General features: G+C 38.4%; 5 protein-coding genes across 9 annotated transcripts; 2 read left to right on the top strand and 3 right to left on the bottom strand.

Moving 5' to 3' along the window:
* Positions 1 to 630: 630 nt before the first annotated feature.
* mrps18b (mitochondrial ribosomal protein S18B) lies at positions 631 to 10331 on the top strand. Its single transcript, XM_059350808.1, has 7 exons — positions 631 to 986; positions 3026 to 3185; positions 4415 to 4512; positions 4599 to 4667; positions 6762 to 6828; positions 6916 to 6975; positions 9996 to 10331. Exons 1-7 carry the CDS (start codon positions 810 to 812, stop codon positions 10190 to 10192), a joined length of 828 nt encoding a protein of 275 aa, XP_059206791.1. The 5' UTR covers positions 631 to 809; the 3' UTR covers positions 10193 to 10331.
* On the bottom strand, positions 10321 to 31304 carry abcf1 (ATP-binding cassette, sub-family F (GCN20), member 1). Of its 2 annotated transcripts, none has more exons than XM_059350798.1 (25): positions 31101 to 31304; positions 29484 to 29533; positions 29301 to 29378; positions 27228 to 27354; positions 27112 to 27146; positions 26949 to 27032; positions 25833 to 25886; positions 25606 to 25701; positions 25421 to 25516; positions 23769 to 23891; positions 23544 to 23644; positions 22088 to 22173; positions 21865 to 22004; positions 20210 to 20358; positions 20039 to 20122; positions 18185 to 18309; positions 17745 to 17857; positions 17005 to 17179; positions 15911 to 15988; positions 15134 to 15204; positions 15020 to 15052; positions 12534 to 12702; positions 12387 to 12451; positions 11677 to 11749; positions 10321 to 10786 (listed from the first exon to the last, which is right to left on the bottom strand). In XM_059350798.1, exons 1-25 carry the CDS (start codon positions 31165 to 31167, stop codon positions 10620 to 10622), a joined length of 2439 nt encoding a protein of 812 aa, XP_059206781.1. In that variant the 5' UTR covers positions 31168 to 31304; the 3' UTR covers positions 10321 to 10619. The 2 variants fall into 2 exon arrangements, with proteins under 2 accessions (XP_059206781.1, XP_059206782.1); XM_059350799.1 differs by having other exon boundaries at positions 29484 to 29530.
* A 1511-nt stretch (positions 31305 to 32815) lies between these two features.
* On the top strand, positions 32816 to 36019 carry LOC131985609 (uncharacterized). The gene is made up of 2 exons (XM_059350811.1): positions 32816 to 32990; positions 35049 to 36019. The coding sequence occupies exons 1-2, from the start codon at positions 32924 to 32926 to the stop codon at positions 35705 to 35707; spliced, it is 726 nt and encodes a 241-aa protein (XP_059206794.1). The 5' UTR covers positions 32816 to 32923; the 3' UTR covers positions 35708 to 36019.
* Positions 36020 to 44230: 8211 nt separating this feature from the next.
* On the bottom strand, positions 44231 to 60022 carry LOC131985610 (tropomyosin alpha-3 chain). 3 transcript variants are annotated; one of them, XM_059350812.1, is made up of 10 exons: positions 59909 to 60022; positions 53622 to 53747; positions 50923 to 51056; positions 49763 to 49880; positions 48848 to 48918; positions 48504 to 48579; positions 47392 to 47454; positions 47161 to 47230; positions 45850 to 45928; positions 44231 to 44596 (listed from the first exon to the last, which is right to left on the bottom strand). In XM_059350812.1, the coding sequence occupies exons 1-10, from the start codon at positions 60020 to 60022 to the stop codon at positions 44593 to 44595; spliced, it is 855 nt and encodes a 284-aa protein (XP_059206795.1). In that variant the 3' UTR covers positions 44231 to 44592. The 3 variants fall into 3 exon arrangements, with proteins under 3 accessions (XP_059206795.1, XP_059206798.1, XP_059206797.1); XM_059350815.1 differs by lacking the exon at positions 44231 to 44596 and having other exon boundaries at positions 45846 to 45928; positions 50923 to 50954; positions 53646 to 53747; XM_059350814.1 differs by lacking the exon at positions 44231 to 44596 and having other exon boundaries at positions 45846 to 45928; positions 50923 to 51005; positions 53697 to 53747.
* Positions 60023 to 63113: 3091 nt separating this feature from the next.
* LOC131985601 (rho guanine nucleotide exchange factor 2-like) lies at positions 63114 to 107815 on the bottom strand. 2 transcript variants are annotated; one of them, XM_059350796.1, is made up of 23 exons: positions 107659 to 107815; positions 95123 to 95285; positions 92672 to 92739; positions 91748 to 91808; positions 91335 to 91467; positions 90606 to 90715; positions 88967 to 89110; positions 87033 to 87283; positions 85548 to 85673; positions 82909 to 83026; positions 81128 to 81204; positions 79416 to 79587; positions 77527 to 77603; positions 77199 to 77371; positions 76137 to 76204; positions 73590 to 73778; positions 72594 to 72680; positions 72258 to 72307; positions 71956 to 71991; positions 71478 to 71528; positions 69629 to 69955; positions 66974 to 67106; positions 63114 to 65377 (listed from the first exon to the last, which is right to left on the bottom strand). In XM_059350796.1, exons 1-23 carry the CDS (start codon positions 107716 to 107718, stop codon positions 65349 to 65351), a joined length of 2703 nt encoding a protein of 900 aa, XP_059206779.1. In that variant the 5' UTR covers positions 107719 to 107815; the 3' UTR covers positions 63114 to 65348. The 2 variants fall into 2 exon arrangements, with proteins under 2 accessions (XP_059206779.1, XP_059206780.1); XM_059350797.1 differs by having other exon boundaries at positions 71478 to 71525.
* Between the last annotated feature and the right edge of the window lie 708 nt (positions 107816 to 108523).

Raw genomic sequence — 108523 nt, 5'->3', positions numbered from 1 at the left:
AGAGCGTATATTACGGTTACTATTGCGTGTAGAGGAGAAACAAATTTGGATCAAAAGGGCAATGATGATGGATTTTGTATTAATGTACTTTTAAATAACATAATTACACCTAGAGGGATTGCATGACAATATTAAATTTGCTAATAGGAATTGGGATTCTGTATTTTATGATAAATTCTTAATATGTAGGTAATGATTCGTTTGAGTTAAATAACTGATGAACTAAGACTATATTGTGAGTAAACCAATTGGGGTAAAATAAGGATTGGTTTCTATATATAATGTCTTTATTGTTCCATATGTATTATCTATGCAGGGAAAAATTATGTTTGTAGATAAATGACCAGGAAAGAAGCATCTGTTTGTGAAAGTTGAATAATTTTAAGGGGATTTTTTCAATATTGTAATTACAAAATAAAAGGACATTTAGGCCTCCTAATTTAGAGAAAATAAAGTTTGGTATGAACCTATTTATATACAGTCTATGGTAGTGGAAGAGGGATTCTTAATGAATAATGATACATAATTTAGTAGATAACATTTCTTCAAAAATGGCGACTGGTTTGTCCGTTGAGGTCAGTTAGGGTTGTGATAGTCACATGAGCTGGTCGGCTAGAGCGCAGCATATTTAAACAATCATCTTGGCCATCAGACTAACATAGAAATGCACAATGTGACTATCCACAACATAAATTAATCATAAAAAAACAGATATGTAATTTAACGCTCGATATTGTAAATTATCGCTTGACTGGACTAATTCAAATAATATAACAGAAGAAGAAGTTAAGTCCAGCAGATGGCGGTAAATGCAACGAAAAGGATGCCAACTGCCAATAAACACCAAAGAAGAAGAACACCAAGGAAGAACACATTTCACCCACAACCCCGCTGTGAAAGAAAAAATGGCTGCCTCCTGTCAATACATCGCGAAGGTTTTGTGCCGTGTTTCGCCTTCAATTCTACATCCTTTACGACAGTATCAGGTATTTTATTTAACTTTGCCGTTAAATACGTTTACCCGAGTGATTTATGTCTGATCAGGTTCTACGAAGACTTTTACATATTGTAGTTAGTCACTTGTGTGTAAAAAAAAAAAAAGGATGGGTTAAATGCAGTGGTTGAATTTCCCCATTGTGGGATTAATAAAAGTAATATTGTGGGATTAATAAAAGTAATCTTTGTCTTCTTCTTATAAGGTGAAACGCTGGAGGCTCATGGTTATCTCACAGTGCATAGTGTTATGATTCAGTACGGTTCAATCATCACCAAACAGCATTTATTGCATTTAATGATCAAACAACTGTTTCACATGTTCTAGCAGTTGATAATGCCACTCCATGTGTATTTCATATTTACGGGTTATGTAGGTACTTTAAGGCAAGTCGAATTTGGCCATTTGGTTTTTGCACCTTACTGATCATCTTTGGTGTATATTTTGCAGTGGTGTAATGTAACAGAGTACATTTGCTAAAGTACTGTACTTAAGTACAATTTTGGGGAACTTGTACTTTACTTGAGTATTTCTATTTTATGTAACTTCATACTTCTACTCCACTGAGATTTAACATAACAACATAATCAAATTAAAGTGATTAGAATTTTTTATTAAGCCTCATAACAGTATATTAAGTATATAAAATAAGCCCTTTCTTGACAAAATTCAAACACTGCTTACATAACTGCATCAAAAATAGTAATCTAACAATATATTTGGAAAATTTATAACAATCTGAGTGGGTCCATTCAGCATAAAAGTACTTTTACTTTTGATACTTTAAGTACATTTTGATACTGATGCTTTTGTACTTTTACTTCAGTAAGTTCTGAATGCAGGACTTTTACTCCACAACATATAAACACCTTCTAATGCACAACATGGGTCAAAAATGACCCACATTCATTCCCCATGTTATTTCATGCTGGCTGTATATTTGAATATCTTTTATTATTACGACAGATCTGATCAGATATATCCATTTTTCCTTTCATACTTTATGAAGAAAAATAGATTTTGTCTTATTACATCAAGTTTACACACATGGGTCAAAAATGACCTTGTGCATTAGAAGCGTAGTGATACGAAAAGGGCTTTTATTCAAAAAGTAAGAAATGAAAACAAAACATTACGACACATGATAATCAAAAAAAACTGGAATACTGAATGATGAAATTAATTTATTGCAAAGATTAAGAATATTAAAACTTAGCCGGGTCACTTTAGACCCATTTACTTTTGATACTTTAAGTACATATTGATGCTGATACATTTGTACTTTTACTTCAGTAAGTTTTGAATGCAGGACTTTTACTTGTAGTGGAGTAATTTCACAGTGTGGTATTAGTACTTTTACTTAAGTAAGGGATCTGAATTATTTTCCACCACTGATATTGTTATATTTGCACAGATTCCCACCTTGCACTACTGTTGGCACAAACGTTTTTTCACCATGATACATGATTTGTCTTAATTAGAGTGATCGAAAATCAGTGTGATGTAATCACAGGCTTCATGCATTCATAGCTATAATCATGAGGCCTAGATTTTAACCCATAAGAACCCAGAGCCAGTAATCCTTAAAAAGGAAAATTATGGGGGATATACCATAGACCAAGTGGACCTTATGACCTTATCTTATTTTTAAATGAATAAACTAGACACCTTTTCTGCTTACAGAAACACAAATTTGCCTTTTTCTTTTCATCTCCACCACATATATCAAAAGTGTGACTATAATAGTGCTGTTAGACAACAAATTCCATTTCAGATTTGTTTTTAAGTAACAAAATAATAATAAATCGAGAATAAATAAATATAAATAACACTGCATTATTGGACGGCTTCTCAACAAGCTACTGTAGCTTTAAAACACTAAAAAACACACTTATGTACTTGAGAAAACATACATGAACATTACTAGAACATTTAAAATTATTGTGACACCCGTGTCACCGTGGGTTCTTATGGGTTAAGGGATGCTGTGATGACATTGGAGACATTATTTTGTTTCTGTTTTGCATCCAGTCCTGTCTGCGGAGGCTTCCTGTGCGACCGTATCCTGCTTTCGCCCCGATTGTACCCCCAAGTCACTTCTTCAGTACAGCAGCATCAGGCCAAGCTGAGGACGCTGCTGAGGCTGTCAGCCGCTACCAGGACCGACCCTGGGATTATCTGGAGAGTGAAGGTAATTTAGAAAAAAAAAAGTCTAATAGAATAGAATGCCTTTATTGTCACTATACACATGTACAATGAGATTTAAGAGCTGACTCCAGAAAGCAGTGCGACAATAAATAAAATACATAAAAGATATACAATATAAACATAAATATACACCTACTTAGGCAAGTAAATGTAGATATAATGTAAAACATAGGCAAGAAAGGGAGGTAAGGTGCACAGTCTTCAATTCAATTTGCCATGATGCTATTTAGGCCCCGTTCACACGAGGACGGTCTTAACAGAAGACGCAAAAGTGGCGTCACGTCTCTACTTTTTATTCCTCGTTTAGACGAGCATTTTCGGGAGGAAATCTGCTGCATACAGTGACGCAAAAGTGTGTGAAATTCGATTGTATGCAGCCAGGCGGCATCACTTAAAGCGATAAGAGCATCTTTGGGCATGCAGAAGTTTTCACGCCACACATTTTCATCAGCTACTCCTTCCACAAAGTTCTCCACCATCACTAGATCTCCCAGGTCTCGTTCACAGCCGTCTGGCTCGCCTCCGACGAATTGCTGCATCCAAAATGTGATAGAGGTAATTCCAGATCCTTCTCTGTTCAGTAATACTATCTGTACATATCCTGTACATTTGGTGGAAAGACTCCTGTAAGTTTATTAGAGCTGCCAGAGCAGCTTGAAGGTCCGACGCATGGAAATAATCCCACGTTTGTTTATTTTCCTGTACTGGAGCATGTATGTGACGTAAACACATACGTGACGTGAGCAGATCTGAGCAGAGTTTTGCGTCTTGGCAGTGTAGACGGACACGCTACGGCGGAGCGTATTTAACTTTTCCACTTTGGAGGGGGGTTTCAGATTTTTGCGTCTTTAAGCCCCAAAAACGCCGTCACCGTCTAAACGAAAGGCACTTCCAATAAAATATTTTTCGTTTTTACCCGCGAGCGTCCTCGTGTAAACGGGGCCTTAGTGTTCATAAATATATTGCACATTGAAGGACAATTTATTGCACAAATGATTGCACATTGCCAAGAAATATTGCATAGTAATAAAGTCCATATGGAAAGTCAGAGCATATGAGAGTTCAGGGTTGTTATTGCTTTTGGGAAGAAACTGTTCTTGAATCTGTTTGTTTTGGACCTGATGCACCTGTAACGGGTGGGAGCTGTCCTTAGTGATGGTTCCTCAGCCCATGTAGTTTTACATTATTTACAATATTACTCTCCTGTGACAGAGTACATTGAGACGTATGGAACCCAACCAGTGTGGACCGGCTACAGGAGGAACCACAAAGGAGGCATCCCCCCACAGAAGACCCGCAAGACCTGCATTGTAAAATTTCAATTTTATTCCTCTTCCATAAGTTCCATGCATCGCTGCCATTTGAAGTAACCTTTACATTCATTCTGTTTCTGTAGAGAGGAGACCAGATATGTGGGAACCCCTGTCCAATTTGTCGAGATCCAAACATTATTATCCACCCTCAGGTCAGTTAGCATGTTGTCACTTTAATGCTCTCACCAAACATTAAACACAGACATTGAGCCATTAAGGAACAGCACATTGCAGTGTTCTATTACACATTAGTAACCAATCTTTTTCGGTAACGCTTTATAATAAGGTCCTTAATAACCATTAATAAGTAATAAGTCATTGTTCTTGCTTTAGAGCTGGTAGTTGCAAAAAGCATAGTTAACTTATAGTTAACTTATAATAGATGAGCAATAAAGTATATTTTAATATCAATAAGCAAACAAAATAAGATTAATAAAGGCATGGCAAAGACATGATGGGTGGGTCATGGGTGTTTGTAATGCCATTATTAACACTTATATAAGCTTATAAACACACAATAATGTTAATAAGCATCTTGTAAGGACTTACAAGGGCCTTTTTACTTGTTAATTAATGGTTATTACAAGGACCTTAATATAAAGTGTTACCTCTTTTTCCAGCCAAATCTAAGAGTCTGGAGATTTTTATTCCAGCCAAGCACTGTTCTGCACTTGTTGATTTGTTCATTATATTTAAATCTGGAGTATCTTGCTGCATAAAAGGATGAACAAACACAGGTCACGATGAGGGTTTGATACTCATGATCGCATTTATTTGTACCCCAACCTACCATGACACACAGTATGTTGTTTGAAAGCACAAAGCCCAACAGTTCTATCACAGCCGAACGCCCAGACTGAGGCTCAGATAATACCATGCAAATGGTTAGTGTTGTTTTAAATGTGTCACATTCAAGGACCACAACAAATGCATGTACACATGTAAGCGTCAATCATCCAATGTTTAAAGCTTTCACCAGAACAAGGACTAGAGCCCCACTGACACAAATATGCATGTGTGAGAGTTAAAAAAAAATGTTGGTGGTTGGGGGGGATCAGCTAGATAACTTTTTGTCATAAACATTTGATGAGGATCCTAAAATGTGGTTATTAAAGAATTGTGACCAAAAAAATTAGTCTGTGGGATATTTTATTGGAGGCACTCAAATGATCTCTCAATTTGTTACTTCTCACCTGGAATAAGCTACATCTGTTGGGTCCGCAACTACCATAATTAAATCTAATTATTACATGTGTTTCCAGTTATGTTTCTATTTATCCAGTTACTTTAAGCAGTGAGGTCTGTCTTGTTTGTTTTGGTCCAATATCACTGAGACAATTCTTGTGTTTTTATTAGCAGTGTTGGAGAGTTACTAAGTGCATTTACTCAAGAACTGTACTGATGTTGAGTTTCAAGTTACTTGTGTATATCCATTTTTTTCCCCAGAAATTTTATTGAGTAGGATAAACCCCTTGAGAGGAATCCTCTCGTTTTCGAGGGGGTCGTAAAGTACATTACAAAACAAAACACTCAACAATTTACAGACAACAACAAAGACACAGGCATCAACACAAACATAACAAACAAAAGATGAACACAAGAATGAACACAATCTCTCAATGGCCACAAGTTGGCCATAACATTAGCCTAGTAAAACTGAAAGAAGTAACATAATATTATTGTAAATTGAAATTGCATTTTTAAAAATTAAAAAAAATAAAATAAATATGACATAATATTATCTGAAACATGTGCAGTTTAACTCAAAATAAGAAGATTTCTATGGACATATTTATATTGTATATCTGGGCGTACATTTATACGTACATCTATATTTGTATATTTGTATTTGGGTGTAGTAGTTATTTTTGAGCAACATCTTTTGTATTCAATAAGTCATATTATTGTTTAAAATGAAATCTGTGGTTCCCTTACTTGTTGGTTTGTGAAATAAACGTTTCACCTTAACGTGTGTATTTGGTCGGATTATTTGAATTTGATACTGACAGGCTAATAATAAGCAAAAGGCTCAGGCTAGCTAGGCTAACAAACAGTTTCCATTGGTGTGTGATGCTACTTGCAGCATTTTCTTTGTGATCAGATTGGGATAAGAGAATTGCATCATATCCACATCAGTCTGAGGTTCCATTTAAGGAGAATGGCTTCATGTTGTGATATAATGAAGTTTAAGTGATTGTCTCATTTCCTTCTGTGGCGTGCCATCCCACAATTCTCCTCTCTTGCAGAATGTGAAACTGTTGGAGCAGTTCATTAGTCCCCAAACTGGAATGGTGTATGATCCCACTCGCACTGGTAAGTCTACATATTATATATTGACACATAATGGTCTTCCATTTGACTTCCAGATGGCTCATGTTATGTTGCTTGTCCTGTCTCCAGGTGTGTGTATGACACAGCAGAAGAATCTCAATCAGGCAATTGACACAGCAAGAGATAATGGTAAGAAACACTATTGAAGCTCCTCTTATCCCTGCATTCGGATGGTTTTCTTGCCATTTTGAACCCAAATATTTTAAGCAGACAAACATATTTCTAACAAATGAGAGATACTCACAGGTACCCATAGAGAATGTGACTGTAGTGCCATCTAGTGGCAGCAGAAAATACAATTTACCATTTCTCCTTTAACCTAATAGGATTTCACAAAAGCTAATTAGGGCCTGAGCAGGATCCTATTGGACTCTAAGGAATCATTATTATTGTGCTGAAATACATTGGCTTTTTGGAGGCTATCTCATACTAGGGGTGGGGGAAATGGCCCTAAAAGAATATTTCACGATATTTCAGGGTATTTTGCAAAAATGATATTCTTGATAATATTGCAAAATACTGAAAACTACTGCAAAATACTGCAGAACAACCAGATTCAGCAACAGTTACTTCCCCCTCGCCATCAGACTGCTTAACACCAAATAACCCTGCCTGTAAAGTGGAACTAATCATCTGTGCAATAATTCAGACACTGCTGCTAACTTTGAGGGTGCAATAATTCATGTCCATATTGGACACCTTTATTTTTATACAAGTTTTTATATATATTTATATAGATATATTTATTGTGACAGTCCACAGTATGTATTTATTAACAGGTTCTGCTCACCTGTTCTGTGTTCTGTGTACTGCGGAAGCCGAGCAACGATATTTCGTTGCCAGATTCACTGTTGTGTTTTTTGTGCAATGACAATAAAGAAAGTCTAAAATATTTGGAGAATAAAATAAAAAAATCACAATAAATCTTAAATGTAGTGTGAAGTGAAATCTCAATAGTTCCCAAAACCAAAACAAAATGTATTCGAAAATTAATGACAATAATACTGCAAATGTCAGTACTGTACTTAAGTACAATTTTGAGGTATGTCTATTTAACTTGTGTATTTCCATTTTTGTAACTTTATACTTCTACTTTACTGCATTTTAAAGGCAAATATTCACAACATTTAGCTGCCAGCTTTAGTTACTTTTTTTAATTATGATTTAACATAAAAATGTGATTAAACATTTTTATAAATTAAACCACATAAAAGTATATTAAGTAGTTAAAATTAGCCCTACCTTGGTGACAGTAAAATGCTGTTTACATAAATACATCAAAAACTAGGACTGCACGCAGTATTGAACGGGCCCTACTATCTACTAAACTATCCCTTTAATCCTCATACAGTGTCTGAAGGAGGACTCTTAACTGATATGTATAAGTTAGAAGAGGCAGGTAGCAATGGTGGAAAGTAACTATGTACATTTACTCAAGTACTGGACTTAAAGTACAATTTTGAGGTACTTTTATGTACATTTTATGTAACGTTATACTTCTACTCCACTACATTTTGAGGCAAATATTGTACTTTTTACTCTTCTACATTTAGCTGACAGCTTTAGTTACTTTTCAGGTCGAGATCAATTTAAAGTGATTACTTTTTTTTTATTATTATTTTTTTATTATCTTTTCTTATTGATATAATGGAATTAGCTCCTTGGAAATTTCCCTAAACCCACTTCCTCCTTGAGAAAATGTATTGCCCTTCTATCTGACGTTTAGATCAATTTAAGTTTAACTTCAATCCAAGTAGTCTGATTGAAATCTCCCCACAATAATGAACCATCCATGTTAACCAGCTTTGTGTTAAAAGGGCTGTTTCATCTCTATTTGGGACTTATATATTACATAGTACAACTTTGGCTCCATTAATAACTGCGTCTTTAATGCGTCCAGCTGTAACCGATAATTACCGGTATTTTGAAAATACAAAGTTAAGTTTCTTATTAGTAAGGATGACAACTCTTACTGGAGATTCAACTGTGAAATATGTTACCATCCCAGTCGCATTTCATTTTTAAAGTATAATGCAACATCAGTAATTTTAGATTTAAGAACGGTGAGGATTTTTTTCCGTTTGTTGTGCTAGAGCCATTAATGTATGACGCAATGTTAACATATCCAATGCCCGCCATTGTAAAATCAAAGCATGTACATCAGTATACTGCCCTGCAAAGCCTAACTGCAGTAACTACATTTTTGGTCAAAATTGAGTTATAACTAAAGTGAACTCCTTGATGTCTGTTTTATTTTATGACAGAGTTTTAGATTTCAATTGTGCTTCATTTCAGAGAAATAATGACATAAAAATTGCAGTAACTACAAAATCCAACTCAAAACCAAAGCAGACCGCAGTAAGTGCACTTTCCAAGGTGTGCTTTGGAAATATTTACGCATTTAAACATTAAAACAAAAGCAGTGTAGCCTTGTGTTTCTTCATTGTGTTGAATTGTGAAGACAAGAATAATATACATTTTAAGTTTATTTGATAGGGAAATTATTATTTAGATTGTGATGAAGTAAAAAAGTGAGATAAAATTATATTTAGACTAAAATATAACATTTCTTTATAATATTAAGTCTAAAATACACAAATCTTTGAATAGAGTTGTTGAACAATTTTAAATACACTTATAACAATCTATTTGGAAATGTTTATTCACTGAAAACAATATAAAAGCTAAAGCGTGCAGTAAGTTCATTTTTGGGGTCAAAGGTCAAATAAATGATTTTTTTTTTGCATAAAAATTACATCAATTCATGTAGAAATAAGTGTCATATCACTAACCTACCTATAACCTATTTGGCTGGCCAGTTAAAAAACTTTAAAGCAGTTTTTCTCAGTTTTACCCTTTGTGTAGTTACTGCAGTTAGACTTTGTAGGGCAGAATAGTCATTTAATGCCCTGTTCCTTATAAAACTTAAAACTAGAAAACTCTGAGAGGAACATTTTCCAACAAGAAACAAAAACAATAAAATGAGTGTAACAGTGTAATGTGCCTTAGTCTGTTACTTTGGTCTGTGAGAGACCTGTATCATAAAATTAAAAACCTTTGTTTGAGCACTGACTCGTGGGACATTAAAGGGCATCACTGACATTTCTTTAGGTGGTAACCATGGTAACGCTGGTCATTTTGTCTTCCAGGTTTACTGCCCCTTCAGGTTCCACACATTGACTTTTCAGGAATGGACTACTCCAATTCCCATGATGCTGTGGGGTCCACACCACCTCCCCAGTCCTTAACCTCAGGTGACACGTGGTATAAGTGGTACAGTGAAATAACTCCTGATGAGAATGAAGTGGCTAAAGTGAAGAAGACATACAAAGCTTACCTAAAATGATGGGAGACTCCAGAGCATCTTGCTGTGATAACTAACTCAACTCTGGTTTGTGTGCACATCTATTGTAACACATCAAGTTTGTCCCTGTTTTCACACATGTACAGAAAAAGTGCACAATAAAAACATGATGAAAAATTGATTCATTTTATTGTTGGCTTTAATCGACGTTGACCACAAATCATTTGCACCCCCCTCAGTATATTTATAGAAGTTAACAGTCGGATTTACACTCTGTGTCTAACTCCATGCTGTTAGAGATGTTACACCCCAGAAGAAAAGGAATAGATAGCTCACAACAAATCCAATGTTTTTCTTTTATCAGTGTAACTTTGAGAGGCATGCCGTCTGGTCCTGGATGAAGTGTATGTAGCTCATGACGGAGGGACACGCTGTAGCGCAGCAGTGTGTCCTGACAGCAGCTGTGTGATCATGGGTTGACCTTGTTGACCATGGTCTCTCCAAGAGACTCCAGCACCTCCCGCTTGTAATCATCAAAGTCTCCATCGATATTGTTGACCGTACAGTCCTCCACCACCCACAGCTGGCACCTGGTCTCTGTGATGAGCCGGGCATCGTGACTCACAATGATCACAGCTGGGCAACAAGGGAAAGTCTGTTAGTGAGTGATGCCTGAAGAGAGACCAGTGATCAATCTGTAGATCTTCAGACTTTGTTTTTTGAGTGTTTTAATGAGTTTTAACACTTCCAACATTACATTCTATAGGTACTTCTCACTTCTGTTATTTTATGTCTCGTGGCTCATCGATACTCGCTTGAACCGGAAGTTCTTCTGGTACGCCATCTTTACAACCATCTCAAACCGCTTATTTGTGCTCGGAGGATGGAGGAGGGATATCGGAGGAGCCATGAGAGCAACCATCACAGAAGTCTTTTACCCTTATCTATCTGTTTTTGATTGACACTGTAGCTGCTCGGACTGATTTTATACATCATTATATACTTTTGGAGTGAATACCGATTAGACTACCGACAGACTAAACTCAAGTGTTTTATATTTTGTTATCCGATTTGTCGTTAAGTTAAAAATCTGTTTTATTGTGTGTTTTTAATGACAAAAAGACCTTTCATATCTTTCTACATTTATAAGTGAAAAGAAAAAAGGTTCGAGAAGCTTTTTTTCGTTTCATGATCTGTTATTTCCACCAGTTAGATTTATTATGGATACTATTACTGCTCTGTTTGTCATTTTCATTCAGTCCCACATGAGGCTGATCATTCCTGAGTGCAGGTTTGACACCGTTCAAGGGAATCGCACAGTCTTCATTAGGAAGCCCCGTAAACATCTTGAGGCTTTGCTGATCAAATTTGAGGTGGATCTGATTAACCTGCTTAGAGCAGGACATCACAGAGTAAAACCATTACTTCATGTTGCCAGCAGAGGGCGCTATAACTATGTATCAATAATGACATGAGGACGCGCTCAGGACTGGACTCTGCATGTCTTAATGAACTATCCTTCTTACCTCCTTTATATTCATTGATGGCCTCTGATAAGGCATCGATCGATTCAATGTCCAAATTGTTGGTGGGTTCATCCTATAAAAGAAAAAGTTAGCTGGTCATAAATTCATTTAGGTCTTACATCAGTGTGGTCAAAAGCTCAGTAGAGATCAAACCAAGTAGACAGACACACATTTACATTTAGCAGACGCTTTTATCCAAAGTGACTTACAGGAAGAATAAAGGCAAAGGCACACACACACAGACAGAGACAGACAGACAGACAGACAGACAGACAGACACACACACACACACACACACACACACACACACACACAGACACACACACACAGAGACACACACACACAGACACACACACACAGACACACACACACACACACACACACACACAAATAACCATAATTTGACAGTTCAAGAAATAATAATGTTCTTAACTACTTTTACAGGTTTTTTGTAAAACAGTAAATTGGATAATTGGAAATTCATGGATAATAACATTTTAGCATTAAAAATATCATTTTGGTTAAAGAGCTTCTATATAAAGGTGTATTAACCATTACAAAGACATAAAAAATATTTTGGTAATAACTAGAAAACCGTAGAATGACTTTTGACGGGACAGAGGACTGTCTTGTTTTTATTTTAGGGCTATCTCTAGAGGACCGTACGTTCAATGATAACAAGGTCTTTAAAAAAGCTCAATGGCCCTTACCAAGATGAGAACATCAGGCTGACGACAGGACAGCTCAGCGAACACACATCTGGCCTTCTGACCACCTGTTGGAGAGAAATTTGACACAGTTTGAAAATGTCTACTTCATGTCATCCAACAGTAGATGTCTGATGGGTCTGTTCATACCAGACAGTTTGGAGATCTGAATGGTGTGGGCGTGGCTCTCCAGGCCAAAACGCCCCAGGCACTTCCTGCTGTCCTGGTAGGGAAGGTTGAAGTTCCTCATCAGGTACTCGGTGGCCGTCTCTTCCATGTTCAGTTGATCAGCATACTGCTGGTTAAAGAAGCCCACTTTCTGTAGGCAGACAAAAGACACAAGATACAATCCTTCTTATGACCTCATTTACCAAAATAAAGTGAAATTGTTCAACACAAGCTGAGTGTTTGTGTATAATTTAAAATGTAAAAAAAAAAGTTTTCAGACATCTGGGGACTCATTTTAATAGGTGTAATACGCTACCAGAACATTAAAGCTGCAAACATCTGCACTTTTCTCCATCTACACCCACATACACTGGCATGCTCCTTTTACCAGTTAATGTGACTTTGTTTCACCTGACAAGCACACAGTGTGCCTGACTGGGAAATACATTGAGGGAAAACACTCATTTTCATATCAAACACCTTCATAAGTTGACCTTGATAATACCACCGAGCCATGTCTGCAGGCAGGAAGTGATCAACATTAACCCATTGAGGCCTGAAACGCCTGTAAAATTTTAAAATAACCCCCTAAAACCTGAAGTTTTTCTGGAAATTCAACAATTCAACAACAATTCTACTAAATAATAGATTTTTCAGCCTCTGTAGCAGATAGAAATGAAATTCAAGAAGTATTTGAGAGCTTATACAAATACTACAAAACGACGTATCCGCTTTCCAGGCTTCAATGGGTTAAACCAAGGGTAGAACACTAACTATTTATATGTTTTAATGACAAACATGCTTTGTTTTGTCACCATTTTATTTAAAAAAAAACACCACAGAGTTTTATTCACTCCAGGCATCGATACAATAATCTCATTACAATTCTCCACCTCAGACGTGGACTCCACGCTGACGCAAACTTGCATACACGAGCTGAGACCAGACGTGAGATTTGATTGAACCCTCCGCTCACGTCTAAATTGATAAATATCAAGCCTTGCGTAGAAATGACTGTACGCCCACTTTTCTGCCATACTTTCATTAAATGAGGGTAAATGTGATTAACCCAATACCACACAAACAATTATAATATTTGATGTTTTTACTGAACACATCCATGTGACATTCATAGTTCATAGTAAACCTTGAGGCTAATGAGTCCACCAAGAGCTATTGGAGTCAGGATGTTATCAATGATATTAGATTTTAGTGAGGTGTAGAGCTAGTTTGACCTATAAAAACACACTTTTTGAGTTTGCTATTCAAAAGAAGCATCTGCTGATGTGAACCAATGCCTCGCAAAAAGATCTCTGAAGACTACTATTAAGAATTGCTGATTTGCATCAGATTGTGAGAGTGTTACAGAGGAACCTCAAAGTCGAGGTATTCACCAGTCCGTAGTTGCCCTAAAATGGAGACGATTTAGTTCCGTGGCTACTCTCCCTAGAACTGGGCGGCAATTAGAGTAACCGCTAAAGACTTAACCCATTGAAGCCTGGAAAGTGGATACGTAGTTTTGTAGTATTTGTAGTATTTGTATAAGCTCTCAAATACTTTTTGGAATTCATTTCTATCTGCTACAGAGGCTGAAAAATCTATTATTTAGTAGAAGCGTTGACACTTCTGTTGAATTTCCAGAAAAACTTCAGGTTTTAGGGGCTTATTTTAAAATCGCCCAGAGGTTTTACAGCCATTTTAGGCCTCAATGGGTTAAAGGAATCATTGGAACTGGTTACCATCTCTGTTTGAGTCTATACACAAAAGATTGAACAGTCATGGTGTCCATGGCAGGACACCACGGAGGAAGCCTCTGCTTTCTAAAAAAAAAAAAAAAAACATCACTGCATGCCTGAAGTTTACCAAAGAGCACCTTGACACTTGCCATTATCGAGGGGATAATGTAAGTCAAAATGAATCAAGGTATTCTACAGGTTAATGTCAGGGTGGCTGTCTGCCAGCTGAAGATCAGCAGAAGTTGGCTGATGGCAGGACAATGGCCCTAAAAATCAAAGTAAATCTACTACAGAATGGCTTCAAAAAAAAGAAAATCTGCCTTTTGGAGTGGCCCAGTCAGAGCCCAGAACTCAATCCAATAGACGCTAAAGCCTAAAGCTAAAGCTCTTCTGTGAGGAAGAATGTTCAGGTTATTGCTGCCAAAGGAGGTTCGACCAGTTATTAAATCTAAAGGTTCAATTATTTTTTTCCACCAGCACTATGAATCTTCCATTGATGTGTTCAATAAAGAGATGGAATATTATAATTGTTTGTGGTATTAGTTAACGTTGTGCTCGTCTATACTTGGGACTAAGATGCAGATCAGATCACATTTTATGATGAATTAATGCAGAAAACTAGATAATTCCTGGGGGTTCACATTGTCTGGAGGCCCACAGTTAGTCAGAATAGCCTGACATAGTGTGAGCATCTGGTTAACAAGAGCCAACATCAAACAGTAAGTTACTCACCAAGCGATGGTTCTTCCTCATCTCCCCTTTAGTCTAAAAAAGAAAAGTCAGTTAGCTCAGTAGTACATGTATTGGAGTAGTTTTTTGGTTTTTTTTGCATAGCTACATACTTACTGGATTTAATTTCCCAGTGAGCAGCAGCAGCAAAGTACTTTTCCCAACACCATTGGGTCCAACTATACAAACTAAAGGAAGGAAGAAAAAGAGTCACGTCAGAATTTTTTTTAAAAACAGTGAGCAGCAGTGTCAGTGCATCTGTGAAGTAAGGTGAGCCGCATACTGAACCAACCAGAACAACAATGGAGGGAAGGCTAAAAATAAACTATAATAATCTATATAATCTATGATCTGCCATTTCTAACAACATTAACTATGAATAATTCTCGACTCAGCTCTCAGTTTCACTGTCTCTGTATCACTGACATTGCAGTCAAGCAGTACAGCATTCATTTGACGTAAAACAAATCATTGATAAAAACTTTTAAAGCAAAAACTACACAATCAAATATGTTGCAGCAGGAATCTGATCTGAAACTGGAGAGGAATTACCTGCGGCAACCATAATTAAAGGTTTGCGATACCAACTTACGTCAGCTCAAACGGATTAGAAAAAGCTGTTGTAAACTGAGTGTTCAGAAAGGTATTATTTATACGTCCGTTTACTGTATTTTTTTCAACACATTGGCAACATTTTCTTTGAGCATCGACCATTGTACCATTATATTTATGACATAAATATAATGGTACATATAAGCAGAAAAGGTCCCCTTTATGTTTCTATTGACGCATGAAAAACACAAATGTGTCAACACTGCCACTAATGTTGCAACTGTCTGTTTGTCAGATACATGTCAGTGTTATGTCAAGTTATGACAGACGCAGCATACTTACTCCTGGAGTCCATGTCGATTCCAAAGTCCACATTTGTGAAGAGAGGCTTGTGACTACCCCCATAGCCGAAGTCAACACCTGTATAGTGGAGAACCAGTAGAGGTCAAACCAAGTAGACACAGACACACACAGACACACAGACACACACACGTTCAGGAATGCAAGTAAATAACCATAATTTAACAATTCAAGAAATAATAATGTTCTTAACTACTTTTACAGGTTTTTTGTAAAACAGTAAATTGGAAAATTCATGGATAACAATGACATTTTATCATTAAAAATATAATTTCGGTTTAAGAGCTTCTATATCAGGGGTGTCAAACTCTGGCCCGCGGGCCAAATTTGGCTAATACTACAAATCCCACAATGCCCTGATGTTGTTTTGGCGCGTCAATCAGGACAGGACCCAGAAACGCGCTCCTCTGTGACAGTCGTCACAGCAACCTCAAGCTAGAGCTGTCTCCGAGCTACCCCTTCGCAAAAATTCCCGAAAACAAAGACAGAATTTATTAACCTGTTGAAAAAGTTTATTTTGATATTTAAATCAGAAGGATGCAAATAGAAAAGAGGCATACGATTTTTATTTAATTTTTATTCAATAAATTAATGACATTTATGTGTTTTATATTTGAAAGTTGATTTTCATGTCTGCACTATTTAGTTATATATTGTATGTTTATAAGCATTGCTGGTTCCATATTTAATGTTAAAGCAAAACATGTTTGGTATATATTAAAAGGTTTATTTGTTCAATGTTGGCCCTCGATTTTATTCAAGTTCTAAATTTTGGCCCATTGTGTATTTGAGTTTGACACCCCTGTTTTATATAATGGCGTATTAACCATTACAGAGACATAAAAAATATTTTGGTAATAACTAGAAAACCGTAGAATGACTGTTGGCGGGACAAAGGACTGTCTTGTTTTTATTATAGGGCTATCTCTAGAGGTCCGTACGTTCAATGATAACAAGGTCTTTAAAAAACACTAACGTTACATCCATGGTGTTAGCTCACTTTCATATTTCTGACAGCTAGTTGTCATTTGTACTACTCAGACATGTTGTGTACAGCACTGAGCTCATGTTCTTACAGTGTAGTCCCAGTATGGGCGGTGAGAGAGGTGGGGGGTTAGGGAAGGTGAACTTGACGGTGTACTCTTTAGGCCTCTTCAGCAGCTCTGTGGCGTCCTGGCTCTCCTCCTCCTGACCTCCCTTCTTCTTGCCCTTCTGCTGCTTTCTGGTCAGGGCCTCCTTAGTTTGCTTTTCCTGAAAGGAAAAATGTAAAGAAAGTGGTGTGAGTCTTAAAACCAGCGTAGGACAGACTGGTTTCATTAACATTGGTGTCGAAGTCAAGACAAGAAGAGTTTTCTCATTGGCTTTTAACACCACGTAGAGTGTTGATTTTATGATTTTTTTGTTTTTATTTGTATACATGCATATTTTATTTTGTGCGGGCAGTACATTTTACATTTTATTTATTTTTATCCCATTTTAAATTTATTTTATCTTATTGCATCTTACTGTTCTATTGTTTACTACATCTCTTTGTATTGTGTTATCTATTTATTGTCTGTGCAGCACTTTGGAAACCTTGTGTTTGCTAAAATTGTGCTATATAAATAAAGTGGATTGGATTGGATAGAAACACGGAAGTAAGGAGATGTTTTGACCCATCATAAAGCAATACAGCTTGTACTTTAATTTTTCCCATTCCCATTTCAATTTATATCAAGTTATCAAGCAATTGATTCTCTCTAACGTATGCTCATTTTGTTCTGGGGTCACCTTCCAGCTTAATGGAACTGGAGCCTGAAGGGATTGCCTTACTCACAGCCTGTTTGGTCGATTTTCCACCAGCCTTTAGGTCTTTGAGTTTCTTCTCCTGCTTGTCATACTGTTTCTGCAGCTCTTTCTGCTTCTGCACGTACATCTTCTTGAACGTCACTGAAAGAAAAGTCAAATAAAACAAAACAGTGAGTAATATAAAGCAGGGTTTCCAGTATCCTTTACAGCTGTGTGTGTCTTACTCTGTTTAACCACAACACTAACCTAGTCATTTACTCACCCAGTACAACAATATACAATAAAACTCCAAGATAAACAGCGAAATTAAACATGAACACATGAAGGAAACCAATAGATTGAATTCCAGATCCATTAACGTAGACATTTTTCTACTAGTAGGAAATTAAATTATAGCTGGAAAACAAAACTGGCATTATTGTGTTATCTTAAATACAATACACATCACCAATCTAAATGGATACTTACAGTAGTTCCCTCTGTAATAGTAGAGTTTCTGGTTGTCTAGGTGGATGATATCTGTACACACGTCGTCAAGGAAACTCTGGTCGTGGGAAACTATGAGGAGAGTCTTCTTCCAGCCTTGAAGGTAGCTATGGGAAAGAGTAAACAAGCACACATCTTGAAAATGATTTAAAAAAAAAAAGTAGACATACAAGAAAGAACTTCCAAATATTCGTTAAAAGGCTAAAGCCTGATTTCCACCGGCCACTCTAATCAATGAGACCATTTCCACCAAGCACAGTGCCACGCAACGTCTCAGCAGCGTCCCAGCGCCATCAATACGTAGCATTTATATTTTTGCTGCGAGCCGTTGCTAAACCGGGTAAAGCTCAACAGAGCAGATTGCACCAGCCGGAAATCCAACACAGAATCAAAGTAATACACTTCTGCACTCTTTCAAAATAAAACACAATACGCAGTTCATGTAGCCTTAAACAACTTCACATCAACATTATGTTATGACCGGGGCACCAGGTCTCAATCAATCAATCAAAGGGTCTCAGAGGATCGGAGACATGGATGACAAGAGACTGATTGTTGAAGTGGAACAGCATACAATCATTTATAACATAACACATTAATTTTATAAGGATAGATGGTCAGATCAACAGATCTTCCACGCCGGAGAAGCAAAGTAAGCTTTTTGTTGTTGTTGTTTACTTATTACACACAGTTTATAACGGGATCTCGCCGTCTCCCGTACGTTCAGGATTATCGCATGTTCTCGTGATCTCGCGTGTATACGTCTGGCTCGATGCGCTGCCGTTACGTGCCCAGTGTGAATTGACCACCGGGCAGAGGACGGAAAAAAACTGGTGGAAATCGTCAGTAGGGACATAAATGTGAGGATATTAGGCATTTCATCATGTTCTGTAGTGTTAGCTGTTTTTCTCTTCATGAACAAAGTATTCTGATTATCTGTGTTAAAAATAACCGAATGTAAGACCGTCTTTGCTGCCAAAGAAGAGAGACAGTTAATGCAGACAAGGATGCATGTAGAATTAACTAAAAGCTAATTGAGGCAAATGGATTATTTATTAAATAAATCACAAATAAGGATACAATCATAATGTTTACATTTATATTATTCACTTATTCTCTCAGCTAAGAGTCTGTATGGACCAAAGATGGACTATTTACTACAGAGGGATGCCGTTTCCAAAAGAGGTGATGAGTTAAAGACGCTTTTTAGTTGTTTTCAAGCTTTAACAGAACAAAACCCAACCAGGTTAGCTTTTGCTAACTAATCTCGTGTTTCCACTATAGTCGAATACCCGGAATGAGGCGGGTGTCATTCACTGAAATGCCCCTAATTTGAATATGAGCCGTCCCGAGCAATTTTTTGACCAGACATTTTTTGGCCCTGTCAAAGAACAGGGCCGTTTTTTCCCCCGAAAAAAGCCTGGTTGCTGATTGGATAAAATGCTTAACAGGATGTGACGTAGTACTCTTCACTTCAAGAACAAGTGCCATTTGTAAAACTTATCAAAGCTTTGCCTATGGATGGCAATAGGGCTAACTGTGGTTCCAGTGTGGCTGTTTTGAGTTGCAGCAGTCCAATACATGTAATTATGTTACCTGCAGTGTGGAATAGGTGATGTTTACACCGAAGCAGTATGTTATGGGCGGTTTTAGAGCTATGAGGAAATTGAGAGCCCCTAAGAGGCAATTCTGCTTCGCCAAGTTGACTCTTCTCAGCTGAAACCCAACATCAGCATCATTCCTTCCAACTTATAATACAAATGAAAAAACTACCATTATTAAATCCTCAGTGATATGATTCAGGGAAACACATTGGATTAAAAAACTGCTTCGTACTTGTTGAGCCAGATGACGGCGTTCAGGTCCAGGTGGTTGGTGGGCTCGTCCAGCATCAGTAGAGTGGGCTCCATGAACAGAGCTCTGAGGACACAGAAGGTAAGAATGAACTTCAAAAAAAAAGGTTCACATTAGACCAGAGAACCATACATGAAGTTTGTGGTGCTGCACCTGGCAAGAGAAACTCTCATCCTCCACCCTCCAGAGAACCTCTTGGTGGGTCTGTTCTGCATCTCAGGGGTGAATGATAATCCAGCCAGGATCCTTCTGGCCTTGGCCTCAGCTGCTGCAGCTCCAATTGCCCTCAGCTCTTCATAGACCTGCCAGAGAGGAGAAACGCTGAGGTTCAACAGTTTATCCACATTAATTCAACCACTTTTTTGAAGGTCAAACTGAAGGTAAGTGCGCCTAACATGTGACTAATAATTCCTTATTGAAGAGGAAAACTGTAACCAAGTAAAGTTTGTTGAAAGTCTCTCTCTAAAATGCAGGGTTCGTACACTTTAGCAGTGGTCAAATTCAAGCATTTTTCAAGGACTTTCAAGGTAAATTTTCAAGCTTTTCCAGTATCTTACACCTGTTGTAAATTGCATGTTTTAGATGAGTACTTGCATACTAAAAAGGGGGAGATTCCACTTAACCATAGCAACAGCGATGGTGTTACACTTTTAGGAGGAACGGTTCATTTCAGATAGGCTACTCATTATTTTTTACGTTGAAAATGTTATTATCTATAGTCTATAGATGAATATAGTCAGATTGCAAGAGAAAAACTTCAAGCATTTACAAGCACTTTATCCAAAATCCAAGCACTTTTTAAACCTTGAAAATTCAACATTTAAATTCAAGCATTTTCAAGGATTTCAAGCACCAGTACGAACCCTGAAAATGTGATGATTTTTTACAATCAACAGATTGGGAAATAATTTTACTGTTTGCCTTTAGTTTTTTCTTCCACATATGTTTTGACTTACCTCAAGTTTTGTTCCCATCCTGTTTTATCTTTCTTGACTGTCATATTTCTTATGCTGGCAGTCAGGAAAGATATGACATTAAAATGGAAAGATACCGAACCCCCTGCAATAGCTCACTGGTGGAATTAACTTTCAAGCTATTTTACACTAGATAATATATATTATAGGAGTAAAGACAGATCCTCAGATTTTTTTAAAATTTGGCAATCTCATATGGAATTTGGCTTTAAGAGCATTCTGGGTCATTATAAGGCATAGTAAAAATGGCAAGACCTGAGTTTAATAATTTGTGTTGTTGTGCTTTTTTTGTTTGTTTTTTCTAATCTGTTTTATTTGTTCCTCATTTATGCTGTGTAACAGTGTCTTTTGTGTGTTGAGGGTATAGGTTTGGATATTATGTTGGTTCTCTGAGTGGTGTGAAGCCCCCGGCTTAGGACTGGAAGGTGTCTTGCTTTCTCTAATAAGTTTTTGACTTTGGCAAGTTTGTGTTTCTGTGCATCTTATTAGAGCTATTTTGATTGACCCTAAGTGAGGGAATCTGAGTTGTGGGGGTTGGAGTTCTGTGTATATCCTCTGTAACCTGTTGATAAATTGTGAAAATAATAATAATAATAATTTTAAAAAAGAAAATATATCTTGAAGTAATGTGAACACCCGCTCTGTCAGTGACGTTTGCTTTGACGTATGCCGCCTAACGAGTAAAATGAAAATTAGATTACGCCCTCTGCTGTTGAAAAAAGGGTACCGCGATTCATTTTTCATCTCAACCGACTTAAATCATCACACATTTGTTTCGATTTTTACCTGTCCCACGATGCATCGTTACATCCCTAATGACGGCATTTGACTCACCTTGTCCAGCCTTTCAGCCACGCTGTCCTCCCCCTTCTCCAGACGAGCCTGGAGCTGCCTCTCCTCCTCCAGGAGCTTCAGGCGGCGGGTGTCTGCCTTCAGCACTGCCTGCACTGCCGGCGTGTCGTCAGCTACCACCTCTAAAGCAAACAACACAAGTATATGACAAGAGTCAGTGAGGAGCAACAACAACACGGACAGAGACAGAGAAATGAGCACTTACCCTGTTCACACAGCAGCACATCAATGTTGGGGGGGATACTGAGAGCCCTGTTGGCTATGTGTTTCAGCAATGTGGTTTTTCCTTTGCTGAAAGATGAGACAAAGACACAAACCCAGAATCAGTGTATAGGCAAACAAAGACAATGGCTTGTATTAGAAGCCATGGTAATTTTGCTGTTGAATAATTTTTATGATCTTAAAATAATTCAGTACTGAAAAGATGCATGACATTGTGTTGAATCAATGCATTTATTTATGATTGCTATATATCGTTAGCCTCATAGCATAATAGCCTAAGTCATTTTTTGGCCAAATTGTGATATCTGCCTAACTTTACTCTCCTACCACTGCTGCATCTTTCTGCCTTATTGCCTATGTTCTCAGCCTATCAGAACACATGATAGAGTCCAAAATCACTTTCTGTCTTAGTCATCTCTTTGACTTAGGCATTTTTGCGGCTACACATAAACCAAACTACATTACCGGTATTTATATGTAAGAGAAAAATTGCCTTAGTCAGAGCATATTCTGCCTAAGTCACTTTTATCTGTTATGAAATCGATGTGTTTAATTTTTTATGCAAACTTGTTCACACTTCTATTTGAACTTACTGTTACAATATCAATTAAGAATACCAATGGGCTTCCTAAAAATTGTGTATTTTCTTGTTTCTCGAAAACGTTCAAATATGACTTAGGCAAATATGCTATGAGGCTAACGATATGCAGATAACATGGAAAGAATCAATAAAATGTTTAAACTTAACTTTTTAAACTTTAGTGTTCCCCCTTTCTTACTGGATTACAGGCTACCTTTATTGTGCTTTTTGCATTTATCATCCTTTCATACAAGCAAGAGTTTAGCTGTATGTTAAAGTACAATAGTGATTCTAAAACATAAATAAAAACAGAATGCATCAAATTAAGAATGAGATTATACATTTACGGAAAACAAAAGTTTCCCAGTTTGAGCCTTAGATATCATATTATTGTTCTGTATTCAATAGAATTTAGGTTTTGCATTCTGTTTCTTTTGTCACATCGTCCCGTATTTTGGGGAATTTGGATTGTAATTATTTCACATAGAAAATTTCTTGTTGCCATACATGTTACAAGTAAAATACAAGTTGCATGTGCACTAACAAAGGGGCACACGTATTCTGCATGTCCTGCACAATGCTCTAGGTCTCTAGTTTGTGGTTGTAAAGTTTCATGACGCTGTGATTATTTTAGAGGTCACAGCAGCTCAATATAAACAATGAGGTCAATTTTCAAAAATGCTCTCACTACAATGAAATGCTGCAAAGTGGACTAAAATAATCACACATGAATAAAATTGGGTTCATTGAATCGACAAGAGTCTCAGTGATACTCAATTAATAACACCCAGTTTATAGCATTGATAGGAGTAGAAGTCTGTGTGCTTGTAGTTAGTAACTAAAAAGAAAACACATTTACCCATTTGGTCCAACCAAACCATATCTTCTTCCTGCCACAATCAGAAGGTCAGCGTTGACAAAAAGCTCCTTGCCGTGTGCAGATATGCTGAACCTCTCGAGCTAAAGGGCACAAACACATCTTCATTAACAGAGTAGACCAATTTCTGCAGGAGATGCAGCATTTTCCAAAGCCAGTTTTCCTCGTTAAAAGCATCTTAACACAATATTATGTCAAGTAAATGACCTTGATATCAGAGGCGTTCTCTAGCATGGCCTGTCTGGAGGACATCTCAGCCTGGGAAATAGAGAAATCTCCCTCCAAGGCATTCTGAGCTCGAACACTGGCCACCTGACGCTCATACTCCATCTGTAGCGACACACAGCAACACAAGAACACAAATCAAAAAGACATAATCAGGGTTATTTTCACCTAAGTCCACCTAAGATATTAAATAGCAGAGGAAGGTCTTCAGGGTGGACATACGGAAATGAAAGATTTTGTTTATTACCATTTTATACTGTACATTTAATCATGTTTTACCACATCAAGGTGACACTTAAAAGCTCAGCGTTGAAAGCTGGCCAGATGTCATAGTAATGAAACACAGAGACAAGAAAAGAAGTGAGCTTTGCATAAGATGCAAACTACAGATGATAAACATGCAGCTATGTGGAGGCAGACACTCAGTACGTTTACATAACACTTGTAAAAAACCTAATTATTCCCTTAATCTGACTATAACTGGACAACTGAAGTGCATGTAAACGTGTTAGTCCGACTAATGCCGCAGTTCTCCAACTCCGATTAAGACACCCAGATAGTGTGATTGGAATAGGATTTTTGCCCATTTGTATGACCTGACAACGCATGTGCGCATGCTCCACTCCCCCCGGAAAAAAAAACATCCAAGAATGCCAGTAGCAGTAACTAGTCACATTAGTTGTTCAGTAGCGACGGCACGGGAAGGGGTCCATAATAACCCGCTGAAACAACGCATATCGAAACCTAGTGTTTAGACATTCCCGTCAGTTAATCGATTTTCTCAGTTGCACGTAAACTGGGACAAGCACAGAAGTCCGATTAGACGGCAAAATCGATTTTTAAGCATCGCTCGATTAAACTGTGCATGTAAACGAACTGACTGTAGGATGTTCTGACAAACCAAACAACTATCGAAAAACACTGTGACTTGTTTATGATGTGAGGTGATGCACAGATGCAACGTACTGAAGTAGCAACAGCCCCAGGATGTTGCATTTGTCCAGTATTAATGGACACCAGACAGCACTTGGCCTTTAACCCATTGACGCCTAAAACTTCCTGTAAAACCTCTGGGCGATTTTAAAATAAGCCCCTAAAACCTGAAGTTTTTCTGGAAATTCAACAGAAGTGTCAACGCTTCTACTAAATAATAGATTTTTCAGCCTCTGTAGCAGATAGAAATGAAATTCAAAAAGTATTTGAGAGCTTATACAAATACTACAAAATGACGTATCTGCTTTCCAGGCTTCAATGGGTTAATTAACAGCAATGTGATTCCAGGACAATGTATTGGAAAGAAACTGATAAGAAACACACAGCAAGAGGCACAGTTTTCTTGAAAAAACAAAGTGCTGAATACCCTCAAGAAGTGGAATGAATTCATTTTGCTGTAAAACAAACTTAAAGAACAACATTTAACTGTATTTAGTTTGTTAATTTGAAGATCAAAATGTCTCTGCTAATCCACAAAGCATGAGACTTTTTCAGGAGACTGGGATATAAGAAAAGAAACAAATCGCTGAGGGGGAACCTGGGAACCACTGCATTACACAGCTGTTTACACAAGCTGAGCAGAACTCTTCATGGCTTTTACGTGCCAAATAAATAAGCACATACATGACATAAAAGATTACCAGCTTCTTTTTCTTCTTCTTTTCCTTTTTGCTAAGGTTAGCGAACGGGTCATCTTCCTGCTGCTTGGCCTGTTCTGCAATGGTGTCCTCAGCACTCTGAGGGTTCGAACCAGAAAAGAGAAACATTAGCACACTGATCCAAAGCAGAGAAGGACAAGAGACAAATTTTAAGGAGACGCACATACCATCATCATGTCACCGCCATCACTATCCTCCTCTTCCTCCTCGTCCTCATCCTCCTCCCCCTTCTCACTTCGTCCTTGTTCGGCAGGTTTTCCTTTCTACATGAACAAATAAAAAAAACGTCACATCTTGGTTACCTAGAAGCTACATACAATTAGATGAATGATGTTTAAATTATGATTAGATAAAACTGAAAACAACAAGGTTAACATCAGTGTTAACTACTCACCTTGTGTTGCTCCTTCTTACCCCTCTTAGGTTTCTTATCTTCATTTTGCACTGACTAAAAAAAAGAAGATTTTTTTATTATTTAAACATTCATCTATGCCTAACTAACAACTCAGACATTCTAAATGCATGAAATTAAGAAAAGTGTTGTCGTTATGGAAGAAAAGAGGGGAGTGGAGTACTCTGATTGATTTGCAGCCTTTATTAGTGCAAATGTGTAACACAACTGAGCATACTGTATATAAATAATGGAGGTAGCCACTGTGACCCATTGGTTTGTGGACTGCTCGTTTGAAGCATCAAAATTAGCGTTACGGCTGTCACCATCTTCATTATTTGAAACCGGGAGAGGACTGGTCTATCTAAAAATAAACCGTCAACGCTAAAACAAATGTACGTTACTAAGCGAAAAAAAATTAACCACCGACTCCGTGGAGTGCCTTTTCATACAACCAAAAAAATCATTTTCATGAAATGAAAACACACGGTGACAGGGTCAAAGTCCAACAAGCCACAAACCAACGGGTGACGTCACGGTCACTACGTCCATTATTTATATACAGTCTATGATATTTATCATACATTTTCTTTTAAATGGGACCATTATTAGCAAAGGCAACACAACGCAAATTAACTTTATATTATGAATAGTGTAAATATACTTTCAGTAGCTTGAAATGTGACGTTAGTGCAGCACATGAGACTCTGGCGGGCCGCTACAGTCTAGATAATTAATGAGAAACCCTTACGCCACTACGTCAAGAAGTAGGAATGTTGCCAATATCATCGTATGCATTTTCTTTAACCATGAAAACAATATACCGGTATTATCGTGAACAATAAGGCACATCCCTTATAGTAAGGAGGCAACCACTTTTTTTCTCCTTTTTTTATTATGCTTGTAAAATATTAATGAATTAAACTTTGGTGTTTTGGTTTCTGTAAAATGAACTATTTGTTAAGGCTCTCAGCAACTTAGAACCAATATTAGCTCAAGTGAGTCACTGATGACACAGAGATAGTGAGTAAGAGAGCAAGACAGCAAACTAGTAGAGGCACCAGCCATGAACGTTAGTTTCTAATCGTGTTAGAAGTCATATCGAGAATATTACTGCACCTTTTTTGCTGGTTCATCTTCGTCATCCTCATCAGCATCTTCATCACTCTGGCCCTGGCTAAGAGCAGCGAAGATGTTTCCACCCTGAAGAAGAACAGATTTGTTTTACACCGTCACCATGTTAAGAGTGAGGACAGTGTGTTAATGTAGACAAATGACGAACCTTATTGTTCTTCTGTCCTTTGCTGACGGGGACGACTGTGGGGAGGAAACACAAGAACAATAAATAATGACTGTCCAAATGTTTTCATTGCAAGGATCGGTCTGGAAACATCATACCTGGCTCTTCATCCTCATCGCTTGCTTGCACTGAAAGCTTTTTCAGCTTTAGCATGACATCCTCCTCATCCTCCTCATCTGCATCTCCACCCTTCCCTTTCCGCCGGTCTTTCTTCTTCTTCTGAGACTGAAATGTCACAAGTAGACAGAATCAGATTTAGGTCTAGAAGTTTTTTGGAGAAATACCAGGCAAATATGGATAACTATGAAAATACTATGCATCGGGCATCGCTGTCTTTTTTTAAAGTTTAACATGTACAATGCAGCGCAATAACTTTTACGATTAATAATAGTCCAGGAGGCTTAACAGCAGACTCTGGATGTCACTGAAAAAACTACAGACCTGCTATTACTAAGCCAGAAGTGGATCTCTCACATACTGCCAGCCCCAAACGTCATTTAAGCCAGAAAACTGTATACCAGAGTTGGAAATTAGCACCCGCCAAATGCAGGTAAATTGTTGGGTACATTTTTTTATTCACCAGCTACTGTGGCGGGCAGCAAGTACAAACAGGTAATGCAATTGTGGGGGTGGGGTTTCACAACTCAATCAACCAATTAAAGTTATTAGAGTTAAAGTTGTCCCAAAAAGACTTTAGCTTATAACTTTGGTAGCTATGTCTTTGTCCGTGTATCTACATTACAGCCTCAACAGGAAGCAGTAGAACAGGATGTAACTAGAGAAAAAAAACTCCATTAACAGTCTGTCACACATGTCATAGTGTTATGATGATGATGATGATATATATATATATATATATATATATATATCATATACAGTCATGGAAATAATTATTAGACTCCCTTTTTCTTCAATTCCTTGTTCATTTTTATGCCTGGTACAACTAAAAGTACATTTGATGGAATGAATATAATGATAACAAAAATAGTCAATTTAAGAGCTGATATCTGGCTATTTTCCATGGTTCTCTTGATAATAACTAAAATCATCATCAAGAAAAACATGGAAAATGTCTTGATGTCAGCTCTTTAACAATAAAATGAAGAAAACAAGGGTGGTCTAATCATTTTGTTCCATGACTGTCACTGTATATAGGATGTTTAATGGGGCGTGTTTCTGGTGGGTTCCATCAATGCAGCTAATGATATCGGGACTTAATTGAAAAAGCCTGTTTAGAATTAACATCAACTGTCACTTAAGGCTTATGCCATTCCAACACAATTCAGCTGTGCCGTGTCTAGTCAACGTTAACTCAAACCAGGCTATACAAGCTGGCATTGTTGCAAGAAGAGGTGAAAAGCTGAGCAGCATTTTTGTCGGCAGCCGAGCAAACAATGCTGATGGAGCTATTTGAAGAATGTGAAGTAACACTCACAAAAACAGGCAAATCAAACTGCTGCCGTTAACAAAGCCAGGGAGATGGAATGTTAATTTGTTTGTTTGTTTTTTTTAAAGTAAATTAATAATAATTGCCAGCTGCATAATCAGCTACTCTTCTTAACAAGATGTTGACTCGATCTAGGAGCATCATCTGCTAATGTGAATTGACCAAAAACTCGATCTAGAGTACAAAAAGATAAAGAAATTTATTGATTAAGTTGGAGATAAAGAAACATTATTGTGCACCTCCTGCCGCTGTTCTGCTACACAGCACTACCGTGTCCTTCGTTCCACAATGCTGATTTGCAATGTTAATTAACAGATTTGGGGAGGCAAATATTACACTATTGCAGAATCTGAATGAATCTCCTAAGGCAAAATGATGGCAGAGCTCGTTATGGCATTTTTGTGGAAACGTAGTATGAAAAAGGGGCTGATGATTCGTGTTTTTGTTAGGGATGCACAATATCGGATATGTTTTAGAAACAGACCTAAAAACAGGACAAACAAGATTTGAGTGAACATTGAAAGATAAATGTATTATTTTAATATTACTGTTTTTTGTTTTTTTTCCCCACATGCAGTTGCACATTGTTGGTTAAATGAGACAGCTGGGAAAAAAGCCGAGTGGCTGGTGGATTCTGTAATCCACCAGCCACATTAAGGTATTTCCAGCCCTGCTGTATAAAGTGTAGCATCAGTCATCCTGTTAGTTTCAGAGTTAAAACTACCTGTTTTCCTTGTGTGTGTTTCACAGCCACCTCATCTTCCTTCTCAGGTTTGTTGCCTGTGGCGAGTTCCTCAAAAAACTGGGAAAAAAGAACACAACAAATACAATGAGGAGTTTTGAGCCACTGATATAAAACAACAGTTAATAATGTTTATACCTAAATACTAAACAAATGAGTACTCACACTCTTTTTTTCTTTTTTATCCTTTTTCCCCTTCTTCACTGTTTTCTCTGCTGTGGAAGAAAACTCATTTTTAGTTTTATAAAATCAATGGAACAGTTTCGTACATTATAAAGAGTATCATGTCTGTACTCCAACAAAAGGCTTGGAATTAAACAATGAGTATGAGGTTAAATGCTGACTAATCTGATTTTCATTCTTTTTTATGCTATTGTAGTTCTACTAGTATTGCAGTTGGGGACAGAAACTGACTGAATATGTTGAAATTAACTTTAATAAACCTATTACCAACATACTCAACAAGGCTTGTGGTGGAATCTTCCTCACACACTCTCATCCGTCCTCTGTTCACACCTCCAAACACCCTTAACCTTAAACAACCTCAACACTTTAAACTAGAGGTCGACCGATATATCGGCCAGCTGATGTATTGGGCCGATATTTGCGTTTTTTTTTAATTGTATCTGCATTGGCCAATACGTGAGTGTGTGCATTCACTGATCAATTAGCCCATCTCACTGAGCCAACACCAGGCCAGGCTTGGTGCAACATCTGCCATTCTCTGGTGAGCTGCTGCTGATACCAGAAAAATGAAAAACACATCAAATATGTGGATCATCTGAGGCGCTACCACCTCCAGGCCTAGAACAACATATGCATTGTTTGCTATCCAACTGTTAATATGTTTTATCATGTAAATGGAAAAAGAAAAGGCAATATCGGCTTCAAGAATCGGCGCAAAAAAATCGGCAGCACATATCAGGGATCGGTCAAGACTGATAATCGGCATCGGCCTTAAAAAACCTGTATCGGTCAACCACTAGTTTAAACCTCTCTGTCAAACTACAATACTGTACCGTCAGACAGTTAACTACCATATTATCTCACACTGACAATAGCACCTCTTTGCTGAATGGACAGACACCTGAACGCCTCATGGTTAGGGTTTGATGAGTGTCTAGCTATAGTTACTGTAAAACATTTTACAATTCAATTTAAGTTAATCACTTCAAATTTGCTTTACCATTACAATGGTTAAAGCTGAAGGGGAAACTTGAGCAAAATCTACAATAAATGGCAACCATTTATGGAATTTTTGGGACGTACTATTACACCAAACTCAATTCCCAAAAACAGCAGTTACATGTGATGTTGTTTATCGATAACGTTTCAACCCCGACGATAGTGATATATTATTTTTGACAAAACATATGGCGTGTCACGGCAAACTAACGCTATATATATAAAACATTAGCCATTTTAACGGCACTATCATAGCGTTTCAGGCCCTTTCTAGTATCACGTTATCTAGCATTAAGCAACTCACTTAAATGGTAAAAATCGGGATTTTATTCTAATTAATCCCTTTAGATTAAGTGTCTAACATACGAATTGACTAGAAATACCTACAGATTAAGAAAAGCTAAAGTAGGTTATGATATCAGATATGCGCCGTTGCAAATAAACAAGTTAAAGTGAAATTTGAAGACTCGCAATGCAGTTTGGCATCAGTGCCACCCATACAGTCTATGGTGCCACCGTATCTGCCGCTCAGCTACATTAGCTGTGACGCTACTAGCATAGCGGCTAGCTTCTCACACAACATTAACGTCATCTCACCCGGTGCCGGCGGAGCGGCTTCATCGTCACCCACCCACTCCGCTTCTTCTTTTGATTTCTTTGGCATTTTTTTTACTTTCAATGTAGCGTTAATAAAAATAACGTGGCTTAAAGTCCTTCTTAAATGCAATTATGTTTACCAGCACAAACGTCATGCGGCCCAACGACACACATGCCGGGTCATGAACAAAGTTTTTCTTCTTCTTCTTCTTCCGCTTCGTGTCTCTTCTTCTTGAGTTTTTTGGCGGTTGGCAGATCAGCGTACAGGTGCATTACCGCCACCTACTGGACTGGTGTGTTGCGCGTTAGACTAGTCCAGAGGGAGGCAACCTGCGGCTCTGGAGCCACATGTGGCTCTTCAGGCCGTCTGCAGTGGCTCCCTGTTACTGTGACAAAAAACTATATGCAATGAAACGGTTATTACTTTACACTTTATTTTAATTTGTCATTTGTGTAGGCCCAAAGCAATTTGTATTCTTCAATTGTAAAAATGTGTATCTTATATGCCTATGGCAATAAAAAGTAAACGAAAATGTGCATCATAGCTTACGAAAGCTCACAGCCTTTGCCCCTAAATTTTGCTTCAAGTCTAAGTTTTAAAACTCCTATGAATGTTTTTTTTTTTTTTTTTTTTTTTTTTATCTCTAAGTAATGTTGGTAGGCTAATTTAGACTTCATAGGCTGTTCATTCTAAGGTTCAAAATAAGGTGTGCGGCTCCATTCCGACTGTTTTTATCCTATTTTCGCCAACAATGGCTCTTCTGTTAGTAAAAGTTTCCGACCCCTGGACTAGCCAACAGTATGTGTTAGCAGCAAAAATAAATAAATAAATATTAAGCTATCTTATTATAAGGGCAAACGTCCGGAAGTGTGTTATGTTGATAAGCTGTTGGTGTCGAGCAGAATAAAGTGTTTGACTTTATATAAATAAGGGCCGCACATCAGTGGTGGAACTAAGTACATTTACTCAAGTACTTAAGTACAATTCTGAGGTACTTGAGTATTTATATTTTATGTAACTTTATACTTCTACTTCACTTCATTTTGAGGCAAATGTTGTACTTTTTATGATTTTACTAGGCCTACTTTTTTATTCTACAATGCTGATAATAATAAAGAAAAACATTGAATGAGAAGGTGTGTCCAAACTTTTGACTAGCAGCGTATATACATCATGCTTTATGCAATAAAGGCCTATAATACAAGTTAATAGGTTAATTAATTTATTTAAAAATGTGGATAATTCGGAGAAACGGGAACATTTATTTAGTTACCACCCTCCCAATTTTTACTTTAATGAATCACATCACTGTGCATGTGTCTTGTGGTCTATGTCTAGTACCATCAGGTTGAATGCATTTATTGTAAGTCGCTTTGGACGGAAGCGTCAGCTAAATGACATGTAATGTAGGCTAATGTAATGTTACTGGTTTTTTTATATATATAGGCTATATCGTCTGATTGATATTGATGAGTATATTCAGGTACTCCGAATGTCAACTAATGGTCAAACAAATCACTGAAAAACAAGTACAAGCATAAATAAAATAAGAATATATGACTAATATGAGGAAAAATACATATTTCTTCCTGTCATGCCCAATCACACGCGTCAATTAGTGCCATGGAGACAGAACGTTGGCCGATCCAGGTGGGTATAAAAGGGCCGCAGCTCAGTCTCATCTCCCCTTTGCATCGAGACTTTGACGCAAGTTGACTTTTTGCAAAACAACCCTTGAAAACCAAACTCTCGCAGTTTTAAACCGCTGGAGATAATCTGATCTTGTTGTAAAGCTAAACTCCTGCATCAGTGAACCGTGACCATGTCCCTCGGCCGCCCCCTGGAGCACCTGCTGGCAGCAGTCCTGGAGCTGCATCTCCTCCCTGGAGGTAAGACAACCTTTTATTTTTTATTTTTTAATTATGTTTTAGTGGTTGATTAATCTCCTTATTATGGGTAAAAGCTTCACCAGTGAAGAAATCAGTGTAACTTTGAGGATTTAATGATGCACAGGTCAAACCAGGCATCAGACCTTTTGGAAAATCACAAATTTAAGGGTACCAGACTTTCACTTGACGATTTCTCTGTGAATATTAATTATTTTAAACAAAAGATGTCTCAAATTTCCCGGTAGGGATGTGGAATGCATATTTAATTAGCGATGTGGTTTGAAAACACTGTTGTTTTGGCATTAGGAGACCAAATCTAACAAATTTGATATTGATATTTGATTAAAAAAAATATTGAAATAAAATGGCGACCAGACTAAGTTTAGGGAAATTTCATATATATATGTTGATATATGAATATTTGTTTCCCATGGAGACCATGGAATTATTATGAGGAGGACGTCAGAACGTCAACGGCTGCGTCAGAACGTGCAGCTGTAGTGAAACATGACGTGTTCTTCTGTCTGGATGAAACCCTGAGTTCATTTGTTTCACTGTTGAAGCTTCAATTTATTAATGTGGAAGCTTTTACTTTTAAAGTTTATTATATTGAATTAACTTGTTAAATATTCCTAAAAATACACCAACAGATTAATGTGAAAATTCAGCCCATTTCTTTCCGAGCTACATGTCAGATAGTTCGTGTCTCTCTCTCCCTATTTTATCATTTTCCGGTTGTCCCACGGCTTCCTTGATGATATTTTCTCTACTGAAGGCTCTGAGGCCCGAAATATGAACCCAAATTAATAAAAAGAAATGGAAGGAGCCGTGCGTAAAAGCGCAAACACTTATGAAGCGTTTCTCTCTCTTCTTATTAATTATGGTTTTTATTAGTAGCGGTAGTGGGATTTAACTAAGTACATTTACTCAACTTCTAAGCAAGGTTATTATAGTTAACAAAAACTAACGAAATAACGAAAAGTAGAATTGAAAAAAACATTTTCATTAACTGAAACAAAAATAAAAACGAGAGGTTTTTTTTTTTTTTTTTAAAACGAAAACTAACTGAAACTGTATTATGTGGTTACAAAACTAACTAAAATTATCGTGAAAACGTCCTTAGTTTTCGTCTTTGTCAACTTTTTTCATACGTAAACCTTTTTGGTTGATATGAAATCTATATCTATCTAGTTTTGTGGCTCAATAAACTTATTGGGGCTGAGATGGATAAGACAAAGGAAATAAAGGCAACATTTATTGTGACTTTTTTTTTAATCTCACACCCAACAAATACCCCATTACAAGTAAACTAAAACTAATCAAAACTAAACTAAAACTAAGCATTTTACCCCCAAAAAAACTGAATTTGAAAACAAAAAAATCACAACGGAATTAAAACTAAAACTAATATTATAACCTTGGTTCTAAGTACAATTTTGAGGTTCAGAGTACTTTACTTTGATACTTTAAGTACATTTTGATGCTGATACTTTTTTACTTTTCCTGAAATAAGTTTTGAATGCAGGACTTTTAATTGTAGTGGAGAAATTTCACAGTGTTTGATTACTTTTATTTAAGTAAAGGATCTGAATAGTAGTAAAAGTAGTTTTATTATTATTGTTTTTATTATGTGTTCTCTGTTCATCAACTCTGAAGAAAACATCATGAACACCTTTTATATTTACAATCATGTTTAGTTTCCAAACACAATATTTTGAATAGCTACAATATGAGTAAAAGTATTTCACCACATATCTGAATAAACGTGTAATATGAAGTCAAAAATATATTTTTCTAAGATGAACATATTAACAGTTTGGTTAAGAAGAGTAAATTATGATGATCTTTATGTCTCAGATTAATGCAGCATAGATTGATTCTCATATTCTCATCTGCTAAAAATAAAAATATTTGATATTGATATGAGTCGTAGTTATGCTGCAGGTTGTTTTTTTTTTAAGTTTAACTTGTTTGTTGCAAATTGAATGCAAACTATTTGATGTGAAGAGAAATCATTACGATGTAAACTCACATTCTCAGTTCCTTTTTTTCCTGCAGGAGACGGCTTCGCGGTGCTGGACGGTGATGCAGGTGAGTATGAGGCTTTTCCTCACGGTCAGGTTTCTCTAATTGAGTCCGACGAGGAGGAAGGTGCCTACTGGTCTGACTCTGCCAGTGAAGACTCCTACGGGGGCTACGGCTCCCCGTCTGAGGACGAAGAGGACCCATTTGACGAGGACATCCGTCTCCGCTCCCCTCTCCTCCAGAAGCTCCCACCTCCTGCTCCCCTTGGTGCCCTGTTCCCCAGTCTCTTTGGTGACCAGCCCCTGGAGCTGCCTGCGCAGCCCTCTGCTCCCTCCACCCCAGGCCTCGCCTCCACCAAGAGGACCAGGGAAGACAGCGATGGAGAGCAGGTATGTATGAAGAGGCAGAGGATGCACCCTGAGGAGCCAGCACCCTCGTCTTCAGGCCCCGCCTCCTCCACCAAGAGGACCAGGGAAGACGGCGATGGAGAGCAGGTAGGTATGAAGAGGCAGAAGATCCACCAGGAGGAGCCAGCACCCACGCCTCCTGCTCCCAGGAGCACAGAAGAGGACTACAGGGACTCTGCACCCTCCACCTCTTCAGGCCTGGGCCCCTCCACCATCAGGACCTTCTGGCCTTCTCGCCATCACCAGTGGGACGATGACAGCGACTCCGATGAGGACAGCTGGTGATGTATACTGCAGGATTGGAAAGCCTTTGCGTCTTGCGGGGCAGAAGAATCCTCAGGAAGCCTTAGCGTCTTGCGGGGCTCACTCAGCCCTCGGTAGCGTCTTGCACCAGGGCCCACTTGTACAGATCTGAATCTTGAGGGCTAAAAGGCCCAGGTGAACTCTCCACATCTGACATTGTTGTGGGTGCATTAGGTAGTGTCTTGCACCTAGGTATTTCTTTTTACAGGTCTTTTTATTACGGTTAATGTATTTGGACAATGTGGGGTTCAGTGTCTTGCATCTATATTTGAATCTCACACCAAACAAATAACCCATTACAAAAAAAACAACTAATCAAAACTAAACTAAAACTAAGCATTTAAAAAAAAAAAAAAAAACTAATTAAAACTAACTGAATTTTAAAAACAAAAAATCACAACAAAATTAAAACTAAAACTAATGAAAAATCCAAAACTGTTATAACTTTGGTTCTAAGTACAATTTTGAGGTATAGAGTACTTTACTTTTGATACTTTAAGTACATTTTGATGCTGATACTTTTTTACTTTTCCTGAGATAAGTTTTGAATGCAGGGCTTTTACTTGACATTGTTGTGGGTGCATTAGGTAGTGTCTTGCACCTAGGTATTTCTTTTTACAGGTCTTTTTATTACGGTTAATGTATTTGGACAATGTGGGGTTCAGTGTCTTGCATCTATATTTGAATCTCACAACCAACAAATAACCCATTACAAAAAAAATAAAACTAACACTAAAACTAATCAAAACTAAACTAAAACTAAGTATTTTCCAAAAAACTCACTCTAAAAACGAATTCAAACTAACTGAATTTTAAAAACAAAAAATCACAACGAAATTAAAACTAATGAAAAATCCCAAACTGTTATAACCTTGGTTCTAAATACAATTTTGAGGTACAGAGTACTTTACTTTTGATACTTTAAGTACATTTTGATGCTGATACTTTTTTTACTTTTCCTGAAATAAGTTTTGAATGCAGAGCTTTTACTTGACATTGTTGTGGATGCATTAGGTAGTGTCTTGCACCGAGGTATTTCTTTTAACAGGTCTTTTTAATGTATTTGGACAATGTGTGGTTCAGTGTCTTGCAGCCCTAGTTTAAAGTGTTGAGGTTGTTTTAAGGTTCAGGGTGTTTAAAGGTGTGAACAGTGGACAGATGAGAGTGTGTTGGGAAGATTCCACAAGTCTTGTTGAGTATGTTGGTAAATGCAGACAGTCTGAAGTCTTCACTGACTGCCCTTAATTTGACAACAAATGTTTAACATGGTGGCATTTATTTTAGTTAATTTCAACATATCCAGTCAATTTCTGTCCCCAACTGAAATACAATGTTCAACTACAATTACGATAGCATAATCAAAGAATGAAAATCAGATTAGTCAGCACTTAACCTCATACTCATTGTTTAATTTGAAGCCTTTTGCTGGAGTACAGACATGATGCTGTGTTGTGGGTGCATTAGGTAGCGTCTTGCACCTAGTTATTTCTTTTACAGGTCTTTTTATTACAGGTAATGTATTTGGACAATGTGGGGTCTTGTTCTTTGATTTTTCAGCCACGTATATTAGAGGTAAGTTGACAATTAACGACAGCATTAACACATCTTAATTTCACTTATTTAATACTTGAGCGATTATTCGTCTTACTCACTTTGTTATATTGTTTTTTTTCCAGGTATAGCTGGCCACACCAAAAAAACGTAAGTCAATGCTTAATGATAAAATAAATGAGTGTAAGAATCTCACTTCCCAGTGATTCAAAGACTGTTGATTTTACTCACTCTTGCTCTGTTGTGTTGTAACTGACAGACGTGAAGTAACTGGTGGCTAAATATCTTTTTGTCTTCTCTTTTTATTCTAGGAGAGCCAACATCCAGGACTTGTTGACGACAGAGACGATGTGTTTAGCCCCGGACCAGATGAGAAGGATGGACGACTACAGGAGCAGCAGGAGGGCGGTGGTGGCCTTTCTTTCACTAGGCTAAGTATGTCATCCCCTCACTGAGACTGCTAAAGTACCAGTAGTGACACTAAGTGGTGATCAGTTCACTTTATATACACTACCGGTCAAAAGTTTTAGAACACCCCAATTTTTCCAGTTTTTTTAAATTCAAGCAGTTCAAGTCAAATGAACAGCTTGAAAGGGTACAAAGGTAAGTGGTGAACTGCCAGAGGTAAATAAAAAAAAGGTAAGGTTAACCAAAACTGAAAGATAATGTACATTTCAGATTATTTCAATTATGCAAGTAGGCCTTTTTTCAGGGAATGGGTTAACAACTTAACTCTATGGAGTCTTGGGCTATTTTGTCCATTTTTTAATTCTTTTCATGTCTTTGTAAGTCATTTTGTGTCTTTTTAGTCATTTTGTCTTTTTTTAGTCATTTTGCGTCTTTTTTTAGTCATTTTGTGTCTTTTTTTAGTCCTTTAGTCCAACATAAAATGTGATTTTGAATCTTTTTTTTTACTTTCAAAACACTATCATGCTCAGTAATGAATTCAAAATGTTGCAAATATGCATTAATTTCAGAGTACACTGAGACATTAACTCTCTAAAGCCTGAACCATGAAATAATTGACAGAAAATTCAATTTTTTTTAAACTGGGGCGTTTATTGAACCTGCTGACAATTTTTTTTTTTTTTTTTAAATATAAATTTGCATGCATGAATTCTGATTTTTATCATATTTGATGCATCAGGTCTTTCTGTGCAATTTGTTGCTCACAGTTTGTTCTAAAAGGACAAGATATATAGGAAAGTTAACCTTAAACAACGTATGTTGTGGTCTTATGTTATGTACAAAATAAAATGACCTTGATTGTCAAGGGGGGCGGTGGGTGCCGTTATATAATAGTAGGGGAAACACTGCATCAGGTTTTTCAGGAAGAAAAAATCACCCTGATGATGTAGAGGTCTCAAAAACGTGTGTATCAAATAAGATACATTTGGCTTTATAGGGTTAAACTGCATCATTTTCAATTAAATTCTGGAAAAGTTGGTGTGTTCTAAAACTTTTGACCAGTAGTGTATGTGAATTGTGAATTTGTCCAACATGATTCATGAGTTATATTTGTGTCTTCCACAGGGCGGGACTCCTCTGTGTCTGTGCTACTCTTTGAGCAGCTGAGAGTGGCTGTCAATCATCTCAGACAGAACCAGGACCACAGCAGACCGGGCCACTCTCAGCCTCAACCCCCCCTGCCTCTCAACCCGACCCCCGCCAACACCACCAGGTCCTGCCCCCACCCGACCAGCACAGAGGACGCTGTTACCATCTTCTTCTTCTGTGCTGGAGGCTTTTGGAAGCTCCTCACACACACAGGAAGCCCACACCACAGACAGCTGAGAAACTATTCTAAAGGCATTGACTTTATTACACTGAATACAGTTTGTTAGGACCATACTGTTTATTTTTTGAATAAATATCTTAAATAAAAAAACAAATTTTTTGATTTCATTTTTTTAAATGTTTGATAACATTCCTGTTGGTTGCATTTGAGAGTTGGAACAAATAACCTATTGGTTGTGTTGTTTTGAAGGATTTGTAGGTTTTGTAAGTCTTGAATTCTTTTTGCTCCACTGATGAATGAAGAATCTGAAAAATGAAAAAGTCCTGAATTCATTATCATCAAATGGGGACCACATTTAGCCCTCTGGAGTCCATCCATTTATTGAAAATAGACATGTTTTATTTACAGTAATAACTTTATTTATATATGATATGTAGACAAGCTGAGAAAGCCAGTTGAAAGTGCAATTTTTAAAATGTGAATATTCTTTCGACAATGAAAACTATTACTATTTTTAATTAATATGCAAATAGACTGTTTTGCAATTTTATTATTTGTTATTTTTTCTGCTGTTTTTGTGTGTATAAATGGTAAAAAAAAAAAAAAAAAAAGAAAGGTACATTTCCATAGACACCTGTGTCTTTTGTTTGTATTTTCGGTTCTTGGCAGCTTTATACTTTAATTAAAATAAAATGAAAAATCTGACTGATAGCCAAGTTTGTGTTGAGAAAAAGGAGCCATGCATGTGATGTAAGGAGAGACTGAAAGATGCTAAACAGAGACAGAATGCATAGAAAGTTGACAAATTTGAACCAAATCTACTGGACTTCAGAGGTTTAATAACAAAACACGATATCAAAACTTCCATTTACAAACTCTCACACAACTCATGCATCCATCATCCTTATCCTTAGACTATCACAGACAGACAGACAGACAGACAATCATTCAGGCTCTCATTCACACCTACGGCTGAATGCTTTTGGACTGTGGGAGGAAGAGGACCTGGAGAAGAACCCACGCTGACAGGAAGAAACATGTAAACTAAACACAGAAGAGCCACAAGCCAGATTCAAACCAGCAACCCTCTGGCTGTGAGACTATGGAGTAAGATAACTATCAAATGTTCTGTGTTGGTCAGGTGGTGAGTAGCTCTAAAAATCCATTTTACTGCCATGGTGTTCGTTTGTGGTCTCTTGGCACCATCTAGTGATGCTCAGGAGCCAGTGTTATTTGTTTCCTACATCTGCTCAAAAATTATACTGGGAGTTGTACACATTTAGTAAAAATTTAGTTTAGAAATAAAACTATTAAAGAAAAGCAAAGAAATCATTGTGGTGCATAGAAATTTGTTTCATACAGGTTTTACTGAAAATTTAAGTAATATGTGTAACTCTTCACCAGAGGCGATGGGAAGCACATTTCTATACAGGAAACATGTAAAATGGAGTTTTATTGAAGTCCAACAGTGATTTCTTTGCTTTCCTTCAGTAGTTTCTCTGCCTGGTCACTTACGTGTCTATCTCGGCAAGAGTAGCACGTTTAGACACAGTCTGGCTTCAAAACGTGTAACTCTCACCAGAGGCAGTGGGAAGCAAAATTCTATGCAGAAAACGTGAAAATGAGTTTTTCCTTTGTTAGTTTGCTTGATCGGGAGAGCTGTGTCCATTTAGAGCTTATCTTGCCGAGATAAGGGGATTTCAAAAGTGTCTGCCGGAGCACATGGTCACTTATTTGAATGAACAGAAGGTTTCGTCTCTGGCTGAGGCCACAGTCCTGTCTGACGAGTTTGCTCTGACACATAAAAGTGTATTTTTAGATCACAGAGATTGTGTCCAACATAATAATTCTGCCACTGGAGAAAACCAGCAGTGTTTTTATTGTTACCAATCTGGTGACCTCATCACAGTCTGCCCTGTGTTGAAACAGAAAGAACAGGCCAATAGTAAAAATCCATCCCCAGTGGCCTTGACTCAATCAGAAACAATCATTAGCCAGCATGAACAGCTGACTGAACTGCTGCCTAAAAAGGTTGATGATGCCTTTAAGCCTTTTGTGACACTCGGTTTCTTTTCGTTGACTGGCTGCCAGGTGGACAGAGTCCTGATTACAATTTTAAGAGACAACGGGGCAAAATATTCTGTGGCTTGAAGTGCAGTTGTGCCGTTTTCTGATATGCCGTATTGTAGGGTGACCAAGCGTCCTCTTTTGCCCGGACATGTCCACTTTTTACGTCCTGTCCAGGGCGTCCGGCCGGGTTTTATAAATTCACGAAAATGTCCGGTGTTCACTGTTTTTCATAGGACCAGTACACGTGCACGTAAATTGACCGGCGCTTTGCACACAATTTTGCGAGACGTAATTACAAAGAGGCTGCCTTGTGGGCGGGTCAGTGCCACACACACACACAGAGAGAGACAGAGAGCAGAGCAGACAGAGGGCAGATCGAACAGCGGAGCAACATTGCACGGGAAATGCCGAAGCGTAAGTGCAGCTTCACAGATGAACTGCAACATTTTTTTTACAGTTTTTACAGATTTCATTTTATTTTATTACAGAAGTTAATTTTGCACCATTGAAGCATAATAAAGCATGTTCATCAACCTCCGAGAAGCCTGTCAGAATTTGTGTCTCGAGGCCGTGCCGATTGTCCTCTTTTTTGGAAATCAAAATATGGTCACCCTACCATATTGTGCGTCTGATTTGTTGGTGTGGGGATTTAAAGTGAGTGTCATACCTGTGCTGCTTCTTAACATTAGTTTTTCTCCTCCTTAGTGTTTGGCCCGGTGCGGGTTCCTAAGTGGACTGGCAGAAGAGCCCCTTTTTAGTCATGAACCAGCTCATAGCTCATGACAAACAATGGAGACCACACATGTATTCAATGTATGAGTAACATATGGAAACTCAATTATGTGAATCAGTATATCAATGGTGAGGTGGGTGCATGCATGTGATGCAATGAAAGTAAGCTGAAAGTAACTAAAGCTACTTGGATTTATTATTACAGAAAGCACAGAAATGCCCATCAGCTGGGGGTGGTTGGTATGTTGCTCTAAATAGAATTCAGTTCACTTAAATGTCACAGAAAGCATATTCTCACTTCCCTCTTGGGAGCTGTTAATGCAGGTATTTTGGGATTTCTTCCTCCAGGTTTTGACATTTCTGTCTGAGATTTTGGCATTCAGCACAGAGTCAGTTATCTCAAAACCTGCACAAATAAAACCCAAACTATCTGCACTGATAGTTATCACATAGAAATATGTTTTGTTAATGACTCAGCTTAAAAGGTCTTTGTAGGCGTTTTTTAACAAACTATACAGCATTGTATGTTTCTGCAAACCACTGATTTGTTAAGCTGCAATGGTTTTTTTTTGTCCAGTTTGTTCCGAAATGTTGTTTTTTAAGCCGTATCCTGTTGTTTTAACCTCACTTACCTCAACCAAATGGATTTGGTGCTTAAAGTGTTTAAAACAGTGATTATCACATGTGTACCACATGTTGCAGTCATCATGTGTTTGCAGTGTTTACAGCAGCGATATGACTTGAAAACAGTGATTAATCAAATATTCGTGTCACAATGAGAACAGTTTGCAGTGGTTCATGAGCATTCACATTTAACATGTTTGTAGTCTAAAAGGGTAAAAATTGAAACGTTATCTGAAACGTATGATGCCAACATTTATTCTGGCGAATGGGTTGTTATTTAAGTTTGGAAATCCTTTTTGGAGAATGACTTCCTGTTCAGTAGTTCAGCTTAGAGGACTTATTGTCTTGATAGTGTCTGTCACTGTCAACAAGCTGATATTCCTCTGTTTTTGTCTCATCTATAGAAAACTGTGTTGAGGATGTGAGAGGTGGTAAGAAGAAGGCCTCCACCAATGATAAAGGTCAAAGGAAGAAGAACCCGGACCTAAAGGGGACCAAGAAGACCAAGAAGGAGTCCAAAAAAAAAAGGATCTGTCTGCAGCCCTTAGAGGTAAGTGCACTGAAAAAAAAATTTTTTTTGGCCCTGTAATTATTATTTCAATCATCTATATAAATTCTACAAAGAAATACGAATTCAGTACTTTTACTTTAAAATAGCAGTTTTTCATGTGGTGCATTACTTCGTGATTGTTTGTTATTATGTGTCATCAGTTTTGTATGTAAATTGAATCATTCGTTCCAAGTAATATTCACAAAACCAGTTCATTTGCTTAATTAGTTGAGATTTCCAAGTAAAATGTTATTGAGGGACATCAGTGAATCTGCAATTTACTTGTGTATTTTCATGAAAAAAACAAGTTAAATAAATAAATAAATAGTAAATAAATTTTACTTAGAAACAGCCTGAGTAAAGATTACAAACACTTTCTGTGTGGAAAAACTTCCCTAGCTTTTTTTAAGTAAATGTCACTCCAATTTTTTCAGTGTAGACTGTGGTAAATGTAGCATTTGGCTTCATGTGAAGTGTAAAATAAGGATTCATATTATAGCCGAGGGTCCTCAGAACCAAAATAAACAACCTGGTCCCACAGAAATCCGTGAAATAGCCACGGATTTCGCTTAACTCAAAATCCGTGGAATAGCCACGGAATCGCTCAAATTTCCGTGAAACTGACACGGATTTCGCTACAATGCAAGTTAAGATCCCGTGGATATTCCATGGATATTTTTTCCTATTGGTTTGTTCCAAGTCACGTGACTTTCAAGGTCCCGGCGGTCAGAACAAAAAACATGGCGGACAGTTCTCTAATTTTTAGTGAAAAAATCAATATTTTGACTTAGTTTCTGCATAAAAATGGATTTTGATCACATTTCTAGCGAGAAATATATGTTTTATTTTCTAAATATTCACTCAGTGAATGTACATAATCACTTTGTGGTGAAGATCTCGCCAGAAAAATATGACTGTCATTAACTTGCATTATAGCGAAATCCGTGGCTATTTCACGGAAATTTGAGCGATTCCGTGGCTATTCCACGGATTTTGAGTTAAGCGAAATCCGTGGCTATTTCACGCATTTCTGTGAGACCATGTTGAAAATAAAATGTGTGTATGTCTGTTTAGCTGAATTTGAGGCCAATTATCAAGAAGAGAATCATCTGACATCTGCAAGGAAGATAATTTTCCTTTCCACACACACCACACACACACACACACACACACACACACGTCCTGACCATCTGCTTCAGTGTACAGCAAAAATACAAATGGACACCGATACTTTTGCCCCAGCTTTCTTCCCTCTCATGTTTACTGTACAGAAGAGTTGATGCAGAAGTACAATGAAAAGTAAAGTAAGACAAACATCCTAAAACAGAAAACATTAAACGAACAATGACAATCAGATGACTAGACACCAATTGAAAAGGTGCAAGATCAGCCGATGCATTAACAAAGTGCTAAAAACAAAGTACAACAGGCAAACACACATTTCAGCAGTTCGGTACAGTTGAGGAATGAGGAAAGATAGATGAGACGAAATAAAGGGGAGGGTGCTGTGGAGAGGGACTGAGTGAGCCAAGAGACAGTGTTCAGCAGTAGTGGCTGAGTCTGGAACGGACAACCTGACAGGATGGTGGAGCTTCCGGACGTTTAGCTGAAAACACAAGAACCAAGTGACAGTGTCTTAACTAACCATGCCTGAGCATTGCAACACAAGTCAGTAAAATGCAAACGAACAGGGTTTTTATAGATGAAAAGCTTGGCTTGTCTTGAAAGTTTGTTTTTGTTTTATTAAGTGAGAGAAAGAATAACTATCTCTGTAATCCAACAAAATAGACTAATAAAGTTAATTAAAGCAGCTGTCATTATTACTAACATATACAGGTTCATCTCAATAAATTAGAATATCAGAGAAACATTTATTTATGTCAGTAATTTAATTCAAAAAGTGGAAATAACACATTATATAGATCCATTACACACAGAATGAAACATTTCATGTCTTAATGTATTTAATTTCTTCTAATTATAATGATTATGGCTTACATTTAATGAAGACCTTAAATTCAGTGTTTCAAAAAAAAAAATATTACAAAAGACCAATTTTAAAATGCATGTTTAATATGGAAATGTTGGCCTCTGAAAAGTGTCCATCTATATGACTCAATACTTGGTATTTGACTTGAACTACTGGAAATGGACTTTTCCATGATATTCTAATTCATTGAGATGCACCTGTAAACTCATGCAATGTGCTGCAGTCAGGACTTTGATACATTTTCATCCCTTTCGATAGATTGTAGTCCTACCTTTATGTTCCCTTCTCAGTTTAAAGAGCTCTACTTTACACTGCTTAGATCCTGATATTCTGTGGTGGCTAGCTGTTCTGCCACTATGAGGATGCAATATCTTTTGTTCCCAGCAGGCTGGTGAAAAGTCAGTGTTGTGAGAGATTTTGACTGTTTTTGCTGTGTGGGTGTGTGTGTGTGTGTGTGTGTGTGTGTGTGTGTGTTAGCATATTTTCCTGGAAGTGTGGTGATAAGAACCTCCCACTTAAATCTATTAACTTATTAGAAGCAAACCAATAAAGCAGAGCACCATAAGACCCTAAATTGATCAATGGACATTTTAAGCATTTTTATATGCCATTATATATTTGAGCTCATTATTGAGTCCTCTAGCTTTGACAAGTTATAATGGTTCTAATATTCCTAGAGCTGTGGTGATGTAGAGGTGACACACCCTGTGGTACACTGTGACATCACTCGGTATGATGCAGGTCCAATAGCCAGCTGGTGTTACAACCAGATCAGTGTATAATAAATTCATTTTTTATCCTAGTTAAAGTAATGTTCAACTGGTAGACTGAATAAGTTTGTCACTTGGAAATGACACATTGCTACTTACATAGAGGTCATGTCATTGAGGGCATGGTCCAGTTCCTCACTGATGGCTTTGTACTTGAGTTTCTGTGCGTAAAGCTCATCTGTATGGAAACACACAGACCAGGGAAAGGGGAGAGACAAACACAAGAGCTAAATTAATATTGTGGAATATGTGAAAATGAATCTCTTTAGTGAAAAAAATTAATCTTTTGGATGAAAGAATCACTTCCTGTAAAATGTGTTGTTCATTTCTCAACTTAAATTGAGCTCTTCTCCCTGCCATCTTTTCACTCTCTCTCTCTAGACCGCAAGTGCCAAGTTGCTCGAACCCATCCCTCCCTCTCCCTCCCTCCCAGGCGGCAACCTCCTGGTCTGAGCAGGGAGGCAAACCAGGAAGTGCCTTAAGCTGCATTCTACTGAAAATTCCAGCAGGGGGCGCTAAGTTTGGCTGCAAAAACATTTCTGTCCATTTATTTCGATGCAAAATGAGAAAACTTCTCACTTGATTTATTACCTCAGAATTTTTTTTAAGACAACACTATGGTCTCAATCGCGAGTAAAAAATCTTCTTCAAGACAATTTCATGTTTAAAGTTCAAATAATTTAGAATTTAGAATAAAATAGAAGATAAAGAATCGTATGATTTGGGGCGGGGCTACCTTTGATTGACAGGTCACTAACAAGGCGAGCCGTCATCAGGAGAGAAGCAGAACAATGCGTATCCACGGCAACGTGTCAATAAAGTTATATATAACGTTATATAGATATAAAAAAGGATGTTTAGCGGTTTGGTCTCATAACTTTGACCCTTTCACTGTATTTTCACTTAATGACAGTTTATTTGAACGTTTTGTTCAGTAAAAATATCTTGTTCAGCGTTTGGTTGGACTAACAGACACTCCAAGGAGTCGCTGTTCAGTTTTCTGAGGTAAGTAACAAACATTTTGTTTTTGTTTTTTGCTAGCCAAAACTAACATCCCAGTTAATGCTCCAGTTAATGCTAACATGAATTAGCAGCAGCTTCTCTCAGTCAGGTTGAGGTGTAGAGAGGCTGTAGTCAGTGATCAGATCCCTCTCCTCCTCCACAGTCCAGATATGGTCTGCTCCCCGAATCAGAAACAAGATGGCGACGAGTGTAACGATGAACTCGATGCTTCCAACTTCTATGCTCCCTCCCTATCGAATTAACTGCCTGTCACTGTATGCTAGGCGTGGTCAGTCAGTGATACGGTTTGTGTACTGAACTGCATGAAGTGAAACAGGTTCATATAAAAGTATAAAGCAGCCCTGGAAATGTTATAATAATATAATGATATAATAATAAGTATTGTACCCTCCAGGTCATCAATAGTCTTCTCCAGCTTGGCCACAGATCTCTCAGCAAACTCAGCTCTGGTCTCAGCCTGAGATGACAAAGCACAAGGTCTGATCAGGTGACCATCGATATGCAAAGGTGTGTACAAACATCTTACTGACATCTGTTAGTGTGTAGGATGGATTTGAATATATGTCATATAAATTCAGGGTTTCCAATATGCGACCGTCATCATTCCTTCTTACTCACCTCTTTCAGCTTATCAGTCAGGATCTTGATCTCTTCCTCATACTTGTCCTCCTTTTGAGAGTACTGTGATGGAAGAGACAACATTATTCAGATGCTGATCTTTGTGGAAGACAATTGGCATGTGACTCCATATCAACTTTTTAAGGAAACAAGAAATTAAACACACATTTACACATCAGCATTTTATCCACAATATGTGCATAAGGCAGCTACAGTATGGGTTGGGTTCAGGAGATAAACATGCAAAACAGGGACACCAAATACATGCAAATAACTTCATAAACGACAAAATACTTTCTGAAAACTGAATGTTGGCACTAAACACAAACAGTGTGCTGAAGATACCTGCAATATGAATGCAATTCTTAAGGCTATAGGCCAGGACATTTCCATCTATAAACTCTGGGTACTGGAGTTTGAAAAAAAGTTCAAGCAGTACGTCCTGTATGTGGACTCTGCATGTTCCCTTTAACCCATTGAAGCCTGGAAAGCAGATACGTCGTTTTGTAGTATTTGTATAAACTCTCAAATACTTTTTGAATTTCATTTCTATCTGCTACAGAGGCTGAAAAATCTATTATTTAGTAGAAGCGTTGACACTTCTGTTGAATTTCCAGAAAAACTTCAGGTTTTAGGGGCTTAATTTAAAATTGCCCAGAGGTTTTACAGGCATTTTAGGCCTCAATGGGTTAAGCCTGTGTAGTTTTGTGTGGATACTCTGGTTTCCTCCCACAGTTCAAAGAGTGTGAATGGTTGTCTGTTTCTCTGTCAGCGCTGTGAAGGTCTGCCCTCCTGTCCAGGGTGGAACATCCATAATGGATGTCTGAACATAATATCATGTAATTGTATTTTGTAGATACATATACCCATAAAAAATGCTAAGAACAAGACTGGAGAACACTGCAGCCAGCATAGTGAGAGTGTATGAGGGAAGCTTGTGCCATCTGTCTCCAACAATATTTCACTCAAAGTCACTCATCATCTTTATATGTTAATAATAGCATAGAAATTATTCTGTTTCGCCACTTATTTATTTTCACTTTCATTTGTCACTCATGCGAAATAGACAACACAAGATGTTGCAGAAGCATGCTGTGCCATGCTGGCCCTACCTTCTCAGCCTGGGCCTCCAGAGACTTCAGGTTATTGGTTACATTCTTCAGTTCCTCCTCCAGTTCAGCGCATTTACTTTTTTAGTTTGGATTTCAGGGAAGGAGGGAGATAAACAGGTGGTAGTAACAATGTTATAATTAGTTTGGAGAGAGGTTCACATTGTAAAAAGAGTATTCAGGTACTTCACCAAAATGAAAGTAGCAATTCTAGTGTAAAAATGATTTTGTCATCACATTTATTGGACTCATAGTGGCCTACAACACTGTATGTGTATGTGTATGTGTGTGTGTGTGTGTGTGTGTGTGTGTGTGTTGGGGTGGCGGTACATAATATAGATACTCACGCTTCAGCCAGTTCTGCTCTCTCCTCTGTACGCTCCAGCTCTCCTTCTACAATCACCAGTTTACGAGCCACCTGGACAAATGCATCACATATACATATATAATCAGACTAAATCAGGCGGCAACCTCCTGGTCTGAGCAGGGAGGCAAACCAGGAAGTGCCTTAAGCTGCATTTTAATGAAAATTCCAGCAGGGGGTGCTAAGTGTGGCTGCAAAAACATTTCTGTTCATTCATTTCAATGCAAAATGAGAAAACTTCTCACTTGATTTATTACCTCAGAATGTTTTTAAGGGCAACACTATGGTCTCAATCACTAGTAAAAATATTCTTCAAGACAATTTGATGTTAATAGTTCATATAATGGCCCCATTAAGAAGAAAATAGAAGATAAAGTATCGTATGATTTGGGGCGTGGCTACCTTTGATTGACAGGTGGCTAACAAGGTGAGCCGTCATCAGGAGAGAAGCAGAACAATGTGTATCCACGACAACTTGTCAATAAAGTTATCAATGACGTTATATATATATAAAAAAGGACGTTTACGGGTTTAGTCTCATAACTTTGACCCTTTCACTGTATTTTCACTTAATGAAAGTTTATGTGAAAAACGTCTTGTTCATTAAATGTCTTGATCAACGTTTGGTTGGACTAACAGAAACTCCAAGGAGTTGCTGTTCAGTTTTCTGAGGTAACGTACATTTTGTTTTAGTTTTTTGCCAAAACTGATCTGATAATCTAGAATTGCCTTATTTATAATGGACTTTATCAATTAGTTGTTGCAGCCCAAGCCTATTGTGAAGCAACAACACCAGCTCTATGGCTTTTTTATTTCCAGTACTGGCATAATATAAAAAAACACATATAGTCACTCTCAGGTGCCACCTGGAGACGGACTGATACTGCAGGTAACTCACCTCCTCGTACTTGCGATCAGCCTCCTCTGCGATGTGTTTAGCCTCCTTCAACTGAATCTCCTGAAGCTCCATCTTCTCCTCATCCTTTAGAGCTCTGTTCTCAATCACCTTCATACCTCTGAACACACAAAACATTACTTATTTCTTGAACTGTACAAATATTTTTTTTCAATGTTTTTGTTATAAAAAAAAAGTTAAACCAGTTACTTGGTCTCCAGCAGTAGCCATCTTTTTTGTGTTATCATGCTCACAGATGTTCTTGTGTATTGTATTGCAAGATTTATAGAAAAGGTACTGTTTACTTGTTCACAAAGCACACTGACTCTCTTCAATACACTGTTGATGTTTTTCTATAATGCTGATTACCTCCCCCAAGGAGGATATGTTTTTCTTTTTCTTTTTAAAGATATTTTTTTGGGCACTTTGTAGCTTTTTATTGAGAGAGAGAGAGATATTGAGAGTGAAAAGGGGAGACAGAAGGGAAGACATGCAGGAAAGGGCTCCAAGCCGGATTCGAACCCGGGCCACCCGCTTACGAGGACTGGGCCTCAGTGGTACGCGCTCTACCAGGTGTGCCACCGGGAACGCCCCGATATGTTTTTCAGTTATAGGATTGTTTATTGTTTGTCAGCAGAAAAACTACTGCCCTGATTTTCATGAAACGTGGTAGAAAGGTGTAGAATGGAGTAGGCAGAAGTCATTACAATTTTTAGTCTTAAATTTTTATATTTGAATGTCATTTTATATATGTCTCTTTTTATTATTATTTTATGTTTTGTGTAAAGCACTTTGCATTGCCCTGTTGTTGAAAGGTGCTATACAAATAAACCTGCCTTGCCTTTAATAATAGCTTTTCACACCCTGAGAATCTTGTTTTCACTGGTTTAATGTCACCCTGCTGCAGTGATGTGTAGGTGTGCTGCAGGACCCTGTGGCCTTATCTTTACACCCAAACTGCTAGGTGTACAGCAGTCATGCTGGGTGCAGAGGTGAAAATGTGAAACACTGCTATTTAGCACTATAAGTGAACTATTCCAACATGGCTTTGAACTGGCCCTGGGCAAAGGGGCCATCATTGTGAACCATGACCGTAATAGAAGACTTCTCTAAGGTTGTCTTATAACTCTGGTGACAAAGATCAAATCCAAACAAGAAATCACCTCTCGCTCTCATCAGCAGCCTTCTCAGCCTCCTCCAGCTTCTGCAGAGCCGTTGCCAGTCTCTCCTGAGCTCGGTCCAACTCCTCCTCCACTAGCTGGATACGTCTGTTCAGGGAAGCTACCTCTGCTTCAGCCTAAACACAGACAAACATGACAGAGACTGATTCAGACAAACTAATATGTTCTTAATCCCAATTTATCTCATATGGATGTTTAGTTAGGAGCCCTTGGTGCCAATTTTTATTTCACAGGGTACCCGTTTAGCATCAGTTTTGTCATGCAGGGTAGAATGGAGCAGTGGTCTCAAAGGTTAAAGTAACAAAACATTAGCAGTGATCTCAACGGTTGGAGTCATGATACATTAATAGTAGTCTCAATGGTTAAAGTCACACACACTCCGGTTTCCTGGGTGAAGGTCACGACAAGCCCCTCTCTGCCTCTGATTGGCTTATCCTTATACTCTAACTTTAAAGTTAACTAATCTCACTCCTCATGTCTTCACCTAACCAATCCAAACCAACAAAGTGAGAACTTCCAATTTTCCATTCAGGACTATTTAAGGGTATTTCATTTATTGCTGAGTAAGTATGAGCTATAGTAATGTTGTGACTTGGTAACAGAATAGTGTATATATATATATATATATATATATATATTGGCTTTACCTTAAGCTTACATAGAATTACAAATTACACCTCAAAAAAATGTATGGAGGCACTAATGAAAATATCTATTTGACACAGGGTTATTGAAATTCTGTGAAAAGAAGCATTGCATTAAAATGACATGTAAACTAACTGAAAATCCTGGGATACTGTAATTTTGGAAAGGAAAAAGGCCAAGTTGTTAGGTAAGTTAGGGTAGTCTAATAGTAAAAAATGAAGGGACATAAACTAGCATACATTCAATCCTTTTGTATTTTTGAGTTAGAAAATCATCAAGGCTAGTTATAAAGAAATGCATGGCTATCTGAAAACAAGCCACCCCATAAGTAACACCCTTTGTTGATCTGATTGGTTGTAGGTCTATTCAGAGGGATTTTGGTCTGTGCTTGCTTGGAAGTCAAAAATAAGAGGTTGCATATTAATACACATTTGATATTTAATTGGACGATGCCAGGCGAGAACAAGGTCACTTCTACAGTGTAGTATAGGATTGTTTTATGCAGGTAAGGTTCAAGTAAATACTAATATAATTATATGTTAATTTTTATTTTGTTTGCACCTAGTCATAGCGTGTTTTAGTTGATAAACTACAGTTTGCTCTTTGCTAGTCCCACAGCCACACCTTTAAACTGGTATTTTGTTTCAGGCATTCTTTGAATGGCCTTTGCTGACAGCTGTGACTCTTAAATAAATTTTTCAGCAATGACTCTGAAACTGAAAAGAGGCAGAAGATTAGAGGCTGGTATGTTTTCTTTCCTTTCTCCTTTGGTTGTAGATCAACACGGTTGTTTAACAGGAGCCTTAGTCACAATCACACAAGTCCATTGTTCATGTGTTATAATAGTTTCTATGGAGAGAACCCTTTTTCTTTTCTAAACTTTTGTGAACATAAAGGTTGTATTTGTGATTGTAGTCTGACAAAACCTATAACTCAACACTGTGTTTATATGATTAGTACAACTAGTATTAAGGAGCAAAATTCTTGAGAATATGAATTAATTCTCTCTCAAAGCAGATAGGCTAAATAAATACTGTGACCTGATTGTGATGGATGATATACCTAAAATGGACTTGGACCATTGTTAAGCCTGCAGTCAAGGTTGTGTGGCTGACATCATAGCCAAAATAGGGCTCTGAATCCCTGCGACAGCTGTGAGGAGTCCATGCAGACTATGATGAGAATGGAATGCAGGGAGACACAGAGAATCAGCCGGCCTGGTTTACACTGGCAGCATCAACGCTTTTATCAGAGCCTCGGTTCAGAGCTCACAATACAGGCTAGTATGAGAAGGTGCTAGGGCTGGGCGATATATCAATATAAAAAACATATCGATATATGTTTTAATGTGATATGGAATGAGACTATATTGCATATATATTGATATAGTTAAAAATATGATTTATATATAAATGCTTTTGTAATTTTTGTTATTCTTTTCTCATATCAGTATATTTATTTCAGAAAAAGATTGGCCTATTTTATTTAATAGGCTATTTTTATTTAAGATATTTTTTTATTTAAATGTGCACTTTATGGAGCTTTGATTTTTTTTTTTTTTTTTAAAGGTACTCCTGTTGTTATACAGTATTTATATTTTACTTAAATAAAGGGTTTCAATAAAATTACTACTACATGTCATATTTGGCTTTAACTTTGACTGAACATTTGCTCTCACTTTGCGATAAAAATATCGGGATATAAATCGTATTTCGATATTCAGCCTAAATAGTCGGGATATGACTTTTTCGCCCAGCCCTAGAAGGTACTGAATTGTACTATTTGCAACAGTTCCTCGACCTAATCAGGAATAATAAACGGATAAAATAGACAAATAACTAACTACTTCACTTTCTAGCTACTTCACATATTCCTAAGGCCACTCTGTAACACTTGTGTGTGTGGGACTAGTGTTTGGTACAGAGAAGTATGTTTCTATACTCTGGTATAACTGGTTAAACATGTACTATGTCATGTTTCAAGCTATAATAAATCCCAGCAGTTGTGTATTGCACTTAAGGAAGTGTATTACTTACATCAGCAGCCTTCTTGTCAGCCACCTCAAGCTTCTCCTGAGCATCCTTCAGGGCCTCAGAGTATTTATCAAGCTCGTCTTCTGTCCCCTTCAGCTTCTTTTGCATTTGCAGAATTTCATCTTCATGCTGATGGGAGACCAAACACAAAGTTAGCAGATTTGCTTTATTACATTCAAATATATTGTCATGTCATGGAATAAAATAACAATGTATTCCAGTTAAAGGTCAGGTCATATTTGTTATAGTCAGTCTTAAAACAATACTCAAATGTTAATATGTTCACAGAAGCACCTTTTGTTTGCTGTAATAATTTATCCTCTTCATACCGGCCCCTTTATGATATGATTCTAATGGCAAATCTACACATTTGGTGCAATTTAGTAAAAAAAAAAAAAAAAGAATGCAGCTTTGTAAGTTAAATTTGTGATTTGTGATAGTGGGCTATATAAATACCTGATTTGACTTGACTGAAGCCTCGTATTACCTTCAGATAAACCTTAGAGTTCATATTAGTCAGAATGAGCACAGTCACCATCATCCATCACTTTTTAATTTTTTTTTATTAATTTAAACAAAACCCAATATAAATCAGAAATGGACAAACACAGTAAAAAGAACAACAACAACAACAAATAACAAAACCAACGTAAATAAATAAAAAAACAATAATAAATAAGAACTTTAACACATTAAATAACATTAAAACTAAACTAGACACAAACAAACATCAAACATAATTACCACATAAAATATACAGTATATCAGTAAACTTAATAACCTAAGAGAAAATAATAAAGGGTCAATTTTTAATAACTTCCAATTCAATAAACCTTTCCCACCTTTCCAAATACCGTCCAACATCACCATTCCTATTAGCAATATAACCATCACCATCACTTACACTTGATGCTCATTCGAACAAGATCTCTTACTGCCTAGTTTCAACAGCTAACAAAGAATGTCAATTACTGTATGGATTAGATTAGACAATTGTTTTATGATAGACTTGGCTAATTGCAAGCCTGTCTCTTAATGTGAATTGCATTTTGAGCTACTTTCCACTCAGACACCAAAGACTTTCTTGAGAAAAGCATTTTTGTGACAACTCATAAGGTCAGGGTACGCTTCCAATTTTTCATCTTACACTTTAACAATAATAGGTTACCCACTACCAGTGATATATTGTCTCAAGTGAAGCAGTCTAAGGCAGTGACCTCATTTAGGATCTTGTGGACTCAGGGTAGAAGCTCTTTCTGAGCCCCTCAATGCTGCAGAGTGTATCTGGTACCTTCTTCTCAACCTCCACGGGGAGAAAAGGCTGTCATCCATGTGGTCGACACCCACATCTTGTCTTATTCTAGCAGTGCCAGTGGTGTAAATACCCAGCAACATTTCTCCCAGTGGTGCAGGAGTAGAAATTCCTCTGTATTTGAGGAGATACCTGGAATTTTCTCACACGTCTGAGATGAAACAGTCTGTGCCTTTCTCACCAGTCTGTCAATTTGAGTAAGCATTGATACACTAATGACTACTCTTGTAGCTGTAACAAGCAGTGCCGCTAGCATCGGTTAGCCGCTAGCATCAGGTAGCCGCTAGCTTTCACTAATGACCAAATTTCACCGCTTCCCGCATTTCACAACAAAGAAATTAGAGTTAGCAGAACTATTGTCCCTTGTTGTGAACCCTAACTTAAAGATATAAGTAACGGGTGGTCCGTAGCGGATTGGGTTACACAGGCGCCCCATGTGCAGAGGCTTCAGTCCTCGCTGCGGCAGAGCCGGGTTCGAATCTGGCCTGAGCTCCCCTTGTCGCATGTCACCCCCTTTCTATCTGTCTCATTATCAATAAAGCCTTGAAAATGGCCAAAAAAATATCTTTTTAAAAAAAAGATATAAGTAACAATAACTCACAAACTTGTTTTTGAGCAGACAACTGGCTTGCTTTGTTGTGCTAACTTACATTATTGCCCTAAATGTCAATAATTTATCTTTCCAAGTCAGTATGCAGCAGTATGCAGCACCGAGGTCAGGCCCTCAGTGATGGGGACACCAAGATACCTGACGCTGTCTACTCTCTCCACTTAGGATCAGTTGATATTAATAGCAGTGAAGTTCCTTCCTGCTTCTTTCCAAAGTCCACTATAGCTCCTCAGTCCTGCTGATGTTCTGAACTAGGTTGTTGACACCAGTGGGTCAGGTCCTCTTCTTCCAGGTAGGTCTTTTCTTTTTGAACAGCGGACCACAACTCTGTCGTCAACAAACTTGATGATGGGGCTGGAGTCCAAAGTGGCTACATGGTTGTGTGTTTACAGACAGTGGTGTAAGAAGTATTCAGATCCCTTACTTAAGTAAAAGTACTAATACCACACTGTGAAACTACTCCACTACAAGTAAAAGTCCTGCATTCAAAACTTACTGAAGTAAAAGTACAAAAGTATCAGCATCAAAATGTACTTAAAGCATCAAAAGTAAAAGTACTCGTTATGCAGAATGGATCCACTCAGATTGTTTTATATATATTCTAAATATAGCATTACATTATTTGTATTGATGCATTTATGTAAGCATCATTTTAATTTTGTAAAGATAGGGCTCATTTTAACTGTTATGAGGTTTAAAATACATAATCATGTTTTTTATGTTACATCTCGACCTGAAAACTTGTCAGATAAATGTATTGGAGTAAAAAGTACAATATTTGCCTCAAAATGAAGTGGAGTAGAAGTATAAAGTTACATCAAATGGGAATACTCAAGTAAAGTACAACAACCTCAAAATTGAACTTTAGTACAGTATTTGAGTAAATGTACTTTACGTTACATTCCACAACTGCGTCCAAAAGGGGCTAAAAACACAGCCACAACCTGTGTGTGAGTGTTTCTGATGATTATTTCAATGATTTCAATGTATTTTTTTGGGTCTCAGTTGTTACACAAGTTAAATCCACCACATACTACAAAGACCATTGAGCGTCCTCACATTCTCCATGAAAGTTGATGTGACAAGGTTTTAATTTCATGTGCTTCTCAATACTCTCTCTGACCTTTCATCTGGCCCTGTTGCTGCGGTTACAGTATCTCCATATCTCATCTGGTATATATCTGCCAACAGAGGTGTCAAAAGTATTCACATTCATGTTTCAGGTTCATTCAGGTTTTTAAAAAACGTCTGTAGAAGTTGAAGTAACAACTCAAGGTTTTTGACCAAGTGAAAGTGTAAAAGTACTCAAAACTACATGAAGTATAAAAGTAATTTAAGGGGGGAAATGCCATTAAGGACAAAAGCTTAGGCCACAGGGCCTATAGTGCACTACCCCACCTCCCCAAAAAAGCCACAATGACTATTATGTCATTAAAATGTTAATGTTGAAACATTTGGGATGATCCTGTTTCAGGTCCATTTCTGCCCATTGAAAATGACCACATTTTAGTACAATGCAAAAACATTAAAGAACCATATATGTGTACTACTTGAGCATTAACAGGTGTTTCATGGAGCAGAAGATATGATGACTAGTTGCCTATAAGTACACTGCAAAAAAAAAGAAAAGTTGGGTGAACTCAAAATTTCAAGGCAACAAACTTCGATAAAATTTTAAGTAGGACAATTAAACTAAATATTTTAAGTTTTGTTTTTGAGTTTGCTTAACTCTGAATTCATTTTGTCAACTCAACTGTAAGTTGCACTAACTTATAATTTACATTGTTATAACTTGTCAGCTAATATTGCGACCACAATTTTGAGTTAGCATTGATACGCTAATGGCTACTCTTGTAGCTGTAACAAGCAGCGGTGCTAGCATCAATTAGCCGCTAGCATCAGTTAGCCGCTAGCTTTCGCTAATGACCGAATTTCACCGCTTTCCTGCATTTCACAATAAAGAAATTAGAGTTAGCAGAACTATTATCCCTTGTTGTGAACCCCAACTTAAAGATATCAGTAACACTAACTAACAACCTTGTTTTTGAGCAGACTACTGGCTTGCTTTGTTGTGCTAACTTGCATTATTGCCCTAAATGTCAATAATTTATCTTTCCAAGTTTTACCAACTTAAATCACTGTTTTATACCAAAAAATACAAGTTGGCTTTCTTGCAGTGTATTGTAACGGTGCAAAAATGTTATGAAATGTAAATGTGAAATGGGGGGTCGGAAATTTAGCTGGATACAACAATGCTATTTTCTAATTGGATCATGTGTTATGTTATTTTTGGATTGGCTGGTGGGTAGTTGATCTTATTGACCGGGGCATGTCAAGCCCCCGTTGAGTTATACGATGCTCATAGCATCTTGCTAATTGTTCCATGGCAAAAATAACATTGTAACCATTAACTTGTATGTAAGGAAAATATACACCCTCATTCTCTTACTTAACAACAACAAAAATCAAAGTCTTACAAATCACCTTACATGAAAGCTCAGGATTCACAAAGGCAAAGCCTGAAAACATGAAATAGTAGTGAAAGAGGAGTTGGTATACTGCTGTCCTCACTTAAACAGATCACCCTCAACAACTTCCCTGTCTTCCTCCTAGAACAGTTCCCAGTTCCCTGTCAATCAGAGGACATCTAATCCATCAAACTTCAAGAATGGGATTTGAATGGCGTAATGGCGCGTGTGCTCATTGCAGCTCAAGGCTCTCTGCTATTTTCATTTTAAGCCGTGAGTCTGAAGGAAATTTCGTTATCTTGTATCATGACAATAAAAACTCTTGAATCTTGAATCACCAACACAAGAAATTAGTTTCCTCCGTAGGGTGGCTGGGCTCAGCCTTAGAGATAAGGTGTGGAGCTCAGATATCCGGAGTAGGGCCGCTGCTCCTTCGTGTCGAAAGGAGCTAGTTGAGATGGTTCCCCGGGCGTTAGAGGTTTTCCGGGCACGTCCCCTTGGTAGAAGGCCCCGGGGTAGACACAGAACATGTAGGATCCCTCATGGTATCTCTTGTGTGGCCTGGGAATGCCTCGGGGTCCCCCAGGAGAAACTGGAAGTTGTTGCTGGGGAGAGGGACGCCTGGAATACTTTGCTTAGCCTACGGCCCACGCGACCCGGCCCCAGATATGTGGATGAAAAAATGGATGGATGGATGGAAGGAGACCTGACCTAGGACTAGACTTGGGCCATTTCCTGAATTTTCCTCAGTCTTAAATGTCCCAGAATGCAATCAGATCCTTAAGGCGTGTTCTGCCAGGTGTAAAAGCAATTAGATAGGAATAACATAAAACAAAATTAATTATTTGATTAAAACCTGTTTAGCAAGTTGAGAGGTCAGCTCCTGCTGCCTCTTCCTGCCTTCTCAGTCTGTCTGGTGAAAGCAGGTAACAGCAGTAGTTAGCATCACAAAAAGTGATGTAATGTCAGTAATGGCCAAAAATCACATCATAGTGAGGATTACTAATTCAGAGCTCATCAAGAGCAAGTCATGAAGATGTTTGTTTGTTTTTGGGTGCTGAGATTCCACCAACCATTAAAGCAGGTATTTGTTTTACTCCACATATGGACAAAAACCAGAGCATCATGTTTCAGATAAGGAAATCCTCTTGAGAACCTTGTGGAACAGCTGCTCACAGGGCAGGATTTCTGTTTTCCTGGTCATTGAAGGCATCACTTTTGTAATGGCAAAGAAATGCATTCACAAGACATGTAGAGTGGCACACTTTCAGAGTTGTGATTTATAATCTTTAAAATGTTTAATAATTTTGCATTAGAGGCATTAGAGGTTTGGTTCCACCTTCAACAGCCTTCAGTGTGACCAACAAAGTATCAGGTTTCAGAGAAAGTGGTTCATATTTAATTTTTTTTTCATTTTCATGGAATTCATTAATTTTAAATGTAATTATTATTTCTGTCTCTGACTTTGACAATCTACTCATGAAATGTGCACCAAGTAGAGAGGAAGTGTCCAGTAAGAAGATACAAAACAAAGCAAAGCAAAACTACAACTTCAGGTCTCCACGATTCGGTGGTGAGATGAACCTGGTTCAGGTCTCAGTTTTAGGCCTGTGCAGGCATTCCAACTTGGGTTGAGTGTCATCATCCAATACCATAATGTGAAATATTTTGAATAAAGCATTAAGAGATGCTAGATGCTACCTCAAATTTATATCAGACAGTCAGAGCTGTGACCACAGAAGATAAGAAATTGTTATTATTAAGCTTTTGTAACTGCTCGTAGATTTTAAGATTAAAGGTAAGGCCACTCTCGCTCACTTGAAGGAGTGAAGGGAAACCTTATGAGAAGTCAATCCTTCTCTATCAGAGAATGGGATTTGCATCAGTGTTCATAACCCACCTGTTTGCTTCTGTCTTCAGCTGCTTTCTTGTCTGCTTCAGCTTGTTCAGCCTGGTCCAGTGCATTCTCCTTGTCCAACTTCAGCATAAGCATCTTCTTCTTGATGGCCTCCATCTTGGCTGAGGTTTAATGGGCTTCTGTAGTCGAGTAGAGATGGGAAGACAAAAAGGTACAGGATGGACAACCTGATGGCTGGTGGAGGCACTAAACCCTGACAAAGATAGAAGGAGACCATTTATATGAGAGAGGAGGAGACACTCCTATTACTAATCCCCTTAACTCCACACAACCGCACCCTCCTCTATCCTCCACAACCACCACTGTGAAACACACCTGCACACTAACATGTGTTTGTATGTGTCTTTCCTCTGAGACAGAAATACCTCAAAACTGATCCACTGTAAGTCATACCGTTATTTTGTGATGACGGTTTAGAAGTGAAGAAAACTGGGATCAATATAGCCTATCTAATAGGAAATCTGAGCTCTAATGCTAAGGTATTGAAAAGGGAAATGTTTTTGTTTCTTAAGAATAAAAAAAAAATTCTTACAGCTTTCCATTTTTAATTGTACTCTTTGTTATGGACACTGGGGGAAACAACAGCTGTTACTGCCATTTAGTGAGCATTGCACTGTCACAATCACAATCTTATCCGTTGATACCATTTAAGTGTACAGTCTAAGCCTCGAGCCTCTAAGGTCTATTGATATCACGTCATCTGCACCAGCAGATGACTCAGCCCAGTCCTTGAAACTCATTGCTGTATGCATTATTTTGTGGGCATTTTGAAATCATAAAAAGTGAAACGGGACTGAATTGAGTATTTAGTGTTTATTATATGAATACCAAAGAATTGTGTTAAATCTGGACTTTCTATTAGTCATATTAAACAATCAGAGGGTTTTAGAAATTGGCCAGTTAACCCCAAAACATGATGTATTTCTTCTGATAAAACGATGTTATGGCTTCTAAAGCTGATGTAAGCAATGTCTTAACACCAGGTTAATGAAGATTGAACCACACAATCCAATACCTATGAGAAGAAAGATTATAAAAGCTTTAGACGTTTGACCCATTATTCACAAAAATGATCAGTCAGGGAAATTGTGTTAAGTGTCCAGTGTTGACAAAAGTGTTTTCAGTGTTTTGGGTATAGGCACAGATGGATGTTGTCATATCATACTGTATATGTCACATTCATCATCACTTTTCGAGAACGAAAAGTGCTTGGAATTATTTAGATTACGTTTGTTAAGTGACCAAAAATCTCAACCATTTCAGGCACTTGTCACTCCCGAAAAAGTGAAAAAGAATTAATGTTGCTAATGACATCAATGGCTAGATATGCTCAAACGCCTAATCATAGGTTAAATCACACATTTTCACAGAAGTATGAAAAACTGTCAGGAAGCTCATTATGTTAACATTTATTTCTATGAACTGTCCTGGTGATGGGGTGAGAGGTTGTGAGTTAGAACAAACACAATACGAACTGAGACCAGAGAGGAATGCCTGTCCTGTAACCCTATTCCATCACCTGGCCTGTAATGCCTATAATTGGATTTCTCCTGGGGATGGACAGAGTATAGGGCCGACGGGGTGACAATGTCAGTTATTCCCTCTCTAGGCCCCAGTTGGTTATTAATAAACATCTTTTGGCTGACATTGTCCAGAGGATTAGAATAAGAGACTAGCTGTGCACACAAATAGGCAGACATGAACGCAGAGAAACAGGAACAGAAGTACTAGTGAAGTTTGTAAATGTGTTTGTAAATGACTATCTAAACTCTTGGACGTTATGAAAAATCTATTTGTTTCCAGACAAACTAACAATCAAATGAGAAGGTTGATATCAGGTTCCTCTCTGTGTTTGTGTGTTGGTGTGTTAGACAGTGACCTTTTCTATTATGGGGTCTGACCAGTGTGGCCTGACGGAGCTCATATACTGTATATGGTGACAGTGCTACAGTCCAGCATTAAGGAGAAATTCTAATTCTAGGAGCTGTTTAGCATTCATTGGTAGAAAGTTAATGTTAAAACAGGGTTTCTTTACAGTGAGAGTCATTGAAAACGGTTTCAATAATTGAAAACAATTTTTGCAATCATGTAGTGTAAATCCTGTAAGATTAAGAGCTATCCTTCAGGTCCTTCAGTCCTCTTTGATGTTAAAGGATACAAAAGTTATATATATGACTGCTCTACCAACTGTGGTTCAGTTGGTAGAGCAGTTGCCCACTGATCGGAAGGTTGTGGTTGTGCTTCGATCCCTGAACATGGCAGCCTACAAGTCGAAGTATCCTTGGGCAGGATACTGGACATCAAATGGCTCCCGATGCTGCGTTCATCCATGTGTGAATGAATTCCTAATGGTGGCAGGTGGCACTGTTTAGGGTAGCCTCTGCCACCAGTATGAATGTGTGTATGAATGTGTGTATGAATGGGGGAATGAGAGTAGGTTGTCTTGTAAATCGATTTGGGGGTCGCAAATCGACTAGAAAAGTGCTATATATTTCCCATTAACCTTGTTAGCCACCTGTCACCTGCGACACCCCAAATCATATATCTTGTATTTTCTTCTAAACCGAAGAAACCGGACCATTATTTACACTATTAACATCAAATTGTCTTGAAGATTTTTGACTAGTGAATGAGACCATCGTGTTGTCCTGAAATTTTTTTTTTGAGGTCATAAATAAAGTTAGAAGTTTTCTTATTTTGTATTGAAATGAATGGACAGAAATGCTTCTGCACCCACCATCAGCAACCCCTGTTGGAATTTTTGGTACAATACAGCTTAAGGCACTTCCTGGTTTGCCTCACTGCTCAGACCCGGAGGTTGCCGATTGTGCCTGCTACATGATGAAAACGACACTATAACCCTGTGACAGTGAGAACTTGAAAGAACATAGAAAGGTTCCAACCTCGCTGCACCTCCATGCTCCCCTTACTGCTATTTTGTCTGTCTGGGTACATCATTAGGACAAGTGATTCACATTTACCTTGTTGTTGCTACGTGCACAGTTTCCTGTACACCTGTTTAATATATTTTCTGATTTTACTTGCACTTAGAAAATTCAGGGGAAAAAAGTCATTCTGAGGTGTATTGCCAGATAATATCTGTATGCATCAGTCCTTTCTACATTTAGTCACTTGATATAACTATATCAATATATACATTCTCTGAATTCATACATCAACACAAATACATTTTGTAAAATTTTTATTTATTTCATGTAGTAATACAATTCACATGAATGAAGGGTGTGCAAAAGAAAGTGCATTCCTTGTTTTAGGCTTGGCCTTACACTGTCACTGACAAATACTGCATCTGCTGAATATATAACATAACACCTTATACATGTCAATGCTATGTTGTCTTTGAGCAAAATTTGCCATCAAAAATGGAAGTAATTCTGCCTTTTTAGGCTGCAAGATGTCACTGAGATTGTCGCCTAGAATACATTTAGCAGAAAAGTAGACAGCTGGAACATTCGGATATGAGGATAACTGTAAAAGTTCATAATCATTTTGCAGCCACAGAAACATTTGCAAAACTCTAAGTTGTGATCAAACCACTTTTCACCATATTTACATTTAAAATACACTGAAAGGCTTTATCCTGAAGATAATATTACATTCACTGGGCAGACACGTTTAAGTTTGCTTCCACCTTCTTGGTGATATCAGTCAGTCCAACATATAATAAAAAAAAAATAAGGATAAAACACAATAAAGCCATAATCTTATTTCTATGTCAGTAGTGAGAAAAGGCAGAGGGTAGAAAACATGCAACACAACAAAGCCAATCAGGCTGGAGAGCGACTCTTTCTTTACCCCATAAAACAAGTTTGTTGCTTCAGAGTTCCCAGAACTTTTCCAGAAAGGTGCGTTACTGGCTGTTCATTTCAACTGAAATTGATGAAGGGTCTTCTGAGGAGCCCATGCCTTGAAATTATGACACTGCTAGATTGTCTGTGAGTGCACACAGATACATAATGCATTCATCCAGGTTTCAGGACTCACAATCGGCAACAGAAAGAAAGAAGTTTGTCAGGACTCAGCATGAATATTTTCATCAATGTCCAAATACAAAGTCAGCAGATGTTTATCCCACAAACTCTAACTTCTTAATAACACTAATATGAATAATAATAATAATAACACTTTTCATCGGTCATCGGTGTTTGTCCTTACTGTCAAAAATCAATCAAAAGAGCCAAGTGTCTTTTTCTACAGGGAGTCCTCATTAATCAAGCGTGTCTAAGTATGCTAATCAACACACTTGCATTCTTATATTCAGACTGAATGCAGGTAGCAAAGATTTACAAATCATTGCACTCTGTTTTTATTCCATTTTTCACAGCATCCTGGAGTTGCATGATCTTTCCGAAATCTTAACCAAGTAGTTTACCGACCCAAACAAAGCTTAACAATAGCAGACCAGAAACAGACCTTTGGGTCGTAGCTGACATATAAGCTGTTTTTTGGATCATAAATGACATTTTGTTGTTTCGTTTGGAGGACTGATGGTCTTTGCCGTGACAGACGGAGATTTGGTGTGATGTGTGATGTGGAGTAATGTAGGAATCCAGACCTTAACAATAGTTTTGTTGTTGTTGAGTGTCAAATGTTTCATAAGCAATCCTTGAACCTAAAACTTAATATAATTATAAATTATACTATGAATGATACATTAATGATTTTATAAATTTAAGAATCTTAAAATTCGGTCTGGTGCAGCCAATAGTTTTACAAGTTTTAACTTCTGCTTTAAAAAGGAATTTGCAAGGCAACTGGACTGGATTGCTTTAGAAATTGTGTTTCTCGTGTCTCGTTTTTAAGGAGGATCAGTTTCAGTTGTTGTGAATTTTCAAAAGGAGCAGCTTACCTTAAACTACCACATCAAGGTTGTTTGGCTGTCCAACACAGTTTACAGTTACTGCAGTCTGTCAAACATGGTTGAAAGACACCAATACTAAAAAAAAACGTGCATATAATATTTTTAAAGTCTAATATTCACACATTTTCTGTATTATAATTGTTATTTTTGTGAACAATAAAAACCACATATGATCCCTATTCGTCTTACATTATTTTGATTCAAGTAATTTTGAACAACATAAAGTGTTAATGTTGAAAACATTAGCAACCCTAACTATCAGTTGTAATGTTCTTTAAATATTTGACAGAGTTATATATTAGCAGTATTCTTCCGGTTTTTATTCCCTTATGATAAAGTAATGGAATTAAATGATAAAACAATCCAAAGCATAACTAAAGAAATTACCAAAACAGCTCACTGTCACAAGCCATCTACTCAAAAGCAAAGCAGCTAAATAAACATTAAGTAAAAATGACATGCATATTGTTGGGATCAATCAGATTATATCATAACCAACTATAGCCATTAGCTCATTAGCACTCCGAAACATCCCGAGGATCAGATCTCCTCTGGAATATCTTGAAGATCTGAAAAAGTGAGAAGAAATCACAATTTAGCCCTCTGTGTATAAAAAACTACAACAAAAGGACAGTTCAATGTTGTCATGATTCCATAATCTGTTTTGATTTACAAACCAAAATTCTGCTATGGTGAAATGTAGGGGGAGACTAAGCAACACATTGTAGTTGTGCTCTTGAGACTGAGTTTTCTTGCATTAATAACTGATTATATGGGGTATAGTTCTTCTAGGAAACTTCAATGCTAACATGGGCAATGATGGAGAGACTTGGAGGGGGGTGATTGGGGGGAACAGCCCACCTGATCAGAACCAGAGTGGGGTTTTGTTGTTGGACTTCTGTGCAAGTCGAAAACAGGGTGTTTCATAAGTGTACGTGGTACCAGAACAGCTTTGGTCAAAGGTTGATTTTGATCAATTTTGTGATTGTATTATCAGAAATGTGGTTGTATGTATTGGTGTTAAGGAAGGCTGCCAGACAGAATTGGTAAAACCCGAACTTGTAGTGAAAGTGAACTGTGAATGTCTGGCTGAAGCCTTGTCTGTGAGGCCATCAACTCCCATTTCTGGAAGAGGTGGGCCATGTTTAAGGCCTCTATAGTGCAGGCAGCAGCTAAGAACTGTAGTCAGAAGGTTATGGTGCCTGTTGGGGCAGCAACCGGAGAACCTGCTGGTGGATACCGGAGGTGAAGGATGCTGTCAGGTTTTTTGCGCTTGGTTGGCCCAGGGGTCTCCCTGGAAGTAGCAGGCAGGTAGCGCTGGGCCAGAAGGTGTCCAGTTTAGGAACTCAGAATTGGTCTCTGCTTGTTGCAGATTATGGGGTTCTGCTGTTGTTGTCAAGCTTTGGCATGCAACACTCACTGGTATGGTTCTGGTGGCCATGGTGGACTTCCCGCTCTGGGTCGGGAGAGAGGTACTGCCCCAAACGAAGGAGTTCAAGTTGTACCGGACGTATGATGAAGAAGGAGCCGGAAGGTGTAGCTCTCAACCCTCACCTATGGTCAGGAGCTTTGGCAAGTGACTGAAAGAATTAAATTGGTGATTGAGTGGCCAAAATAAGTTTCCTCTCTAGGGTGGCTGGGCTCAGCCTTAGAAATAGGGCGAGGAGCTCAGAGTAGAGTAGAGCCGCTGCTTCTTCATGTCGAAAGGAGCAAATTCATGTGGCTCGGCATCTGCTCAGGATGCCTCCTGGATGCCTTCCATTAGAGGTGTTTCAGGCACAAATTAACTGGTAAGTGGCTCAGAGGAAGACTCATAACACGCTGAAGGGATCATATATCTGGCCTGGCCTGGGAACGCTCCAGGGTCCCACAGGAAGAGCTGGAAAACTACTGTCCCCCTGATCCAGCTGGATGGATGGATGGAAAAAAAGTAACAGTGTAATGTGTACTGAGAGTACATTTTAACTGGCCTACTTTTATCTAGTATCTGAAAAAATTAGTTATCTAATTAGAATCAATTATTAAATATGAACTAATAATAAGTAAAGTAATAGTACCTGTACCTTATTAAATAATGTAGTTCTCTTTCAAACCCTGCCTAAAAACACCATGATAACAGAATGACCCATCGAACATTCAAAGTCACAGAATGTCTCTAATCTGACCTTTGGAGCTTTCAGATGCCGTCCCATCATCATCTGATGTCATGTCTACCTCCAAATCACTGCCATCCTGGAGGCCATCTGATTGGTGGGCAGCTTCCTGGCTGGCCCACAAAGTGTCAGTGCCTGGTCCTGGCTGCAGAGATGCAGACAACAACAGCAGGAAAAAAAGGGAAGAGTTTGTTGAAACTCAGGTAACGTGGGTACTGTCGACCTGCTGCTGACTTAAATATTTATCATTCCTTGGAAAAATGCATCTTTAAAGGAGCACTCTGCCAATTTAACATTTCAAAATCAGTTGACCCTGACAGTTGATTTGTCTGACAGAATAATGACCCTGATTACATCACTACATCATCAGGGTTCTCTCAGTCCAGGACTGGGACTACAACTTTTGAAGCTTGCATACAAACTGTGGAGTTTGAATGTAATCAATGTTTTTGGGACTTGACTGATACTAAGGACTAAAACTATGCCCCACCACAAAACCAACTCTTGTTGTAGAAAATCTTTAAAGAAAAACACTTGACGACCAGATGAATTCGAATAGCAGCCTTGTGTGGGATTTATTTAGCAGACATTAAAACAGATGATACAACGCATCCAACGGTCAGAACAACTCTGAGAGACAACACCCAGTTTCTCTCTTTTTACTTTGCAGGTTGGCGTGTCATTGTTTCTGTGTAACTAAGGGTCAACGTCCTGTAATTTCCTGTTATGAAAAACACTTGATATAAGAGCACACTTGGGATTTCCCAAATCCGAGCTGTTCATATCTCAATCAAGCAGAAGTTTCCTGTAAAGAGACTGTGACTGTTGGTCAGATTTCTGTGTGTTTATCAAAACATATTTGATGCATATTTAAACTGCTATATGTCAGATATTTCAATACATCTTCAAATTAATTCTACGACACTCTCTCCATCCTAGAGAGGTATGGTAACAGGGTGTTCAAGAGATAGAAGCCCTGCAAGCAGCTGGGATGGTCTCTGTCTCTACTTCCACCTTGAAGCCATCCTCTGATCAAGTGTGACAGAAAAAGAAGCTTTAACACCACAGTGGAGGCATGCCAAACACCAACCTGTTTAAAGGCCTATCATCCCTGTCCCCCAAACACCAAGGACCACAATTGACCGCAGATCAACTGGCCTGACCTTCCAAGTCTTTTGAGTGCCTTGTCCTGTCCCACTTTAAAATCCTTACTGACTTTCTCTTGGAGCCCCTGCATTTGCCTACAGAGCTAATAGGTAAACTGCCTACAGACCTGTCCCTGCTGGACAGGTTATCCCAGGTACTTGTGGCCCAGCTCCACCTGTGGGTGGACTACAAACACGTCCCAGACTTCTGGACATTAGCTCCCATTGCCCTTGAGTCTGCGTCCAGCACTGCCATTATTGAGCCCATTATCACCTCCTCCATCACCATCTAGTATGTTGCTGCCACTGCCAAGAAAGAGGGGTGGACTGCAGCATATAATTTGACCTCTTTCCAGGACCCTGAAGAGGGTAGTAAAACTTGTGGAAAACCCCTTCCACCCTAGACACAGGGTATTTGAATCACTCACTAAAGCCAAAAGAAGAATTCCATAAACTTTCATTGTTAAGCTGACAGCACCCAATTCTATTAATACCATGTGAAACTGATCACTTAGATACATCATGCATGCCTTAAGGACATAAGGACAATAAGGAGAATGTGGGTCACCTTGATGACCCACAATTTCCTAATTTTAAACTCTGACAAAACTGAAGTTACTGAAACGGGTCCAGAGCCCCCTCTGAAAAACATGATTTTGTTACTTCTAGGTTAGATTACGGCAATTCCTTCTTGTCAGGCTTCTTGAATGCTGTGGCTCGTGTAGTGATCGGAAGTAGGTAAAGAGATCACATTCATCTCCAGAATTACATTTCAAACACTTTTCTTCACAAAGCCATTTATAGTCAGGTGCTATCATATCTTAAACCCTACCTTATACCCTATTACCCTATTAGAGCACTGAGCCCCCAGAATGCAGGGTTACTTGTGGTTCTTAGAGTCCAGGAGGAAGACACCCTTTCTACCTTTAAGAGTAGGCCTAAAACTTTCATCTTTGATAAAGCTTTTGTTAAGGGCTGGCTCAGGCTTGTTTTGGACCAGCTCCTTGTTATGCTGCTATTGGCTTAGACTGTTGGTGGACTTCCCATGGTGCTCCATTCTCCTCCTCCCTCTCTTCATCTGTACACATTCTTGTCCCATTGATACATGATAGTAACTTCTCCAGAGGCTTTGTGCTTTCTCGTCTTGCTGGTTTCATTTTAAATCATATTTTTTCTTATTGCTGGCTATTATTATTGGTACTACCACTGTTATTTTCATTCCATTATACATTGCTAATATTAATAGCTAAGTCTAGCTAATCATTACTAATCATATTTCAATCATTTTAATGCTAATACTACTGCTACTTCTGCTGTTTTAAAACAAAAATTCTATTCATTGCTATATTACTATTATCATTACCTGACTTTTCAGGACTTCCTTTTATTTTCTCTTCTAATTTGTACGTTGTTATGCAACAAAACACCAAGGCAAATTCCTTGTATGTAACAATCTAATTCACAATAAACCTTATATGTAACTCTTGTGAGTCTCCCAACTTTATGTAACTGTAATACTCACTTGAAAAGTCTGTTCCCCATGTTGCTGGGCGGCAGGTGTAGCCCCGCTGCACACCTTCATGTGTCGGACCTGCCTCTCCAGCTTTACTCGTGCCCTCTCACTGTCTTTGAACCGGCTTTCAGAGTCCCGCAGCCTCAGCAGCTCCTCCTGCAGCAGACTGTGTTGTCTCTGCAAGAGAGCCAATTCCCCAATGGTTGAGCCTGCATTTGCCTCTCGATTTCCACCATCTCGCCAGAGAGGCCTCCACACTCCTTCTGCAGCTGGTGACACGGTATCCTGTGGCTGCAGCAGCAGCTCCAAGATGGAGTCTTGTTTGATGACAGCACCCTGCACAATATGATTTTGATATTTCAAAAATTGTACAGGCTGAAAATGGATATTCAAACTGAAACAGCTGAAAAAGTGTGCCTGTTAAAGAGTTACATTGAATTCCCTTCCCATGGGACAGACTGAAATACTGTACACTTCCAAAATATACATATATGTGGGACGATGAGGTGGATGGATGAGGAGGACCTGAGGGAGGGAGCGGGAGTGTTGACTTGAAAGTGAAAAGCTGGATTTTGTAGTCTGTGCAGTATTGGACAGGAAGCCAGTGAAGTTGCTGTAGTACTGGAGTAAAGTGACAGGTGGAGGGAGTTCTGGTGATGATCTGGGCTGAAGCGTTCTGAACCAGATGGAGTTTGTGAATGAATTTTTAAGGGAGACCAATGAGCAGGAAGTTACAGTCGTGCGTTTACATGCACAGTTTAATCGAGCTATGCTTAAAAATCGATTTTGACGTCTAATCAGAATTCTGTCCTTGTCCCGGTTTACATGCAACTGAGAAAATCGAATAACTGATGGGAACGTGTCCTCCTCTGGGGACACTCATATCACTGGGTGGCGATATGCGTAGTTTCAGCGGGTTAATATGGCGCCCTTTCGGGTTGACCTCAGTTTGACACTTTGTGCCGTTGCTACTGACCGGCTTCTGCGATCGGTTACTGCGACTGGCTAATGTGACTGGTTGCTACGACCGGCTAATGCGACCGGCTAATGCGACCATCTAATGTGACTGGTTAATGCGACCGGCTAATGTGACTGGTTAATGCGACCGGCTAATGTAACTGGTTACTGCGACTAGCTAATGTGACTGGTTGCTACGACCGGCTAATGCGACCAGCTAATGTGACCGGTTACTGCAACCTGCTAATGTGACCGCGGTTACTGCGTCTAGCTAATGTGACTGGTTGCTACGACCGGCTAATGCGACCGGCTAATGTGACCGGTTACTGCAACCGGCTAATGCGACCGGCTAATGTGACCGGCTACTGCGACCAGTTACTGCGGCCCCCTTTCCAGTTGACCTCAGTTTGACACTTTGTGCCGTCTCTGCTGGCCGGTTAGTGCTGTTTTTAAGTGTCATGTAAACGTACTGAGTTGTCAAGGTGACATGTGACCAGAGAGTGAACCAGGATGGAAGAGTTGTTGGGTGTGAGGGACTGACGGAGTCGGTTAATGTTGCGAAGATGAAAGACAGCATCACTAACATCACCCGGTCGGTGATGTTAGTAATGAAATGATGGAGTGCTATCCAGGATGACACCAAAACTCTTGACCCAAGAGTGAAAACTCTAGAAAGATATCTGACAATTAAACATATTGACAGATTCTTAAAGATATCAATTTGTTAGATTAGAATTATAATAATAACATTTTTCATAGGCCATCTGGCAGAGTCCCATGGACCTCTGCGGGTCTCAAGACCCAACTTTGAGAACCACTGCTGTTTGTAACTGACATGGGGTGTTTTTTATACAGTTTTATATGACTCAAGCATGTTATAGATATACAGAATCCTTCTCACCTGGAGTGCATGGAGATAAACACTGAGATTCACCAGCCTCTGATAGAGCTGCTGTCAAACACAGGAAGCATAGTAATTACTGACATGTGTCCCACACAAACACCCACACACTGAAAACTATTGAAGAAATATCATATCTTGAATCAAGAGCGTAGATTTTCAGTTTTGAGAGCATTATTTTATTCCTTTTCAGCGAAACAGCTCCTTCTTGTTCTGAGATATATTCTCCCAGGACATATTTTAATGCAAAAAAAATGTTTGCATCCAAGAAGAAGAAATGTGAGCACAACATGATTTTTGAGTTCAAGCACACATTTTGAAAGAAAGCAGCCGAAATCTGAGCGCGAGCACAAAATGTGAGCATGAGGAGAGTAAATCTGAGCACGAGAAGGATCTGTTTCACTGAAAAGGAATAAAATCATGCTCTCCAAATGAAAATCTACACTCTTGAATAAAGAAACCATGACCCTTTACTTACCACAGGTGGTGACTTGTCTTGACTCCTCATGCAGTCCTTAATAAGAATACAGATACACATACAGAGAAGAGTATTACCACAAAGACGTTACATTTGAAACTATGAATGGTTGTCTGAGCATATTCACCCCCATTAAAAGCAGCACCATGATGCACTTCCACAATTGTTTCTATTTGATTTTAAGTACATGCAGTAATAACTCCTGGCTAGTGATATAAAGGGTCTGTTGCTCCACAAAACCAGTCAGATGTAACGAAGCAGGTAAGAGGCTGCTGCTAATTTTGAAACATGACAAACCTCACCTTTGCTGCAAAGAAATCATGAGCTCCATTGACCAACAGATCCTGGTCACCTGAGCAGAGACAAGCACAGAAGCCAGATAAGATTTTACTTATATATATACACACGTCCACCTGCATTCAGCTGTGTGCTGCTCACACCTCATACAAATTTCCTGTGCTGAGTGTATCCAGTAGAAGTGTTTTGTATGCATGACTCATTAAATGTGTGTGTTTTATGCATGGTGTATGTATGTTCCTCTAAATGTTGTTGGTTGTTATATATGTTGCTGGACAGCAGTGATGGATGATGATGATGATGATGATGATGATGAATGATTGGAGTCTGCAGGAACTCACAGATGTCCACCATGTCCAAGTGGTTGTGATGGAACGGAAGAGAGATGTCCACGCTGGAACCCAGAAGGACCTCACTCAACCTGTCAACTGTGGAAAATTACACACACACACACACACACACACACACGTATTATTCACAATTTCAAAGTTTCAAATTTACATCTTATTCAAGTAATTACCACGGTTATTATAGTTAAAGAAAACTAACGAAATAACGAAAACTAGAATTGAAAAAACATTTTCGTTAACTGAAATAAAAATAAAAAATAAAAAAGAGTTTTTAAAAAAAACATAACTAACTGAAACTGTATTGTGTGGTTACAAAACTAACTAAAATTATAGTGAAAATGTCCTTAGTTTTGGTTTTTCATTCATAATTCAGTGTATTTATTTGAACATGCAACACATGGTAAATATGTTTACTGAGACTGGAACCAAAATTCAAAACACCAAGAACTGTAAGAGTTAATAACCTTATTGGGGCTGAGATGGATAAACCAAAGGAAAGAAAAGAAACATTTATTATGATTTCTTTGAATCACGCACCCAACACACAGCCCATTACAAAAAAAACTAAAACTAACACTAAAACTAATAAAAACTAAACTAAAACTAAGCATTTTGAAAAACTAAAAACTAAATACTGAACTAAAACTAGAAAACTCATTCTAAAACTAACTGAATTTGAAAACAAAAATTCACAACAAAATTAAAACTAAAACTAATGAAAAATCCAAAACTATTATAAGCTTGGTAATTACCACAGTATAATCGTTACACCTAATCTTTCTGTGATGATGAAAAATGTTGGTCAAATGGGTCATCATAGGTGATATTTTGTCCACTGTTAATAAATACAACTAAGTCTTCAGCCCTGATAGCTGATTTGTGAGGTAGAGACTGTGCATTGGCATATCAGTGCTTTGAGCTAAATCCATTAGCTATAACATTGTGCTATAACATTAGCATGCTCACGATGACAACTTGGTGCGTTACCTTCAGCGGTGGCATCCAGTAGGAGTTTCTCTGCACGGGGAGCTTGTGGTGTGTCTGCCCTGAACAAGTAACGAGTGATGGGAGGTTGGAGGCCCTCCTGACCACTTGTCACTTCTGCCAGCTCACAGAACAGAGTCACCCTCTCCTGCAGGAGCTCCAGCATTTCCCGGTCCTTCTGCTGGAGGTCGGCTGTGGGTGGTGGGTGAGGAATAATCAATTGTGATCCAAATAACAACAAATCCTGCCAATGAAACCCAAACATCTAATCTAATACTCAACACCTATATACTGCACCTAGCCATAAATACATACTCCTAACATATGCATAAGCAATTAGGTGACAAACATGAAAAAAGTGGTTTATTGTTTTCTATACAGAGACAGGGTGGCTTTTGTTGGTTTACCCCAGGGGTGGGCAATTAATTTTCCCAAGGGGCCACGTGACGAATACCACAAAGGTTACGGGGGCTTGACCAAAACTCTGAACTAAATTCTGCTCAGTATTAATTTAATCGCTTTATGAAATACAGTAAATGATCTGGTTTTGAGCTGCTACTGATAGGAATACATGTTATGATAAGACTGTTAATGTGGAGTAAATCAAATATAGCAGTAAAAAGTAGTAAATACTCCAATCACTGTTTCACGTTTCCATTTATTTTAAACACAACTGTAAATGTCCTTTAGTAAGGTTCCTATTGGTGTTTTTGTGTTATATAGCTTGTTTTTCATGTTTGTACATTTTCTAGGTGTTTTACAATGTTGTGATGCTTTAATTTTGAAAAGGTGCTGTCCAGTGTGAAACGGGTCCTTTAATTTTGAAAGTTAGTGACAGGAAATAATAGGTGGAACAGTTAAATTAAAAACGAACGGTAAATAATAACGAGTGCGTAGTAATTCATATAAAGTTTATATAAAGTATGAAAAGGCTTCTATAGTGGCTGACAGGACACAAGGTTTGTTAAAGTTTTTTTTCTTCTTTCATATATATTAGTGGCTATATTTGTTGTCTTACTATAGTAAAAGTGCTTGTTTGCTCAAGTGCTAATGCTAATGTTTGCTATTGTTTTCCCACCTCGTAGCTCTTACGGTGGATTCACAAGGTGACCAAGGAATTTATTAACTTGTTAATTTATTAACTTTATGCAAAAAACAATAGGTGTTTTTGACAAGGTACCTCGGTAACTCGGGTAACTTATACATAAATCGCCTTCAAAATAAAAGCACTGCAGTTGTATTGATTTCTAATTTCTGGGTAACATCACGCGGGCCGGACAAGGACAGCCAACGGGCCGGATGTGGCCCGCGGGCCGCCCAATGCCCAGGTCTGGTTTCCCCCATCATAGGTTAATTAAATTATTGAACTACCTGGCATTATACCCTGAAAAGCATCCTGAAAGGTGTTGTTTCAATCGATACTTGTAGAACTCAACGTCTAATATACAGTCAGGAGTATTGAAGTATTGAGACCAGGGTATTGAGTGGCTAAGGCCCCAATCAGAGTGCTTTTTGTAGGTTGCAAAAGGTGCACCATTTTGAACAGTTGGATGTTTGGGCCAGCATCCAGCCATTACATTTTTAAATAACACAAAGAGAAAGCACACTTGTGTGGGGTCTGTGTATGTTTTTCCTGGTGTGTATGATTTTACATAAGAACTGCACACTCACTGAGATGGTTTCAGCAATAAAATGCATATTTCCTTCTGTTTTAAAAACATGAACATAAACACTACTGCAATAAACATTTGTATACATTTAAGCCTCATCAATTGGTTAAAAAATATGAATATTCTTTAACGCTTAATAGGGCACTCATTGAAATACTTGCAAATTCCAAATTTCAACCGTAGAGAATATTGGAGGATATTACATACAGCCAGAATGTGTAAAAAAAAACAACATATGGACCCGGGGGAGGGGGGTCATATTTTGAGAAAAAAGTTTACAAGATTAAAACGGCAAATCTACGAGAAAAAAAGTCGCAGATTTATGAGATTTAAAGTGGTGAATCTGCGAGAACACTTTTTTCTCGTAAATCTGCGACTTTTTTCGCACAGATTTGCCACTTTAAATCTGTTAAATCTGCGACTTTTTTTTCTTGTAGATTTGCCACTTTTATCTAGTAAATTTGCAAAGTCATTGAAGAATTACTCTGTTTGTACGACTGTTTCTTGCAGATTTTTACATTGGAGGTCAAGGTCAATAAAGTTAATATTCTTATATTATTATCATACTGATTGGTCAGATGTCATGGTGTCACTGTCTGTGAGGTAGCCTGATATTTGCTGGTTAGCTGGAAGAAATCCATGTGGTTCTATGACCAAACAGAGAGACATGGGGACCCAGTTTGATATCCACTGAAGTTACCAAATATAGTTCTTCGCCCGATAAAGGGTTAAAGATGAAACTGAGGATCTGATAGATTAGAAAGACTAAATCACAATGACTCAAATAGACATGGTAAAAATGAGACTGTGCTCACTGAAGAGACATACAGTGAAGTGCCGTATATAAATGCTCAATCATCAGTGTTGTCTGTCTCCTGACCTTTGAGTCTCCTAAGATGGGCCTTGTATTCAGTCTCTATGAGGGGAAACTCCTCTCTTGATGGACACCTGAACACACAAAAGCACAAATACTGTTTTCAGTGATGGATGGACATTTTTAAAGTGAAATTTCCTTTTTGTTAATGGTGTAAAGATTTACTTATACATATCATTCACTAATACAAGAGGCGTAGGAAGAGGTTTGTGGTCAGGTAGGAGGAAAAAAATAATGACAGGAGGACTTTTTTCTTCATTATTCAGTTCAAGAAAAAAGTGGAAATGACGAGAATAAAGTAAACTTTTTGTGTTCGGTAAAGTTGGAGAGATATTCACAGATTGGTTGTTCTAGTGTCAATAAGTCATCAGAGGAACATTGTTTCAGAGAAACGGCTCGTCTACCCGAACAGTTAGATAGACTGCAAGCTACAACCTGATTTTCATCAATGTCATAAAATGAGCAATAACCACAATATTTAAGGGTGTAGTACTAAAATCCCCCTACACAAAAAATAACTATTATTGGTAGTAGGTTACTAGGACTATTGTTTTAGGAAAATCTGCTTTTATGTGATTTATGTCCATTTTTTAGACATATATTAGATGTATTGAGGAAAATCAGGTTGTAGCTTGCAGTCTACTTTACTGAACTGGCTTTTTTTTCAATATCGTATTTCAATTTTATTCTCAACATTGTATTTGGGCTTTATTCTCGTAATTTCGACTTTATTCTCGAAGTGCATAATGATTTTTTTTCTCCTGCCTGGCCCTAATCCTCTTTTAAAAGGGAGGAATACATCAACAACAATATATACGACCACAGATCATGTCATGCTGAAGACTGAAAAATTTAATAAAACTGGTCTGGTTGAGCAACATGAAAACATTGCATATATATAATAAAGAAGTATCTCACAAGTAAGAAGCAAATTTAACATGAATAAATTATTTTCATGATTTGAATATGTGCAACTAATGTAATTTTACTGCCATGTGATTTAACAGTTGTTTTTTTTCAGTGCAGAGAGAAAATTTGCATTTCTATTGTGTTGGTGCTTTTGCCCACTTGCTGACGGTGCGCTGGATGTGGCGTATCCAGATGTTCTTGTCCTCCTTGGTGGCAGCATGGAACTCATACATCTCAGGAGGAACGGAGTCGCTGATGAGGAACATGCCTCGTTCCTGATTGGCTATATCCCTCACTATCAGGTTCTGAAGGGACAGTACTGGAGATTTGTCCTGGGTCACACAGGAGAGGATTGTTTTAACCAAGTGACTGAGAGAATGGCATTATGAACATATATGTACAGCACGGTATGTCCTTCATGTCATCTGCACAGAATTGTTAAGTCAGTTTTGGGTTGTTGTATGTGTGTGTGAGTACATTTTCTCACCAGACATGGATAGATGTATCTCTGGTCTTTCTCCTGTAGAATCACCAGAATGTCTGTCATCAATAAGACCAGTGTATCTGCACACACACACACACACACACACACACACACACACAAAGACACAGGATATAAGCACAGTTCAAAAAAACACATTCAAGTTGTTCTTTTCTATCAAGCACAAATGTGAACACATGTAAATCAGAAGCCATATCTGTCTCCAAACTTATATTTTGCAGCTAAAAAGGGGTTAATTTTACAGGAATTTGTACTGTCAGAACATTTAATCTTATACCATGTTATTACGTCACTCATTGGCTCCATAAATACACATAAATCACATCTTGATACATTTTGTAATCTCCCCTCCAATACTAAGTCACACAAGCATTCATTCATTATGCTTAACCACCTTAGACAGGTCTCCAGACTATCACAGACAGACATTCTCTCTCATTTGTGAGGCTATCACACAAGCATAATAATAGAAAAAGAATAAAAATGTTTTAAAAAAACCCAAATATTTATTTTTTATCAATTTTGTCAAAAATGTTATTGCGCAGAATGACCATAATTAATTAAGAAGTGACATAAATGGCAGAAAAGGAGCACTTTCTTTGCCGTGTGCATGTTTCCTTGAATATAAGAGTATTCCTGCATATGATTGTATTCTCAGACTCAGTGTGCAGCGTGCACTGTATATGTGGGGTTTAGGTAGAAAGTATTTGATTCCATATTTCAGGATCCATGTATCTGTTTAAACTTTAATGGCGCCCTCTGTTGGAGGTAACTTATAAATGCCAATGGGATGTAATGGGATGTAACTGCCTGCCTACCATAAAAAGCTACCTTTACCTACAAATGCTACTGGTTCAGTGGTGTTGACATTTTATATCTGATGCCTGCAGTGTAGCCTACTATAGGAGCATCAATTGACAAATTAGCTTCAAATTAGGTGTGACAACTGATCCTCTCAGTGTGTTTAGGCCTTAAGTCACACACACAGAATTAGGATTCTATGGTCACGGATACATGTTTTTGAACACAGATCAGTCTGAAAAATTCAGGATCCATCTCTAAGCAGGAGGTTGGGACCTAAACACTTTAATCCAAATTAGGTATACACAAACTTGGCTCTGGTAAACATTGTCCCTCTGTCCCTTTACACTTGCTGGATGATTATGTCCGGTCTATTAGTTTATTTCCTAGCTTTGAAAATGTTTTTTCAGAAGTGATATGATGCATTCTACAGACACCTTTGCAGGAACAGCAACAGGGAGCCACTTGGCTGTTACATGTGTAGCTGCCGAAAATAGTTTCAACTGACCACAGCACCATCTGCGCAGTGGCGGTTCTAGACCAATTTTACTGTGGGGGCCAAGGAGGAGCCAGTGTTTAATCAGAGGGGCACATTAGCACATGAAAAAATGGCAAAGATGATATTTAAGCATTCAAAATCTTTGAATGTCTTGAAAAAGACACAAAATGACCAAAAAAGACACAAAATGAGAAGACAGAATAACAAAAAAAAAACCCAAAGAAGACATAAAAATTAAAAAAAAAGGTTAGAATTGTTCCATTGTTGATTGTTATAAATTGATCATTTTATTATTAATTTGACACAGGGGCCACAGCAGGGGCCAAAGGCTTCTTCACAGGGGCAGTGGCCTCCGTAGGCCCCTGTGTAGAACCGCCACTGCATCTGCGGTTAGGCTCGGTGATTTGCCTGCCCCCAAAGGCCCCATAGACACAACACTGAAAAAAGTCATCATAAAGCTGACCAATAGCAAGACAATACTGTGGAAGTAAGGCTTGCGGGTAGGTCAGACCGCCCCAGGCTTCGTTGTAAATCATTAAGCTCCAGCTATCCATTATATTTTTGGGAGCCGTACCTTTGGGCCGGGACCCAGGGGTTTTCCAGAAAAGCGTCCCTTCATGGACAAGTCTCCGGCGGAACAACTCTCCATGCTTGAAAAGTCCACCATCCCTCACTCTGGTCTCAGCCCGCGGGTCCAACTTGGCCTGGATCTCTTGCAGACGTTGTGTTTTCTGCAGGTCCTCCATCTGCACACCAGTATAAAAAAGTCCTCTTCAGTTGAGTACAAAAACAAAGGTGTAATCATCTGTTCTCAACCACATTTTGTAATAATTACATGGTCCCCCCCATACTGGCCACCATGTGGAAATGCATGTTATTTACAGTTTCTGTGCTCTTTCTCTCCCAAGTGCCTTTGGTTTGGCCTGAAAAGGGGGCGGGCACCCTGGCTCAGTCTCCTCAGGTCTGGTAGTCTTTATTTCTGGTGTGTTATTCAGGTGTGTTTATGTGGTTTAGGTTGGAGGGGAGAGCCCAGATCTGACGGCTCTTCAGGGGCTGGTTCTCCCTTCTTTTGTTCTTTATAGTCTGGCCATCAGTTTTGGTTTAAACTTGACTTGTTTTTTATTAATTTGATTGCAATTTATGTTGATTAAAAATGAATTTCATACTGTTTTTTAATCCCTGACTCTTTCATTATGTTGGTACCCTTTTTCTTAATGTATTATTTTTATTATTACAGGGGTTGCACTTTTCTTTTATCAAATGTTATATAATGAATAACCTGCCCTGGCATATCCGATCTGCAGGATCTTTTGAGGTTTTTAAATCCTCCTTAAAAACACACTTTTTCTTCCTGGCTTTTAATCAAGTTTAAGTGGACATCTTGCAAAAACAAAACTTTGGTCAACCCCGGTTGTTTTAAATGTGCTCTATAAATAAAGTTTGACTTGACTTGACTTGACTTATAATTCAGTGCATAATAACCAACCAAAATAGAGGTCTTTATCTGTATACATTATATTCTTCACAATTAAGCGAATTAATTAAACTTCCCGAATATTAAATTAGAACAATATGACAAGTGGTGCCTCCCTTGACTTGCTTGGTTGTGTGTCTGGTTGTGCCAGCCCTGTGATCGCCTGCTGACCTGTGTGAATATGCATAAGTTTTTATCTCAGATTGTAGTGACATCTCCCCCTTCAGTAGAGGAATGTGAAAACACCTCTCTAGTGACACACTATGCACAGATACAAGTCAGTATAGTGAAGGGGAACTTTGCAATCTGTGCATACACACAATTCATCCATGAGGTCCATTGCTCTTATCATTTTAGACCTCTTTAACAATGGCTTTCATCAGCCCAACAAGAAATCTAAAGATCTTCATGATGCCATTTTTTGTTGTTGTTGTCAATGAACAGTATTAGCAAAAACAGTATTAATTGCTTTATTACTGATGGTGGTAACAAAAATAATTGTATTACCATTATTGTATATTTTTTCCTCATGCTTTCCCTGAGCTCCCTCTCTTTCTCTCTCTGCACTTTCCAGTTTGAAACATTCACACATACACATGCATACACCAACATCAAATAAACACAACCCCCAACAATTTACATTCCCTTGTGGTTTTGTAATTGCCTTATATTCACTGTTTTGTTTTTTTGTGTTGACCTTAATTAAAACCTATTGATAAAAAATATATAAAAATCACCAGTGTCACAGACCGACTGTCTTCATGAGGAGCTAGACAAATGGCCAACATACGACTTAGAAAGAACTTTGGTACCTGTTGGTCTATTGAACTTAGAAGTTCTCTGACCATGGAGAGAGCCTGGGCCAGAGAGGAGGCTTCGTCTTCATTATCTGAAAGAGAAATAAACCAACAGTGTTATTGTGGAAGTACAAGGGCCTGACAACAGACAACAGACAGCGTAGAGAGAATATTATTTAGCCACCACCAAAATCAACTGATTTTGGTTAATAAAAGTTTCTCAAATACGTGTGTTCGACCTGAGCGCAGCTTTTGACACAATCAACCATTACAGCCTTCTCTCCCGTCTCAACACTCTCTACAACATCACGGACACTGCGCTCTGATCATACCTCTCCGACAGACAGCAATTCATCAACAAGGTGTCCCCCAAGGTTCAGTTCTCGGCCCGCTCCTCTTCATCCTTTACATCCCTCCCATTGGTCACATCATCCGCCGCCATGGCCTCACTAACTGTATCACTGAAATAAAATCCTGACTCCAAACCAACTTTCTTAAACTCAATAATTCTGACAAATCAGAAATCATCAGTCCCAAAACTCTCACTAAACCCACCAATAACTTCTCTCTCTCCATTGACGGATCCACAGTGCTCCCTTCTCCCCACATCCGTAACTATGGTGTCATCTTCAATCAAACCCTCTCCTTCAACCAGCACATCAGAAATCACTAAAACAGCCTTCTTCCACCTTCCATCCCTCACCCTTTCTAGCTGCTGAGACCCTCACCCACGTCTTCATCACATCCAGACTCAACCACTGCAAAAGCCTACTCTGTGGTTCACCATCCAAAACACTCAAGAAACTTCAATACATCCAAAACTCTGCTCCTCTTGTCCTCACCCACTCTCATACCCATGACCACATCACTCCTGTCCCTCATAACCTCCACTGGCTCCCAATCCTCCAGCGAATCCACTTCAAAGTCCTTATCATTACTTACAAAGCCCTCCATAACCAGTTCCCCCCTACCTGTCTGAGCTCCTCAACACTCCATCCCGCCAACCTCCCCCCACCCACCAGAACTAAACACCGCACCTTTGGTGACATGGCATTCTCCGTCGCTGCTCCCACCCTCTGGAACTCACTCCGAAAAACCATCCGCGACTCCCCCTCACTGTCCATCTTCAAAAAAACCCTCAAAACTCACCTATTCAAATCCGCCTACAACCGTTGACTTTCTTTTTGTCCTTCGTTTATTTATTTATTCCCTGTTAAGCGTCTTTGAGTGTTTAGAAAAGCGCTATAAATGCAATGTACACTGAAAAAAGAAAATAGTTGAACCAACTTAATTGAATTGTTTCATTTGGTAACACCTAAATGAATTAAGTTCTTTCAAATTCATTTAATAAGTTAGATTCACACAATTGATTTTAAATTAATTTGAAAGAACTTAATTCATTTAGGTGTTACCAAATGAAACAGTTCAATTAAGTTGGTTCTTTTTTCAGTGTATTATTATCATTATATGAACAGTCACCAGACAATACTACAAAGATATGTTCATTAAAATTGGTGCAGCAGCACTATGTGAACACACTTTGGAGATGTAAGTAGAATATTATTGTCTAGTGATTAATCTTTTTTTTTATTATTATCACAAGAGGATAAAAGTTCACAGTGGTGCAGGAAGTGTTGGTGCAAAGTGTCAACATACATCACACATAAAGCTGTTGAGTGCAAGTTTGTGGATATATGAAATGTCATGGTAATGACACGTATTATGTGCACAGACTTATTATTGTCTGATTTGACACTGACATTGATAATAGAGGCATTGTGACTGTGATGATTTACCAGTGGTGTTATCCAGTATGCGCTGAACAAGGACAGGATACTTGGAGATGCGCTGAGTCACCAACAAGATGCACTCCTGGACACCATGGCAACGGAGCAAAGGTCCACGACTCATCCGCTGCCCAGAGAGAGAGAGATACACTGTAACAGATTGCTGTAAGAAAATAGCCAAATTGTGACAGCAACATACTGTTTTCCATTAAAAAGGTATTATACTGTAGAAAACAATGCATTCTGGGCAATATTTGTAGGTAGCTTGCCGTTTCCCATGAAATATATGATATAAATATATATGTGATATTTTCTAAGTCTCTTTTGGTCCACATTTTTTAATGCCTGTATTTTACTTAACTAACTCAATCAGTATATGGTATATTAAAACGACTGAGGTTACAGTGAAGACAGCGCTTAATTCGTAGTAATTGGCTTTCAGACAGTAATATGCTCTATTTACAAAAAATGACTGCATTGTATACTGCAACAATATTTCAATTAGCTTCAGCACTATACTGTGTTTTAGTCTACTGTAAAAATCAATGAAATGCAGGATTTTACTGTAATTCAGTATGTGGTTTTATCACAGTAACATACTGTAAAGTAAATAACAGTAGAGGAACTGTAAAATTAACAGTAGAATGCTGGCAACCGTGCTGCCAGTATTTTACTGTTAATTTACAAGACAATTGTTTATAGTGTAGTGATGAGAAAAAGCATTTATCCTTATGCTTGCTAGAATGCTTTCAGGCCAGCCATTAAATCTACCTGGGACATACACCCTATTGCTAGTGTCCATTTAAACCTCTGATTGTTCCCTGTATTTCCTAAGTGCTTTTATTTTGTGTTTCCCCTGTTTTATTTTGTTACTCATGTTTTATCTCGTGTCTGGTTTCTTCACTCCCTGCTCCCTTCGTGTGTCTTGCTCCCTTTATTACCCACACCTGCCCTAATGTGCCACACCTGTGTCTCACTAGCAATGTTTTCATTTAATGCTGGGCTTACACCAAAAGATTTCCACAGTCCCAGGCTAAAAGCTGAATGTCTTTAGTAAATCTGGGAGTTTTACTGGAGTCACGGCGCTACCGTCATCTCCATGGTTAAGTTTAAGGTAGTAATCTGCTCTGTTTCATATCAGTCTTTTCCTAGTCTTGGGTTTGGATCATATCAGACGTGTTTCATATTATCTCAAGTCTCAGTGACGTAACACAATCACCAACCAATAGATGAGCGGGGGAAAGGTCCCCGGTTCCAGACTGGCCAGTAAAACCACTTCCACAGGAAAAAGGAACATCACAATAACGCTAGTAACCTCAGTCATAAATAAAAATATACTGATGTCATATATTTATGCCCACAAGCGGGATTTTTGGGGGCGCTGTTTCTTAGTAAAAGTTCAAATGTATCAATAAATGTATACATAAATAAGTAATAAATAATCAATGATTAATGTATGATTAACTAAATGGAAGTTGATAGAGCTGATAAATATAACTATTCAATCAAACAAATTATAATAAAATAGGACATAAATGTATATCATGAATTCATTTATAAATGTTCCTTTCCTTTATTCTTCCTTATATCTATTTTTACTGGAAAATATTCAACTTTTCATGTCAGAAAAACAGAAACCCTTTTTCGGCTTTGGGAGCGGGCATTTTGTGGCGTCTCCTCCTCTTCCTTTTTTTTATTTTTATTTTTTTCAACACAAACCACTGCACACACGAAAGCAGCTGGAGCCAAAAGCTGCTTCTCCTCCATTTTTTAAGTTTTTACTGCATGGTAGGAAAAAAATGCTAAAAGAATCTAGTTGTAGTCTTGTAAATAGTTACCCTGCAAGATTCACAGTCTGTCTAAAATCTCAGTCTGAGACTAAAAACTCTAAACACTTGTCTTTAGATGTGAGCAGGTGTGAGCTGATAGTTTTCCGGGAGTCTTTTCCAAATTTTCAAAGTCTTCCGATGTATAGGTAACATAAGTCAAATTGAATTTTGAAGGGAAATTTTGTCACATTAAAGGAAGTGTCGATTAGGGCTGTTTCCATCTGGACTGGTTTAGAGGGATAAACAAAGCTGCATAAACGTACTGACAACAGAAGATGGTAGTGTAATGTATTGCTGTTGGCTACATTCAGTAAACAGTAGAAGAGAGAAAACATTTTTTTTAAAATAGGTGCCAATCGAAAAACTTTGGTCACCCACAAGAGAAAATGGAGAGAAGTCTGCAGGAATTAGATTCAATTGGGCAACTTGTTATTGTTTCATTTCTGCTCATCTTGACCATCAGAGCAGAAACAGCTGACCAGTCATGTGAGTTAAATGTTCGCTACGTCAGAACTTATTTCGCAAAAAGCATTTCCATCTCCAGTTAAGTGCATTAACTATTTTTCTAGACAAAAGACAAAAAAAACACTTTCATGTGCAATTTTGAAAGTTTTATCGAATTTTGTTTTTTCCATCAACCTTTTCTCATGTGAATCTTCAAAATGCAAATAGAAATGATTTGATGGTTATGCGACTGTCTCCCCTATGAGATGTGACCATGACTTAACCGAGGTATTACTGTTAGATCCAGCACTGATCGAAAAAATGATTTGGCATGGAGATGTGTGTATCTTTTCTATTGTTTAGTGGCTGTCTCACCCGTATGAAGACCTGGAACTTCTTGTCTCTGGCCAGCAGCTCCTTGTACAATTTGACAGCCTTCGAGTGGCGGCTACAGAACTCAGCATATGTCTTCCGCATGTCATCTGCACACTGGCCTGAGAACTGGCAGGAGAACATATGCACAAGTCATTTTGTCTGTGTGTGAATGTGAGAACTCGTGATTAAATGACCAGCAAAGTTAGTGTTCTATTCTGATGCACATATTTACTGGGAAAATAATCACAATAGTTAATAGCAATGTTACAAAAATCCTCATAAAAAATCAAAAAGGCTAATAGATATTTTGAAAAAATATCTTTGTGGTGATTTTAGCAATTTATTGCAAATAACAATATGCAATATGTCAAATAAAACTGTGTCTAGGCCTGTCACGATAACACATTTTTTAGGACGATATATTTTCCCAGAAACTATCACGATAAACGATAGCATCGTTGTATCGTTGTTGTTTTAGTTTTGTAGCGATATTAGAGCATAAGTACATCCTTTTCCACAGCAATGAATTTTTAAATCTCGAATATTAAACATTGGAATTGAAGTGTTGAAAAGAAATATTAAAATATCCTAGATAAATAAAACATAAATAAATAAACTGCAACCAAAACAAATAAAACGACAATATATTGATTCCAGAAAACTATTGTTTCCATTTTTATCTATCAACTAACGTTAAGTCGATATAGTAATTATCGTGACAGGCCTAACTGTGTCTATGCATTTAAAACCAGTAATAAAATATAATTTACAGATAAAACATTGGAGGGACTTTTTACTGTTTTCCTTCCAAACAAACTGATGTTGGACTGGTTCCTCTCAGTCTAGACTGAGTTAAATACCTCTCCTAAACCTTTAACCTACACAAAACTACTTCACGTTATTACCAAATAAAGTTGCATTTTATTTTTTTTATTCAGTCTGAATAGGGCAGGGGTGAGCAACCTTTACTGACTAAAGAGCCACTGTTGATCAAAAAAAAAGAGAAAATCGCGGAATGGAGCCACAAACCTTATATTGAGCCTAAAATGAAAATTAAACAGCCTAATAAGTCTAAATTAGCCTACCAACATTATTAATAGTCATATTGAGCATTTATTAATATGATTTTGAAAAGTAGTCTATCTTGGGGAACTCAAAACTAAACTCAAAGTTGGCAAAACTTAAAGGTTAAGGCGCTGGGCCGGAGAGTTTCGTAAGCTATGATGCATATTTTAGTTGACATAAATGTCAAAACTTTTTTTAACATGCTGAAAAAAGGCTATACAATTTTACAATTGAACAATACAAATAGCTTTTGTTCTACACCATTGATAAATTAACATTTTAATGTAAAAATATGTATATCATTTTTTTTGTCTCAGCCACGGGGAGCCCTGCAGGCAGCCTAAAGAGCCACATGAGGCTCTGGAGCCACAGGTTGGCCACCCCTGGAATAGGGGATCTGTTGCTGTGCCTGACAGTCACCTGATCTAATAGTATGTCTCCCAGGCGGTGTATGGTAAAGTTGCGGCTGGATCCAGATAGCAGGCTGCTGTTGCGCCGCAGGAGAAGCTGTGCCAGGAAATGGGAATGTATCCTAATCAGCTGGTCCAGGCAGGGGAAGATGGCATGCACGGTGCACAGGTCCAGCTGGAGCTCCTCCAGCATGCCCTGTCGGAACACCCTCTCCATGATGTACAGCGTTCGCATGTGGTGCAGCTCCGTCTGAATCAGCTCTGAGAAGGACACATACACACACCCATACAAGCACCCATCAAAGTCAGGTAACACAGTGTAGCAGTCATACAGCCAACATGGTCTCACAGAAATCCGTGAAATAGCCACGGATTTCGCTTAACTCAAAATCCGTGGAATATCTCCTTGGCTATTCCAACATACAAAGTGATTATGTACATTCAGTGAGTGAATATTTAGAAAATAAAACATATATTTCTCGCTAGAAATGTGATCAAAATCCATTTTCATGCAGAAACTAAGTCAAAATATTGATTTTTCACTAAAAATGAGAGAACTGTCCGCCATGTTTTTTGTTCTGACCGCTGGGACCTTGAAAGTCACGTGACTTGGAACAAACCAATAGCCACGGGATATGACTGTCATTAACTTGCATTGTAGCGAAATCCGTGTCAGTTTCACAGAAATTTGAGCGATTCCGTGGCTATTCCACGGATTTTGAGTTAAGCGAAATCCGTGGCTATTTCACGGATTTCTGTGAGACCAGGTTGCATACAGCACACGCAGTGAGAGGACATTTAAATACATCAATGTAGTATTTCCATAGAATCCATAGAATGCTTATACTACTAATTAGGGGTGGGCGATATCACCCTAAAAGATTATCAGATATCAGATATTTCAGGGTATTTTGTGATACTACAGTTTAGGTCAGGGATGGGCAACAGGAGGCCCGGGGTCCACATACGGCCCGCACCCTCACTTGAAGTGGCCCTCAGTACAACTACATGCATTTGAGCATGAAATCTTAAAAGTGCAGTGTAAAAATGCACAAAATTACTTCTTGCAATTAATATTGGTCTGCTGTTCTTGCACTGAAAAAAAAGAAATCACAGTAAGTGGTTATTTTTGATTTGCTTCAAACCTTTTGTATTCCTATTTATACTGTTATACATGCATTCGAGCATGAAATATGGTAAGTTACTGCACTGTAAACATATTTAAAATTGCAGTTTCATCATATCTGGTTAAGTGCACGGTCCTATATGTCGCCCTGTGGTAGTGTCCATGAAAAACTGTGGCCCCCTCTAGCATTTAAGTTGCCCATCCCTGGTCTAGGTAATAAATGGGAAACCCTTACGTCACTACATAAAGAAGTAGGAATGTTTATATTAAGCTCCTTGTAATAACCATTAATTAATCAATATTTAGTGAATAAAACATATATTTCTTGCTAGAAATGTAATCAAAATCCATTTTTATGCAGAAACAAAGTCAAAATATTGATTTTTTTTCACTAAAAATGAGAGAACTGTCCGCCATGTATTTTGTTCTGACCACCGGAACCTTGAAAGTCACATGACTTGGAACAAACCAATAGGAAAAAAATACCAGGTTGGGATAGGACTGTCATTAACTTGCATCGTAGCGAAATCCGTGTCAGTTTCACGGAAATTTGAGTGATTCCGTGGCTATTTCACGGATTTCTGTGAGACCAGGTTGGCGGTGGGGCACCAGAGCCACTAAAAGAACACCCTGGAAGGCACTTTATCATGTTTTTTATCAACCCTTACGTCACTACATAAAGAAGTAGGAATGTTGCCAGTATGATGATATGCATTTTTTTATGCATTAAAAAAGTGTACAGGTATAATCATGAACGATATTATATGGCAAATTCCTACTACCACTACTAATAAAGGTCAGTCAACTACTGCCATCACCATATATGACGTCCTGCCTCTTGATGACGTTTTTGCGGTGTGCCTGCAGGTAACTGCTGTCCACAGCCATGCTCCATGAGTCAGCCTTGAAGTCCTGGCCCTCAAGCTCCAAGTCCTCCAATACTGACGTATAGTAGCTGTCTCCTAAATGAGAGAAAACCATCACCATTAAATATCTGGCTGACAAATAATTTGAGAGCTTTATACTCAACTACCAAGATGTGAAAATACAATTTGATCTCTCCCTTGTTGAGCTTGTTCAGCTGGCATGATCTGCTAAAATCCAACTAAAATCCAAATTAATTATCAATTATTAATCAAACCCCCTTCAAAATAAATGTATTATTTATACTTTTGATTGCTGAAAGAGTGAAAATGTCTTTGGAGATACATCAGAGATGTTCCATGTGTTTCCAACCTTTTGAGTAGGGGGCCGTACTGTTCATGTTTGATTGACAGTTTAGCTGGCAGGGATAAAGAGATCAGTATTTTATATAATGTACAGTCATGGAAAAAACCCATTTTTTTCTTCAGTTTCTTGTTCATTTTAATGGCTGGTACAACTAAAGGTACATTTGTTTGGACAAATATAATGATAACAACAAAAATAGATGATAAGAGTTTAATTTTAGAGCTGATATCTAGACATTTTTCTTTTTTTTTTTTTAAATAACCAAAATCATTATCAAGAAAACCATGGAAAATGTCTAGATATCAGTTCTAAAATTAAACTCTTATGAACTATTTTAGTTGAAATGTACCTTTAGTTGTACCAGGCATTACATGAACAATAAATTGAAGAAAACAAGGGTGGTCTAATAACTTTTTTCCATGACTGTATGTAATGTCGGAAATATAAGTACAGTAACTCAAGTATTTTCATTTTATAATATAAATATTTGAAACTTAGTGTTACTAGTTAATTTTCAGATTAAGATTTTTACATACAAAAATATGTTAATCTTATAAATTATGATGCAGTTCAATGACTACTACATTAAAAATGCTGCTCGCAGCAATAACATACAGTAGCAGAAAATACTAAATAAATAATAATATAACACTGGAAGAACAATTTGTTGACACTTTCATTTTTTTTTTTGACTTAAGTTACATTTCAATTCAGGACATTTACCTATCAAGTACTTCTAGACTGTCATTTCGACAGCCAATTACTTTGACCTTACTCACTCCCACAACTTGTCATTTAACCACCTACTGACTTTACTCATTCATGTCACGTTCCTGAAGAGGGCCTTGGGCATGGCTTTGACTCCTGGGCACCTCCTCCTGCCTCTTCTTTTTGTGCTTTGAAGACACAAAAAGTGCATTCCCAATAGATATTGGGTAATTTAATTGGCTGATTTAGTGTAAACCATGCCCATCTCTGGTCCTCTATCTAAATCCAGATATGGAAAGTCAGAGCCAGATCGTGTTGTTGCTTGAACAAATACAGATACAGACAATGGGGGACAGAATTATTTGAACACTGGCAACCCAGTTGCTAAGCAGTGGTCTTAGCCTCACACTATCCTGCTGCTGCACGATACACCTTACCAATAAGCCACCCATCATCTCCCCCAATGTCTTCAGATTTTCCAATCATTTTACTATGATGTATCTTTGAATGTTCTGATACCGTCATCATTGAGAGACTCCACTGACATTGCTCTGGTCCTGAAACTTAGGGAATCTGTGGACTGGGAAAGGATCCTGCGCAGCCCCAGGGGAGAGTCGTCGCTAAGTGTCCTACAACACACACACACACACACACACACACACACACACACACACACACACAGAGAGTCAGTTAGCTGGTGAGACAGCTCTAAACAGATAGAGTGTACAGGTTTTTTTCATTTTACATCATTTTGAGGGAGCGTTGTAATGAAATGGCACAGAATTAACAAAAGGTGGTAACGCTTTATATTAAGGTCCTTGTAACAACCATTAATTAATGAATATTTAGTGAATAAAACATATATTTCTCGCTAGAAATGTAATCAAAATCCATTTTTATGCAGAAACTAAGTCAAAATATTGATTTTTTTTTTCACTAAAAATGAGAGAACTGTCCGCCATGTTTTTTGTTCTGACCGCCGGAACCTTGAAAGTCACGTGACTTGACACAAACCAATAGGAAAAAATACCAGGTTGGGATATGACTGTCATTAACTTGCATTGTAGCGAAATCCGTGTCATTTTCACGGAAATTTGAGTGATTCCGTGGCTATTCCACGGATTTTGAGTTAAGCAAATCCGTGGCTATTCCACGGATTCCTGTGAGACCAGGTTGGCGGTGGGGCACCAGAGCCACTAAAAGAGCACCCTGGAAGGTACTTTATCATGTTTTTTTATCACGGCTCACCCTGCAATGTTGTTGGTGGAAACACTCTTGGACAGAGTCAGGCCGGAGCGACCACGGCGGGACCCCAGCAGGGTTTGTCGGAAGCTTTCGGAAGGGTAGATGGCTGAACTTGGACGTTCGCGCATTCCTGGAGCTGAAAAGAAAAACATTGCAGGTAGAAAAGAGAGAACAATGAGGGAGAAAGAAAAGAGGAAGATATGTACAGCAGTAGAAGGTAGAAGAGTATAATGTGAGCCAACAGCACACTTAGGAAGAAGATAAAGCGAACCGGAGTAGGAGGGAAAGAGGAGTTTGATAATGATGACAAATAACAAGTAGAGAGGGGTGAAGAACAGAAACAACAGGGATGGAAAAGGAGAACTAGTTGAGGTAGGAGGAGACTGAATATATGTGTGTGTTAGAAAACCTCTTACTTTTTGTCCGCAGCGTAACATTCTGCAAGGATGAGTTCCGCATTAGGGCCGTCTTCTGCTGCTGTGATGATAAAGGACACAAAGCAGTATGTAGCATGAACAGCAATTTACTTTTTTTTTTAAAAAAAAAAAGCTCAATCACTAAAGTCATTTTCAGTATTTTATTTTGAACTTTTAAAAAATAAATACAAAACACATAAAAAAGAAAAAAAAAAAAAAACTGTGTGACAGATTGTGACTACTGTCAATATACAACATATAAACATTTTACAGTCAAAAGAGTATGACACATGAAAAGCAAATAATCACACAAAGATCACACAAAAACAGACGATGTATATCTAAAAGACTTTGAGAACATGACTGATTTAATATTATAGCATATTTTCTGTAGGGCATGTCTGCTCAGTGATGTGGCGCTTGGTTCACTTTTGGCCACAGTTCTGCTCGATACATCAATCATGAAGCTGATGCTCTGTAAGGTTTTCTTCTTTCCTACAAACTTTGTGTTTGTGTGTGTTCATTTTCCGAAACGAGTATCGAACATTGGGTTTATAAAATGTCACATCAGCCAGTGTATCATTTTTCTTAATTTCCAGACATGGATCATAACAGTAGTGTCATTGTGAGAATTTGGTCATGTGTGATCTGTGTTCTGTTAGTATTTGGCCAAACTTTAAATGTTTTTTTGGTGGACACGTCTCACAGTGCAATCTCAGATCATTATTTTTGGTAGATGACCAAAGATTATACCATGGTTTTCTTACAAGTGATCAGACAGTCCACTGGCAGAGTTCAAAGGGTTCTTTGGAAGAAAGATTTCATGACTGTTCTGCAAATATTCGCAGGTAAATAACAGAGCAGAAGAAAACATTTACATGTTAACATGTATTAGTAATTATTTCACTGTAGCCTGTGTCTTACCCTCTGTTTCATTTTGGCACAGTTTGGCAAAGTGTCTCGACAGCGGTTGTGGATAGTGACATTGCAGGCTGGAAAAAAGAAAGACATAACATGTTACATCTCCTGTCTTTCTTCTGTGTCAGTATTGCAAGCTAGTACAATCTGTCTGTCTGTCTTTTCTGTGTGCTTGTGTGTTTTTAGTGGCCTAGTTTTGATCTAGAAGGATGACAGAGTTGACATGTTATGGGTAGGACAAACCCAATAGCGATATTATTAATTCATTTTTTAATATTAGAAACTTGTGTGTGTGTACTTGTACTTCCTACATAGTGAGGACCGGAACACGTTTTTAACCAACAGAGTGAGGACATTTTTGTGAAGTGAGGACATTTCGGCCGATCCTCAATTCTTTAAAGGCTTTTTTGAGAGTTCAGACTTTGTTTGAGGGTTAAAGGTTACAATTAGGTTCATGTTAGTGTTAGACGTACAAGGATGTGTGTGTGCGCGTGGTGATAATCCACCAGCTATAGGTCTTTTCAGTCAGTTTCTTTAATGCATTGGCATCTTGTTGTTAACATAATTTTTTGTTAGTTGTCGTATCTGCAATTCCTTAAGTTTTCTTTCATAAATTCTAATTGGGCTTTTGCAGCACATGTGAAATATCATGCCAATAAAGAATGTTTTTTTATTACATGACTGTAAGCATACAGGTTCATTATCTAGCCATCAACATATCATAATCATAATCAACAATTCGTTATGAATGACAGCAACTGGTTGGGTACAATAAATTACTACCTAGATAACAGAGGTTATTTGATAAATAGGAGGTATCTTAAGTTTTAGAAACATTGTATAGTAAATGTCCAAACATCTTAAAGAAATGTTTCACCTTTAAATATTTACCTTTAAATGCTTAAAATGTATTTTCACTGTAAAAAAAACAAAAAACATTTGGCTGCACCTACATTTTGTGCTCGTGAACCAGCACAACCATGCACAAAATTGGTCTAGAGCCCTTACTTAAATCTTATACTTTTTTGCCATTACACTCAACTGTTGTTATTCACTGTTTGTACTTGTTGTATCCAGGCAGCAATCTCCGTGTGTGAGCATGGAGGCCAACCAGGAAGTGAACTAACAAGGCGAGCCGTCATCAGGAGAGAAGCAGAGCAATGCGTATCCACGGCAACGTGTCAATAAAGTTATATATAACGTTATATAGATAGAAAAGAGGACTTTTACCATTTTGGTCTCATATCTTTGACCCTTTGACTGTATTTTCACTTAATGACAGTTTATTTGAACGTTTTGTTCAGTAAAAATGTCTTGTTCAGCGCTTGGTTGGACTAACAGACACTCCAAGGAGTCGCTGCTCAGTTTTCTGAGGTAAGAAAGATACATTTTTGTTTTTTTTTGCTAGCCAAAACTAACATCCCAATAAATGCTAACATGAATTAGCAGCGGCTTCTCTCAGTCGGGTTGCCGGTGTAGAGAGTCTGTAGTCAGTGTAGCCAGTCCCTCGCGCTCCTCCACAGTCCAATTATGGTCTGCTCCGCGTATCGGAAACAAGATGGCGACGCAAGATGACCACAAACCGATGGGTGACGTCACGGTGACTACGTCCATTATTTATATACAGTCTATGGCCGATCTCGTCAAGTTTGTTAATTTTATTCATGTTCATGTTTCGTGTTTAATTTCATGCCTTAGTTTAGTTTCATGTTTTGTCCTTTGTTGTCATAAGCACTTTATGTTTAGTCACTCTTGTCTAGTCTCATCATGCACTTCCTGTTTTATGTTGTACTTACTTTCTTCCTCTCCTTTCAGACCCTGACTTCCTCCCTTTGTGTGATTTCCGCCACTGTGATTGTCTACTCCGCCCCTGATTGGTTTCACCTGTCTTCCCCTACCTAATGTATAAATAGTCCTTTTTCTTTGTCTTGTTGCCCATTCATCTTGTTCAGTATGTTTGTCTCGTCAACGCCCCAGCCAGGTTTTTCATGTTATCAGGTTTGATTTAAGTTGGTGATCATTTTTGATCCACCAAGTGAGCGATTTTCTTCATTTGTACTTTTATTCTCACTGTGAGTGTTTCTTTGTTTTGATTGAAATTGTGCCTTTTGTTATACCTACTACTGCCTAAGAGTCGTGCATTTGAGTCCACCAGTTTTGTGTCTGAGGTTGTTTCAGTACTTATACCTATGAAAAGTGTTGCAATATAATTCATATATACTGTAACCCCTGTAACTTGCAAGTTAACTTCCATAGTAACTTTATCATAGAGTTTCATTTGGAAGCAGTTATTTTAACCCAAACCATGTTTTTTCCCCAAACATAACCAAGTGGTTCCATTTTACGTCATGTGTTTAAAACAGCAACTGTGAGACTGTTTCAACAGGAAATATAATGTTATACATATTCTGCACATTGCTTCTTAATTTACTTGTATTTTTTCTATTCGTGACTTACTTGGGCAGCTGAGGGCCTCCTTGGCAGTAATACTCTTGTTGCATGCTGAACAGAGAGTGGTCCCTGACACTGTCAATGAGGTGAAGAGGTGACCATTGCTGTAACGGGCCTCCCTTTCCCTTGCCGCCTTCTCTCGTTCCCTCATGCGTTCTCTCTCTTTATTCTGGAAAGGAAACGACACAAAATGTGAAAAAGGCTTCCTGTGTATTTGTGAAGAGAAAGCAGATATTGTGATATGGTATCAGCACACTGACCTTTGTCAGTACCACTTACCCACTACCCTGTGGTTAGGGCAAATTACAGCTATGGTTGTAATATCATGAACTATTAAGCATCGTAACAGAAGCAGAGTTAACATTCACAGGAGAGATGTTAAGCATAGTTACAGGTACAGAGATTGTTTTCCATTGTAAACATGCATTAGTCAAAACTGAAGTCACATTGTTACAACTCTTAACACAGACCGCAAAACAGAAGTCTCTCGTGGACCAAACTGTGAGTCATTTTTCATTGCTTTCACACAAAATGCATTCAATAACCACATTTGGCAGAATCCATTAACTCATGCATTCATACCCCTCCCACCCGCTTCGTATGTTATCAGATCATTGAATGCCAGTGTCAGTGGTAATCAGCCCATAACACCAGCTGAGTAGGGGCCTGCTCCACCTGCTGGCATTCAACGGGCGATCGCTGAAAACAGAGCGGTAATGATTAGTTAAAAGGCTTCCTTAAAACCATTCCCCCGATTGCATGGCAGCCCTGCTACTGGCTCTGTAATTCGGCATTCGTGAAAATTTTGAGCCCCCCAGCACAAGAGGGAGTGTGACTTAATACCATTACGCCACTACTTCTTTTAAGAGCAAAATATTTGTTTACAACTACATCCATCCATCCATTTTACTCCGCTTATCCGGGGCCGGGTCGCAGGGGCAGCAGGCTAAGCATGGCATTCCAGGCGTCTTTCTCCCCAGCCACAACGTCCAGCTCCTCCTGGGGGACCCCTAGAAGTACCCAGGCCAGGAGAGAGATATAATCCCTCCACCGTGTTCTGGGTCTTCCCCGGGGCCTCCTACCAGTTGGACGTGCCCCTCTAACCGGAGTGCTGGAGGTCCCAATCTGATGAAGCCAAAAGAACCACATCATCCGCAAAAAGCAAAGACACAATTCTAAGATCACCAAACCGGATCCCTTCCTCCTCCCCTCCTTTCCGACCTTGAGATCCTTTCCATGAATACCACGAACAGAATTGGAGACAAGGGGCAACCCTGGAGGCCAACACCCACTGGGAACGTGTTTGACGTTGTGCCGAGTATGCGGACACAGCTCTCACTTTGGTTATATAGGGACCGGATAGCTCGAACCAACAAGAACAATATCAAGGTCCTGAATGTTGCATACCCCACCAACGCTACTGATCAGATCAAGCTAGTACTCTATGATGTTATCCTGTTATCAGTTGGAAGGTGATTTTGGTGTCAAACAGCTCAGTTTATATGGATTTGTAGATAGCTTTACAAACTACAACAAATGGTAAATGGACAGCACTTGTATAGCACTTTTCTAGTCCTAGACCACTGAATCACTACAGATCATCATTCACCCATTCACACACACAGTCATACACTGGTGGCTAAACAACTGTCATTTCCCCCAGATGGAAAATTCTCATGAACTGGATCATTTGAAGAAAGAAATGGAGAAGGAGACAGAAGCCAAAGCTGCCCGAACAGTTGGAGAAAGAGAGACGTGAAAAGGCTCTTCTCCAGGATGCATTAGAGAAGTCTTCCAAAACTGAACTGGTAATGGCCTTGGAAAAGGAAAAATGTCCAGGATGGCTCTTCAAGATGTCTTTGTTAATTAGAAATTAGCAACAGCTGCGCTTGAAAAGGCTTTGGATCAGGAAAAGTTAGCAGCTGCTGCTCATGAGAAGACTCAGAAGAAAAGAACAGACAACATAGCTCTGCTGAAGAGGAAGAACATAATTTCTGAGATGATGGCTAGATTTGCAAAGAAGCAGTCCTACAACTCTACAAACTTCCAGCTGAAGGTGGAAACTCTGGCACTGGAGCTCAAGTGAGAGAGTTAAGAAGCAGCTCAGGAGGAGTTTAGCTCACTGTGAACGCCAGCTGGAAGAGCAAACAGAAGCCAAAGACAAGCTGGCTCAGGACGGAAATCCAGGAGCTCCAGGACCACATAATTGACCTTCAAAAGACACACCTGAGCACAAAACACTCCAGGTCCAGAAACTTCAACAGGAGGTTAAAGTAGGTAGAGCAGATGTCGAAGAGAAAGATAAGAGCTTGCGTCTGCAGATTGATATCACAGAAGCATAGTCCCAACAGCAGAACCAAGAGGATAAAAGCATTAGTTTATCCCATGAGAGTAAAGACATCAGATCCTCTTTGGTGGCACAAAAAGATGTTGATTGACTGTTGAAAGACCAAAGAATCAATCAGTTGAGGTCTGGGCTCATGCATTATGCTTAATGATACAAAGACAATGCTGGGATATATGTATTTATTTACTTTGTAATGGGAAGGGATAATGGCAGCCATGAGAGGGAGTGTATTGGAACTTTCCCTGCAACATCATAAAATACAAATGTATCTTATGTAAATGTATCTCATTGTAAAGGAGGACATTTCTGAGCCTGTCCCTCAATAGTCTCCATGTTGGCCTCACTACCAGCATCACCCTTTAACAATGGAAACCAAGGATGTATAAAGAAAACTGTGTAGAACGTTGGAGGCTGGACCCATTCATTCCTATGAAAGTTGTTCAGTTGTGCAGGAAGGCCAAAAAGTAAAAAAAAAAAAAAATCTCCTGTGCATGGATTGACCCACATCTAATATTGCTCTCCCACACTGCGGGACCCAAGCAAAGAGACTTCCGCTACTTCCAGTTTAGCAATCCGCTAACTTGAATGTGGATAAAACATTAATTGTGAAGATTTCTGGACTTTCCAAAATGAACCAAATCCTGATAGTTAAAATCATTTTATTATAGTTTTGATGTTCAACAAAAATAATCCTCTGATTTACAGACATCTCTTTCTCAGTGTCCCCCTGTGGGTTAGCCCACAGCATTTTTGCCCTATGGGGCCCCTATGTTGGCTTCCTGTGGGGCCAAGGTGGGACCCCAAAGTGCCCTGCATCTCACAGTGTTATTGGGGGCTACAATGGGCTGCACAATTTCATTCATGTGTGATGAAGTTAGTCCCCATAGCAGAATTTCATTGCAGTGAGAACAATTCTTGAAACATGAGCTCACAGTATACAATGACCTCAAGGACAATCCCAGCCTTATGAATTTTTTTCACAAACTAGAGACCTAGAGCATTCAAGATGGATGGCCCTATTCTGTATATTGACTATAAGGGTGTTTCTCAGCAGTTTAGAGAACAGAAGTGCTTGCCATCCAATCGCTGAAAATACATAAATCTCCAAAATGACCAAAGTTTTTTAAATCAAATCACAGCATGGATTTTTCTGTGGTTTTCCTAAAGGTATTTTTAATGTTGTATTCTGGAGGGAATTCTAAGGGGAAAATGCTGCTGCTGCAACTCTCAGTTCATTTAATCAAGGTCAAATACTTTTCTGATTACCCCTGCCTTTGATTACATCAATTGTTCATTTCTTAACACTGCACTCACTCTCAGTTGCTGAAATACAAAAAATAAAATATAAAATAAACTTTGCCTAATAAAAGACCTGTATCATGCAGAGATAACTCAAAGACTGCTGCTGTAAGAATCTTCTCTCTTGTACACAATGAACAAGAGTGTATACAAGTATTGAGCACAGCCTGTTTTAGTCTGAATGCCACATACATATTCCAGAAGCCATACTTCCAATTGTCTCTTAAAACAATGGCACAGTCTAGCAATTTGCTTGATAAGTCTTTAGTAGTATTCTGTTTCATATGACCGCATGGGGCTCCCGACAATGAAATCAGGGGTTCATCACTCTATAATTGTCCTGTGTCCATTTGTGCCATCTCTTTGTGCTTCACCCTCCTAAGCTGAAGGCCACTCACAAAAGAAGAAGCTCTTATGATCACATGAACACAAGTGAAAAAGCAGAAGTCAGAGAGGACAGATGACTGGAAAACAGTATTTTGTCACACATTTTGTCTGTAAATAGCCTCTAGCTTTTGATGAGGTTTGCATGAAGCAAAAATAGGATAAGGAAGCAAGATATGGATATAAATATGGAATATTATTTAACATTGTTTTTATTTAATACTGGGCAAAATATAAATAATGTGTTTGAAATAAATCTATTTGCCTTCATGCTGAGACTTGATGACAAGAGGACTGTCAATTAGCTTAGCTTAATATTAAATGATACCTGAGGCAAGGAGAAACAGCTGCCCACACCTCTAATGCTCACAAATTAAGTCCAAGATACACAGGCACCAAAAGAAGAACAATAAAAAAAAAACCAGTTCGTATAACAGTCTGGCAGAGCAACAACACATACACACCCACACACAGCAGAAGAAGCAACATCCATAAATCTGGAGGCTTGCTTCTGCTTTCAGCGTCTCAGAGACAACAGCACCAAATCCGACCACATGCATTAAAATGTCATCCAAATTATGCTCACTAGTTTGCATTGTACAGTTTTACAGATGTAAATAATTATTTTTGTTTGAACTTTGTCTTCTACAGAGAGGTCATGAGTTAGCATTATAGCGCCTTGGGGTCTTACCTCTCAAACTCAGTGAGGATTTTGAATGGGTTTTAGGCAGGCAGCAACCTCCAGGTCTGAGTTGGGAGGCAAACCAGGAAGTGCCTTAAGCTGCATTCTATGTATTCTAAAATTCCAGCAGGGGGCGCTAAGAGTGGCTGCAAAAACATTTCTGTCCATTAATTTCAATGCAAAATGAGAAAACTTCTCACTTGATTTATTACCTCAGAATTTTTTTAGGACAACAATCGCTAGTAAAAAATCTTCTTCAAGACAATTTGATGTTAATAGTTCAAATAATGGCCCCATTTAGAAGAAAATAGAAGTTAAAGATTCATATGATTTGGGGTGTGGCTACCTTTGATTGACAGCAGAACAGTGCGTCTCCAGGGCAACGTGTCAATAAAGTTATATAATGTTATATAGATATAAAAAAGACGTTTACCGGTTCAATCTCATAATTTTGACCCTTTCACTGTATTTTCACTTAATGACAGTTTATTTGAACGTTTTTTTCTTTAAAAATGTCTTGTTCAGCGTTTGGTTGGACTAACAGACACTCCAAGGAGTCACTGTTCAGTTTTCTGAGGTAAGTGACAAACATTTTGTTTTTTGCAAGCCAAAATGAACATCCCAGTTAACGCTAACATGAATTAGCAGCGGCTTCTCTCAGTCAGGTTGAGGTGTAGAGAGGCTGTAGTCAGTGATCAGATCCCTCTCACTCCTCCACAGTCCAGATATGGTCTGCTCCCGGTATTAGAAACAAGATGGCGACGAAGGTAACGCTGAACTCGATGCTTACAACGGGCCACAAACCAATGGGTGACGTCACCGTGACTACGTCCATTATTTATATACAGTCTATGGTTTTTGGTTAAATGCCTGAAATAAGGTCTGTGGTTTATACAAGCTTAAGAGATGTTTGCGTTTTGTTGTACGACATAAAATACATTAATACCCCCACTTGTGAATTTTGAAGTTTTTACATGTCTTTAAAAAGATGATTGCCAACAAGTGACTAAATGGGACTACAGCGGTTGTCGGGACATTAAACTTCAAGCATAACCGCTGTGACGTTCAAGTCATGCATTCGTGGATTAGTTTGTGATAGCATAATGTTAGCTTCTTACTTCTGTTGGCTGCATTAATGCTTCAAACATAATAAAAGGAGTGCTCATTCGGGAAGATTATCCTGTTGAATAAGCATCAGGAACGTGTTTTCCACAGAGCTTATTCTCTGCAATGATTCAAAATTCCATGCAAAAATGCATTAGCTAATTCTCATTAGACCCCATGCCGATGCTACTTTGGGTTGGCCTACAAATGTACGTCATTTCATTTGCTCTGTATAGGAGAGGATAAGGATAATAATTAATGAATGAATGATGTTAGCACATAGTGATGATTACTGCATGCATTTTAATCTGGGCACATTTCACATTAAAAAACAGTTACTTTTTGCAGTAATGACTATTTTTTAAAAGTGCCTGCATTGCCTGACAGCAGGTAGCATAGTATGTAATATAAACACTTAGAGTAGCTAACACGTTTTATCTGTATCCCCTCACAATAACAATAAATTTGTCTGCAAACAGAGCTCATTCACCAATTCACAAACACATTCATACTGGTGGCTGAGGCTACCCTACATGGTGCCACCTGCCACCATCAGGAAATCATTTACACATCGATGAACGCAGCATCATTGGGGGCAATTTGGGATTCAGCATGTTCCCCAAGGATACTTCGACATGTAGGCTGAACGACCTTCGATGGGCCGCTCTACCAACTGAGTTACAGCAGCACTGGCAGTATATATATATTCCAAACGCATTTAAAAAAAAAAAAAACAGAACACACACTATATCTAATCCAAGCAGTGGCTATATACATGTGTTGGGGCAGACAATATGGTTGACAAAGTAAAACTACAGAGATGGCCAAATCAAAGATGGCTGAAAATGAAGACAGTATGTGTTGAAATTACAATAAAGAAACATGGTGCGGAAAATTTGAATCCCCTTGTGGGTGCGTTATGCAGAAGGTCTGAGCTTTCTCTTTCCTAATGAATAAGCTATGTCTTAAAAGTCAATGGCTGATCTACCCAATAACCTACTACCCAATAACATGATCACTCAGAGATCACCACAATCCATGTGCTGTTGCAATGCTAATGCTATGCTTTCACACCTTGTCGAGAATGTCCTCTCCTCTCATGGGTTGTTTTTTTCAGAGCAGCTTTAAATGACCCATATAAACATTTGTAGTAATGCACTCTAGTGGCCGTAAATATGAAGGTGACATGGTCCACTTAGGGTGGGTAAGAGGGGTGGAGGATGGTTCAAGCAAACACAGGACTTTGACTTTAGGAGACCGGTCGGTGTTTGTGTCCACTGTGAAACCAAAAGGAGGTTTTGTTATTTGAGGTAACATAACTTAGCTTCCATGCATAGCCCGTGCATAGCTACATCACAGATATGCCAAGCTTTGCATTACCTATGGAATTTCCTCACTTCCAGTAATAATGTTCATTTCTTTTAGCTTTTTAGCGAGATGGTTTGTCAAACAGAGCCATCTGAGATGCTGTCATTGGAAACTATTTGAAAAAGAGAGAAATTCTTTCCAGTTCTGATACAATTGATGGTACTGTAGCATAGGGCTGGGCGATATGGACCAAAAGTCATATCCTGATATATTTGGGCTGAATATTGCTATACAATTTATATCGCAATATTTATATCGCAAAATGAGAGCAAATGTTCAGTCAAAGTCAAATATGACATGTCACAAGTAGTTTTATTGAAACCGTTTATTTAAATAAGATATAAATACTGTATAACAGCAGGAGAACCTTTTTTAAAAAAAAAAATTGAAATAAAAAAATATCTTAAATTAAAAGAGCCTATGAAATATAATCGGCCAATCTTTTTCCGAAATAAATATATTTATATGGGAAAAGAATAATGAATATTACAAAAGAACTAAATATGACAAACCCTAGTAAAGGCAGTATTTATATATAAAGAAAGAAAAAATGAACTACATCGATATATGCAATATGATTTAATTCCATATCACAGTTAAAAATATATCGATATATCTTTTATATGGATATATCGCCCAGCCCTACTGTAGCATCTTCACTAACCTCGTCAGGAGCCGCTACCCTCTTCGTATCACTACACACTTAAAATAGGCCTGTACCTGCTAGCAGCTCCTTAACAGGACTCTAATTAGTCAGAACCTTCAGTTGTTTGTCTCAGACACATTACTTGGAACCTAACAACATGGATTTGAGATCTTGTAATATTGCAATTCTGTTGTGAGTTTCTGATGCTGCGAGAATCCAACTGCCATGCAAGGTAATAATCTGCAGCCATATAAAAAGTGTTATTTAAAAACTGTTACGTTCAAGTATGAGGATGTGATGATGTCCTGCCACCGGTTGGAGCACTGACTTTCAAAGGTCTTCTGTGGGTCGTATTTGAGGGTAGGAACAAACAAGTTATGTGGACTTATGCTACTGAGGACTTGTTGCCCTCGTCCTAAAAGTAAGACCAAAAATGTGGCACTGTTTCCTGAATTTTTGGCAATTGGATGATGAGCACTGCTGTTCAGAACTGCTGAGAAACCCCCTAATAGGTACTATATCTAGGCAAGCCATCCATCCTCTGAATGATTTTAGTCTCTAGTTACATTACAGCAGGTTCTAGTTACATTAGTCAGCAGCATGATGACTAACAGCATCAACATGAATACATTTGGCTCATTGAATCCACAAGAGTCTCAGCTTTCCAGTGAAATCCAATTTATGAAATTCCAAGACAGTTTAGGGACCCCAGTCAAACCCCGGTGCTTGTCACCTGATGGGCATCATTTCTATTGTTAGGTGGATGATGGCAGGTCCTGAAGTGTAGTGCAGTATTTGTACAGAATGTCTGTTCACAACAGAGGGTATATAACTCATAAAGGAGAAAAATCCATCTTATGTTTCACAGTAATGCATGAATAACTTTCTGCAATAGAAATACAAGGCATGGACAAGGAATATGACTTGACCTCTAAAAGAAAAAAGATTTTTTGGGCTTTAATCCCTCAGAACAACGAAATATAGCACAGAAACACACCATAGCAAAAACATTGCGGAATAGACAGCTCATCCATGCTCTCCTTCCCTCATATTGGGAACCTTAGTCATCTTTAACAGAAACATTTTATTCATGTCCATCAAATAAAAGCACAAAACAGACCAAGGTGCTTATTTCCATCTGAAAATACTGTCCAACTGATCTATTGCCTCAACACATAGACTTGAGCCTTTGAGAGCCAAGCACCAGTCCTGCAGGCATGAGGCATCCATTTTTGCTCCCTCATCCTTTCCCTTTCTCCAAAGACTATCATTTCATTTTTAAATAGTGTAAACTCAACTCAAAAGTACATTGCTGTTAGATTTTATAACTAACCCCTCACTTTGACTTTAATATGTCAAGTAAGTGTTCTAAATGTTTTGAATAATATTGTTTATAAACATGTATTATCATTGTTATTACATTACTGTACGTGTGTGTTCGCTGTCTGTATAAGGTGTTCCACTTTGAGGACAGCTGTCAGCCACTGTGACGATGGAGTAACCCAGATTCATTCCTAAGGGGCAGCACAGCACCCTGGGTAATTTAAGTTTAGCCTTTCTGACCGACATATTAGTGACAATGCCACACATGAAGCACTGACCCTACAGGAATAAATGTACACACAAAGTGGGTAAATGAATGACTGCTTGGTGTGGTCTGATGGAGTAGGTGGTGCTATTAGCAGCAGCCATACTGTGTCATGAAAGAACCTGCTGCATATTATGTTTCACCTAGGATGACAAGGCAAGTGGACCTGGATAATGGCTGTGCACTGGCCAGCATTTATTGCACAAGGCTCCTTCAACTCAGATATGCCAAAAGCCACTCAGCTTGCGCTGCTACCCAGTGGTTGGTGGTGTGTAAATAAGCGACATTCAGATAATTGCTGTAGCACACCAACAAACTCTTATCTCTTGTATTGAAGAGGAGCAACTGCACATGTACAACTTATAACAAGTCAATGGACAAAGATTATTGCGCCCGAGGGCCAGAAATACGCAACCATCAGTAACTTTAGACAACCTACAGCAAATTTAATCTAAAATTTATTGCATATTAGACATTTTAATCAATAGGTATATATGTATCTTGCTTATTTAGAAGAACACATTTATTTAGTAGTTTGTATACATGCAGCAGTCAAATGGACAAATAAAGTGGGAGGAGTACCGAAAGTAAAATTCTTTATACGTATTACAGATTGTTTACAAAACTAGTGGGGTTAGTTGGTTGTTTACACATAAGCCTGTAAGGGTGGGGAAAAAATCGATTTATTTACATATCGAAAAATGTTTATGGGGTATGGAATCGATTATGTTACGTCATATCCGTGTCCAGAAAATCTTTGGCCCTGCTGTCAGTGTTGCCAACTTAGCAACTTTGTTGCTATATTTAGCGACTTTTAAGAACCCTCTAGCGACTATTTTTCAAAAACTGACAAGCAAAAAATGTAGCAACTTTTGCTGGTGTTACTAGAGACTTTTGGAGACTCGTTCTGACTCTGCTTAACGAGCAGCGGGGGCTGCCGGCGGCCCCTGCCTCGTCCCGAAGCACTCACAAGCAGCACAGTCCTCCTGCAGGAGTCTCTCCCATCTGCAGTCACAGAGCCGGAGGGGATGTTCTCCTTAGTGTTCAGCCTGCATGATTCTAGCGTTATAGAGAAACGTGCCTACCTGTCTGTATCAACTGCTGTACATGTAATGTACCCCTTTTTGTCTCAGTTGAAATAAATGTCAGCTGCTGGACTGACTGACAGACTGATGTGCATTAGAAGTACTAGAAGTGTATGATTCAATTTGTTTGTTGTTTAGAAGGAAAAGAAAATGATAAATTATCAAGAATTGTGATAAAAATCGAATCGGCACCATAGAATGGTAATACAATCAAATCGTCGTCCCAACCCTAAAAGCCTGTTTTTTCTACCTTTCCGTTCACCTGCCTAAACACAGCTGACCAAGGAACACAATCTCACTTTGGCTATACACTAACCTGCCAATAGAGAGCAAACAAAATTATTAGTATTCTTGTATGTCTATTGAGAATTCTCCTATGTGATTTTTGCGTTGGATTTTGGATCATTGCAGAAAACACGCTCTGTGGCAAACTTCTTTTCTGGTGCTTACGCGTTTTGTGCAGGATAATCTTCACAAATGAACACTACTTTTATTATGTTTGAAGTGTTAATACAACCGGCAGAAGTAAGAGGCTAATTTTCACAGTCTTTATGCTTCAGACAGTCTCCGACAAGTTAACCAACGGTTTAGACACGCTAGCGAATCTTTAGCCTAATAAAATGTTTATCAACACAATTAACAATCTACAAGACCTTGCATGAGTACTGAAGAACACGACTTGATGCTGTAATGAGGACTAATGAGAGGGTTGCCATCCGTGTCGAGAGCGCGTGATGAGGTTTAATGTCCCTGACAACCATGGTAGTCTCGTTTAGCCACTTAGCAACCGCCTTTTAAAGGACACATAATTGCAAAATTCACAAATTGGGGTATTTACTATTTTATGTCATACAACAAAACGTGAACTTATCTCTAACCACAGACCTTATTTCAGACATCTAACCATCAACCCATTCTAAATTTTGAGTTTGAGTGCAAGGAGTGCAGCAGGATTAATAACTTAGCGCTATTATTGGTAGAACTCTAGGCTTTTCGGCCTACAGTCTATGCTTTTGGCATGCTCACTGCTGCCTCTTGCTGTAAGACTTGAGTACTGCATGTGCACAGTGATATTACCAGGTTGCCAGTGGCCAAATTTTTGTGTAGTTTAGAGTGATGAATATACAAGCGTACTTTGATATCAAAATGCTTACCTACTGTGCAAATTGCTTACAGCTTGGCATATCCGGGATACAAAATAAATGCAATAGGAGTCACTGAAACCAACTCCAGGAGAAATGAAAGTGATGGTGTTATGGAGTGAAGAGAGTGGGAGAGAGAGAAAGAAAGAAAGATGCAGAGAGAGAATCAGGTACAGCAGTTGGAGGGTGGAGATGGTGTTCAGCTGGTCGCTCACAAAAACTGCAAATTGTGTGACCTTAGTTTAAATCCAGCAGACTATGTGATCAGCAGTTGTGTGTGCCTTTCAGATGATAATGCCTCACATTTGCATCTATCAGACTGGTGTCTTAGTAAATCTAGCACTAAGTTCTTTATTATATATTTTTATACACATTTTTCAGGCCTACAACATTCTCAAAGAAAGCAGTAATATCACACACACACCCACTACCATTTCTATGGCAACAGTTGCCATAGTCAAATATCCAGTCAGCAAGCACACTGTGTACAACTAAACATACATGCACACCAACACCTACATTCACAACTACATAAAGACTTACCCTGTATATCTATATGTGAAATGATGTGCAAGCAACGCAGCTATAACGAGGCCTGTGGCCTTAGAGGCCCGGGCTTTGTAAGGAGCGGGCCCTGTGTCACACTGAGGAAACGCTTTATTGCAGAGGAAAAAGGCAATGACACAATAATATGAAGAAAAGGGAAGTGGAAAAAACACAGGAACACAGTAAAAGAAGAAAAAAACATAGTACGACTTAGTAATCTCAACCTAACAGGTTTTGCCTGTTCTATAAAAAGCACTATGTGGTTGGCAGAACCTGAAGTCAGTCAGATGCTATTTCCTGATGTTAATGTCTTTAATGTTACAGTCAATGATGAACATAATGCCAACTCACCCGCATGTTGATCTCTCTCACCCTTTCCTGCCGCTTCGACAGATTGGTAACTCTGGACATTGTGACGGTCAAAAAATAAAAATAAAATATCCTATATTAATTTGTACGCGTCTCTGTGGATCCCTCAGATTGCTACCAGAGAGGAAAAAATTAAAAAATCTTTCCTCACTGGCCAACTGCAATGTGCTTCTGCTTCTAGTGAAGTGGCTGTTCCTGTGAGAAATCTGACTTCTGAATCATCACCGCCCCCTCACACACACACACACACACACACGCACGCACACAGTGTTCAGCTGTCTGTGAATGCCTGGTATAGGCTATTATTTGCTCTTTGCTATTTCCCAATATGAAACCATTTACAAAATGCTAACATTTTACTGCAGCTATTCACAGTGAGAAAGAAAAAATAGTTAAAGGCTTTTATCACCTAATCAGTTTATCAAAACTTGCATCACCTGCATATTAAGTTAACGTTTGAGAGCATGGTGTGTTTTTCTACTGTAATCATGAAAGAAACCCAAATTGCAACACAAACGTTCAAAAGTAGTAGATCCCATATTCAGTGGGTGAGCAGCTGACAAGCAAATGTATTGAATCTATTGTTTAGGCATTAGTATTTAGTGTATTGATTACATTTTCATTACTTAATAAAAACTCAAAATTCAATTCAAATTCAGAATTAGCCTGGGCAGTGTATGGGGCTGTGGGTGAGGCCTGCAGGTGGTTAAAGTTATCTCCTTGACTCCCACTAGCTGGTTAGGATTAGGGTTGGGAGACTGGGCGGTCCTGGAAGCTTCTCTCTACCCATGGAGCTCTTTGGAGGGGTCAGCAGGTAAGCTTGGACAGTGTGTGGGGCTGTGGGTGA

The sequence above is a fragment of the Centropristis striata genome, chromosome 14, assembly GCF_030273125.1.
Source record: "Centropristis striata isolate RG_2023a ecotype Rhode Island chromosome 14, C.striata_1.0, whole genome shotgun sequence".
Taxonomy (NCBI): domain Eukaryota; kingdom Metazoa; phylum Chordata; class Actinopteri; order Perciformes; family Serranidae; genus Centropristis; species Centropristis striata.
The sequence above is the reverse complement of the archived record's forward strand: the minus strand, read 5'-3'. Positions and strand labels throughout refer to the sequence as shown.

What these genes read in the sequence shown, in the direction of transcription:
- mrps18b (XM_059350808.1), top strand. Translation starts at nt 810, where the DNA reads ATGCAACGAAAAGGATGCCAACTGCCAATAAACACCAAAGAAGAAGAA. An exon ending in GGATTATCTGGAGAGTGAAG is followed by an intron (nt 3,186 to 4,414) that starts GTAATTTAGAAA and finishes CTCCTGTGACAG; the next exon opens with AGTACATTGAGACGTATGGA. An exon ending in AGACCCGCAAGACCTGCATT is followed by an intron (nt 4,513 to 4,598) that starts GTAAAATTTCAA and finishes CTGTTTCTGTAG; the next exon opens with AGAGGAGACCAGATATGTGG.
- abcf1 (XM_059350798.1), bottom strand. Translation starts at nt 31,167, where the DNA reads ATGCCAAAGAAATCAAAAGAAGAAGCGGAGTGGGTGGGTGACGATGAA. An exon ending in AAGGACAGAAGAACAATAAG is followed by an intron (nt 27,033 to 27,111) that starts GTTCGTCATTTG and finishes GTTCTTCTTCAG; the next exon opens with GGTGGAAACATCTTCGCTGC. An exon ending in TCACTGGGAAATTAAATCCA is followed by an intron (nt 15,053 to 15,133) that starts GTAAGTATGTAG and finishes TTTCTTTTTTAG; the next exon opens with ACTAAAGGGGAGATGAGGAA.
- LOC131985609 (XM_059350811.1), top strand. Translation starts at nt 32,924, where the DNA reads ATGTCCCTCGGCCGCCCCCTGGAGCACCTGCTGGCAGCAGTCCTGGAG. An exon ending in GCTGCATCTCCTCCCTGGAG is followed by an intron (nt 32,991 to 35,048) that starts GTAAGACAACCT and finishes TTTTTCCTGCAG; the next exon opens with GAGACGGCTTCGCGGTGCTG.
- LOC131985610 (XM_059350812.1), bottom strand. Translation starts at nt 60,022, where the DNA reads ATGGAGGCCATCAAGAAGAAGATGCTTATGCTGAAGTTGGACAAGGAG. An exon ending in TGGAGGCCCAGGCTGAGAAG is followed by an intron (nt 47,455 to 48,503) that starts GTAGGGCCAGCA and finishes CTTCCATCACAG; the next exon opens with TACTCTCAAAAGGAGGACAA. An exon ending in GACTATTGATGACCTGGAGG is followed by an intron (nt 45,929 to 47,160) that starts GTACAATACTTA and finishes GTTTCCATACAG; the next exon opens with ATGAGCTTTACGCACAGAAA.
- LOC131985601 (XM_059350796.1), bottom strand. Translation starts at nt 107,718, where the DNA reads ATGTCCAGAGTTACCAATCTGTCGAAGCGGCAGGAAAGGGTGAGAGAG. An exon ending in GAGACATACTATTAGATCAG is followed by an intron (nt 85,674 to 87,032) that starts GTGACTGTCAGG and finishes TTCTCCTGCCAG; the next exon opens with TTCTCAGGCCAGTGTGCAGA. An exon ending in ATGATTTCTTTGCAGCAAAG is followed by an intron (nt 71,992 to 72,257) that starts GTGAGGTTTGTC and finishes ATTCTTATTAAG; the next exon opens with GACTGCATGAGGAGTCAAGA.